General features: G+C 47.7%; 5 protein-coding genes and 2 long non-coding RNA genes across 8 annotated transcripts in view; 5 read left to right on the top strand and 2 right to left on the bottom strand.

Annotated features, from left to right (window-relative positions):
* Nucleotides 1-7,896, top strand: part of C15H5orf24 (chromosome 15 C5orf24 homolog) — a 14,734-nt gene extending 6,838 nt beyond the window's left edge. The window contains exons 2-3 of one of the 2 annotated variants that reach the window (XM_064521117.1): nt 3,131-3,560; nt 5,507-7,896. In XM_064521117.1, the coding sequence (XP_064377187.1) occupies nt 3,134-3,560; nt 5,507-5,547 (468 nt within the window). In that variant the 5' untranslated portion in view covers nt 3,131-3,133 and the 3' untranslated portion in view covers nt 5,548-7,896. Of the gene's footprint in view, nt 1-3,130 lie in introns of both variants that reach the window. The other variant, XM_064521116.1, reaches the window with a different exon arrangement.
* A 5,140-nt stretch (nt 7,897-13,036) lies between these two features.
* Nucleotides 13,037-16,917, top strand: TXNDC15 (thioredoxin domain containing 15). The gene is made up of 5 exons (XM_064521114.1): nt 13,037-13,192; nt 13,316-13,773; nt 14,253-14,416; nt 14,971-15,101; nt 15,976-16,917. Exons 1-5 carry the CDS (start codon nt 13,141-13,143, stop codon nt 16,170-16,172), a joined length of 1,002 nt encoding a protein of 333 aa, XP_064377184.1. The 5' UTR covers nt 13,037-13,140; the 3' UTR covers nt 16,173-16,917.
* A 1,071-nt stretch (nt 16,918-17,988) lies between these two features.
* On the top strand, nt 17,989-46,990 carry PCBD2 (pterin-4 alpha-carbinolamine dehydratase 2). The gene is made up of 4 exons (XM_064521115.1): nt 17,989-18,141; nt 21,401-21,532; nt 42,886-42,966; nt 44,900-46,990. The coding sequence occupies exons 1-4, from the start codon at nt 18,052-18,054 to the stop codon at nt 44,993-44,995; spliced, it is 399 nt and encodes a 132-aa protein (XP_064377185.1). The 5' UTR covers nt 17,989-18,051; the 3' UTR covers nt 44,996-46,990.
* On the top strand, nt 21,541-41,951 carry LOC135330036 (uncharacterized). The gene is made up of 3 exons (XR_010391773.1): nt 21,541-23,072; nt 23,937-32,208; nt 41,845-41,951. It is a non-coding gene; the product is annotated as an uncharacterized LOC135330036 (long non-coding RNA).
* A 747-nt stretch (nt 46,991-47,737) lies between the features above and the next one.
* Nucleotides 47,738-65,975, top strand: CATSPER3 (cation channel sperm associated 3). Its single transcript, XM_064521113.1, has 10 exons — nt 47,738-47,967; nt 49,550-51,442; nt 51,965-52,262; nt 53,442-53,595; nt 55,270-55,509; nt 61,438-61,620; nt 62,020-62,160; nt 62,803-62,922; nt 64,049-64,206; nt 65,853-65,975. Exons 3-10 carry the CDS (start codon nt 52,150-52,152, stop codon nt 65,950-65,952), a joined length of 1,209 nt encoding a protein of 402 aa, XP_064377183.1. The 5' UTR covers nt 47,738-47,967; nt 49,550-51,442; nt 51,965-52,149; the 3' UTR covers nt 65,953-65,975.
* A 4,639-nt stretch (nt 65,976-70,614) lies between these two features.
* On the bottom strand, nt 70,615-79,682 carry LOC112994135 (uncharacterized). Its single transcript, XR_010391772.1, has 2 exons — nt 75,176-79,682; nt 70,615-74,536 (listed from the first exon to the last, which is right to left on the bottom strand). It is a non-coding gene; the product is annotated as an uncharacterized LOC112994135 (long non-coding RNA).
* Nucleotides 79,683-89,042: 9,360 nt separating this feature from the next.
* PITX1 (paired like homeodomain 1) lies at nt 89,043-104,611 on the bottom strand. Its single transcript, XM_064521111.1, has 4 exons — nt 104,491-104,611; nt 95,582-95,829; nt 92,835-93,040; nt 89,043-91,188 (listed from the first exon to the last, which is right to left on the bottom strand). The coding sequence occupies exons 2-4, from the start codon at nt 95,742-95,744 to the stop codon at nt 90,649-90,651; spliced, it is 909 nt and encodes a 302-aa protein (XP_064377181.1). The 5' UTR covers nt 95,745-95,829; nt 104,491-104,611; the 3' UTR covers nt 89,043-90,648.
* Nucleotides 104,612-134,109: the final 29,498 nt, after the last annotated feature.

Below are 134,109 nucleotides of genomic sequence, written 5' to 3'. Positions count from 1 at the left end.
CTGTATAATCGAGCTAGAGTGTGACTTTTAAACTTGGATAGCTTTGCATTTTATACCAGTTCTTGTTTATACTGTACATCCCGCTGCCAAGAAACCTGCTTCCACTTTGCGGATAGACTTGTGCAGTGTGCATACTGCATTCTTTTATTCCCCACTGTAATGTGAATGAAGTAAAATTTTGCTGGAAATCTCCATGATAGTGTAAATAAGCTAGATTACAGTTTTGTCCTTTAAAATCTATCATAAAAAGGTCTAAAATCAAAATATAGAATACAGACTTTTGGTACTAGAAATTTTCATGGTTTGATTAAAAATTGGTGTGGTGAGAGAAAAATAAACATTTTAGAAACATTCCTATTGGCAGTGCTTCATAGGATTGTTTCATTTTTTTTGTTAAGGTTCCTATTCTTGTTAGAAATTTTAAACAGTGATTTGTACTTTCTTCTTCTTTTGCCAGTTACAGTAGTACTGGCTGTTATCAGATGCGAGGTAAACTAGTATCAGCCAGGTTTTGTTTTTAAAGGTAGTGTTTGTTGAGAGCCTGGTGTATTTTCTCAGGGCTCTTATACTAGATGCACCTACAAGCATGTGCAGATGGTGATGAAATGTTTGGCTGTTGTAATGGGATGTATTCACTGCTGAGGAGTACCTGCAATAGCTCTCCCCAGGAAAGATGAATGATTGGAATCTATAATAAAAATCCCCTGGAATATGATGAGGAGAAAAAGCAGAGCATAAGAATGCTAGAGAAGACAGGAACGAATGTGAGAGATGGTCAGTCTCGTGAGGACCGCTACAATACTCTGCGCCTTCTCTGTGGCCTGGTGCATTCCTGCTGTACTGAGCAGCTGAACTGATCCTTCTTTGTGGCGGCAGAGCTCAGAGCTGCTTCTCGGGGCTGCGGCCAATATCCCTGCGCTAAAGTGAGCGCTGGAAAAAGAATGTCGCTAATCACTCCAAGTGTCCTCTAGTGTATCGGCAAACAGATGAATAGCCTTTCGGCGTCAATTTGCTTACTCTCTTGTCAGCAAAATTCATTATCAGAACCCTTATGTTTGCAATCAAGTGTCATGAAAAATCTCAGGCCTTTTTTTGTGATATTGTGGGCCCTATTCCGGGGTTAAAGGAAGATAACACTTTTTAAAGTGGGAGATTTTTTTGACTGATTAGTGTAGAAAACATTAAGCTTTTTCCTATTACTGCACAAAAAAAGGCTGTTTGCTCTCTCGATCTGCAGCTTGCTTTTTTGTTCTTTTCTGAGCACAGGACTGCTAATTATTTTTAGTTGTTTCGCTTCCTCGTGAACATCTGCAATAACAATGGTTTCACATTTGTTCCACCATGACCCCATTCAACAAACCGGAATTGTAGTACTTAGATAATCTCTACTAGAACCATGCAATACTTAAATTATATTACTATCATAATTTCAGTATTTGACATGAAATCATATTTATATATTTGCACATGAGTAATGTATACAGTGTTATGTGCATTTTACAAGCCAAGGTAAATTAAGTGTTAGAGCAGGAAATGTAACCATTGTCATCAGAAGAAAGGGGAACTGGGATATACCCATGGGTAAATGAGTTGTTTCTTCTGTATTCTTTCATCTGACTAGGGGAAGGTATTCGTATTTGCCAAATAAATTCAGTAATCAGTGGTAGAATTTAAATTTGGTTGCTGTAGACAATTTATTTCAATTCTACTTTGGGGAAGATACAGTAAGTCTTCTAGACCTTATCTACTAGAGAAATTTTCCACAGGAACAACTACTTGGCCTACGAAACATAACTGTAAGGCACAGAAATGTTCCAGAAGTGCCAGATACTGTTTGGATTAAGCTTGCCTTCAGCATGGTTAAATGTTACCATTTTAAACGGAGTATTTTCAGCTTATTTAAGTTGTAGAACCAGTATAGTTGAATGGGTTGAAATGCCCTCCTGTTGCTTTTTGAGTGCGTTTTTGGCCTCTGAATCAATATCTGTGCAGTGGATGTTTAGAATTGTTAATACTTTAAAAGGTTTAGAATAAGTCATGTTTTTAGTTGCTGTGATCCTGCCCCAATAGATATGCTGATGGGATTTGGTATAACTGACTTAAGCATAACCAGTTGACTTAGAAATAGTTGCTTGTGATTATGACCATGGCCTTACATGGTTTCTACCAGATGGACATCAGCTCATCCATAGGAATCAAGATTAATGTGCTGTAACATGCAGGTGAGAGGTGTGGGGACTCTTACCCCTCCAGTGTCCTAACATCTGACTTTGATACTTGTTTAAATAAGTGAAGCTCTGCAAACTGAGCACAAATGAAGTTGTTCTAGCTTATCAAAAATGTGCAGGCTATATCAGACTGTTGTTGGCATTGGTCACACTTGTTTTGCAGTATTGCTGATGTGTGACAGCATGCACATCTGTAAAAGTTGTGTTGTTTTTCCTAGCTTCTTATCACTGAGTTGATATCATTGGCAATTTGCACCTGCTCTTCTAATTAGGGCAGTAAGGGGGTTTCTGCGTGCTAGCATCTTTTACATGTTAATAGATTCATTTTATACCTCTGCTTTCCCAAATTATAGCACTGTTATCTTTACTGAATATATTATCTATGTTGCTTACATAATTTTTAAAAGAAGCAACAGAAGTGATCTGTATTTTATTAATCTGCTGCAGTAAAAGAAGTCTTCAGGAGCCTCTGCTAAATCAAGAGGCTGGTATTGTATTTTCCTTGGCTCATATATGATAGGTTAATCTTGCAGCTAGAACAGCTAGAATTTAGATGAGATTCAGTTAGAAACGTTTTGAAATCACAGTGGGTGAACAAATATTGTTTATCTTGGTTGCTGAGATGCTGTTATTCATTTCTTTAATGCACTTCTTCCCTAATTATATGCGTCTGAATAATACTATTTTAGATAGTCACTTTTAATGGTGTAAAGGTTACAATGCAAATCCTCAAATGAAAGCTCATTATAACTTTTTATCTAAAAAGCTAATTTACTGATATCAATACTGTTTGCTAAAAATAGTCAAAGTAGTTGACTAATTCTAAGAAATAGAGGTAGCTCTTGAAAGATTCTTCCTTGTAGAAGGCATTGATACATATTTGTCTCTCTTATTTTTGGTAGAAAATGATGCACCCTGTTGCCAGCGGTAATACAGCTTTCTGTGGGACCGGCAAGAGTTCTTGCCTTAATGAAGACAATGTGAGATCTGCTGATCAGTTTGACTTGTATGCCACTCAGCAAAGTAAATACAGCCACGCAGTCAGCCACAAACCAATTGCATGCCAGAGACAAGATGCGCTGAATGAGTCACACTTGCAGACCACAAGTGGCAGGAATATAGAGACAAAAGATGAACTGAAGAAAAAGAAAAACCTCAACCGATCTGGTAAACGTGGAAGGCCATCAGGGACCACAAAATCAGCAGGGTACCGAACCAGCACAGGTCGACCCCTGGGGACCACCAAAGCAGCTGGATTTAAGACAAGTCCAGGCAGACCCTTGGGTACAACTAAAGCAGCGGGATACAAAGTCAGCCCAGGCAGACCTCCAGGTAGCATTAAAGCTCTATCACGGCTTGCAAATCTAAGTTATACTTGTGGCAGTGCAGCTTTTCCCTATCCTATGGTGCATAACAGAGGAGTACATGCTGCTGGTGAAACCAGCAGCAAAATCAAACAGCCTAATGAATGAACGGAAAGAGTTAGTAATTCCTGACTAATCCTCTTTACTCTGAATTTTGGCATGTTTCTTGCATTTTATTGTAGTGTTTGCAGAATTATGACTTTCTAAATTTTATTTTTATTCAAATAATGCCATAGCCTGTGAGTGCAGTTCAGTAACTTTTAAAGCAACATGGCGAGGGCACTGGTATAAAGATTTTTTTTTCCTTATATCATAATTTATAAGAAAATCCAAAATGACACATATGCCTTGGTGTGTATACTTAAGTAATACTCATGTCCTCAGTTTTACATTCACTTTCTGGTAAATCTAGCTGTGTGGTTATGCGTTAAGTAATTGAAATAAGGAGGATAGAATTAGCTGGCCACTGGCTCATTATGTGGCATATGCCACAATAAAGAACTTATCCTGATAAGTTCCTACTTGCTAAAGGAAAAAAGAGATTCAGGACTGTTTAAATAGGAACAACTGCAAAATTCTTGAGTTCTGTGTGCTTTTTAATAGGAAGGCATAGAAAGCAAGCTACATTTTCCACTTCTGCAGGAGCTTATACAGACCTCAAATAGATACTTAGGAACTTTTAAGAACCTTTCTTTTAAAGTGCTGGTTTTAGGTGGCTTTTATTTCTAGAGTTGTAGCGTTAAGTCAATTTCAACTAATGCTCCAAAAATATTTTTGAAAACATTAAATGAAACTGAGCATTTGTATAGCACATTACAGCTTCACAGCGCCTTATTAATACAAGCTAATTTGCCTTTAGGTGATGGCTGTTCTTTTTGTTATGCTGTTACAGAATTCTGCTGTGTAATTTTAAAATGCCTAGTAGTACATCTACCAAACCACACATAATTCTTTAAAATCTGAAATATTTTATAAGAAATTAAATAAGTACTGTTCATTCTAGTTACACACTTGGTTAATATTAAACAGTATGTTCTTAAATATGTAAATAGCTATTTACACTGTTTTTTGCCTTTAAAATCTGTGCTTAGCTGGCAGCCATTTAATAGCTTTTAAAGTATTAATCTATAATGTTTACAAATTAAACTTTTTAAATAGACACTGTTGCCAAGTTTTCAGACTTAGTTTTGCCAGATATTCCTAGAAATACAGTTATCTCATTGTTTGACACTTATACTATATTTAAGTTATGGAAGCTTATATATCTACCAAAGGACACCATTTTCATGATTCATAAAAGCGAACTGTATAGCTGGTGCAAACAGGATGCAGTTTACTGCACGGCTAGACCCCAGATATAAAGGAATTCATAGGAATTCACCTATGCATGCGAGCTGAAAAAATACGTTGTTGGTTAACTATAAATACCTTTCTTGACTCAAACTAAAACCTTCCCTGCTTCCAAAAGAAATGTTCCATTTTTCAACTGGGTGTGTTTAATTTTTTTAAGTGTGGGAGTGTGAGAGTGTGTGTCTAACATATATGCACATACTTTAATCTATATTTCAAAAAAATCCTCAGTGTTGCATATTGTTTGTTCTAAACTAATTTTACTGGTATTAAAGCTTCTTACATCTGGAAGAAAGATTACATTTAAGTTGTTTTAAGTGTAATATAAATTTATGATAAAGTTGTGTCTTCAGATATCGAGGGTGGGAATATATATAAAGTCTGCAGGTTCTGGGGAGCAGAAATATTTTGGGTTAACTAGAGCTTGTGCTGAATGAGTAACAGTATTGATAATTTTTGTTAACATGAATGCTATTCTGGCCTGCTGTCATTTTGATGAGAACTCTTGATTTCTGTGATGACAACTTAAGAAACAGATGTCATGTTTCATACCTTTTTTATCAGGAAAAAAGCAGCAAGCCTTCAGGTGTTCCAGTGATGCCTAACACATAATGAGCTGGACTTTATGCTGTACTTTACAATAGGTGTGTTGAATTGTTTTTGGGGGACTTTGTATGCACTGGCAACTAAGACAATGAACCTCAACTATACTGGATGGCTCCTTAGTCAATATATAAACTAATGGCAGCTAAACTGCTACTAAAATATAGTTTCTCCGTGCTGAAGCTATGAAATCCAGTTATACGTTCTGTTCCTCAAGAAACTCGCAAGTATGAAACTTAGCAATTTTTCTCAGAACAGTGTAACTTCTGACACACGCAAAACGCTAACGTGAATTAATTCACCCTCAGGATCTGTATTGTATTGGCTCTTTTTAATCAGATGATTTTTCAACAAAGACCGCTTTAAGCTCTTTCCTGAACTCAGCTGGGAATGCAGTCCTCTTCAGCTGAATGTAATAACTACAGGAGTGTCACACCTCGCTGGCAAGGAACGTGTTGCATGTCACCACTGTACCTTGGAGAAACTCCACTTCTTACCTCCTTCTGTTTATCCCGTTTGCCCTTGTTTCATTTCTCACTTGTGCATCTACTCAATGGTGCTGTGCTGTGTGTCAGGAGATAATGCAGATGTATTACTGTTCTGCTAGTATAATGAATTTTGTATTCAAGTATGCTGATGAAATAATGAAATCATCTAAGCAGTTTCTGTTCATTACAGTGTTTATTAATTATATCAGTTGAAATATAATCCCAGTAAAAACAATTAATGCTGTCAATTGTGAAACGATGAGCATAAAGTAGGAAAGTGTTCGGAGAGTCTGTAAAGGGTTGCTTGGCACCCTAGACTTAGCAAGGAGACCAGAAGTGCCCTGCAGGGCATTTCCTGATTCTGGTTTATTTTATATTTGACTATAGTTTACTGGTGCCATGCTGTGAGGGGAAGAAAACAGAAGTTAAAGATTCCAAGTGAAATATGAATGGAATTTTCAAGTATTTCTGCTTTGCCTATGTATAATCTACAGAATACATTGTGCTTTTTTTAACACTGTCTTTTCATGACAAACACTGAAACAGCATGTTATTGCCTAAACTCTGTTACTACCAATGGGAAAACTGGCCTTTTCCTCCCCACAGTATAAAAAGATTACTTGTAAGGTAAATTGCTTATTTTATATTACGTATCATAATTCAGCTCTTCATAAGCTAGGATCACTGTTGTGTATTAACACTGTTCAGATGATGATCTACATGTCAAGTTTGTTTTTTAATAAGTTCTTTTAATTATCGGGTTTCTAACATGTCTTATTTATACATAAATGAAATGTATTAGCTTGCTATTATTCCTTAATGATGCTATACAAGTTCACTGTTTAATATACATATAGTAACTACTATTCAATTTCTGATTAAATTTACTTTAAAACCAAATAATTTTGCTACTATAAAGTCTTGCACTGGACGTATTCAAGATGCTAGCACCATATTTTGGCAGAAAAAATCAGATACCATCAGAAGTGGCTAACTTTGATAGCAAAGATACTATTTTTAAAATCAGCAGTTAGCTTTGTCATTAAAGAAATGTTCTTTATATCTTGGATTTAGTTTAAACTAATCAAAGTAACTATGTATCAAGAGCCATTGAAGATTTCTGTTCTGAATGAATATATTTTCATTTTATCTGAAAGATCTTGGAGTTCAGTCAGGACAAATCCAAGCTTTGTCAGTGAAAAGTGATGTGTCTGTGAAAAGAATTACTTGCAACTACAATATGCAGAGTAATTCAGATCAGAATTTAATCCCTCTCCCCATTTTTGAAGAGCTTTAAAAGGCAGAGCAATGTGCAGTCTTTTGTCTGATGGTTTCATTAGCTGTGACTCTGCTATTCTTTGTCATATGTATAATAAAGTTTCATGCTATCCCTAGAGATGACACTTAAAAAGGTTGATAATAATCATACTTTCAACTGCAGACTTCATTTCTGACCCCAAAAGACATTTATTCTTCTCTATTTTAATGCATATATTTTAACACTGCTAAAATATATCTATGATTCTCGTAGAGACTAGACCTTTCTCCTTGTGATTATTATTTTCAAATAGGTAAATCTGTATTCTGAAGTTTGAACCACTTTCTGATTCTTTAATCTTTCACCATTTGCTTTTCCACAGGTTTACTTTGGGGGAAACAGTAATCTGTTAAATAACTAGTATCAGCACCCTGTCCTCTGCTGTAAAAAGCCTGATTAGATACTGTGTATGTTTTTATGTCCATGAACTTGAGCTACTCGTGTGCAATTATGTGTATGGGAATGGAGTAGTGTTCATGATCTGTATTTACATCATCATATGGATGTATATTTATTAATAAAGTTAATACTTTAAAACCTAACAATTTTTCTCCGGCTTTTTTGATGGATTTTCAGTTGTGTCTTAAAACGCCTATTGATCGCATGTGAGACCACTTAGCTTAACTCCTCTCTCTTGTAAATGGAAACACAGTGATGCTGCTGTTTGCTCTCCTGCTGTCTCATTTACAGTTTAAGTAACCAACTGACACTGAAGTGTTATGGTACAGCTTGTATAGATTTCACTTAAAATCCAGTGGCCTATTCATTTGTCCCTTGCCTTACTAAAGTGTGAGTGAATCTGACTTCATCAGATTGAGTGTGTTGATGCTTGTGTGGACTTAAAAATTAACAAAGAATGCAGTTGGGAGGTCACTACATTATATGACTTTAAAGTAAGTTAGTTTAGTCTTTCTGTTCTTCTGCTTTTACCGTTTCAATGTGAGATGTGTATTGCTTGTTATAGGAAAGTGCCATATATTTGAATTAAGGCAAAGAACGCATATGAATTGCAATGTATTATTAAATAGAGCAATGTTGCTTGTTTTTTAATGAATTGACAATTCAGCTAGGGTAACTTAATTTTCTTATGCTTTTACTCAAATCTGAGAAGAATGGAGGAAAGCATTTATATAGCTAAGTATGTATAAATAGTAGAATAAGACCTAGCAAGCTCTTACTTTTTTTTCTTCCACTGTACATCAAAATCAAGTTGAGAGTATTTATATACTAAACTTTGATGGGATAGTGGTGATTATTCATTAGTCAGTGGTGGATGTAGTGCATTTATTCCTGTATCCAAGCCATATTCTGGTATATCTTTACTGGAAAGCAGCTCTAGACTGTTGTGCTCTGCATACCACCTAACTCCTCCTTATTAGTTTGCTGAAGACTTTCAGTAACTGTGGGGCAAAGCAAGCAATCCTACCCTATGAGGAACTGCAATCTAAGCTGCTAGGACTGCCTCCTTGCCTTGCTCTCCAACACCATCCGTTTTCCCTTCTACATACTTTCAAAGGTCCCGAATATGGATAGGTATGAATCATTTTAGATGCTATTGTAGTTACTTTGCAGACTTTAAGTGGCTTTTTACCCCCAGAAAGCCATCTGATGTCAGGTTTTATTGATATCAACTGTTCTGGTGGTTCCGAATGTTTGGCTTTGAAAGTGACTGGATATATTTAAAGTGGACCCCAGTCTGCCACATTCTTGTCTAAAGATTAGTTCCTGGATGTGATTCCTTGGGAAAAATGGATTATTTTCTTAGTTTTAAGTAAACCTTAAGTATTGGATATTAAATCATTTATAAATTATATCATAGGATGATACAGGCTTTTTAGCTGTGTTGGAAGTTGCTTTACTGCTTGCATGGCTGTTGTGTTCTCTGCCACATAATGAATTGAACAACCAAAAACTGGGAAGTATTCTACCCCCTCAGTATACAGTTGGTGCGCAATACCAGGTGCAGAGTTCCTAATGACAGAACCACTTTATGATTTATTCATGCTGAGAGACCGGGATTGTCAGCTTTTTGACATGGCTTACAGCAATGTTAGGGCATCACCTCTGCTAGTGGGGACGTCTTTAAGGTGGTTGTATCTTTTTAATAAGCTTTTATTTATGTGCATGATGAGACACCAAGGCTTTCTTTGGGGCTGCGCTGGCATTTTCTTATGCTTTTGTGAAGTACCTGTCTCTGGGATCTCTTAAAGTAGCACAAATAATATAGTGTGAATGATTGAAATTGTACTTGCTAAATATGCTGGTTCATCAGTGTCTTTCTGTACCAAGACAAATGAAAATTATTCTTGACAGTTACCATTTAAAGCTGTAATGCCTAAAAGTAAAGGACTGACTTGCTGACTTGCACTGTTTGCTATTTTTATCAGGGTTCTGCCTGTGGCTCTGTGTTTATTGTTTAACATTTAAGAGAGAGGTGTGGCCTGACCGTACAGGATTGGCAGCCCAAAAGCTACTGTGTTCTGAAGCTGGCTCTTGCCCAGATTCCCTGCATGGCCTAAGGATGACAATGTCTCATTTTTCATGTCAGTAAAAATATGGCAAAAATATCTGCTTATCTTGTGGGGTTGCTGGAAGGAATCATTAGTTAACAACTTTTAAGTACTTTGAAGTTAAAAAAATATTGTGGAATTGTTAAGTGTTGTTAAAATGATCTGAAGCAGATAAATCTTCTTGCCTTTCATGTTTTCCTTTTTTTATACCACAAAAGCTTGTTCTGATTAGTGAAGAAGTATCACAATAATAATTAGTGTGAGTCTGATTATTTAGAGTAGGCCTTTGAGATATGCACAATACTGAAATGTGGATTTACTGCTTAAAGTGGTCATATTTTTAAAATAAAAATATTCAACTGCAGCCATGCTGAGAGAACACAAAGATTACAAAGTCAAGCATCCCAAATTTAGGCATAAGCTAAACTTGCCTGTCCAACCTCAACCTGTGACTTCTGACATGAATACTTAAATCATGTTTTCTTCCACCTAATCTCTGTGCTATTGAATACACAGAATGTCATAGCTGTGTCAGGATTACAGGTGAATGGAATCTTGCTTTGAAGATCATAGCATCGACTCTTTATCCCAGTGTGTTTCCGTCTTCCTTTCACCTTCTTTCACCTTCCTTCATTTTTTGACCGTATTTTAACTATGTTGCCCCTGAAGGAGCTTCCCCAGTGTGACTGAAATTTTGGAGGAAATCCAGCTGCTGAAACCTAAGATGCACAAATGACTACCAAGTTCTGGTGGTTATTCATGGGTGCCACAAAAGATTCATTTTAAATCAAATCCTGCTCTCTGCTAAATTTCAGATCCTTCCCTAATAGAGCTTTTTCTAAGGTATCCAAGATTTTTAAATAGATTAAAAAACAACCTTTTCTAATAGACTTTTTCTTGAAAACAGACATTTGGTATAAAAAATAAGAAAAATGTAAGCCACTGAAAACAGTTTTGTAACAGAACTAGTAGACATAATAAATGTGTCTTGTCTGTAATATGTAAGTACTGGGATAGTACATTTGTTGCGACTTATGTATGATGCAGCCTGAGTATCTTTAATTATTGGGAGTTAATTTCTGTTTCATTAGTGCATTACTTTTATATGATGACCAAAAAAAATTGCAATTTTGCATAAACCTTTTGCCTTCTGTTATGCTTGGAAGAGTATTCTGTTTGGATTAAATCCACAGAATTGTCTCAGGTGTAAGTACGTTGCCAGAAAGCTATCTGTTATTTTTAAGGTTTGAAATATCATCACTTGTGTTGGAGATCTGACACCATCCAGTGCTTTGGTTGGTGAACGAATCTGGAGTCTGATGACACAGAGCCAGGAGTTGGAAACCATATGCAGTCTATGGCCAGGAGAAAAAAAATGGTTTCAAGTTGAATATGCCACTCTGTCCAAATTCGAAAAGATAAAGACAACTGGGAATGGGGGAGTTGTCTCCTGACTAGTCTGTACCAACTTGGATTCCTTATGTGTATTTGCTTTCAAGCTTTTTTACCTGGTCTATATCAACTGGTCTAATTAAGTATTTTTTCCTCTAAGTGCAGAACTTGCTTATGTTATATCCTTAGGCTATCATGGCTTCAGTATTAGTACTAATGCAAATTGGACTTGGAACAGGAAAACTTCTTAAGCAAAGAAATGTGCATTCTGAGAAAGGGTAGAGTTGGAGAAATGTTCCCTAGTAAAAACAAAAATTGAACTTCTGTAATAAAGCCGTCTGACATCCATATTCATTTATATGCATGTACTGTCTTGCTTTTTACAGTATGTGTGTGTAGTTCATCCTAACCTAATTTGTGATCCTCGTTCACTTTTTGACAGATGCAGTTTTGGTAAAATCTTTTGTGTTTGGTGCTGACAGTTTTAAGGAACACAGTAAAAAGGGAGGGTATTAGCAGCTGAAGGAGTATGTTGATATTCAAAATGCCCCACTTAGTCAGCCCTTGAGTTTTAAACTGACAGCAAATAAGTAATTCTGTGACAAGAAGAATGATACTTTATTTCCTAAATATTCTGGTATTTCTTTTTATCTTGCCTATCCTCTTGGGACCTTTGGTTGATATGCTGATGTACAAGAGCTTGTTTTTTCTTTTTAGATTAAAAAAGTATGGCTGTAATTAACTGGCTTTTACCCCCCCATTCCAGTCTGGCTGGAGGTTTAAATTTAGTCTTCACGAGCACTGAAAATGTGGCAAACTGAATCTACCCTTCTCTGAAGTCAAAATAGTAGAAGGTAGAAGCAGGCAAATAGTTCAGTCTATACTATTCAGGGTTTCTTTCTCATCATGTTAGGAAGTCAGAAAATTGTATGCCTGCTACCTGAACTCATCACAGCGAGAGCCTGAGGCTGTCATACTGTGCTATAATAAAACACGCTTTTGGAATGAATTACACGGTGTGCGTTTGTGTGCTGTATAAATTACCATACAATCATAACACCCTGTCAAGTCCTCAGGCTGACCTTTCCCTTGCTGCAACAATTTTGGACCTGAACTAGTTTAAATCAACAGTAAAAATGCCTGTTGACCTCCAGGAGCATGAAATACCAAAAATTACCCTGCGCTTACTAGTATAGTGTGTCCCCTGCGGCCATCAGCAGGGCCTGTGTCTGTAAGGACTGTGCACGTAAATGCCTGGAGCTGCTGTTTTGTGTGCCTACATTATGGAGGGTCTGCAGGGCAGGTTCATAGGTGCAGAATGAGAAAATTTGTGTTTAAAAAAATGTTTTTAATATTTGTAATGACTGGGACCTCAACTGAATTCTCTCTGAATGCTTTTTATTTTCCTCTAGTATTTTTCCCTCTCCTAATGCGGGGATGACTAGTGTACCTACAGGGCATTTTTGACGTTTGTCCTTGAAGCCTGAAGCGATTGCGGCGGTCACGTCCCTTCGGCCGCGGGGCTCGGGTCGCCTCCCCATCTCCTAGCGATGCCTGCGGCAAGACACGAAACGCCGTGAGCTGTAGCAGGAGGAAAAGCAACCGTCAGGCCCAAGTAACTTTAATCACTCCCCGGGTGGCAGCAGTCACTTAAATAAATAAATAAATAAACTCAACGCGCGCGTTTAGTTCAGCCGCCGCCCCGCCCCAATAACATGGCGGCGGCTCCGCCCCGACAAGATGGCGGCACCCCGCCCCCTGCGGCGCTACGCACGGCCGCCGTGCGCCGGAAGCGGAAGCGGCGCAGCGCTGAGGCGGAAGCGGCCGTTGTCCGGGGAGACGCAGCGCGGCCGGGCGCCGGGAGGGCCGCGGCGCGGCGCGGGGGGGATGTGGCGGCTGGCGCTGGCGCTGGCCTGGCTGGGCGGCGCCGTCCCTGCAGGTGAGGCCGGAGCAGGGGGAGAGCCGGGGGGCGGCGGGCGGCGGCCCGGGGCTGATCCTGCTGCTGGGCGGCAGTGCCCGCGGCCTGCCTGGCGCAGCCGCTGACGCCTCTCTCCCGCCGCAGGAGCCGCGGCGGAGCCGGGCGGCCGCTCGCCGCCGGGGCCTGTGCTCCCCGCCGAGGGCGGCTCGCCGCCGGGGGTCGGCGGGCCGGCGCAGTACCGGACGGCGGAGATGGCCGACGCGATGCTGGGCAGCGGGCTTCCCTCCGAGCAGCCCGTGCTGCTCTCGGTGGTGCCGGCGGAGGCGAGCGACGGGCCCGCGGCCGACTCGGCTGCGGGCGCTTGCGACGCTGCGGTCGGAGGTGGCGAGTGCGGCGGCGGCCCGGCGGCCCCCTCGGCTCCGCCTGGCGCCCACGGCCGAGAGCTCGCAGCAGGGTCCCCGGTTGTGCTGGAGACTGTGCTGCCCGCGCCGGCTGAGGAGGCCAACGGCACCGAGGGCATGAAAACGCCCAAAGTAAACTGCGAGGAGAGAAACGTTACTGGGGTCGAAAACTTCACGCTACAGATCCTGAACGTTTCTCAAGTAAGTAAATCGCTCAGTTTACTGCTTTGTGCTGTTTTAAATGAATGGCGGTGAGGAAAGGTTTGTTGTCAATACACTGCATATGTTTCTTTAAAATTCTGTGCACTTAGTAAGCGTCTGAGCAAGGAGGCTTCTCGTGTTGTTCTGAGCAGAAATACTGGAGATGCAGCTCGATCCATATGCCTGCATCTTTGTCCTTCTCTGATCTATGTGCCTGCAGTGAATTGTCAGCTTTCACGGTGGACAGATTGGTGTCTTTCAGAAGTTATTAACGGCACGTATTCCCAGTGACAGTGTCTATTTCTAGCTTATTTCTTATAGGGGAGAAAACTTTAATTAAACAAAAAAAACTTAAGCATTCAGCTACTTGATAAATACTGTCAGGTATCTAACTGCTCGCTGAATTATGCCTTCCTATGTACAAGAACTCTGTTAAATGTTTAATTGTTCATGTCTGTTTTTATTCTGCTTTCTGTAAGGATCTGATGGAGTTCTTAAACCCAAACAGCAGTGACTGTACGTTAGTCTTGTTCTACACACCATGGTGCCGCTTCTCTGCCAGTCTAGCACCTCATTTTAATTCTTTACCTCGAGCATTTCCAACTCTTCGCTTCCTAGCCTTGGATGCATCTCAGCATAGCAGGTAACTCAGACTTTCTGTGATCTTATATCAGTTTATTTCCAATATCAAGCTTTGTGTTTTAAAAACAGAAGTGATTTTTTTAACTGTTTAATATAAATGGTTATGTGTCCCTTTTATTTTGAGCTATGCTGTTTTCATGTTTTTTTCCTCTTGACAACTCTATCTTAAACACGCGGGAAACAGATTACTCTATCAGTAGGTATAATTAAACTGATAACTGTGTTCTGCTAATTCATTTTGGGATTTCATTAGTCTGAAAAGTGTTACATGTCCTCCACACTCTCCAGTATATCCTCAAATAACAAAACTCAGATCCATACAATACACGTGTTTATGGTGAAATAACATGCTGGTCCAGTGCTGAATCTTGCATTGTTGACTAACTCATCAGTAAAGCATTTCCCTAATGCCGCAAGAAAGTGGTTGTATGTTGTTTGTTATGAAGTGACAAATTACTATAGTAAAACTGACGTTGCCTGTATTGCAAGTCTTGCGTTTCTTTCTTCAGTGGATTTCTTTTCCTTCATATCTTGTGTTTGCTTTATGTCAATCAGTTTATCAACTAGATTTGGAACTGTGGCTGTACCCAACATCCTCCTTTTCCAAGGTGCTAAACCTATGGCTAGATTTAATCATACAGACAGAACACTGGAAACACTGAAAGACTTCATTTTTAATCAAACAGGTATGTAAATCAGCTCTGATGTAGCAATAGGAAGAACAGGATTGCCTCTTAGCTCCAAACTGAGCTTTCTTTTCCTTGTTTATTCCTATTTAAAATGAGTTTCGTGAAGAACCTGGGGGCGCCATCTGCAGCAGAGGTTCATCTAATCGCTTGCTTTAGTGAGTGGGATTTCAGGGCATGCTAGAAGTAGAAACTCAACTTATTGGACTGCATTTAAAGAGCAGGGAGAGACAATGGGGTTTAGCCAGAGAAGAATCAAGCACCTCTTCCTCCCCAATAATTAGTTTGAGAATAAAGGCAGATGAACACCAGGAATATTGCCAGTGCTGTGTAAGGTTGACAGCAGTTGGGGGATGAGACAGCTTCAGTGCTGAAGGATAAGACAGTGCGGGAAGAGACAAAAGGATTCCAGTTTTCGTGATCTGGCTGCCCTCATTGTGAGCTTGCAGCTGGACAGCTTTCTGGGCTTTCTGTGGTGTGTTCTTCTGAATGACAAAAGAAAAAGTGTCTAGGCCAATGAGGGCCTTCATTAGAGGTCAGGAACTGTTATATTTGCTAATATAGCAAAAATACCAACCTTCCCCCCCCCCCCCCCCCCCAAAAAAAAAAAAAAAGCTTGTGCTATGGAAGAACAGAATGAACCTTTTCCAGTATCACAGTCTTATGAAAATATACATATACATTGATAAGCTTTTCATTCTACATGAGTAAACTATATGGTAGACACGTCAAAACATAAAGACTGTCTGACCAAAATTTTAAGTCTAACTGTACATGCACCTTAATTTGAGAACAGGAATAAAGCTCCAAATGTAACCAACTTGTTTGTATCAAGTGATTATTATTGGTGTTGAACAAGTGATTCTTTTTTCAGGGATAGAAGCTAAAAAAGATGTGACTGTGACTGAGGAAGACTGGAAAGGCCCTCTGCCTAGTGTTCTGACAAAAGGAATAGATTGGCTACTTCTGTTTTCTTTACTCTTTCTGGCTAGCTTTGTTATGTATGCAACTATTCGAACTGAGAGCATTCGGTGGCTAATCCCAGGACAAGAGCATGAACATCAAGAATAATTTGAGATGCTGAAAAAGGGACAGGATTCCTTGCTTATTGGTAAAGCAGGAATTTGTATGGACTAAATGTACATTAGAATGAACTGTTGAATTTGCTGGTTGTAATTTATAATCTGGACTGAAAATCTGCTTTGTTCATCACCTACTGAATCTATAAAAACCAAACACATGATGGTTAACACGGTAAGTAAACAAATATGAAAAAATATTAACTAAAAATGTATTTATTAAATTGCTTTGACTTGCTTATTTTTATTGTACCTTAATGTAAATATGTGATACTGTTCTACTTTGCTCTTAAGAAGTCCCTGAGCTTTGTAGATCAATTAAGATTCCTACAGCATATTTGCTTGTATATGTGGCGTTGCTTGGCAAAGGAATAGAGTAGAGTTGCTCCCATTCAGGTGGAGTCTGGGAATCTTCTTTTACAAAACCTACAGTTTCTGTGTGGATGATGCAATATATACTATGGAAGTAGGATGTGTTGACCCACTCAGATTGTACTCATTTTCTGGCTTAAATATTCCTGAAATAAATGTTAAAGGGATATGTTAGTGAAAGGTGCTGTTACTAAATTAGTTTGATTGTCAGGAAAATGAACTATAGAGAAGAAAAAGATGTTTTAAAAATTAGTGTACGTCAAACAAATGATTGCATTGTCTAAAAAGACTTTATAACAGTATGTATTTGCTTTGCACTTTTGGATACAGTAATACCAGCAACAATAAAAATTTAAAAGCTTGTACAGTTCTAGACAGGGTGACTATTTCCCACCTTTGGTACTGAGGTTAGATGCTCTTCACCTTGTTCACTGTGGTCTGTGAGTTTTGAGTAACAGTCTGACTCGCAATGGCAGTTCTTCGATTTAGAATAGTTTCTAAAGCTGATTGCATTGTATATGTGTGGGGGGTGGGAGGGGTGCATAATGTATTTAGCACTTTCCTATGGAATTAAATTACATTCCTTTTGCATGACCTTAAGTCACTTTCTTACAGACTTGTGAGGTATGAATCACCTACCTAAATCAGTGAGACTAGTTTTATTAACATTTCTGCTAACATATGTTTGCTTGGTTGAAAAGTCTGCAGTTGATGCTACATAAAGAATTGATAAGGCTTTTTTCGTTGTGCAAGATCTTGAATAAGGTCTGAGTAACAGTCTGGTATGTTGCATTTTTTATGATTATTTGCTGGCATAGCATTTATACGGGCATAGGCTTGCTCTGAAACCCTGGTATGAAGCTTTAGAGTGGAAATTAAACCAAGAAGGAGCAAGTACAGTCATAAGTTCTGTTGCTTAACAAAGGACTCCTATTCCTACAAAATAAATCTATTTTCTTTTTTTCCATAACTTTCCAGATATGGAAGGGTCAGGTCCTTTATTTGTGTGTGTTAAATGGAAACTGCAGTGATAAAACTTGGATATTACTGAGGTTAAGGTTAGAAAGTATTTTATTAATAAGAGTCAAGATTTTGAGGACCGGAGAGCTCGTCCCTTCTAGCACCCAGCTGGTTTGAGAGGCACAGGGCTGGATTCTCCCCGCTAATCGTCTCCACTGACACCTATAAAGAACTAGTGATGTCTTTAAAAAAATGATTGTGCCTCCTCTGCTTTGAAGGGTGCCTATTCCAGTGCTGTCCTTAGGGGACTGAAAACCTTAAACTTTTGGCAAATTAGGAATGCACAGTGACTGCCTGCAGGCTGGGTGGCACCAGGCCGTCAGCCTGGACGCGGGAACTTCTCCTCCGGCCGCGTCTCCCCTCGCCCGGGCCTGCCCGGCTTTGCGGTCCCCGGCGGCGCGGGGGCAGCTGCTCCTCGTCGCCGCTTTCCCCGGGCCGGGGCGCGGGGCTCCTCCCGGGGGCGGAGCGGGCGCGGCGCCATGCCGGGCGGCGGGGCCGCGCTGCGGCGGGCGCTGCTGGGAGCGCGGCGGGCGGCGGCGGGGGCCGCCGGCGGGAGCCGCGCCGCCATGGTGAGGCGCCTCGCGCGGCGGTGGCGGCGGCGGCGGCGCGGGGGGGAGCGGGGCCCGCGGCGGCGCGGGAGGCCCCGAGCGGGGCAGGGGGCGCCGCGTCCTCCGGGGCGGGTGTCCGGAGGGGGCAGCCCGCCCGCACGGGCCTGTCCCCGGGCCTGGGTCTAGGCCTGAGCCTGGGCCTGGGCCCTGCGGCCCTCAGCTGGGGGCAGAGGCCCTCGGCCCGCTTTGGGAAGGGCGGCGGGACGCGGCAGCGCTGGCCAAGGCCCGGGGAGCGGTGGTGGCCCCCGCCAAGGGCAGGTGCGCGGCCGTTGGGGCCGACAGCCAGGCTTGCACCCCCGCGACACGGCGTCGCGTGTCCCCCTCCCCGTGTAGGGTCTTCCCGGTGCGCTACATTGCCTCCGAGCACGGCCGGGGCGCGTAGCCCGAACTGGGAGAGCGGCGCAGCGGCGAGGGGCGACGCGCTGGGGTTAGCCTTCAGCAGCCCTAAATCCTCCAGGCTTCTATATATCTCAGCAAGTGAGACTTTTCCCCTCAGGTTATGTATTTCAGCCCCTACAGAGCAGAGAGATTCTGATTTGTTGATTTATTTATTTTTTAATAACTAGTATATATCTATATATTTTTTTACATGCCGTAATAACTAATTGCATATGCAGATTTCGGCTGTTGCCCCTCAAACACTAAATATTTTGTGCTAATCTTTTACATAACTAATGCAATCTTTTTTTCTTGGCTCAGGCTTTTTTCCCTGAACTTCTCCCAAATGGATGTTGTTTGCTAAAGCCCTCATATGATAGCCTGTCACCAGTGTGTCACGGGTCGGCTGTAGCGGTTTTGTGTGCTGAGTCCTTGTTTACGTTTCAATGTCCATGCTGCGTTGGCTTTTTTTGTGCTTTTCTACCTTTTCAGACAATTTGCGCTCTGTTCTGTTGCACAGTGCTATGGATGTGTAGTTGTGGAAATGCAGATGGCACCTCATACTTTCGCATTTTTTAAAGCACGTTAATGTTGCTTTCTGCTGCATTTCTGAATCATCCGTAAATGGTTGTAATATGTTTGAGAAAACAATGCGAAACATGGCCTTCACAATTTATTTCTAAACAAAATCCTATGCTTGATATGCACCCAGTCCTACGTCAAACTCGATCTCCGTGTTTATGTGAAGAAATATGTGATCTAATTTTAAATCACACCATTGTCTCTTTCACTTCTGTGGCCTAAATAAGGCCTTGGGAAGGTAACTGAAATGTGTTTAGAGCTAACCAAACAAAATCTCTACTGACAGCCAGGAGAATGAACTTTGTACTGATTCCTGGTCCAAATCCTGGACTTTGCTATCTAAAACAAAACCTCTGAGAATTTTCTTAAATCATCCTGCTAATTTCACCTCTTGGCAGATAATAGTGGTCTTCAAATTTATTATTTTAACTTTGGCAATATTTACAAGTGATGGGAAAAAAAGAAGTAAAAAGAAATTCAAACCTACAAAGTATTGTCATAGCAACACAAATTTGATATCAAACGACTACTTTGTTCTTGCAAGTCTGAAGTGTTACTCTGAAGAGTAAAGAGCCTAAATTAGTTCAGTTTGGGCACTGTGAAACCCATGTGTTAGGATGGATATATCCCATTGAACACACAAAATCATAGCGATGCTTTGGAGTGACTTCAGACTGCTTTTTTGTCCCTTGTTACTGGTGAAACTTTTGCTTCTTGGAAATTACAGAGGCTTCGGTAGGTTGCTCCTTAGCAATGCCTGTGTATTTGCTATTAGATTCTGTGAGATAAACATTTGGCAATAAAGAGCGTTCTTGAAGGCTTTTGCTCAGCTAGAATTAATTGCATTAACCTCTGTTCTGATTTGCCATAGAGCACCATCTGGTGGCAGAGGGGCTGCTCCTTGTGTTTGTACCAGAGCGGTGAGCACAGACCTGCCTGCACATCAAACTGGATTCGCGGGAACACTAATTGTCCCCATTAGCACTGTCAAATTAGTTTGTAAGTACATGTGACAAGACAGTGGCTGGAGGTCGGATACTGGCACTTCTGTAATGAAATAACTGCGCATGTAGCTGTCAAAAAAAAAAAAAAAAAAGGAAAAAACAAGTTTGAACAGAAGAGCTTTGTGTTAGATATCTACAGGCCTTCAAAACATTATTGAAGTCCTGGTGCAAAACTGCTCAGCAACTTTCAGTAAGGCTTCACATAATTGTGATAGCCTACTAATATTCATAAAGACTAAAGCAAACTGAATTTTGCTCTAGTAGGGAGAAAACTTCTTCCTGTTAAATCATTACATTTATAGAGTGAATTTGAAACCAGTCTGTTAAAATATACAGCCTGTAATTAAACAGATTTTTAATCTCAGTTTCTAGGAAAAATATCAGACCTCTTCCAAATAACCTGTAGACCCTTCTGTCTTCAGGCCTGTTTTTTGAGGCACTGATTTAGATATTTAAGCAGGTAGCATAATCTGTCAAGTCTGTGCTCCCACTGGGTTTAGAAGGAGTCATTTTGCTTAAAATTGGACATATGAATAAGTGCTGTTTAGAATCTAGTGCTTGTACCAATAACTTGTAACTGCATGTGTTTGTATTGTCAATTTTTTTGTGTGTTGTCAGTGAAAAAAACCCCTTTCTATTGCTTTTAGACTTCTGCAATGCTTGCTATTTGTAAATCTATTTTTACTTTCTTAGGAATAGTAAAATACAAGTTATCTGTAATATACTCTCATACTGTATGTTGTTTCTGTCTTTTAAAATACAAATATTCCCCTAATATATCCCTTCTAGCCTCATGTAACTGTACATTTAGTGCATAATGTAAATAATCTTATTTATGTGGCAAAATGAATATATGGAAATTAATTCAATTTGGAATCATCTGGATTCCAAATCCGCATCTGGATAATTCAGGTGAACAAACTATAGGGTACAGGTATGCTGGTGTGCATGTTTGGTCTCATAAGAGTCTATCACTCATCTATAGTTCAATACAAAAATATATAGCCAAACTTAATAGACCAAACAGAAACAGTGTTTCTTGGTTGTTTTAAGTAATGTGAATTATGCTGGTCTGTGAAATTATAAAAAGTAACAAATCACATAGTGATTTTTCTACCTCTTATTTCTTGAACATTTACATTTCTACAATACATAACCACAATTTCATTGTGTTGTTTTCTTATTGTTGTATAAAACCTCACTTGTGGAATGTTTCTTTTTTTTCTTCCTTTTTTTTTTCCTTCTTCTCTTAATAGTCTTCACAGTCTCACTGGTTGACAACAGAGGAAAGGAACCAAGTTTTGCTTGATCTTAAAGCTTCAGGCTGGTCTGAGTTAGGCGAAAGAGATGCCATCTACAAAGAGTTCAATTTCAAAAATTTTAATCAGGTAATTATCGTTATATGCCACTTTTAATTTAAAGGAAACATAATTACTTTAATTTCCATATGATCCTGATGGGAAAATATTTATATTCAGAAATTTGGGAGTGTCCTTTTGAGGCCAAACACTGTTGGATTTGCCTGGGTGGATTGTTCTCTGATTCTGATCTTATTAGGTGGAGTGAATAAATTCCATTTTGTGAATATTAGAATATATCTACCATGCAAATACAATTTCTTAATATTGGGGTCAGGGTTGGTACTATGGGATTAGACAAATAATATTTGATCCTGATTTTTTTTTTAAATTTAATTAGTAGCAGTCCTAGATTAATGATAGAAATATTTAGCTGTTGGATAGTGCAGTTCGTTTTTGTCTGGTAAGAACTTGAAAAAGGTGGGTAAATGTAAGAACCGAAACTTTTGGGAAAGAAGGTCAGGAAAGTATGATAAGCTTCATCTCCTAAACAGGAAAGTGGAGTTCTAATACACTTTTGAATGAATTGCAGTAGCTGATCTTGCACTGCCTTTGGCACAGCGGATTATTGCTTAGGCCTTGCTGGGTTTATATTTGAGGTCAGAATCCTGAGCCATAATACAAACTTTCAAGAACACATCTTTGAAATTAGTTGCAGACTTGTTTTGAAAATATTGAAGTTTTCTTGAAACTTAGGGTCAGCTGCATTCTAGTTACTTAAATATTTATTTGCAAGAAAATTTGACTTTTGATGAATCAAGAGACTTTTTGAAAAAGTCATCTCCCAAGAACTAGTTAACTGTATTGAATGTCTATGTTCTCTCATAGTGTCCTAAATTTGTGAGTTTGTGTCCTGTTAATTTCCCCAAAACTAAAATTAAGAATAATAGTTATTTGCACCTTTCGTTATAGCTAGTCTATTTAGCATGTTTAGGTTCATATTTAAGGACATGTTGCCAAAAGATGAACATTTATAGCATGTGGTTACCATTTCAGTTATATTTGTGTCCTGACCTCTTTTGAAAGTTTGCTATAATGTGTGTTAATTCTGCTGCTGCTCTTCCATTTGGTTCTGTTCCTTAAATTCAGCTATTTTCAATTTTTTTCGTTCTGGCCAAAGTAACAGTGAATTGTGAATTAGTGAATACTAACGATTACTTTTTTAGGGGAGGAGGGGAGCAATGCAAGATTTTCTCATAGTATTGGAAAACAGCCTGTATGTGGAAGTGAATGAAGACAATTCCCGTTCTATTTTATTTCTGAAAGATGTGCTTTCTCAGGTGTGAGAGGAAACAGGATTTTACTAAGGTGACTTGCTCTGGGTAAGATGAGTCTTTTCTCCACTCCTGGAAGGACATAGCAGAACACCAAACTGGTATTTGTTGGTGTATGTAGGGACTAAGAGTGTGCTGTGAGTTGTTTGTTTACACGGCTATGCTTAAGCTCAGACAGAGATCTTTAGGAAATCATAGTAAGCTAGATAAACAACAATTTGCAACGCTGACTCTTTCTTTTTGCTATTTCAGATAGCAGTTGTCATAGTAAGGAAAGCCCAGACAGTAGAGGGAAGGTGAGTGAAGTGCTCCCAGGCTGTTCTGAGCTAGGTGAAAGAAAAACAGAAAACTGCTGAAAAATGAGCTCACAAGCAGCACAGTGTTGTTCCAGAGAGCACAGAGTCCTCGGTGCATTTTTTTTTCCTGGATTGCACTTTAAACCTGAAAGTTAATATAGAACAAATTAAACCATATCATATAACAAATCACGGGGCAGCAAAGGAGGGGAGTCCCTGAGAGGAAGCTTGCATGAAACCTCGGTGACATGTAAAGGCAGCTAGGAGAACTGGAAGAACCAAGAGAGAGCGGCATGTTTGACCTTGATGAGATGAAAGAAACACGTGGAAGAGTTGAGATTTCAGCTTTTAGGCTTGAAATATTCCTGAAACGGTGTTCCTGCCAGGGCAAAACCAACCTTGTTGGTTCAGCAAACTAGAAATTTTTTTTAAGAGTTAATCAAAAATATTTTTGCATACTGTAAATGTGTTAAATCATTTTGATCAGATGCATTTAGACAGTGTACTGGTAGACATATCAAGAGACAAATCAGTGTGCCCCACCAGCAGATAGCTAGAAAACCCATTTTTTCAGCCCAAAATGAGAAAGTTGGTGTGTTGACTCCAGTAGATCTGTCTTACAAAATACGTAGATGTTCATATGTCTGCCTAACTTGAAGTTTGATAAAGAACATACGTGTATAGGAAATCAAGCGTATGTAAATACACATACTAGGAAATGGTTATGAAGTAGATGTTCATACTTCTAGTACATATCCCTTTAGAAATGGTAGTCTTTAAATAAATAAATAAATAAAATTGCCACTTCATTTGGTTGGACGGTATTGGTACAATCTGTGTTCCATTCTTGCTTGCCCTTCACAGACCTTCTCTAAGGGAGACTATGAGAACTGTGTCAGCAGAAGTTGGGAACTGGCTTCAAAATTTAGCTTTTTCGTGGCAGCACTTGGTACGTCCAGCTGGGAAAACAAGTAGAGTGGATTCTCTCTGTAGCTCTAATTAGGATCAAGGTTATATGTGAATTTCTGAAGGCAGAATATCACTTACTGATTTTTAGAAAACGGATGAAGTACCCTCATTTGCGATTGCAGAGGGTGGAAGCTGTTTGTGGTATCATAGGCCCGGGGAAGGGCTTAGTCTGTGATTTCCAGCTAGGACATTCAGAGCTGGTGGTAGGGAGCAAGTACTTGTCTTTTGGAAAACTGAAGCTGGAAGTGAATTAAAACTGATGCATGTGTATGCTTATTGAAACTTATACTTACCAATACTCTAAGTAAATAATGTTTATTACAACTTAGGGAACACATGACAAAAATAGAGCTATATACCTGCTTTGTAGTGTGGGAGAGTTTAGTCTTGTAATGAAAAGAACAAACTTTTAGGTACAGCTTCTTTTATTTCATGCAATAAATCTTCCGTTTACAATATTTAAAGTGTGAGTATTTAGTAAAAGTCAGAGAACTGAGAAATATAATTTCCTCAGTGATCTTCGTTCTGTCCTTTTACAGATGGCATAAAATCAGGTGTGTAAAAAAAATTGAGTTAGTTGAGCTGACATGAAAGGTATTTCAGATTTATGTTTTGCAGATGATATTGGTATGATTAATGTATTCATTGCTTTTTTTTATTGCTTCGCACAGATAATGTTCGTGATGCATGGAAAATTCTGTGTCTTTAAAATCTATGCCAGGTTTACAAAGTTTGTATATGTCAACAGATGTTAAGAATATAAACACAACTTTTATTATAAAGTTGTGCAAATGTGTAGACATGAACTTGGTTTATGTATATTATTTTCAGCATGAGAATGAAATGAAACTTCTGTGAAACAAGAGTTATTTAGATTCCTGAAGCTTTCAGGCTGAGATTAGCTTGGTTAAAAGCGATCAGAAATGGGCTGCCTTCTTCCTAACTGACAAGCTAATGACACTTCTGGCTTACAGAGTTATTTTGCAACACAGAGCTTAAAACTGCTGATGCTGTTTGTTATTTTGAAGATACATTTTCATGAAAATGGGCTTTTGGGATACACTTCTCTAAAACAAGTTGGAAACAGTTTGAAATCCCAATATAAAACCTCTGGTTAATTTTACTGCTGTGGGTGCCTGGCACGTGCGAGTCCTGATGTCCTGGCTAAAACAGTGTTAGTGTTCCTGGTGTCCTGTACTCCACGACATGGTGCAGGCCCAAAGAGAAGTGTCTGATGCCTGACAAGACTTGTTTCTCGCCCTTCAGCTGAGCAGCTCCTGACTGAGATGTTTGGTTCCTCTCCCACTGCGGTGCTATTACTACTCTTGTCTGTTCTCCGTGCTGCCCGGCTTACCACCGAAGCACGGTAACATATGGAGGCAAAAGAGTTTTTTCTTTATCTTCCTCAAAGACCTGTTTTTGTTTCCTTTACTTCAAGATAGCCTTGTGGGTAGGTGTTCTAAATCTTGTATAAGATACGCTAACTGTGGGAATAAACACAAACACAGCTGAACTCCAGAGGAGAATGCCTTATCCTCTGGAGTAGGTGTATTTATCATACTGATACATCATTTCCTCCTTGTCGATGCTTTGTTGTTAGCAGTTGCATGTATTATTGATACTGCTTAATAGCCTGTAGGCAGCAACCTATTAGAATTTCATGTCTCTTACCTCAAGGAGGGTTGTTTAGGTGTGCTTACTTAAAAGAGATCCCCTGCTGAATTATCTGCTAGAGAGCTCAGAGACCTTAGTGAGAATGGAGACGTGATCATGTTAGATAACATACGGAGTTGCGGTACTTTTCCTGGAGCGCATGCGTTCAGAAGCTCTGGCCGTACTATTTAATTGCAATGAACAGATCCTGTTATACTCTTAAAGACCTCTTTACTTCAGCAGGGCTTTGTTTGAAGGAAAAGGTCTGACTGTGAGGGTGAGGCCTGGCAGAATTGGGGTGGATAGACTTAGACTGCTCTCCAGGAGATCTCTGAGATGGTTCTGGGTGAAGATGAGCCACCATAAACTTTACAGTTATATCAGAGCTTATTAAATTGTCTTTTTTCTTGTCTACAGGTGTACTTTCTATAGCCATCGACTGGCAACAAGGCAGCAAAACCCAGGGCTAGTATCACAGCCTGTTTTCCTCTTGTGTTTTTCCTCTGTTGTTGTTGTTCCTTTGTGAGCTGGCAGAGAACAGAAAAGTGAATCTGGCTTTTAAAATGTGCTGGGGAGAACTGTTGTGGGAGGCAGGAAGAACAAAAAAGTTATCTGGGCTTTCAGGCTACTTTGTATCCCCAAAAAGGCATGTTTTAAAGCCTGTTAATTACTGTTTCTGTGTGACTGCAACAAAAAGTTCATCTTCAGGCTAGAGAGCAAGCAGCTTGTTTCCAGTCTGCCAAAGCTAAATTCAAAACCGTGATAGAAGTGTAATTGGCACTTTCAGACTGTACCAGTAGGTTTTACTAGTTATAGTTCTGAGATTCAGAAAGGAAACTGCAGATTGGACAAATGTTTGAAAGTCAGTAATCCAGGGAGGGTAGAATTGCTGAATACCTTCATGTCCTGACCTATATCTCAGGAATTTCCTGGAATTTTCTCAGTATTTCATCTCACTGAACTTCATGAGGAGTGATCATGCAAAGGGGACAGAGTTAGCTTCAAATCCAGAATTTCTGCTGAAAACACTTTGCCCACCTGTTCTTACAAATTGCGCTTACAGGTAATTCAGAAATTCAGTTGAAGATCTCTTTTTGGTTTAGTACTTTGCATGGAGCCAGTCTGTTTTTTTTCTGACCAGTCGTGTTAGTTTCTTGCTTGGGTTGTGTGGACAGACCTGACAACCGAGGAGGAAGGAGTAGTAACACAGAAAACTCCTCTGGAAGTGGTGAAACATGAAACTTGGGTTTCTAGGGATTTATCCCCCCTGTCGTCTTTGCCATTACTCAAATACTTCCAGCTCTTCTCCCTCATGATGTCCCTCCAGCTTCATCTTGTGCCTGACTCTGAACTGGGCAGGAGGCAGCATGGCTATGAATGGCTCCAAGCACCATATATGCTGGCTGGTTTGCTTACAGGCAAATGGAAGAGCAGTGTTGAGCCCTCAGTTTGGGTCCTTCTCTGTCCAACTGCTAAAAATTTGCAGGAACATTGTAGCTTTGAAAATTCCATGTCTCTTGTCAAATTTAGTTAAATTTGACCAGAGGGTTTAGGGGGAAACTGCCTGTGTGATTGCATTTCCTTAGGTAATCATGCAAAAGTAAAAAATACTGTTGCAGAATTACAAAGGTGGGCATGTTTGCTGATGGTCAGGTTCAGTATTTACAACTGTTTTCCTTTATGGGATAATTTTAAAATGAAGGCTTTTATAATTTCATCTAGCCTTTTTCCAAAAAAGGAAAGTAGATGCATGAGACCTCTGATGTCATTTTAGAAAATGACAGGAAATCAAGTGCTTTAAAACTTTTAGAAGTTATTTTAAATACATTTTCTGTTTTGGTGACACAGGACACAGGTGAAAGATGAGCCTGAGCAGAGATGATAGGAAGGAAACTTTGGAGAACTTCGTGTAGTGAGAGTAGAAGCACATGTGTTTCGTTGTGAGTGTGGAATCTCGTTTTTCTGCAAACTTTTTTGAAAGAGATGTGCAAAAGTTCTAGAGCTGTTAAATAATTCTTCTCACTTTGCATTTCCTTTCTAAATTTGCTAGCTGTTTTGCTTGAAATCCAGAATAAAGTCTAGAGCAAACTCTCACAGAACACATTACTATAAAGAGTAGTAGACGCCCTTTTTTCCTCATTGAAATGCCAGCTATTTTCCTTTTGCCGTAGGAAGACATACTCAGTTTTGTCCCTTTAAATTGCTTGTGGCTATATATCATGGTTATAATATGGTTATATATCCAAAGTAATTTGGTCGGATATGCAGTGAAATTCTTTATTTGTTTTAATCATCTTACTTGGTGAAAATCCCTTGGCATGGGTCCTTTTCTTTATGTACCTTTACTTTGTGAAGCTCTTCAGGACCATTCATCAAGTTTACCCTATGGAACTGCAATAGCGGGGACATATTCTTAATGAGTTAGTGCTGTGCTGGTTGCTCCAATCACTTTAGCTTAGTTTAACTTACTGTACAATAATGCTGAGCATGTCTGAATGTAATCTGTGTCGATACTTCCTTTTCTGAGTCCCGGCACATTGCTTTGTCTTCTGTGTTGATCAAAGATTGGAAAATTTGTTTTTATATGCATAGGCAGTGAATTTCATTGCTGTTTTATATACTTAATCTTTTGGCTGTTTGGCTGAAATATGTCCACGCCTTTTACGTATTGAAAACATAATATCCTTTAACCTACAATCTGTGGAGTTAAAATGAATTTTATTTCAAATATTCAGTCGTGGACCACATCTCCAGCTTTTTATATGCCACAGTGGTCTTGTTTTTTTTCTTCTCCATTGTCTGATAGTGAGGTCATTTTCAGTCCTCTGAGAAACTTTATTCCCAGCCAGATGCGGGCCATATATTAAAAGTAGCACCTGTGGCTAATATCACAGCAGCTTACCATAAATTTACATGGTAACTAGGATTATATCTGTCAAGACTGTTAAAAAATGTCTAGATTTAATTTGATTTCCAGTATTGAAGGAGCTCTCCAACATTTTGCTTCATAACTATATTTTAAAAGTTAAAATCACTCCATTGTTAAGTTTTATAGCACTCCCAGTGCCCATTAAGTTGATTTGTTAAATGGAGGTCAGAATAAAGCAAGTTGGCTACATTAGGATCGGAAACCAACCCATTTGTGACAAATTTAGTCCTCGCGTGTGAATCTTCTCAAAGCCTCGGTACTGATTGGTTTCAGGTGTAGCTTATGTCAGTTTTGCTTAACCTCAAAGAAAGAGCAACATGAGTCCATTATTGTCAGTTATGCTAACCAAAAGACAAACCCGTTTTCATTTGTTTGGGGCGTTCGTTTTTTTTAATGTAATGTTTGACTGCTTGCTCCCTCACTTTAGAATTTTGCATTAGATTACCTGTTGAATGAAAAGAAGTGATTTTTTTATCCATCTAGGTAAGTGCTGTTTTTCATATAGACTTTCCTAAACTGCTTCATTTTCCATTATCCTTTGAGTCCTCTCCCATATGCTATGATTTGTGCACCTGCAAAGTTATGAAAGTATTTCTTTTGGTAGTTACGTTGTTCACTAACTTCCCTGCATTTATGAATACAATAACTGATTTACAATAAATCAGAATTATTTATGAGTGGATTTACAGAGTTGAGAAAATCTTTGTATCTGAAAATAATGAATTTCTGGCCTATCTGCCTGTTGACGTTTTCCTTTATTAGAAACTGATAGTGAAATTTTCAGGACTCGCAAAGGTTAACTAGCAAGCTAAACCAGAGCGAATGAACTGGCTCAACTGGCTCAGAACCTCGCATAGTAAAAATATATTATTCCTAGATGATCACACCTTCCTCGAGTTTATACTTGTGATTGACTTAGTAAATAACACTCTTGCCTCTGAGTCAGGAGGTCAGCGGGTCAAGTTCCAGCTGCGGGACCTGGACGCTTTCCACCTACCCACATCCCTGTATGGCAGTGGCTCCGAGAGGCTGGCGAGCTCCAAGTGTGCACGCAACTAAATGAAGTTCCTTGGGAGATCGTTCATTTGAAAGCTTAAGATTCTTCTTCCCTGGCTTTAAGAGAGAAGGAGGTGACAGTAGTGGCCTGGTCAACACAGCCTGTTTCCAATAATAATTCCAGTTAACTGGCAGCCAGCAGTTTTTCTACTGATGAGAAATGCTGCAAAGCTAGAAAGTTTATTGTGATGGAAATATTTAATCTGTTTGCATCTGGGCAGAAATTAAATTCTTGGAGCTGGGAAGTACTGGATTTATTTTCTTCTCATGGCCAACATGGCTCATGGGGTACAAGAACACATGTAAAGTCAGACTGAAAATATTCTGGAGCACGGACTGATGTGTTTTACACTTGCTAACTTTTTTCCTATTTTAAATGTAGGTGCCTTAGTGCATCAGTGGGCTCTGTCTTTTAAAGTTCTTCACGGTTTAGCCTTTCCTCATATATCTGGGTAGCTATATTACTGTAAAACCTGCTTCACTTTAACAGTATGCCACTTATGCCTGTTTTAATCAGGTATTTCCCTATTTAATACTTCTGCACTCCTGGCAAACCATTGCTTTATTCTCCAATTTCTTCCTTAAAACTTTGCTATTATAATGCGTATGAGAAACTCCTGCCAGATAAAAGTTTGGCAGGTGGCAAGTTGTGATTGCTCCTCTTCCTACTGTTTAGTCTCTTGTCCCCTCTTTGGCTAGGGTCTGTGCGTACAGATCATAGCGCAGCAGAGTCCGGTCTGTTTGGGACGGTAACAGTATGGTATCAGTGTCACCATTATATCATCATCATTGCACTACCACCATTGTCAGGCTGTCAGGATTATTAAAAATATCACAACATTAATGGTATTTAAATGGAATCCTTTTTAATTGGAGTTTCAGGGTGGGCTTACGTACTTTGCTTTCTTTAGGGATTGGTTTGTTGGTAAATGCTATTAGATAAAAATAAAACGTTAACTCTTCCCCCTAACTCTTGTCTTTTCCCCCCACCTTCCACCCTAAAAAAGATCTTTACTACTTGGTGAGCAAATCTTAAGAATTCTGAGCTGGTAGCTGTAATTGAAAGATGAAGTAGAGGTGAAATCCAAGATGCCACTTCCTAGGTGTCTTAGAAGTTGCATTTGCATCAGTTTAATTTTTCTTATGACTTTACTGTGATTAAGAACAGTAATTTTATTGATGAGCTAAGCTGTAGCTAAGCCCTATTTCTCCTCAAAATAAACCATTCTCTCTCTCTCTCTCTCTCTCTCTCTCTCTCTCTCTCTCTCTCTCTCTCTTTTAATTTGTGGGGAAACTGCATCTCCAGTTGCTGAGTATGGCACACTGAGCAGACCTGTTGTATATAGACTTAAGCAGGCCAGTGCTTAAGGCTGTCCAACTGATCTTTGGGCTGCTCTCCAGTTGGCTCTAATACGAATGCTTTCCTTAAAAGATGGATTTATTATCACTTAAGTAAAAAATATTACAGCGTTTGCCTTATGCTTATTTCATGCATTAATCTGAATAAAAATAAATTATTTGTCAATGCCTTTTGGATTTCACAAGCATTGTTGTAGATTTGAAGAGGAGAAATTTTTCTCCTTCTTTCAGCTATATGTAATGCACAAATGGATTTATAATGATTATTCACTGTTTGAATTAAACTGGACGAACTGTATATCAGCCATACAGGCATACTAAAAGATAGCAAACAAGAGCAGGTCAACTGATTTTAACTAAAGTTTGAACTCTTTCTTTGTTAAACTAACTTTGGCAAATGTGGTAATGGTTTTGAATTCAGCTGGACCACTTCATTTGGGAAAATGTAAATAAGATTTATGTTGCCTTTTCTAAAGATGGTCACTCGGAATAATTTCTTTTACCTTTTCAGTTCAGGAAACCTCATGCCTTATAACTTTATGCATTAAAATTTATTTGTATGGGGGTGCTGCAAAGACGCTGGTTTAGATGCAAAGAGCACATCTCTCCAGCTTGATTATGTTTAACCTTCTGCATCCCCTTGCTTTTGGAATCGTGCCTGACTACATTTTAAAACTGTAAAGAACACCAGCAGTTCTCACTTTCTAGTAGTCCCCCTCCAAAAAAGCATGAAGGAAAAGCATGCTTTGGGATATTATACTCTGCGATTGTAATTAAAAATGGACTCTGGCTGGTCGAATAAAATAAAATAAAATTACAATGCACCTATTTAAAAATTAACCATTACTTGCCAAAAGCACATCAAACCCACTTAGCGGACATCCGTTAATCCAGCGGTTAGCTGTTTCAGGCTTTAATGCACACTGTTTTACACGTTAACGGTTTTGAAGTTCCAGGCCAGCGCTGACCTTTCACATCTGCTCCTTTCACAGTAGGAATCTCCACTTACTGCTTCCTGTCAGGCTGGATTAGAGTGACAAAGTGCAGCGCTCGGGCTGGCTGCAATTTCGTTTTTGATCAGAATTATTTCTTTCACAAACAATCACATTTGCTAAAATGTTACATCTGCTCTGAAAAGCCACTGGCAGACCCACAGTTTATCAGTGTGATGTGAGTATAATTTTTCTTTCGTCTTTCATAAAGCTGTAAACCGGCTTCAAATAGGTTTTTGGGGGCGAACTTTCCTTCCTCCTCCTCCTCCTCCCCTGCTCTCCATTTGCCATTTTCTCCCTTTAATTTTTGTTGGGCGCAGATGAAGAGTCGCTTACGTTTTGAAAAACATGAAGTCGACTGCGATGTCTTTGAGGGATTTGCATGAAGCTTTTGCTGAGGAACGTGTTGTGCAGCGAGGAGCCAGCGCGCTAACGCGGGGCCTGGGTTTGCGAGTGCTGAGTCAGCACCTCACTGCGCTGCTTATTTATTGCTAAGGGTGCTTTATAGGAAAATGTTTTATATTCCGAGGTGCAGAGGGGAAGGTCCTGATTCATTTCATGCTCGAGTGTGATTTTCATTGTGCTGCGAATAACAATAGAAATACATGCTTGTGTATTACCAAGATGTACCTTGTTAGAAGAATCTTTATGCCGTGATACGAGTGGATGGTTTTAGCAAGCAAAAACACTGTTAGCTTTTTACAAGCTCAGGTTGTTGTGTTTATGCATGCTTCTTTTAATGCCTAATCTAATAAACAGAAGTGTACAAAGGGTTTCCCTTACTTCACCGCATGCTCATTTGAATTTCTACAGGAAATTTGACATTGATTGGAGGGCTAAGAATTAGTATTTGTCTGCTTATGTGAACCCATCTACCCCTTTCAGTATGCCCCTATGTACAAAACGGTGTGGGTTGCCCAGATGAGCTCTTGTATCTCAGTAAACAAGCAAAAACTTGGAGCTTCTCAAAACTGTAGATAGTGCATGCACTCGATTGCTAGCAGGCCTGTGCTTAGAGCAGCCAGAAGGGCTCCGAAGACAGTTTAAAAAGTTGAGTGTAGGTTGTGCACTTCTGTCTAAGCTGTTAGTGATAAAGTGAACCTGTATTTTTAATACTGTATTTTAATGTAGTCCCCTTTGCCCATTTCTTCGTTACTTGCTTCAGCCATTGCCCTGAATATTAAATGCAGGAAACGAAGCACAAGTCCATGAAACTCGTGCAGGCTGCGCACGTTCCGTTGCATAAAGAACATTGGGCGTTAGAAAAGAGGTGAACTACCCAACTGATCAGGTTTGAAGAATGTCCCAAAGAGAAACATGTTGTCTGGGATGATGTTCTCTCTCTCCTACTCTTCTTTCACAGGATCTGTGGTTTGAAATGTTTGTGTTAAAAAGGTATTATTTGGATTTTATAGTGCAATGTAAAATATAAGCCAGCCCGTGCTGGCCCAGGAGAAACTCCTGCTGAGTTCACTGCATCCACATATAATCTGCTGCTACTGGAAAGGTTATACAAACCTTCTCGAGGCTCATTCTGACAATATAGTATGATGTTTTCAGCAGCTCAGTTGAGAGATGATTCTCTGACTGGATCTGCAGTATGTGTTCCTCAGATCATGTTATTTTATAGCTTTAGCTCTTTTTTGATTCTGGCTTGGCCAAGAGGCGGTTAGAGCACCTCTCTGAAATCCTCACACCTCCGTCTTCAGTGATTCCTTTATCACATGTTTGAGTTGTTGACCTTGTGATGTATCTGTCTTTAAAAAACCAAACCAAAACAAAAAAGCTCATAGCGTGGTGGTAAGAGGATAGCCAAAGATGAAATGATCATGAGACCAGCTGCTTCTTCTCTTAATCCATCATAAAGCAATGGCTTTCTTATCACTCTTTGATGTTTTCTTAGGATCATAAATGGCAGAGATTTAAAGGCTTATCAGAGGCAGGATGCGATTGCCCTTGGATACTCAGCAGAGAATATTTTGGATATTAAACTGGTAGTATGTGTAATCTTGGCCAAAAGACCAAGGAGAATTTTGTCTGAGTACTCCTTATGTTATCAACAACATGCATGGCATGTGAACTTCATTTTCATGTCTACAGGATGAAATCATTCCTTTGTGTACAAGTAAAAAGAAGCATTGGAAAAATAGCAGTATTTCTGCTATGGCCAAGTGTGTTTCATCCAAAATGTGGTGTGATGGGATAATGAACTTCCCTGTTCTTCTGGACCAATTCAGAAAAGCTTTCTACTCAAGCAAGCACCTGAGCACTATAAAAGTCAGAGGATTTGAGCACATTTTTGAAGTTAAGCATTCGCTTAAATTAATTCTCGTTTAGTCCAATTTCAAATAGCTTTATACTGTGGGCTGGAACTATGTGATCAAGGATGTTTTAACATCCAAGTGCCAGAATATTTGTGCAATATGAAGCATATAGGTGAGTAGAGTGACTTAACAGAAGATTCAGGTGCATGAATTCAAAAGGTTAGAGTGGGGAGTAACTGCATCTTATTACTAGTTTATTTTTATAGTGTTTTGTTTGAGGGCTTTATTACAGTACAGCTACAGTTTTGATTTGCTAGGCCAAACATTTATTTTAGCAAGTGAAATTATCATTGTTCTTTCAGTTGCACAGCCAAGAGAGTTTATTATTTTAAGTGACTGATTGCTTTAACAGGTGCTCAGTTAATGGGGGCTTCATTGTATTATTTAATGTTTTTAGGTAGGGTGCAAAAAGCTCATTTTAAAAAGTCATGTTTCTTTAAATAGCCATTTTATTTGGTGTAAACCTCCTAAGTGCAACCTTTATATTCCATTTTTGAGCACAAGAAAATGGCTTAGGAGGTGGAGGGCAATATTTAGCTGACTGTGTGGCTGGAGGATTTCTTCTGTGTCCTAGTTCAGTCCGGAAACCTGTGATTATTTTCTGCCTTTTTTCCTGTGTTGAGTGAGTAAGAGTACTATTAAGGAAAAGGGCAAGTGTAGCTTGATAAAACTGGATACAGATATTTAAAATCTGATTGAACATAATTTTTGAATAAATAATATTTACAAGGCTGCATTTACCTAGAGCATGGAGGAGAAAAAGTATTTCAGATGCTTTTCTAAAAAGTTGATATATCACAAATGCCATCTGTGGAAATCTTTGTAATTATGCATGATTTTAGCCGCCTTAGGTTTGCTACTGAAGCTGCTACAGAAGAATTCATTTAGCAGTGAGCTAAGGAAATAATGCTAAACTTTTACTTTTGTTCACCACGTCATTTAGCTCTGTTGCCTTTGAACCAGTTGACTTCTGATGGTATTTCATGAAGCATTCGGTGTTATTGGGTGCTAGGTAAGGTGCAAAGCTCAGCCTTCAGTGGCAGGGCCACAGCTAAAAGCCAGCAAGGTCGGGATGGGTATGCACGGCATAAAGGCTGCTGTTCAGAGAGCATCTCTGCGACAAGCAGAGGATGCTGCAGCCCTCTCCAAAGCAGATGGTGCATTAAAGGAGATGCCGTTGTTATGGGCTCCTGGGACCTTGTTCCTGGTTTAGCTGGAACTTTAAATTTAGGACCTTCACTTATTTTTGCATAAGTCTTTACAGGCAACAATAATTATTTTTATATGCCTATAAGCAAAAGAATATATCTTCTAATAAGGTGGAGTTTAGATAGTTTGAAATTTTTATCGCTAGCAGAAAGAAGTTTTTGTGCTGGTTTACGACATTGCCATGTTCTCTTACTTCATTCAGTCAAGCTTATAAATCTTTTTGGTGGTACAGATGATTAAATTGGACATGAAATCTGTTCATTGAATCACTGTGCATATTATCTACTTTCTGTTCATGCAATCCAGGTGCAATCACTTATTGTAATAAAAATGAGAATAGGAAAAATGATCCTCAGATAACACTGAGGCTGCTGGAAAAGTAAAAATAAGGAGGAAGAAGGTAATAGATGTAGCATGTTGTATCATATTATCACCAATAAGGGAAAAATAGGTCCAAATTCATCAGTTATGAAAATACTGATATAAGCAGGAAAGGTAAAGGTGAGATTTGTCATGCAGAGTGCACTTGAGTGCATTTTGCACACGAGTGAACGTGAGGGGAAGATTAAAACAAAAGGAGGAAGAAGTGTTTAAGAGCAGGTCAACACTCTTTATACCTTTCTGTTAGTTGCTTTTCTTGCATCAATTCTCTATATCCCTTGGCCTTAAGAGAAATTTTGTACTTGTTTCAGACCTGTTGATTCTTGGATGGGGCAAACTATGCTTGCACCTGTTTTATGATAAACCTGTGTCATAGTTTAGATCCCTGCTGAATTTGGGAGATAAAGCCTTTGACTCAAACTTATTTTGGAGATTTGCATGTTTGGTAGCATCAGAACTGTAGAGCTTCTAGTGCTGCACCTGGTCTAGATTGTACTGAATAAATGTAAACTTTTCTTCGCTCTGAGCAGCTTGGGCTTTTTCCTGAGGACAGAATTCCTGAAATTGCCGTCTGTCATCTCCTGCAGCTCTTGACATTATACCGGTACCTGTGTGAGAAAACATACCAGTTTAAGAAAGGCCATGCCTCAGAGCTCCAGTTCTGTTTGCCTCCATTTATTCTTCATGTTCTTAAAATTGGTAAATCATATGACAATAAACAGAAATACCCTCAATGAAGAGAGAAGGGGAAGCTGTTGTTTATCTGGTCAGGTGGTTTAGATTAGCAGTGATGCTGGTCTGTATTATGTTACTTCAAATCATAGTGTCCCAACAGGACATAAATTATGAAGATTGTTACAGTATGTTTCATCCAATGTAAGATCAACAAATTGGAATAATTTTTTTATAGGAAAATCAGTGCTTTGGCAAGGTTGTTGTTGAAGAATTTAATTTAACTTGAGCTTTGCTTGCATTATTTCTTAATATATAAAAACTATTTGCATAATGTATGAAGTATAAACATTTTCAGAATCAAAGGCAAGAATGCCTTTTCCAAGATTACATAGAGTGGCAAGCTACTTAGAGTAGATCAGTGTTTGTGCTTTTGCTGTCAAAAGTGTTTGATATAGAGCTGGCTCGCTAGTTTCTTCACCGACGTAATTGTAAACAAGTGTTGCAAGATAGAAACAGCCGCCTTTGTACAACATAGTGTAAAGGTTTTTGCATACTGTGGCAGACCTAACATACAACTTGGAGTATGGCGTTTAGAGCTATAATATGAGTATAGATAGGTAACTTTATTTTTAAGAGCAAAGTAACGTTTCACTTTGTTATGAATGATGTGTGCAGATATGTGTGGGGGATGTGAGTAGTAAGCAGTGGATTTCTGAAAGGTTATTGTAAATTCAGAAGAACATGGATGGTTAAGTTAGAAGTTGTAGGGTTTTTTTTGTTTTGTTCTGTTTTTTTTTAACAACTCCGCATTTCTTTTTTAAGACAGAAATGGCCACTTCCATCCTTTCCCTTTGTTGGTATTTTTCAGAGTTACGAGTAGTGTTTTCCCAAATCCTGAGCAAGGCTCGGAGAACAGGAGTGTTAGATGTATTAGTAGTTTGAGTAGCGAGATATTATTAAAGAGGAGGAAAAAATCCACCACCTTGGATTTGCCAGGAATTTTTCACGTTCATGCTCTGCTTGTGCTCCAGGTGGACATGGTGTAGTATTGTTTCCTAGGCGTGAAATGGAGGTAATAGGGAAACTTGGGCAAAACGTGCTAGCCCGCTTCCATGGCAAATGAGTTGTTAAAAGTGTGCAAGGCCTTAAGTCGTTGTCCTTCTCTGTTTTCAGTGTGTTGCTGATCTTCAAAGAGACTAGAGCCTCCATGACTTGCTGGCTGTCCCACCAGAGCGATGGGGGACCCGATTCTGTCGAGCCACGAGTTATGCTAAGCTCCAGACAAGGCAGGTGAGGGACAGAGGTGAAGGTCCTCAGGGCAGTCTGTAGCAGAGCAAGGTCACAGAAGGGGCTGGATGATCGAGAGTTTTTAGGACATGATTTAGTTGCATTCTCAAGAAGGATTGTCCTAGTATTCTTGGAATGATATTAAAAGGGGGAAGAGCAACAGTAAAGCATTCCCCTGCTTTATGTCGTATATAAATCCAGACAGGCCCCCCCCCCCCCCCCAAAAAAAAAAAAAAGGAAAACCAATGTCTAATGCCACATGGATTCAATTTCCCTGGAGAATATTCAGATAGACTGACGCCATCAGGAGACAATCCTAAAATGGGCACATACTTTCAAGAATGAGTACCTGTCCTTGTGTGTTGCTCTCACCTTTTTAAATATTAATTGGATTCCTCTTTGTTGTGTTTTAACCACATTGTCATTTTCCAATTAATAGTGTGATGCTATAAGAAGATCTTGCATATTTATAAGGTAAAAATATTTCTTAAAGGAGTTAATAGGATTTAAAATAAAACACCCTTGATTTTTCTTGTGAGCACAGCAGAAAATGTCATGAGATTAAGTTAAACCCTAGTGACGTTACAAAACGCACTTTAATTTAGCTTAACATGAGTTTTCCCTTTTATCTGCTGACCCATAGCTCACTGTTAGGTAGTAATGTAAGCTAGATATGTGAAAACTTCTACAGCTTGGAACTGAACCTGAATGATTTGAGTTTATTTTTGTGATAAGTGTTCAAGCTGCTTGAAGAACCAAGAGGACGCCTGCTATAAACCACGTGCAATGATCATTTTTACTTCGGTGAATGGAAAGCAAATGCGCTAAGCATAGTTATCTATTGTCATATATGACAATGGCACTATAACTTGTGTTATTTATGCATTTCCCACCGATAAATGATACAAATGTAGCACTGATGGGTGTGGGAGGGAAGACAGGTAGCCCTTACATTGCAAAAGGTCAAGGTTAATGCTGCCTCAAGCATTATAATGACAGATGGGAGGCAGAAACTTTAATGTACTTGTGATTAGCATATGGTTTCCTTGGCTGAATGTCTGAAGGATTGAAGAGGCCTGGGTACTGTCTTCAAAGTTTACATGTTTTAAAACAAATAAATAAAAAGTACGGTTATATTGTTGAGCCCCTCAGCTGTTTTTCTTGAGTATCTTCATTTTTGTGTAAAGTATTGTCAGCTGCTTTGTTCTGGAGATACACTGTGGTAATCTATCACTGGGGACTCGCTGTTCAGTGATATATTAGCACGACATATCGACCTGTGTTGCTTTGATGTATAACTCATCAAGATAATGTTGGCAAGCATTGTACAAAAGCAGCATGTTTAAAAAGTATTAAGATGAATTGATTCCTTGCTTAAGAAGTGTGAAAGGAAGAATAATAGCAGATTAGCTCAGGGATCCTGCGAGTCTCGCAAAGCTGTAAAACGTCGTGCAGTGAGAAGTGGTGGATGGAATTTCATCTTTCCTCCCGCTTCTGTTTTTCCCATTTTCAAGAAACACTAGTTGCATTAAGCCTTATTTTTGATAGCGTATTTTATCACTTTAAAAAGCAGTTTGGCCAGTCCCAAAACACTACTTGAGCAAGATCTGACAGCTGAATTTTTTTTAAATCTTTTTTTCACTTTCTTAGTATAAGTTATTCTTCCAAGAGTAGCTCTGATTTTTATCTCATGCAGGCACACTATGACCGGTAGTATTTAAAAACCATTTTAGAAGTGGTGTTACAACTGAAACACCAGTAGTTTTTAGTTCCTTCTTTCATGGTCTTAAAAGACATGAAGGCAGAAGACCTGCTAGCACATCCAGGACATCTCCTTGTCTGTTCAGGATTGCTTTGCTCAGTACTTTTTCTACTGTTGTTGCCTAGTTTGTTACAGAGATTCTGCTGTCTTCCTTGGCTTGGGCTGTGATGAGCTTGTTCAGAGTAACCTATGTGTACAGATGTTATTTTAGCCAGAATAGCCCAAATGTACCAGATGGTTTAGGCTGAAAGTATTTAGTTAATATGCCTGTTACTGAAATATCGGAATACTTTACATAATAGAATATTTAATACACTAATGTGTCTTTGAACACTTCTTTGTGGCTTCTGGAAAACACGTGAATCCTTTTGTTCTGCCCTGTTTTTCAAGTTGATATCTGAAAAAGTTCTCTTTAGTGGCCGGGGGGCTACAGAACTCTGTTATTAGTATAGTTAAGTTCAAGACTGTGTTGGATCTTACTGTCATAAGTAAAGTACTTGTCCTACTTTCATCAAGAAGTGCGTGATGGTCTGATAAACTCTACCCACCAATGCCATCTTGACAATGATCTTGCACTGCAGACTGTTTAATAATTTTCATTATTTTTAATTAAAGTTGAAAAAGTGCAGACTCCTACTCAAATTAAGGTTGTTTGTGTTGCCGGAATGTGGTAATTACTTTAATTGATCACAAGATAGTTTCCTTGATCACCAATTAGACCAAATTACTGATCAAGTTTCAAGACGTGAAGAAATGTCCAACCTGATTTTATGTATTAGTGTTTTCATAGCTAATCAAACCTAAATATCTTTTCCTTCCAGAGCCAATTGTATTTTCTAAAAGAAAGGTTATGGCTCTACAAATATAAAGGTGATTCATAAACAATAGCGTTCTAATTCATTTAATTGGCAAAGGAAGTATTTAGGACCTTAATGGAGATTGCACTGGTGAAATTGCTCGGCAGAACTGTAGCTCATTTTCTTAGTGGGAGATTCTTACTTTTTGTGTATAAATAAAATAAACTCAAATACAAAAAGTAAGTTGCTTTGAATAATTTGCAATGAGAAAGAATTGCTCTGAGTAAAGCAGGGCAATATGTATGTATCACACATGTGCACACTTTCATCCTTTACTAGAAACATCAGACTACTCTAGTTATGACGGTTGTAGTCAGCTGGAGCACTCCAGCCCTTATTTCCAAGGTTAGGGTCTTAGAAAAGAGCAACAGGACCTGTCCTGGGGAGGGCCCTCTGTTCTGAAATTAATTCCTTTGCAGGGTACAGGCAACCCCAAGTTCAGCGCTCTTCAAGAATATGTTCAGTTTTAAGACAAGTGTCCATTTCATCCAGCTGGGAGGCTTTTTGCTGACTGCAGGGGAATGAGAGAATAGATTAGCCTGGTGGTGCACTAATTGGGGAGGATTTGTTGTCATAAGGTGGGAAGGAAGAGCTCCAGAACAGATTAGTCTCACAGGCTAGTTTGTTTGCAGAGTAGTCTGCTGTGTTCCCTCCGTCTGAGCGCAGAGCAACCGAGTACGTTCATGCAATAAATGAAGCGTGCATGGGTAATATAAGCCGCATATGTACATATGCGGGTGGGTTACTCAGTCTGATAGTCGTTGGTAGTGCATACGTGAACTCGGTAGGGTTTTTCATAAATCTGATCTAGTTTTCCCTTTGCTGTTTGTACGAAGGCCATCTAATTGCAGATGCGTTGCTGACTGTTTCAAACTTTTGGGGACAACTTTGTATATAAGTTGCTGTGTTGGAAGTAACACTCCAATTAAGCCAATGGGAACTCTGAAAACCTTTAAATAAAATATGTTTTAGAACTATTAGTGCATACGTGTTCCAACTCGTCACTAATACCTAGTGCACAACTTACTGCTTTCCGCTTCAAAGCATGTTGTTGAAACATTTGAAATTTTTTAACCATAATTATTCACTCCGAGTAAAATTAAACCAAATGAGAGCTTCAAGGGAAGTTAGATTTCCCAAATTTTGGAATGCTCTTGGGTCAAAGAAAAAAGCTTTTTAATTGCTGACAGTTTGGTGATTTCCAAATGACAAACCTCATTGGAATGATTTTCTCTGATTATAACGTTTGCATTCATTTGACTGGCAAAGGTACTAACAAAGTCATACTTCATCCAGGCACTGATTCTTTTTTCGTAAAGGTTTTTGTAATTTGTGGGAGGCTGAAAGACTGAAGCTATTATCAACCATTATATGTTATTCGTTGACCACATGTTTGTTTGAAATGGCCATCACTTGGTGGAATGTGGACTATATACGTTCTCTTCAAGTTAGCACTACAAAACTACCTAAATCAGGTAGGTTTTTGCTGAGATGGTTGTATCGTAATATGAACCAGACCACAGAGATGGATGTGACTTTTGCTTTGCATGTTAATTTAGGTCCCGAACCCTGATGGATGGGAACACAGTATGAGCAAAGCCTATTGACTTAAAGGCGTTCTGCTCATGCACTGAGGCCCTTTGGGCCCTGTTGTATAATTGCATTCTTGATTTGCATGGACATTCTAATTTTCCTTGTAGTGTAGTGATTTACTCTTAAGTATTTTGGCAAGAGTCTCCTATTATTTTCTTCTTGAGCCTGTGATAAAACCTGCATCCTGGAGAAATGTGCAGTGCAGAATATAGGGGCAGAGGATTGGGAAATCTATTTTAACCATTTAAGGTAAAATATGAGGTCATAAAGCAGAGAGCCAAACCCACCTGCTGCCTTTCTCCCCCCAGTAAGATAAATAGCAAAGTAATTACATGAAAGGATGTGTTTCTGGTATCTGTTTAGTATAAGAATACTGTGGCATGATGCTTAATTAGAAACGGCAGGTTGGCAAGGATGCAGGAGATGAGAAGTGTTGGGATGGATGTTTAAAATACCTTGTGGATGCCAGAGGTAAAAGCATTGCTCTCAGGCAGTGGTTTTGAATCCCTGAGTTAGAAACATTTAACAGAACGGTTTAACCAGGATCTGAAGGGGATAATTTCCGCAGCATCAGGAAATGTTTTGGTGGCATGAGAAGACGAAACGCTCCTTTAGCACATGCACAAAAATGAGGCCCGGTATTCTGGAGCATCTCTAGGAGTTTCTGAGGTTTTAGAGTGAATCTTGAAGATTCAGGGCCAGAGTAACTTCAGTCGGTTGTCCTGGCAGATGGATGAGTATTTTTGTCTTTGCTCTTTACCTCCTAGGCTTTCGGATTTATGACACGAGTTGCTCTACAAGCAGAGAAGATGAATCACCACCCAGAATGGTTTAATGTCTACAGCAAGGTAATATGTTCACTAGCTTTAGTTACAATCACTGAAAATTAAGTAGACCAAAACATTGTCATAGTGGCACATTCTCTGTGCCTTTCTTTTTTTAGCTTATATATGATGGAAGAAATCGGGAAATGTAAGGAGGTTGCGTTGCTTAAAAAGGTCTTTACAAAGATAGCCCCACTCTCCTCGTGGATAGAACAGATTGGTATTTTAGTTTTCTTCTGTTCTACATATTTTTCTCCAGCTATTTCCTCCCTGTTTTTAAGAACTTTCTCACAACTTTGTTGGACATTCTACTAGAGTGCTCCAACTCTGGGTTCTTCCAACAAGTAAAATATACGTATTCCACAAGGTACTAAGATTTGCAGTGGCGAGATGGCACCAGGAACTGAGTTCTTCTCTGCAATGATTTGCTACCAGCTGCATGGTTTGGACTGTCACTTAACCTTTCTGGCCAAGATTTAAAAATTAAATAGAACCCTTTAAACCCTTCTTTATTTAACCTGAATAAATGACTGTTTTGAAACTACTGAACACTCACCAACTTTCATTCCTTTCTGTGCAAGAAGTTAGGAACCCAGAGGTGTAGGAGATCGGACTGATGTGTAGGTACCTAAATAAGTGTGTGAAATTCTAAATTTAGACTTGATTTTTTAAAAAATGTGGGCCCCTGTGCCTCAACATAGCAGCTTATAAAATTTGTTTATAATATTACTCAACTGATGGTGGTCTCATATTTACAAGGGTTACAAAGTATACTGCAGCCCTTGAATGAAAGGTGCTATGTGAGGGTGTGTAAGGGGGAGTTATTGCTCTCCCTTTATTTTTATTTTCTAATACTTCTCATTGCATTGTACTGAGTTGTTTGTTTTAGTGTTTGGCATAATATATACCAATCCCACCAAAAATATACTAAAGGACAAATGGTGTGATTGTACCTGTTCTGCGTAGTTTGTTTTGTGGCAGACACAGGATGCTAGGCATGATCTTAAAGATGGGATTAATGGACACGGAGTGGTCCCATTAAAAAAGCCCTGAACAACAAAGCCTGTATGGCAGGCTGGAGGCTCTGACAGGCAAGCTGTGTTGTGGCGGTTTAAGAAGCGTTGCCTGCAGCGGCCTGCCGCTCCTCTCTGCTGGGAACGACCTCCTCCAAAGCCCGGGTGACAGAACAGGACACGTTTTCATGTCCCAGCCGTACCTGCAGCTCCCCAATGCAAACCCGTTCTCACCGGCCCTTTCAGTCACCCCATCCGAGGGGCTGTTAAATGGTGACTGGACAAGGTCCTAAGCATCTGCTCTTGATGATTTTCTTGACTTTTCAGGAGGCTTAGAATTCCCTATTTTTTCTCATTCCTTTTCCCAAAATCTCTGTCAAACATTTGAGAGAGTAGTGCCCAACTTGTCATCTGTGTTAGTCTAAACAAACTGGAGGCAGCTGCGTCAGAGCAAAATGCACCAGTCTGTTTTTCCTTTTGAAATTCATCTGCAGCAAACTCAACAATTTTTTCACCTTTAGGGTACTGTTTTTTAACAACTGGTTTAACAAAACACTTGGGCCGTTGAATTTGCTGTATACAATTTAGTCATTGGCCCAAATTCTTTGTGAAACTGATATGTGGAATTTAAATGTAAAGAATGAGTTATTTAGTTGGACACTTCTTTTTGGATGAAATCCAGGAATGCAGGCCTGGTTTATTCTGCAAAGGGGTTCTCTTCGGTTAGTCTTCAGGTTTGGTTAAGAACTGCTCACCTACAGTATTTTCTATTTACATGGACAGTGAGAATTCAATTCATTATTTGCCAAGAGCTTTTTGGTAAATCAGTTCACTACAGAGCCCTCCTCTTGAGAGACATGCAGCATTTTAGATTAAATTCTGATCAACCTATGTGGCAAAGATGAGAATGGCTGTTCTAATCCATTTCCTTTCCTCTTTTACAGGTCCAGATAACTCTTATTTCCCATGACTGTGGTGGACTGACCAAAAGAGATGTGAAGCTGGCACAGTTTATTGACAAAGCTGCTGCTTCAGTGTAATAAAGATGTGAAATGTTGTAATATAGTTGCTACCAATATTGTGTGTTTAAATAGTATCGCTGATTCATTGTAACTCTGATTTAGCCCAAGTCCCTCAGAGGACAGGATACTTAGCAAAAAAAAAAAAAAAAAAAAAAGCTTGGCCTAGCCTTGTCTGCCTTTAAGACTTCAGTCTGAGAGACCCCCTTCTAAATAAGCCTGGGCTTATCCTTCGTCACTGCTGGCTCCACATGAGGATACAGCAGATCAAACATCAAAAAATTAATTTTGAACAATCCTTTTCTAGAAATTAAAATAGAGATTTTAATATTAGAAGCCAAACCCAGGAGCATGCTTCACTATTCACAGAGGGAAAAGCTGGAACGGACGCTGGACCCCACCCAGAGCTGTCCGTGCCTGCGGGAGTCAGGCGGGTAACGGGCCCTGCAGCCGCCTCCGGAGAAGAGCGCAAGGGCAGCTGCCCCGTGCGTGTGCCCTCGTGCCTGGCCGTTTGATGGGTTTGTGCATCTCTACTCCAAGGACATAACAGCAGCCCTGCTGGGTCATTCCCGTCCTGTCTCTGACGGTGACTGGTAGCAAGTGCTTAGGGAAGACGGTAAGAGCAGGGCAAGCAGCTAGCGATGCTTTCTTGAAGTACTCAGCAGATCCTGCAGCTCAGCTACGACCTTGTATTTAATAAGTTCCAGTAGATGTTTTTCTGTGTGTTTGTCTACTGGCCTTTGGAACCCATCTGGCATCCACAGCCTAGCATCTGTATCAGGTGAAAGTGATACTGGGTGTTTGAGAGTTGTTTCCTTTCTGAGGAGCTGTAGGGCTGGATCCTGCAGCTGCTGGGAATTGTAATTCTCATCCAGCATATATGCAAAAATCCGAGGCAGCTCTTGATGCTCACGTAATTAAATGAAGGATGTGCTTTTAAGTACTTTGCTGGGTCAGTCATGCTGCAGGATCGAGCCATTATTTTTGTCATGGCATTCTCATACCTGCAAGAGAGGTCAGGATAGCTTCGCCAGGCTCCTGTAACCCTGGCAGGAGCTGCCAGCAGTAGAGAAAGCAGCTTTAGCAGGATTCTCCTGCTAAGCTGCGCCAGGCTGAAGCTATGGACACTGTTTTTTGTAATTAGTCATTCATTGCAAATGTTGTTCCAAGAGCTGCAGATCCCACCAATGAGTTTTAAAATGATTTCTTCCGTGCTTTCAAAGTCTTTGTTTTTATCCTGTGATCCTCACCGAGGCAGATTTCCTCTGCCGGCAGGGAGAATTCAGCCTGCCGAAGGACTGCAGAAGTGGGCCTCTCTCTGCAATCCCTGTGCTGACTGTGCCCGACATGCACAGTCGTGCCTCGCCAGTAATTGTTGGTGCGTAGTTACCAGAAGATTGACACTTTATAAATGCCTAAATACATAGTTAGAATGACACCAAAGGCACAGTTACAAACTACTGAGAAATGAGATACTCGTGATTCACAAGAGACTTGTGAATCGTTGCCAAAATCTGTATCTGGTGTATGTTAGGTGTGTGGTCTCTCACATATTTTGGATGCAAAATGCCAATAGCTGACAAGCAAATATGCCTGTTGATAAAATAAGTAAGATATATATTTTTTAATCCTTAGCAAGTGTACTGTCACGTGCTAGCTGGCAACAGGAATGAAATATGTAAGATGTTGGAGTTCATTGCTAGTAACTATACCTAAGTTACCAAATAAAAATGTAAAAGAGACTGAATTCAGACTTTGTGTTCAAATGCTCTTTCCTTAAAAGTGCCTTTTCCCATTGAAGCAGCGGATTTCCCTGATATGGCTTGAAAATGGTCACTGTTGCAAGGAATAAAGCAAGCTAAAACAAACAACTAGCCTGCAATCTCTTCTGTTACTCATGGGGACATGAACAAAGCTTCTCCCAAAGTTTTGACAATGTCTCTAATGAACTGTGAAAACTGTTGTTAGAAACTGATATATAATGCAAACGCTTTGAATAAAACCAATAAAATCAAATTCCTCCTTTGTAATTTGTTTCTTTGTTATTATACATATGTGACAAAGCTGTTTAGTTTTAAGATAAATTAAGATAAATAATATTTAGTTACTGGGAGGTCTTTGGTTTAGAATATTGATATTTATTTAAATACTCAGAGGAAAAAAATCCCCACCAACTAATTTAGCTCTCAGAGCTACACTGTCTGGTTATGGTATAGTGCTGTGCGATTGCGGCGTTTTGAAGCTCTGACTAGTGAAGAAGTAAAATAGTCAGAAAAGAGGAGCCTTACTTTGAAACACGTGCAACTCAGCATAGTTTCTAGCTTAGTGCTTGTTTAGCCACACAACTAACTTCTTGTTAACTTTCAGAGCATTGCAAAGACCTGCGAGTGCCATTTGTGAGTATTGCTGTGCAACGCTAATAATGAAATAAAAATAGCAGTGAATAAACTTCCGTTTCTTTTCCAGTGAATGTTGACTTCAAAGACAGTTGCAGGTGAAATCCTGGCTTCCCTGAAGCCATGGACAGTTCTGCCATCGTGCCACTGAAGCCAAAGTTTCACGCTGGGCTCTTATGTGATATCCTTTCCTCTAGTCCTGCTTTAATCGTTTTGTTAAGCTGCTGCTGGCTGCCTTGCTGTGCTGGTTGGTGCCTGCACTTCTCAGCTTGGAGAGCAACGCTGTTCTCCTGGGGTTTGCTTTGCCAGGCAGGGGCTAGATGCTTCTTTCATTATAATAGCACTTTTTTTGTGTTTGACAGAATTCCCAGGAGAACTGCATCCCAAATCTGTGGTGAACCTCTATGGAGCTCCACCTCCTCCCCGTCTCCAGCAACGTCTCTAACGTCTGTAGCAAACCAGCCGCTCTCTGCAGAGCAGGGCAAGGGAGTACGCTGAGAAACCACTGGCTTCCCTTCATAATCTAAGCCATCCAGGCAAATCTGAGCAACGTAGCCCTAGCCCACGCTCCTGTGTCTCTTCAACTACCTTCTCCGCGTGAGTGCTGAAGCGGCTGTTGCTTGGTGGGTGCACGGATGCTGCGGGAGCTGGGGAGGGGATGCAGCTCCCTGGGTGTGGGGCTCTGTGCAGCAGAGCACAGTCTCCCTGGCCAAGCTGAGACTTCATGGGAAACTTATAGAGCAAGAATGTAATGACAGATACTGGATTCTGGCCAGGAAACTCCACCTAATACGCCTTATCCTGTGGAGAGCATCATTGCCTCCACTCTGAGCAAAAGTAGCCAGGCTGCGGGTTTGGGATCTTTTCCAGGTGATGGCATCTCTGCGGTCATGCTGCTCCTCTACATTACATCATGGGCTTCAACAGCCGCCCAAAGTACTGCGGCCCGGTGTGCGGGCTGCTCTTCTGGGCAGGTTTTGTAGATGTGCAGGGCTGGTGCCTGCTCCCCATTAGCCTGCAGGGTTGCACCCGAATGCGGGATGGCGCATCTCTTGCAAACTAGTAACATCTCCCTGTTTACTGTGAGGTTCTAGCAGCCACTAGGTTAAATATTTCCCTGGAATGTTTGTTTTTTTCCTTGAAGGCTGATTGTGGCTTTAAGTATTTGGGTAATCCGTCATGAAACAGCCTTCCCCTTGAAAGTAGCTTTCCTGCATCTAGATTAATTTTAACTCAGTGTGTGTCCCCCACCAACCCAATCTATGACTTGTGGGAAACACAGTCCCTGTGAGACCCTCTGACATTGGTCCGTGGCCACAGGAAATTAAAAAGCTAAAACTTGAGGCTGAGAGAGCAAAGTATGAAAGATGCCTGCAGCATGCAACTTTGTTGGGATTACTGCCTGGGTCCTTCGGGGTTTGGGGACTGCTAACTGCTCAGCTACCAGCGGAGATCACACCTCTACAGGACAGTCTCTGAAACACATCCAGCGAATAATCCTTCCCTTTCCCTAAAATAGGAACCCAGGTCCACTAAACTTCAGAAATCATATTGGATACAGCAAGGAGATAACTATCAGCAGACTCGGCACAGGGATCATTTGCCACCTGGTGTCACAGCCGCTCTGGGTGCCTGGTCTTCCTGCCCGTGTTTGCTCTCAGCCTGGGAGAAGCTGAGGTCGCGTGTCGTCAGGAGTTGGTAGATGCATTCCCGTCTCCCCAGACGGTAGGGATGTGTGCGTGCGCATGTGCCCGTGACCATCCTACCAAGTCCTCAGTGAAGAGTCAAAGACAAACTGGGAAGGGGTTTCAGCAAAGCCAGACTCAGCTCGGTGGGTCTGGGGACAGAAGGCAGCCACATCATGGATAAGTCCCATAGATAGGTCTGCAGGTGCGTGTGAGAAAACAACCTTTTTTCTGTCTTGGTTTGTGAGTTATCAACCAGTCTCATCGCACGGGGATTCCTCCTGTCCTTTCTCATCATCTTCCTGGTTGCTCAGACCTGGCGACAGAGGCATGGTGATATAGTTGTTGAAGAAAAGGTATTTTTTCTGTTAATTAGCCTCTCTCAACAGGGGCAAATCAGATGCTAAAAAAAGCTAATAAGGAAGTGTCCTCACCCAGCTGCTTCTCCAGTTTGGGAGGGAAAACTAACATGATTACTTTTCTGTTTTCTTTAGACACTTCATCCTTACCCATCCTCTGCTCTGCGATGAGCCTGGAGGGACTGTAGCATCTCCTGGGATGAGTCCAGGCTGGTGTGATGGTGTCAGCTGGCTGTGAATCTGCCTTTCTGAAGCCCTGGATGTTAAACAGAACAAAGCAACGGCTTAGATCTAGTTGGACTTGAGTTTTCTGTTGGTTTAGCTCCCTCGGCTGGCTTGGCCCCGGGTCAGAGCATCAAGGAGGATGTGAGCAGGTGGGGTGTTACGGAGAAGTGGGACCAGAGTAACAGTTTGAACTGTCACGGTACTGAATCTTTCCTGGCTTATGGATGCTTGCCGCATCCCCCGGTTTTGAAGGCTAAAATAATTTCTGTTTTTGTGCAGATCCTTGCTCTAACACGGCCTCACCGTTCCCTCCTCCTGTGTGCCAGGTCTCAGCCCTGCTCTGCCTTTTCCTTGTCTGCTAGTGCTTTTCAATCGTGCAAAATACAATTCTGAAGGCTTCAAGCTTTCTGCAGCTTCTGGTTGGCGTGTGCATCTTGGCTGGCCCTTTAAACCTCAGGTTAATGAAGAGATTGCCAATTAACTGAAACTAATGAATTCCTCTGCACAAGCTAGTTTCAGTTTTTCACAATTGTTTGCTCCAAGAAACAAATATTTGTGGCTTACCCAAAGCTGCGCCTCAGAATTAGCCAAACGCATGTGTCCTGGAACAAGTGCTCGCGGAGCATCCAGACTAGCAAGCCCAGAGATGCTGACTAATTGAAATAAATTAGCAATTGTTAATACTCTTGCTATATTTCCTACAGAAACAAGGCAAAAAGCAAATATGGTTGTGAGTTATCCCACTGACATCAAAGGCTGTATTTATGTCAGCGCTACTCACGCTGAAGATCCGTTGCAGAGTTGGACCCTTTGGTGAGGAACTGACAGTCGTTTGCAAACAAACTTTGGAAATGCTCCAGCCACGGCTGCCAGCGCTCCTCTGGCTAGAGTCAGGCCAGCTTGCAGCCTGCGCTGGCTGCAGGGAGGCTGCAGTCAGCAGTAAAGGCTGTCCGGGCCTGCAGCAAGAGCAGAGGTTTGTCCTTGGACCCTTGAGCCTTCTCCAGAGAGCCGGTGGGAGCATGAAGAAGGATTGCCCTCTGCAAAGCTCACATGTACGCAGCCGAGCTGCGTTATCCGCTGATGCCCTTTAAAAGTGAGCTGGGGGTGAACGTTTGCTGCTTGAGGGACAAGGCATGAGAAAATGGAGCCAACCGGGGCAGTGGGACGGGGTTGTCTCTTCCCAGGCAACCTCGGAGCGCGCGGCTGCTGCTGCCAGGCTGCGGCCAAAGAGCTCCCGGGCTCGCAGCGAGGCACGGAGCGGCGCGCGCGGGAAGGGGGCCCCCCAGACACAAAGGAAGAGCCTTTTTCTGGTTTCCTCATTCCTGAGTAATGAAAGTATTACTGCAAAAAGCTGTCTGTGTGGCTCGTATTGAGGAGCTGGGCAGTGTCCAGCAATAAAAATGCCTTTCGCCCACTACTTTGGCACATTGCAGAGTGTAAACACTAAAAATGAATGTAATTTCACCTCATCAGAGGAGCGCTTGTAACTTTTTTTTTTTTTAAAAGACAATATTGCCAGGATAAAAATAATGCATTAAAACAGAGCAAAGAGCAAAGCGGCTCGCTTGGATTGCTCCCGTTATTTTGGACCGTCAAAGCCAAAGGAATCTTTCCGCTGTTTCGGCCGCTGCCTTGCTGCTCCCGCGGGGCCGGGGCCCTGGAGCACTTCCCTCTGCTGCTTTACCTCCCGGTCCTGCCACGGCGGCACAGAGACGCGATGTTCCTGGGAAGATGGTAGGACACGGCCAGGCCTCGGCGCGGGGGCCCGGAGCGGCGTAGCCCTGCGGTTCTCTCCTTCTCCAGGTGAGACCGGGGCCTCGCGTGCCTTCTCCTGGGCCAAGCCCCGCGCGCTGCCGTGCCGCTCGGTTGCGGGGGGCTGGTGTTGGCTGCGCCTTGCAGAACAGCAGCAGCTTCCACTCGTTGAGGCACAGGGGAGGCTTGTAAAGGGGGTGTTTCAAGCTGCCTGCCAGCTCGGGCAGAGGCCAGGGCATCGAAGGGATGATCAGGCTTTCCTCCATGAACAGGATGCCTTCCTTTTTGACTTTTTTTCAATGAAAGTTGAAGTTCTGCTAAAATACGCGCATGGCTTGAGGAGGCAGAGCCTGTGAGAGGCTCTGTGGTGCCTCTGGAGTGATCTGCCCTGGGGGACAGCATCGAGTTCAGCTGCGCTGTGCTGGATTAAAAGCTGTTCTGTCAGTAATAATTTCTATAAATCTATAGCCAAAACTTGTACGCTGTGCCTAAGCTGCTCAGCCGTGCAAAACCAGTTAGGAATAATCAGGGTCTGCTCGTTATTCTCTTAATGCAGGGATTTCGTTTTCCCAGGGCTTGGCCTCGGACACTCGCCCGGCTCATTCCTTCGGCTGGAAGCGACCTCACAAAGCGGCGATGCCGAGCGGCAGGTTCCAGCGTCTCCAAGGCTGAGCAGCCGCCCTCCCGCCGTGCCCCGGGTGCCTTCGGGGAGGCTACGGGCCCCGGCTCTGCCGGCGGGGCGGCCGGGAGAGCCTGCGATGGAGTACGTGGAGCCTTCCGAGAAGAGACGCGTGGTGTCCGAGCTGCTGGTTACATCTTTGAAGTCCCTCTCTGAAACCGACACAAGATGTTCTGAGTTTTGGCAGTTCAGGTACAGTTAAGTTTTGATGATGATGATGATCAGATTCACCCTCCTGGTAATTCCTATGTTGTGGGACCCGGTACGTGATTGATTGAGCCAATATGTATTTATTTTGAATGAAAGTAAAGGCTTGGATTTTGTGTTAGCTTTGGTTATGTTTCAGTTATTATTTTGCAAACATTTAACAAATTAGACTGTTGTTAAGTATGCATTTAAACCAAGTATTAGACATTTTTTCCTCACTGCCGTTAACTGATTTCCTCAGTTTCAATACTTACTAGGCCGTGACATTTAGTGGCAAAAGTAGGGGAACACGAGTACCTTATTGACTCATTTCTTTCCTCTGAGAATAGGGAACATCCATCTATGTTTTTTATGTGTCTTTCCTGACCAGGAGCAGCTAGACATACCCTAGCAGTCCTTCCCTTTGGGAAATGTCTATCCCTGTTTGCTACACAGTTACGTGGCTATTTCACCTACCTAAAACGGACCTAATTGAAAGACGATTGCAGTGTGTGGATTTCCACCCACCGGACTCAAAGTGAAAGGGTCTGACTTAGACCGAATGAGCTGAGAATTCGAATAAAGCAGGGTCTACAGGCACGGCCCAGCTGCTGGGTTTGAGTATGGGAACCGTCCAGCCTGCAAGTACGGGTGGTTGTGCCTCTGACTCCGCAAAAACATACATGGGAGTAGAGCTACTCAGGATGATGTTTTGTGCGTTTTTTGTACAGTATTAAATTGAAATGTCATCAGGGGCCATGCTGTTGCCTGAATGAGACTGCAGATATTTAAAAAAGAAGGACAGCAAGCTCCAAGTGATGGTATCCCTACATGACACTTTGCAAAGTCTCTAAACATGCTTTTAATCTGGGTTCAATTTCATACCCACCAAGCATGTCCACAGGCATGACTGCAAAATCTGGCAGTGATAAAGTACGTGCAACAAGACTGCTAAATACCTGCTCAGCCCCTCACCCCAGCTGGCCCAAGCTGCAACCTGAGCCAAACTTCTCAGCCCTTCCCACTGCTCGGGGTGGTTGGGACCGTTTGGGAAGGTGGGCTTGTTGATGCCTGCTGTACTTGACACAAAAAGACACCCACAGGTGAGGGGACATCCTTTTTCTCTTGGCTCTTCTTTGGTGGTGAGCCCCTGGTTGTCTCTAGCTCTTCTGTTGTTTCCGACAGGAGAAAGGACACCGAGTTTTGTGCCTACCTGCGCAGGCTGCTGAACAGTCCGGTCTTCACGATCCTCATGATATGCAGCATCTCACTGAACGCCATCTTCCTGGCCGTGGAGACTGACTACTGCCTCCGGCTGAGCTCAAGCACCTTTTTCGCGGTGAGGCATGGCTGACGCTCCCACGTTGCGTGGCACCGCCACGAGGAGACAAACCGAGAGATACGGGGCTCTCCGGGGAGGGTGGGGGAAACCAGCGTCCTGCATCTCTGGCCGCCCCAGCAGGTTGGGATCGCTGCAGGGCTGCAGCCCCCCGCACCCCCTTGTCCCTCCCCGGGACGGCAGCATGTCTGCAGTGGTGCCAGCTGGCCGTGTGCGCGGTGGTGGTGGCACGTAACCAAAGCGGTGCTATGGCTTTGCCTCCCCGTGCTGCCGTGTACTGAGAGGGGGAGCTGGTAGCTGACCTACGCGGGCAGTTTTTGTCTCGTTTCGAGCAATGAAACAACTGAGGACCAGAGGCCTAGCCCAAATGACTAACTTCGGTCCCCAGGCACCTGGCGTTGACGATTGCTTATGCGAGCCCAAGGCCTCGCGATGGTGGGGTTGTGCCAGGAAACATATTTCAGGGGCAAGCTTTAAAGCCCTTCACTTGGTAATTATCGTTCTTAAAATGCAACTGTTGGGTCCTTTCCATGGCAACTCTTTTCCCCTTCGTAGTTTTAGCACAGCTAATTTTAAGCACCCTTTTAATATTCAATTTTCACATTGAAAATCCCTCTTGGTCACGCTCCTTGATTTCCTTGTGTTACACAAGTCAGCTACTGTACGCAAACCTCTGAGCCTTAATTATATATCCCAGTAATGTATAGACAGGCCTGGCTAATGTCAGGAAACTCGGTCACAAGCCTTAGAGGTTTTAGAAAACTCTGCCTCCAGAAACAGGCTTTGTGCTGGAGGAGCAGGCGGTGCGTGCCCGGGTTGGAGGGGCTGGCAAGGTGTCCGATGCTCTGGGATGCGGTCAGGACCCTCATGCGACATGATGCCCGATCCAGGGAAAACCTCAGCTCCTGGGACCTCTGTCCTCCTTGCCGAGGGGACCGCGGTGGGTGTTTGTAGCATGGATGGCATCTGCCTTGCTTCACCCCCCGCCCCGTGCCCTGCTCACAGCAGCTTGACTGCTGCCGGCAGCCGAGGGTTGCACTGCTGGGGCAGCGATGGAGAGCGGTAGATGCTGTTTCGTGGTGCAGTGCCCTGGTTCAGATTCTGTTTTCTCGCTTTTCACAGCCCTTTAGAAGTTATTATTGAGGTTAACAGTGCTCTGGGGCCCACCGCCCAGGTTTGCTGCAGGAGCTGTGGCAGCAGGGGCCCAGGAATCCCCCTGGAGAGGGGGCCCGCAGCGGCCCAGAGGGTCAGCAGCACCGTTAGACAACAGGTCTGTTCCGCACTGTGCAATTTCTTGGTCCTGGTACCTGTGATGGTCTGTGTGACAGGGTAAGCTCAGCTCCCAGTTCCCCATAGGTGCGGTTATACCAGTTGAACTGGCATTTCCCAGGCCAACCAGACGCTATCTCAGGTGACAAAGCACGTGACAGGCATGAAGCCCATTAGGAAAAGGTCCCTCCGGTGGCACCTTGGTCTCCAAGGGCAGAGTCAGGTCGTTTAGGGCATTTAAAATGAAACTGGGTGAAACACGAGTAGCTGAGCAGTAAGGAAGGAGGGGCTGGGCTGTCCCTGCAGCGTCCCTGCTCCCGGGTGTCCCTTTGGCGTTTCTGCCCCAGCGTGCAGGCTCCCAGGAAACGTGGGCATCCGCCTGGGCTTACCTCCTTGTCTCTCCAGCTCACGGATACTCTCATCCTCTCCATCTACACCACCGAGTTTTTGCTGAAGGTGTACGTGGATCCCATCGCCTACTGGAAGGACGGCTACAACGTCTTAGACGCTGTCATCCTGCTCGTTGCGCTCATCCTGTACGCCTCCAGCTCGGGGGCTGCCACGCACTTCCACTCCTGGGAGATGGCCAAAGGTCTCCAGGCCCTCCGGATTCTCAAGCTCATCAAGTACAGCAAGGGGATGAGGGTAAAGCACTGCTCTCTGGTCTCTTTCCCTCCCTTTGGGCTAAGAGTTTCTCTTCTGGTCTTTTTAGGTTGGTTTGACTGAGTCCTGCCGGCCAGCGTGCCAACGCTTGGGTGGCAGAGCGTGGCGAGAGGGTCCCTCTCAGTCCCCCCCAGCGCTGCCTGCTGCTGGGGACCTTAATAATTTCCAGCCCCCTTTACTGGCATCACCGTGCTGCCAGCACGCTTTAGCAGGGGATGGGGGGATTGCTGCTGCTGAAGTTACGTTCGTACCTTGCATAAGTAAATGCAGCAAAACTCGAAGCTGGGTGTGCATCTTGCTGGTCCTGCTCTGTCTGCCAGAGCGGGGGATTTCTTTGTCGTAGTCCGGCGTCAGCAAGGCATCGGTGTGCAGAGCTGGGGCTTCCAGCGGCCCGGCTCAGAGTGCCGTCAAGAGGGCTCAGGCAGGGCGAGGAGCACCGAGGAGCCCGTATCCACGCTCGGGTTCAAAGCCTGCCCGCGCGCTTGCGGGGAGGAGAGGAGGTGCCCGCGGCCCCGGCATCGCCAGCTGGCTTGGCCGGGGAGAGCGCCAGGCGCCAGCGAGAGCACCCCGGGGTGCCAGAGGAAAACCAGCCAGTTGTGTTTATCCTTCCAGCAATCCAAATTTTTGCTGCCTTTTTTGCTAATACAAATAACCTCTTGAATGCCCTCGAGCTCAGATATGGAGGAGGCCTTGCAGTGGATGTCTTGGGGGGCTGCCTGGCCCCGAACGGGGCTGATGATTGCGGTAGCCTGTGAGGGAAGGAGAAATCTAATTGCTCCTGATTTTTTTAAGATACCCATGGCATGGCTGTTGTTTCTTTTCCCTGTTTCTGCTCTCCCCAATGGAGTGGAGGGATTTTCTTTTTACTACAGCAGAGTAGACACAAAAAAATCCCTGTAAAATACAGGTCACGTAGTATTCTTGGTTTGTGTGTGTTTTTCTCTGCAACACACCATCTCCTACTTAGCTTTCTCCTGACAACTCTGGAGGTTTGTTTTTCAGCAAGGAGCTTATGTGGGCAATGAATGCTCAGCCAGCATTTCTGCATGTAATTAATTGGCTGGGTAGCCCACCAGAAGTGGGATGTTTATGGGCACAGGGCTCTTATAATGTTCACTTCTGAGCCTTCATTCCTCTAGTTTGGATCGTAAACTTCACTTATCACCAGACTTTTATATGTTAATTATTCTGTGTTGCTGGGAGAAGGGACAACATAGAGAGGCATATGAAATAATGAATGACAGGAAAGGTGAATCAGATGCTCATGTTTTGTCTGGATGATTGTGAAAGAACAAATTGATGCATGGCAAAATGGGCAGATATTTAAAGCCGAAAAAGAGTTTGTGTTTGTCTGTTTGAAACTTGCGCTATGCACGTTCGACTTGGGGGACTCACTGCCACAAGATGCCTTGTTTGGGGACCAAGAGCAAGAAAAACTGCAGGATAAGATTTGGCACCTTACTCCCAGGAGACATTTAAATGCTAAGGTGCTTTGAAAAATCCCACTAGGCACAAATCTGCAACTTTAAGAGCCTAAATGCCTTTGGAGATCTGGCCCATACAAATCTGTTTTGATGAAAGACAATGAGACTTAACACCGAAGGGACTGTGGCCACTCGGAAATTGTGTCCTGGCTTTGGGTGAGAGTGCCTAGATGGCATTATTGGGGGAAAAATATCCAAAGAGGAAAATTCTTTAGGCTCTAACAGTCCCTTCCTGTCCCAAAGCTGTTATAAATATCACGCAAACCCCTGCCATGCTGCTGCTTTCTCATTTCCAGGGGCACATGATACTCGCCTTTGCATCCTGACCTGAAGGGACGAGTGCCCTGAGCTGTCTGACATCCCAAGAGACAACACCTCTTTGCTTAAAAATTGTTTTAAAATGCGATAGGGCTGCCTAAATGTATTTTGCTGAAGGTGTGGGAGGTTGTTTATACCTGTGTGTGTATTGTAATTTATTAATTGAAGTCTAAATTAGCCCTCAACAGGTTAGCAGTATTTAATGCAGAGAGCTCAAACATGCAACACATTCTTGGCACGTTTCCCTTTATTAATTAAAAACCTCTTTAAAACACTCTGCCTTCCACCTTGGAGCAATAAATTTCCACCTTGAGGAAATAATTTCCTTGTTGTATTCCATACAGAGACGTTCTGTTAGCTGCAATCCCTGTTTTAGTGTAGGCCCCATTCATCTTTATTTCAATTTGAAAATAAACTTTAAAAACGCCAGGTTGTTCTTAAAGAAAAAATCGACTTTTCTGCTTTTTTAAAAAATATATTTGGGATTAATTTCAATGTAGTTTACTACCTGTGCAGACTGTGAACCACAAAGCTCCTTCTTAATAAAAGCTCGTAGGAATCCACAGCAGTTCCTGAAAGAGCGCCGGAGAGGCAGGACATGCCACGGCAACTGGGAATTATTTGATGCTCCCGCGCAGGAGGCACTTGCCAGCCTGCAGTTGCTGCGAGCCTTTTACAGCCCTCTCGCTACCCTCAGCTATGGGTGGCTGTTTTTCTTTATGATCATGTGCCGCAGCCCAAATCTGCTGAGCGCCATTACATAACCTGGCAAAAATGTCATATGATTTCTGGCTTGAATGGCTTTTGTTCCCCGGCTGCAGCCTCCGGGACAGACCGCACATGTGTGGGGAGCGTGAGCCTGCAGTCAGGGTCCGGAGACATCCCACGCCCGCAGAAATGCCAGGAAATTTCCCTTTGGTTCCTTCTCCTAGGGATGCTGCTGCCTTTAGGAACTTGTACCAAACTCTGTGGTTTTGGTGCTTTCCTTCCAGCTTGGGTGTTTTGGGAGACTTCTTCAGACAACGCAACTGCTGATGTTTGCTCTGCATTTGATGTTGCTCTTCCCCGCTGTCCTCTGTGTCCTCGTCTGTCGTGCTGTCGTGCAGCCAGTGTTTGCGTTGCAGCGCGGGCTTGACTTTCACCTCCATCTGACCCAGGGGTTTTAGCACATTGTCTCTTGGTGTTGGTTTTCAGTCGTGTTGCCTGTATTTTCTGGGCCCGGCACAACTGCTCTGTGTGCTACGTCGCTGCCTGTTATTGCCGGCAGCCAAGAACGCTGCAGTACTGCTGCCCAGCGACGTTCAGCTCTGGTGTCCACCAACACCTCGTGCGATGGTGCAGAACAGGGTAAAAACTAAACAAGGAGGCTGGGGCTGGTGAAACGAGGGCATAACTGCCACATCTGCTGGCTGGGTGGCAGAGCCCTGCTGGGGGCTGCCAATAATAGGTGCAGATCCTGATGCTCTTTGGAGCAGTGGGCCCAGAGCCTCTCTGTCCTACGCACGCAATTTATCTTCTTAAACCCACAGCAATCCGTCAGCCTGCCAGTGCCACTCAGCCTGAGCATCCTACTGCCCCTGAGCTACCAGGAACCGAGTGCAGAGAGCGGAGGGTGAGTAGGGTGGATGAAGGCTGGTGAAAGGGTCTTTGGAGCAGGTTTGCTCCAGGACAGCAGCAGACGGAAGAGCGTTGGCATCCTGTGGGTGTGAGGCATCCCAAGAAAGAGAAATAAGAGCAGTATTAGAGGACCGTGTCAGCCTGTTCATCCTCAGCTGACCCACCACTGTTTCAAGCCGGGGAGTCAGCGCAGGAGACTTGCCACCTGGCTCTTTGCATCCCTTGGCAGCTGTTTGGACACTTGTGTTTTGTCTGCATGGGAGACTTTCTACAGGGGGGTGTATGACAGACTGACAAGAATCAGTTTGTCCTTGAAACTGTAGTCTGTACCAGCACAAGCCCCAGGAGTGCCCATCACCTGATTTACCTCCAAGCAAGGCCCAAAGCAGCAGGGGACAAGCAAACCGCGCGGCTCACATGGCAGATGCAGGCACCAGCTGTGCTCCTGGGCAAGGAGCAGTTAGAAACCTCAGTCTCTTGGCAGGGAACGAGCATCCGCCTGGGAATGTTCCCCACCTGGGGAAATGCTCAGCAGGGTTGCGCAGTCCAGTTTGGGCCATTCCCTTGGCCTGTCCTGGAGTGGAGACCAGGCTTAGGAAAGCTTGATGCTGCTTATGGATATAAGCTATGGACTGCAGATGCTCTGCAGCTTCCTTTGGTTCAGAGGAGATGTTTTAAGCTTACTTCACCTGAGTTTTGGCTGGTGAATATGTGTCCAGCTTAGAGGCTAGCTCTGCCAGGGGCTGAGACCTGCTCTGAAGCAAGCTGCGTGCTCTCAGCTTGCAAAGAGCAGCAGTGAAGCAGCTGCTAAATATACCTGCAATTTAAGAGTAGGCAGAGACGCACGGTGTTTGGGATAGTTTCACTAAAGAGCTGGTTACAGAAGTCATTGCTGGAAAGCGTCTAAGGCACTATTGCTGGGCCTCTGCGGTGCAGGCACAGCGCTGGCAACCTCTGCTCCTGCCACCCTTCTCTGAGCAAGGCTGGGGAACACAGCCGCGCATCCAGACTATCTCTTTCCTCTGTGGTTATTCTTGGCAAAGCTGCCAGAGCTGGCAATTTCAGAGGGAAAAAAGGCAAAGTAGGCACTATCTTTGCATAGGTCTTTGTTGCCTTGTTACATTTGAGCTGGATGAAAGGTAGACCCAAGAAATTCAGTCCATGTAGGCTGAGGGGTGACTAGTGGCCGAAAGAAGGACCTGGGACACTTGGCCATACGCGGTGTGTGGGTATGTTTTCTAGAGTAGACAAGCCTTGCAAAAGCAGGGACCTATTCAGGCAACTGCTGCGGGAGTCCTTAATCCATCATAACAGGATCAGCTTTTTGGCAGCCAGAGGAGATTGGAAAGAACGTCTTATGCTAGCTTTGCACAAACGTCTACACCAGGAAGTACCATCTGAGCAGATCGACTGGATAGATTTCAGAGCTTTAACTTGAGATGCTGTTGACAGTCAGAGCTATTGTCCAAAGAGGAAATGATAAATGGATAGTCCCTGAACTAGTGCACTGTATAAGAAACCCTCTGGCGTTAGCAGGCTTATTGTAACCAGGGGAAGGCAGCCAGCCCATGTGGCTGCTGGTCTCTAGAGGAATATAACATGGATGCAAGAGGCTGCATGTAGTCTTCTGTAATTTGGAGTTAACAGAAGAGTTTGCAGTTGGCTAAAAGCCATTACCAATGATCTGACCTAAGCTCAATTCCCCAGCCAGCATTCCCATCAGCTCCCAAGAGTGTCTTTTGTATATATTGATGTCATATGTAGGTCTTTATAAGAAATCAGGCTGTCTCAGAGGCTGTACTCTGTTCCTTCGTGGTGAACCCAAGCTTTGCACAGGGCTTTTTCTAGGAGAGCAGTCACAGGAGGGACGAGAGAGAAGTCTCCCATATCCGGACCCTCCCTGCACAGCAACGGGTGAGGAGTAGCTGGACAATGAGGGCAGCAGAAATATCTTCCTGCCTCCAGTTCGTGGTCAGACTCTGAGGCATGAGGGTTAATAGCACTGCTCGTTTTTGTCTGGCGGATTGCATCAGTTAGGAAGAGCTGTATCCTTCACGAACATGAACCTGTTACTCCATTAGTAACCTGTCACGGAGAAACCGTGTTTCGGAAGGGAGTGAGAAGCCTACGTGTGTTGCGAGTGATCCTTTGGGGACTGAAAGGCCCTTGCTCTTGCCTCTGGACAACACTTACTCCCTGCTGAGCCCTGCAAGGGACATTTCCCAGTCCAAGAGGCTCACGCGTCACCAGAGCCTCTGGATTTTGTAGCACTCTCGTGCACGGTGGTGGTTGCCCTGTGCCTCTCCTTAATTCCCAGTACAACACTACAGGTGCATGCCAGGGAGCTGGTTCAGAACTGGTCTTGGGAGCTCGTCACCTACCGAATTGCCAGCCCGTTTCCCTGCCTTCACCCCTGCTGCGCAAGCATTTGCTTTACCTGGGGCTGCCCCTTCCTCTCCTAAAAAGCACTCGCTTGTTTTCCCTTCTGCAGGTTTTCACGCAGGCGCTCGGCCAGATGGTAAAGACAGTGATGTATGTCCTCATCTTGCTGTTCCTGCTGATGTTTATATTCGCCATTCTGGGACATGGTTTGTATGGAGATCCTGAAACTGGAGACACTGAAAACTGGGGCAACATGGAGGCTGCCTTCCTCACACTCTTCAGTTTAGTAACTGTGAGTACAGCAGCATTTTCCAGTTTGTGTCAGCCAAATAGCAAACTCTGGATTTTGGAGTGCTGCTGAAGAAGCCCATTAATTAACCTGCAGCTGCTCTGGGGAGAGTGTGAACTGCTCTCTAGTGAGATCATATTGCAGATCTCTGTGAAAACTTGATTTGACAGATAAATTTCCTACCTGGTATTGAAAATTCAGAGGGGCAAATCTCTCAAGCTGCCAGCAATGAGATCTTTACTAGCTGTCTTAAACCTGGAACTCTAAGGAACAGAAGAAACTGCGTTCAATTAAAAAAAAAAAAAAAAAAGAGAGAGAGAGAGAAGAGCAAGATTTCATATGGCTTGTGATTTATGCTGTGGTTTGGAACTAGCTTTCAGGTCTGGTTAAATGCATTTGCAGGTTGATGGCTGGACAGACTTACAGGAAGAGCTGGAGGATCATGGGTTTACGAATAGCCACGTGTTCACGATAGTGTTCATCTTGCTGGGGTTCTTTGTGTTCTTCAATATGTTCATTGGAGTTGTGATTATCAAAATGCAGGTAATGGTGGTTCCCTGCATTGTGCATCTGTGTTTGGGTGTGCGTGCCACTAACTAACAGGCCTGTACTAGAAAACTGGCGTTTAGCTGCTTGCAAAAGTTGGCTCCTGGTGCAGCTAGAAACATTTTGGATGCAGAAGTCCTCTGTCCCTGAACAGAATAAGCGTGTCTTTCCCACCCTGCCCAGTTTGGGTCATCTTTACATCTCGACTTTGACCCTATTTTTCCACAGCTGCTAAAACCTGCTGCTTCTCCAGCACAACCAGCCCTTTGCATCTGGGCAGGCAGTGCCCTGTGCACCAGGGGCTTCTGAGCCAAGGCCAGGCTCTGCATCCCTTCAACCCCGGCTGATTTCGTGGTTCTTGTAGCTGGTACAAGTCAGTGCTTGGAGACAGGGACTGGGCTACAGGGATGAATCTGCCCATGGAATAAGGTGAAACCCATGGCAAGAGCCTGCTGCCTCCCGACAGCTGTAGGGTGTCAGCCCCCAGCTGATCTGACTTAACAGCTTTCTTGCTCCTGCCTGGAGCTGGGTCTGGGCCAGGGGTTTGGAAGCACAAGTCTCCTTGACTGATGCCTCGCATCATCAGCTGTGACCTGTGCTCTGGGACTCACTCTCATGCTGGCGGTTTGGCGTTGGTAGGACTCGACTCAGAAGTACGAACGGGAGTGCAAAGCGGCAAAGAAGGCTGCAGTTTGGGCCAAGAAACAGGCGATTCTGAAAAAGCAGCAGGAGGAAGTGAGCAAGCTCACACATGAGCAGGTGAGTGACCCAACTAGACTGTTGTCAGCCTTGGGTGGGTAGCAAGAACTGCATGTATCAGATGCTCTTTAAAATGGCAAGACAAATATAAGCCACTTTCAGTAGAGGAATAATTTACTTTTTTTCCTCCCCCCATTTTTATGATAATCTAGGCTATAGATTCTGCAGGTATTTTTGGTAGGATCATCACTTAAAAATATTACAATGGAACTTAATGGTAAAGGTATTAGAATAGATTTCAATGTGCTTTGTCTGAGTTTGTTTAACTTCAAAGAGAAATTAAAAAGAAATCTTTTCAGATCATGTCAAGCCAAGAACCCTGTCCAGAAATGACTTGGAATCACTTTCGGCTAGTGCTCGAGGGAGGTCGTGATCCTTCCTGCTTTCTCGCAGTCTGTTGATGCAAAGTTTCCAAAATGTTACTACAGACTTGAAATTCGTGTTGCAGATTCTGCAGGAGTGCTTTGCTTTGCTTGATAAAGGGCTTTTGCAAAGCTGACTTGAAATAAATGTAGTAAAGCTGTCACTGAAATGTAAATGATTAGAGCAACGCGACTGCCTGTTTCCCCCAACTCTTCTGCTCATTCTTGTTAGAAAATGTGATTTAATCATTTCAGGATGGCTCAGTTGAGAGTGCTCTTGCATTCGGGCCAGAAAATCACTGGCCCAAGTACTATGTTGAGTGACTGATTTTGGTCAGCAGTTTAAGTCTCGCTCCCGGCCGCAGGGGTGGCAACAGCTGTACAGTGACAAGACCTGTCTCCTTGGCTGTTGTCCCCTCTCAACGGGCATTTGCAGATTGTCGGTGCCAGGGTGTGCAACACCTGGCCCTATAGACTGCCTTGTTTCTAGCCCATCTCTCGTTTCTCCCTGGTGCTCGGAGGTGCTCGGTGTGTCCTGGGGCTTGTCACACCGCTGGTGCCAGTGGCAGGGCTGGGTGGCAGGGCCAGGCACAGGGTGTGAGGCTGCAGCCGAGCTACAGCCGAGGCCCCGGGGATGCTGCTCCGGTGCAGCACCGTCAGCCAGGGCAAAGCCCTCGGAGGTGCCCGGAGAGCGACGGTCTCCGTATGACACCTTCTCCTTGCTAACAGTGTTTTGTTCCTGGTCTTGTTCTTTTTCACGCCAGAAAACCATTCAGTATAAAGCCTTCAGTGAGCTGGTGGATAACTTCAAAAAGACGTTGCACCACTCTGATTCGATCGTTGTAGAGGATTTTTGTGTCAGCATCCCGTTTATTGATCTTTATCTGACAGCCCTGGACCTCCAGGATGACACAGTGGACAGGTTGGTAACCATGGAGCTGGTGAGTATGGGAGAGACTCCAAGACAGAAGATACAAAATGCCCCTTCGATGTACTGGGTTATTTCCTTGGAGTGAGTGGACGTTTTGTGGCTGTTCTCCCAGGGGAAAATGCTGCTGTTCTCAGCACGAGCAGGGCTGAGAGCTTAGGAAGGTACCAACACACGACACGCACTATAAACGGGACTGGTTCCTAATGCTTTCAACCAAAAACATAAAGAAACTTTGCTGAAGCGAGTAGCATCCCTGGTCTGTGCCGCCAGGCTCTGAGAGCATCACCTCCCCTGTGCAGGGTGGGGGACGGAGGTGGCCGTGTGTAGGCACGTCCTGTCCCCAAGGGAGCTGGCGATCGAGGGGCCCGGGACCCAAGCTCCTCCTTTGCTATCAGGAAAATCGATAGTGCTTGATGCTGCAGGGGAGGAACAGACCCCTGTTAGGAGGGCTGACGTTTGCTAGCAGCAGGGAAAGCCGCAGGACATGAAATGCCAGTGTGGGATCTGCTGCGTGAGTTGGATTTGCATCCATGAGAAATGTGCTCAGTTTCCTGGCAGCAAATGTGTTGTCCTTCACCACCCATCTCCGGCCCAAGTGCCCCGGGCTCCCCAGCCCCAGCGTGTCCTGGGGTTTTCAGAGCCCTGGGTGTCCCCCAGAGCTGAGCGTCCATCCTCCACCAGCCGCTCGTGTTTTGCCTTGCAGCGTCCCTGGGAGAGGGGAGAGCGCTTCCCGGATTTATGGGGGGTGGGAGGATGTGTTTGCACCCAAATTCAGGAGGAGAGGAGGCAGGATACTTGCCTTCCTTATTGCAGCAGTAGTCCAGGCTGACCTGTGCTTTGTCTCAGCAATGGACTTTTCTGGAGCTTGTTCAGGGAAATGACTAACCCCAGGCAGTTAGTTTAAACCGTGTGACCATAAAAACCTCCCACAAATCCTTCAAATGAAGACTGCTGAGTTTTACATGTCTTAGGTTAACCTTAATGCGATGCAAGCCTATGATCACATTTGGTACCTATTGTTTAAAAAACCCTAGATCTGGTCTGGAGTCCTACAGCTTTTTCACGCTGAGGAGGAGATGCAAATGGCTGGTTCAGTGTAGCTCACCACATCTCTTCCAGCTTGCACCAGGAAATGATTTATGGAGTGCTGCTGACTCCCAGACCACAGATCTGACCGCTGGCCTAGAGTTATTATTTTGAAAATTCCCTTTTGTCCAGTTCCCCAAGGGACCAGAGATCCTTTCACGAGGCTTAGCATTATTTTTCTGCTGTATTTTGAATGCGCTGATCAGGACTAGCGCTTCTGCAAACATTTTGCTGCGCACATGGTGCACATTGCTGGTCCAGTCCCATACGGCACTTCTGCCATTCACCATATCTAATCTTTGGGAGAAAAATATTTAAAAGAAAAATATTAAAATATTAAGGAAAACCTGCACAGGAAGGGGACTCAACTTCATGCAAAATACTAGGGATCTCTTCATTGCTCCTTAACCTCCTGGGTTAACAGAGGGGTGCTTAAATGGTGCGCTGTTCTCCATATCCCTCTTAAATAAGCTCTCCACATTTTCCACGGTATTTTAAAGTGATGTAGCCTGCTGGTGGGATGGTTTTGCCATGCTCTTCTCTCATTGCAGGTTACAAGATCTATACTGTGAGATGCTTGGCATATTGAACACGATCTTGGAAGACATGGAAGAAAAATCTCTGCCAGATCCTGAGAAGATTCAAAAATAAAAGCTTTGTCGGGGGCAACGTGATCCTTGGTGGCTGTCAGAACTCTGTCTTGAATCTTTATTTTAAACCTCTATTGAAATCGGTCAGAAGCACTTACAATCAGAAATAATTCAGGAAAGATTAGCTTTCCCTTCTGATTGCTTACTGGCTTATTTCTTGACATAATTATTGCAGATGCAGATGCGGACCCCAGCACCCCTGGCAGGTAGCAGCTGACCAGGGAAGTGCACCGTGGTTTAGGCTGGAGAAACTGTGTGCTAGCAAAGGATTACAGCTCAGGCCCTTTTCCTGGAAACCTTGCGATAAAGCCGGGATTAGACCCCAGGCCTCAAGTGCTTGAACTGCCAGTCCCTTCTTTCTAAGATCAAGCAGACTTGACATTGCTGGGGGCTGTGCAGAGGACACAAATCGTACTGTCTCTAAATGCAGCAGCTCCTAAGTGCTCCGATGCTGATTTGGGAGAACCGGCTCGGACGCGCCTGGCAGGTTTAGCGCAAGCACACCCACGCTGCTTTGGGTAATCGGAGAAAGCAACAGGACCCTGCCGAGCGGCAGCCGCGCGGCACAGGCTGTACCGGCACGCGGGGTGCCCGGTTCGAGGTGCGGGGACGGGGGGCCTCGCTGCCCCCGGAGCCTGCCCTTGCCGCGGAGAAGCCAGGTGCGAGAGCTGCTGCCACCCGCGTGAGCTCACGGGGAGAGAGCCACCGTGACCCGTCCCTGGCTGTGCAGACAGCCGGGATTAACGGAGCCGTACCGGCCTGTGCCGTTCACGGTTTGCCCGTTACAGTATCCTCCCTTAGCGCACCGCGGTGGTAACCAAGAAATCAGTGCTGGAGGATGACCAGAGGGAAGGAAGCGCGAGCAGGGAGTCAGGATCCGTCTCCCTCTGTGCTGGGCTGTGCTGCTGACATGAGGGTGCTGCAAAGCTGCACCTTTGGTGCTACGGGTATAACATTGGGTGCCGAGTTTTTCTAAATCATGCTAACTTTTATATTAGTTTTCTCACAATCATTAGGTGTTTGGTTTCGCTCAGAGGAATACCTAGGAAATATCATCCCGCTATGGCTTTGAGCAGCAAAACAAACAAGAACCAGCCCCGACCTCTATTCAGATCAAAATTATCGATGCTTCCCTACGGAGAGGGGTGGACCGCTGCCTGCCGTGCCGTGGGCTCGCGGCACAGGCTGTCGTTCCTCCCCGCACCACGCGGATGTCTCCAGCCCGGATTTCCATGCTCGCCTCTTATCATAACGGTGAACTCTCTGCCTTTCTTTGGAACTGGTCTTTTACATACTGGCCTTGGAGTTGCCTTCTGCATTGCCCAAAGCCGGCTTCACGCTCAGCACGCTGCTGTTCCTGTTTATTCGGGATGTTATTGACGGCAGAGTAAATGGTGGGAGGCTCTGCCAGCCCGGTGCTCCCTCCCGGCCGGGTCCCGGCCGCGGCCGCCGTCTCCCCTCGGTCCTTCTCGGGGGGTTTGCAGCTGCTCGCAGACGCTCCTCATAAAAGGACTAGAGAGAAACCCATGACACAAGTTCCTCCTAAATTTGTTTTTCATGTTCTCGTTTGTAATAATTTTGTGTTTTATGAGGAATACTTCCGAAAAGTTCCCCGACATGATGGAAACACATGTGGCACTATAATACGTTCTGTGGCTGCTTTTGCGGAGAGACTAGATCAAAACCTGCTTTTCTCTGACAGTTATATTGGGAGGCTTCCGGGTAAGCTGGACGAGCGGAGGAGTGTGGGGTATCAAACCTGCCCTCGAGCAGGCCTGTGCCATTCACCCTCCCAGAAACACAGCATGTCTCTTCATGCCCGGGCTCCAGGTAGGTTTTCCTGCTAATTCGTTATTTAAATGTTTCCCCTTTCTTTTTCTAACAGCAACGTGGCTCTGTAGCTGTTGCCAGTCCATGCATGGCCCCCACTGCAGCTCCAGAGGACGTGGAAGAGGGTCCTCAGGATTTTACTTGGAGCACGGTCCACTGCTGTGTTCGCTATGCCGGCAGAGCCGAGCTGTGGGAAGCCAACACAGATGCTAGAAATCATTTCTTTGGGCTTTCATGTTAATAATAGCAAGGTTAAAGGAAGTTTGCTCATTTGAACCAGTTTCTCCATGAAGAGGATGAGCTATCAATAAAACAGCGTCACGCATAGTCGGGTCCGGCTGCAGTAGATGCTGCTGAATTGGTGCGGTTCCCCCCGTGTCTGTGTTGGAGGGAGCGCAGAGGGGTCCCGCAGCCCAGCCCGCGGTGCCCCCTCCCCGCGGTGGGTGCAGCACCCCCAGGCCTGAGCCAGCACCCGCCAGTGCTGCACCCGCAGCAGCGTCCCAGTGGGCACCACCGCGGCTAGCGCTGGGGAACCGGGCTGTCGGTAACCCTGGTTTCCATCACCTTAATGGTAAAAATGTTGTGTGGTGTGAAAAAAGATCCTCCCCCTCCCCGGGTTTGCAGGGAGGGCTCAGGCCGAGCAGCTCCCCTGCGAGAGCTCTCCCAGTAGCCTGGGACCGCAGGACGGCAGCCGGCCCGCGAGGACCCTGGTTAGAAATGGTCTGGGATGTGTTTTAACCAAAAATAAAATTCTAGTGCCAGAAAAGTGCCGCAGTGACATTGGTGAGCAATGCTGAATGAATGGAGAGGCCAGGAGTTACAGGTAGCAACCAAAAGTGTTGACAGTGGTAAAATCTTCTGGCCCCGCTGCTGAATTTCCAATTTCTGGTTGGTTCATCTGGATGGCAAAGCATCCTCTAGTTTTTCAGTTTTTTTCAAGTACTTATGGGCTTGTCTGGTCACCACAAGTAATGGTGCTTTGGAAGTAACCTCTCTGCTGCTCTCGTTTCAGTGATGCCTATCTGTGCACGGCCCCGAGAGCTCCCGCCGGTCGGAGATAGTCGTGTGCCGTGGGAGGCAGCAGGGACGCTTCCATGGCCAAGGGCTTTCCCGCAGGATTTGGGAGAGCCGGGTGCTCCCTGGCATGCAGGCGTAACGGCACACAGAGCACGCAGACAGACCAAGCAGGTAAAACCTATAAAAATACCTCCCGTTTCCAGCTGTGGCTCAGCGCCAGGTGAGAACTGACGTCTCAGCTGCAAGGTCTTTGCTGGTGAGGACGCTCACGGGTGCTGTCGGCTTCAGCCCTCTCCTTCCTCGCATCGAGGGACGGCTCTGATCCCACGCTGCTGCTCTCTGGCAGGGTTTGGGTCGTCGTCTTTGTCTGGAAGACTTTGCTTCAACTTTCTAGGGAGGACCCATCCTCGGGGTCACCTGGGCCCTCCTCAGCCAGCCCCCCCGTGCAGACCCCAGTGCTGCTGGTGGAGGTCTCACCCCTCCTCACGTGCGGGCAGCTCGGAGGCACCGGGCTCAGGACACCAAGGTTTCCATCCATAAGCTGTTGCGTGACTCAGTGTCATGGCTTAGCCCCTCTAACCCAGGTAACAGGAGACGTCAGTGCATTCCCCACCCTCAACTAAACCTAAACTGACTATAAAGCTTTTTTTTCTTTTTTTTTGCTACTTAAGCTTCCTGCCCCTTTGAACAGGCTGAACTGAAAGAAGTGCTGAAACCCTTGGAGCAAGGCTCTGGCTCTGCTGGGACATCCCTCAGCTGCTTTGGCCGGGTCTGGTGGTGCACAGGAGCCAGGTAGGCTCTGTGTCCCGTCCCATCCCGTCCCGTCCCGTCCCGTCCCGTCTTGCTGGCAGAAGCAGCTTTGGGTGGCAGAGCGAGGGCAGATCATGGCCCCCTCGATCACCCCTGCCTGCTCTCGGGTTCAGTGTGTGGGGCTGAGCTGCCCCTGAGCTGGGGACGCAGCTCCTCCTCTCCAAGAACGGCCCCGATTTGTTTGCCGAAGGGGTAGAAGCCGGGAAGGAAAGCCCGGCCCGTTCTCGCGCCCAAGGCAGGGCGTGATGCTGTCCCTCAGCATCGCCCCGAGGAGGGTCAGCAACCGAACGTGAAATGGAGGTGGTCAGAAAGAGGCCTGCACGTATTAATGAGGGGAAATTAATGTATTTGGTGCCCTTGCTTCTCCTGCAGTTGGGCCGGCGTAAATCAGGAGCAGGCCGAAGAAGTCGGGAGTACCAGTGTAAACCGGACTTCATAAAAAGAGAGGCCCCTTTTGTCAGGCGATGGCTTTTCCTCAGAAGCTAAATGATACATAATGTTTATATAGTGTTTTGCCTCTCCTAAATGTGGGCTCGACATTAATTGATTCCAGGTTTGCTCTGTGAAGCAGCTCAGCTATTTCCATTTTGCAGATAAAGGAACCGCCGCGATTGCCGAAGGTTGCGCCGGGGGTCAGTGCCGGAGCTGCGGTACGGCTACGGCTGCCCTGTCCCCCCTCCGCCGCCGGACCACGCGGCCGTGCTGGATATACAACACTTCTGATGTATGTTGAAATCAGCTGTGAATCTGTAAACCCAGTTACATTAAGCCCGGTTCAAATGAAATCTGTTTATGTCTCAAACGCTCGCTGCTGGTCAAGGCAGGACTTAACTAACCTAACGCTGTTTGTGTTCAAAGCCTCTTAAACCTCTGCTCTGACCATCTTGAGAGTGAAATATAAAGTACTTGCTAGGCTCTGGCCTGAGTCCAGGGAATCATTTCAGACTCACCCTCTCTTTTGCTCGTGGGGCCGTTTAGCAAAAACATCACACATTTTAAACAGCGATGGAAAAAATAATTTTAATTCACTTCTGTTTACATAGCATTGGAAGCTTGCAAGGGTTTGTACAGACTATTATTAATGGTTTAAACTGACATTGTAAAATTGTTGCTTTGTTCTGTCAACATGAGGCTCATTCTTGAGCACCCGGTGCTGGTCTAGCTAAGTGCTGGTCTCCACGGCTGTGCTGCAAGGAGAGGGCAAGGACCTCATGGCTTGGTGGCCTCCGTCGTTGCCTTTTGTCCTGGCATTATGGGAACAGCCTTCTGCTTGTTCTGCTAGCGTTAAAATATTAAAATCAAAAGCCTGGATCCGGAGAAATGGCCAGCTCTTGTTGGTTGCCTTCACTTCTGGATGCTGGGCTTGGAGATTTTAGATGACCAGGCCATGGGCCAGGGAACGCCCTTCCATAGACATGTCCCAAAGGAGGCCTCCAAAGCCTTGATCCACCTTAATTTAGCAAATCTTGATCTAGCTGTTCGGGCCCTCTTTTTTGGTTTGGACATGGTATGGACCTTTGCTCCTCCGAAAAGGAGGGAGTCGTGCCTGCACGTGCAGCGGGTGGGCGCGAGAGGTGAGTCGGTCCCAGGCAACGTGCCCCTGATGGCTCTCGAGCCGGAGGAGGCGGCGGATGAGCAGGCGCGGGGACGCCTGCGTGTGAGCTCAGCCCCCGTGTCACACGCATCCTTGCACGCTTCGCTCAGAAGACTCGGACGCGGTTTTACTAGTCTTTTGCACAGCGGGATCTTGTACCTATAAAACTGCTCTTAATTACTTCCTAAGTTACTAGACAGGGTGATGCTGATTTTGTCATAAGCCCAATAGGGTTTTGTCTATTTAATATAAAACCTTCCCCTGCCACAACTTACTTTTCCGTGAGCATTGCTATACAGTCCTAGGCTGCACGTGTACGTGTCCGTGGCTGCAAGCTCTGAGAGGGGCGAGTTTTCGGATACCCACTGGGCTGGTCTCTGAAGCTGCCTGGGCATTTTTGCTTGCCAGCTCGTGCCCACGCTGGCTTTCAGGCTGCAGAAACGTGGCCGAGCTCCGGCACGCCCGAGCAGGCTGGCGAGACGCCTGCCTAAGAGGTGCCATGGCCAGGGAGCCAGCTGGGAGCCCAGTTTGGGGGGGGGGACACACATGGAGCCCTCCCAGGAGGGGGAATCGCCTCTTCCAGCCTTGGCACCGATTGCATCTGGGCTGTTTTTTGCCCAGCCTCGCTGGGTGCATTGGAAGCAACGGCTCTAATAGCAAAGCAAATTTGTAGATAAAATGATAGCTGGGAACTCGGCCTATGCCAGCATCAGCTCCTGAAGCCTCTAGACACGTTTGAAAGTCTCCAACGAAAATCCTGCTTCTGTTTTGCCTCTGTGATCCTCTGAAATTACCGTGCACTGTGGTACGCATTGGAGCAGCAATTTTATAATAAGCATAAGCAAGCAATTTCTCTGCCTGCTTTGCAAGTCAACCTTACGCAACAGATTACAGGGGCGCTTAAAGGCATGTTAATGTTAGTGGTTGGATCACTGTTATTACTGCCACTGCTGGCGCGGGCTGAAACAAATGCAGGACTAATCTAACCTCATTAACTGACTGATGTATTCCAAAACCAAATGTGCAATGTGTGAAACATTGCATTTAAAAGAGAAACTTCATTTATGAGGATAACAAAATTTGGAGGCTTTCACATAGATACCAGAGGCTGGTCTTTTCTAGAGGCTTCCCTGGAGATGTCATCACGCTGGCTTCCTCCAGAGCTGCGGACCCTGAGCAATGATGATATCAGCGTTACTGCGTGACAGGGGGACGTGGATACAGAAGTGACCTCAGTGATGACCGCGTGGCTGAGAGGCAAGGTAAGGTAGCTGCTATTTTGTTCCCAAAATATGATACTGTGAGGAGTCCACCGTCTTCCTGCTTAAGCTAAGCTTTAGGCTGATGCTGTATTTGATACCAGTTTGATACCATTGACACACAAACATCGCGAGGCCCAGTCCATTCCTCCACTGCCCACCTCAGCTGCGAGAAATACTGTAACGGAGGGGTTGAAATCAGTGGGCATGTCCCTGGGTCCAAAGAGCGACGAGTCCAGTTAGGAGATTAAGAAGAGACCGCAAACGGGGTTTCTGTTGTAATAGGCCTAACTACCTGGCTGAAAGATGAATCATTCGGTTCATGCTTCCCTTGCGTGCCTGTACACCACACATAATCCAATTGATTAAGCTGTTCTGGGCGGATGTTGGCACAGGAAGAGAACCAGTCCCACAGTTTTGAGACATTAATGTCTCAAAACCAGTCCCCAAGTTTTTGTGACATTAATGTTCACAGATGTGACCGGGCTCTCGCATGCAACTGCTTTGCAGAGAATCGCCTTTTCCTGCGTTGCCGTTTCCCTTCATGCCATGTCCTGCAGACTGCAGCTTAGCTCTGGAAACTGCAGAAAGCAGCAAGGTAAGGCTGGGCCCTTCCACATCTGCGCTACCACATCCACCGATGCTGTTGTGAACACATGGGAAAAAATTGAGGACAGCAGCGGTGGGAGGCAATGTAAGATCTCAAGTCAGCACAGAAACTGGCTGTTTCTTCTGGCTCAGAGAACAAGCGTTTTCAGTGGACGGATCACTACCATCCGTGACACGGGGTATGCCCCGCAGGTCTTACTTTCTATCCAGTTTTCCACCCAAATCTGCGCTTCTGAACAAATGCATGTGCACTTCTGTTGTCCTGATTAGTTCCCAGTGCAGATAATGCCCTCTCCTCGGACATATTCGCCTAGCAAACTGGGCCCACGCTTGGCGGCTGCCTCACGGCACGGTTATTACCCGTGGGTCCAGCATGGGCAATCCAAGCGGAGACCTCTGGGAGTCCAGACCTGCGTCTGCGCTTAGCCTCTACAAAAGAGAAAATGGTAAAACAAAACACTGGGAAATCTGTTTCTTATTTACTGTACTGCCAAGCCGCTATAAGGCTTGTTGGAATTGCAACCCCAGAAAAACACAGGGAGTGGAAAGGATTTTCCTGCTGATACTATCAGCTGTAGGAGAAACACATTGCCCTGACTCCGGGCGCAGGCAGGTGAGCACCAGAGGAACTGCATTTCTGCTAGTTCATGAGGGCGAGAAAAACGTTTGCAAATGTTTCATATTTTTCTGGGCTTTTAAAACTTCGCTCTTGCAAATAAACATTGAGAAGACCTGAAGGCAGACTGCAATACTTGGAGAAGGAATATTTGGAGAGAGACTTTGCAGTTTTAATAATCAGCAAATGTGATGTGGAATCACGGTGGCAGGAGGAAAAGCCTTAGGTGATCAGGCTGAGGTGGGTTTCTGCTGCATGTTTTCATGTTCGACCTCTCTGAAAGGGTCTCCCAGTACTGTCTAACCGTGAGGCACCGAGGGAAGTGCAAAAGCAGTATCCGTGCTCTCTGGGCTGTGGTGCAAAAGCCATTCTGTGGTGCCGGGGAGCTGTTTGCAAACTAGCCGGAGTGCTCCGTCTGCTACGCACCTCCCGACGCATGCCCCGTCCTGGGAACGCTGCGGATCACCCCGGGCTGCCGCAGCTGGAGCCTCGGCTGCTTGACAGCAGGCAGCACAAGCTGAGCTGGAGGAAGTTTCCCAGCGAGGTTCGGGCCGCGACGCCGGGAGCCAGCGCTGCCTTGGCAGGGGCTGCCGCCGCTGTTGGAACCTGCCCTCTCGCCCGTGAGTCAGAGCCAAGCGCCGGCGTCAGGGATGGCTCCAAGCAGAGATGCGGAGCGGGAGCTGCTTGCAGAGATGCTCCTTTCCTCGAGGGCATCAGCGAGGGAGAGCGCCTCGGATCCTGGCTCCGGCCTCCCAAGGCAGCGACGGAGACGTGAAGCCCGCCTCCGGGAGCGGAGCAGCGGCCGGCTTCGGGTGTCCAGCCGGTCCGACACGGAGGACTTGGGGCCTCTCTGGAGCATGCAAAGAGCGGTGGTGGCAGAAAAGTGCTGAGTGATGGCCGGGGAAGGGACATCTCATGGGCAACGTGTCCATGGCACTATCCAAGGCATGCCAGGGCCTTTGCCGGGTTTTGCAGCAGGACCGCTCGCCTGGCAGGTCGCCATCCCGCTCGGCAGAGCCCTGGGAGGGTCCAGCCGGCACCGGGACGGCAGAGCAGAGCTCTCCAGCTTACGGGCAAGGTGCAAAGAGAGCCCTGAGCACCCGTTTCCAGCACGAACCGCGGCCGGACTATCGGCAACGCGGCCCCGTGGGCCGGCCGGAGCGGCGGAGAGCCGACGGCAGCCGCGCCGTGCCGAGGTGGCACCGGAAAGCCCGGAGCCGAGCGCTGCCGAGCCCTGGGGAGGTCCCGCCGCCTCCAGGCGCCGCGGCCGTGGCTCGGAGCCATCTCTCGTTTAGTCCCAGCGAATTACCGAGCCCCAGGAAGCCTCCCTTACTTAGTCCTTTGTAGAAGTCGAGGGCTCAAATTGAGCAGGAGCTTAGGGAAACCGTTTCCCTTGTTAAAATAAATGTATTAGTTTAATATGTACCAGGAGAGGATAGGGAGTTCTCCTTGTTAAACATTTACCAGTCAAACCCTGCTGAGGACTTACTTGGAGCAATTCAGTTTAGCGATTTCCTTCGGTTGTGGTCTGAGTCTCCAGCGTGGCCGGGAGACCGCCCGGCAGGGCGGCGGGGGCCGAGGACGGATCCGGGGAAACTGCAGCCGGGCTGCGGAGCGGAGCAGGGCGGCACGACTGCCCCGTTGGACACGGCCACGGCCGCTGCCGAAATCTGCCCTGGCAGAGCCGCAGCCCGCGGGGGGACACCGGCCCCGGGCACCGCAGCGAGCGGTGCAGCAGAGACCCTGAAGCATGCAAAAATACAAAAAAAAGAGAAGTTGAGCAGAGGTGCGAGATGTTGTGCTGTGCCTTACCCATCCCTTACAGCTGCCGGTTCCTTCCCGGACACGTCTCCACGGTTGTTTTAATGAGGAGCGTGGTTTGCACGGTGGCTCGGTCCCCGGGGCAGTGGCATGTCCCCGCGCTGGGAGTCATCTCCGTTCCGGCAAGCTGTCCCTGCTGCTGCCTGCCGGCGGTGGTGAGCTGTGCTCCAGCGCTCTGCCCGGTTCCTCGTTTCTCAACACCGCTATTTATGAGAAGAGTTCTGTATTTGTGTTACTTACACGTAGGTATATACTAATTTAATACCTATTTACAGTAAGAATTTCATTTTAATTTACAAGATGGTACTCCAGTCATCTTTTGCAGTTTGGGGTTTCTCGACATAAGTAACACTTTTTTCTCTCGCCAAGATTCAGATCGTATGTATGTTCTGCTATGCCATGTTGTTTTGTAACCTTGTTGCTTCTTTAGGAACTCTCTAGATTTAATAAAAGAAGTATCACCCGTGAGGAAAACGCATGGGCTCTATACGGACACGCTCGGGACTTGCAGGTCACTTGCACTTCTGGAATGCAGCGATCGCAGATTTTTAAGGATCGTGCAGTCGTGTATTTTTGTAAAGAATGGCTCTATTAATAATGTTAAGAGAAAACAGATGTGTCAGGTTCGCAACCAGAGATGTGGATATTCCAGGAGACATCAATTGCTGGAAGTAAACAACAGCCCTGATTCAACAAAGCACTTAAGCAGACACTTAACTTTAAGCATGCACTTAAAGCTGACTTCGGCAGGGCGTCAACATATGTTCTGCTGTATAAGGAGGGACTTAAGTACGTACTTACAGTTAAGCTTGTGCTTAAGTGCTTTGTTGAATCGGGGCCAATCCGTCAACGCTACCGCTGTCTCCCTAACGCACTCTAACCCTAACAGAGCCTGACGTCCCGAAAGCCGAGCAGGGGCTCCAGCACTGGCCCAGGGGCATCTCTGCTCCCGGGGGGGCTGCGGCTGCTTTGCAGTAGGGCCTCCCCACCTGCCCAGGACCCCTATGTGCCCACCACCACCGTGCGGGGACAGGAACGGGGGCCAGGCCCCCGCCACCGTCATGTGCGGTTCCCCGTAGGGGCCTTCGGTGCCTTTATTCTTATTGTTTTTTTTTAAATTGAGACATTGTTCAGTAATATTTTGTATATTCATTAGACAGGCTTGCTTTTTTTGTGCTTTTGTTTTATTATTTTTTTCTTTAAGTCCTGAGCACCCAGACATGCACCATGCAACGATTTAGCCTCCCTGGTCAACCTCAATGCATGAAAACGCAATCCGTAACCGCTTGCTTTTGCAGCTGCTTCTCCTGTTATATCCCCCACGCGCCGTGTTGCGTGTGCGTGCGTGGGAAAGGCCTGTGGGTCTTCAGGAGTCGCTGAAGACCTCCCTGGCCAGCCTGGGTGCCCTGAAACGCCTTTGCAGTCGTAGCCTAAGACGTTGCGCCCTGGCTGTAGACCACCTTCCTTTCCAGCCGAAGGCTTCCTGTACGGTCACTCAGTGGCACGTGAGATCAGCATCGCTGGAAACCCTCAGGGCCCAGCTCTCAACCCTTTCTGGGCTTTGGGATCGAATCCTCATCTTTCGTTTGTTGGCTTTTGTTTGAGGTCACCCAGATTGCTGTGAAAACGGAGCAGGTGCTGCCGATCCTGCTCCGTGAGCCAAGAGGAGCCCAGTAAAAGCAAGCAGCAAATGTGATCACCCCAACCCCAAAACGCACCTATTGAATCCAAAACCAGGGCTCTCCAAAGCTACCCTGGTCTGCAGGTGAGGTTCTGGCCTTGCTGTGATAAAAGGGAACTTTTCTGCACTTGCTTCGATGGGACCATGACTGCTTTCTCCTCAACATTTTGCTTCTGGACAGTTTTTAAACTGAATCTATGGCAGAAACTCTATCAAGCAAACCAGTCTGTTTGGCAGCAAGTCTGCTGAGTCTTTCCCAGCCTGGATTTTCCATCTTGAGCAATTTTCTACCCAAAAAGCCATGACTGGCGAGGCACGCTCGCTGCACAGGCAAAGGTTTTGTTTCAGGAATGAAAGATGGACCAGAGCCCGTGACCCCCAGTTACACATGCCTCAGGAGACATCCTCTAGATACCACTGGAAGTTTTGCTTGAATAAAATAAGTAAAGACCTCAGAGACTTCTCTACTAGTTTTCTTTGCATATGGCAGCATCCAAGTTCCAGTTATTTATGTATCTTGGAAGATAAAAAAAAAAAACTACCAGAAAATGAAGGCATGCAAGTCTATAGCAGAGTTTGGTACCTGGAAGACTCCAGGCTGGAGTGTGCGCTCCTGATTTATGGTGTACTTGTTAAAACCACTTGTTCTTGTCATAACAAAACAGAGCGAAGTGAAGTTTGGTAGAGGGTCTCCTTCTAGTTGGCACTTCATCATGGCTTCTTACTCTTTCTTAGGTTCTGGGGGTTTACAGTTATATAAAACTTAATGAATCAGTATACTTTAGATTTCCTTCCTAATACATATGGGTTCAATTAACTGCACTGTTTGCTTATTTAAGCGTTTTCATTAAATTGCTTTACTGTATTTTCCCGCAATTGAAGGGGAACATGGCGGGGCTGATGCCATCTGCCATCATCGGTTTAGCAGAACCTTTCCCTTTGTTCAGACCCATTCTTTTTTACTATCAGGGACCCTCCCTACCCCCATTTCCCCGTATGCCATGCGGTTATTGCCTTCGCCTCTTCTGACTGCAGATTGGTAAATAAAAAGCTTGTGCGAGGACCCTGGCGCATGGTATTTTCAAGGCGCCTTTTTACAAGATCAGGTTGTGCTTTGCTCCCCCTCCTCTCCCCCCGCTTGCAGATTCCTCTTTGCTGCAGCTCGGGAATAAATCGTCGCTGCCGTTCGGATAGCCGGGAGCGCTCGCTGCCTGGCTTGCACGACAGCGGAGGGCTTTGGCAAAACACCCGTCCGGCCTGCAAACGCAGCACAGGGCAGCCAGCGCCGGGCAGAGGGTTTTTTTTTCCTTATTTTTAAGGGAAAGCTGGTTCTAGGTATCCCCCTGACCGTGGCATCCTCCCGAAAGGTCCCTTCTGCGACGGGGTCATCTCTCCGGCAGGCTCCCGGCCTCGCGGCGCTGCCCGGGACCCCGCATCATTCCCGGATCCGGTGCCTTAGCGCTGCCCCCGGCCCCGAGGCAGAGCGTTATTGCATTCCTCCGCGTCGCCTTCATCCTTCCTCGCCAGCGGCATCTCGGCAGCGCGGACCCCGCGGGGAGCAGCGCGGCCCCGGGGATGCCGGCGGCGGTCGGTGCGCGCCGAAACACCTCGCGCGGCCCCGGGGGGCGAAGCCGGGGCGGACGGTGCTTCATCCCGGCTTTACAGACTGAATAAACCGCGTAAACTCCCCCGGTTTATTTGGGATGCAGCCTGCAGGCTGTTACACAAAATAAGTGCTTTTATAGACATCGCTAATAGAAAAAACACCTTCCGAGGAATATAATAGAAGGAGGAAAATAGCATTCACTGTACAGGACGATGCAAAGGGAATAAATAACCTGCCCCGAAGGCTCAACCTGCGGCAGGGCCGGCGCGGGAGCTGCTTTACCCACCGCTCGCGAGAGCTGGGCGCTGCCGGCGCGGGCGTCCCGGCCCCTCGCCCTTCCCGACAGCCGGGAAGCCACCGCGGCTCCGGGGCACCTGGGGGGCTGCTGCCGGGCCCTTCCCCGCCGCCCTCGCCCTCTGCCCCCTTTGCGGGGGCTTTTCGGGCTGTGCAGCCTCCCCATGGGCTGGACCAAGCAGGTCCAAAACTGCAACGATGGGAAAGAACAAACACTGCAAGCCCACCGGTTTTCAGTGAAGTGAAATACAAGAAAAAGTAAAATCTAGCAAAATTTTAAACATCAAGGAGAAGCATCTGCTGTATTAACTGCCCCCCCCCCCCCCCGAACTGGGTACAGACTTTTTTCTTGCTTTTTTTCTTGCAGGTATTTTTGAAAAGCTTTTCTGATTTCTCTCTGTTCCAATGAAAGACACAGGGAAGGCAATGCACATTTTGCAAAATACAGTGCTGCCAAATTAACCTTGGGATGGGGGAAAAAAACCAAAAGGATCTCCTGGAAAAGCATCACCTGGGACCCTCAGCCCCGGCGCGGCCCCCCCGGCGCGGCCAGGGCCACCGCCGACCTCTGCCCACCCCGCAGGCCGCCGGACCCCGCGGCAGCGGCCCCTCCGCCGCCTTTGCCCCCATCGCCGGGAGCCACCTGCCCCCCCAGACCCCCCCGGGCGGCAGCGCAGCCCTGCCAGCACCCGCCTCGCTCGCCCCGCTGCCTTTTCTCCTGCAAGTGAGGCATAAAATAAATGGAAGCTGCTGGCTGCGGTAAGCGTTCCCGCAAAACATGCCTGCTCTTGATACCCCAAACGCAGATAGGCAATTGTGGAAGAAAAAGGAGAAAGGGGGGGGGGAAGAACAAAACAAAACAAATCGAAAAGGAGAGAGAGAAAAAACCCGACGCTTCCAAGACACTAAAAATAGACTCTGATCACTTACCAAATGGTAAAATGAAAATGATTTGCTTTGAATAGTCTCCAGAAAGGCTCAGATACAATGTCTTGTGGAGCAAAATTGAATCAGTTGAAAGTGCAGACGCCAGCTCAGCCTAATCCCTCCCAGCTGCTTTGCTTTGCTTTTTTTCCAACAAGCAGCCCCTAAAAGTCGTCTCCCTAATCCTGCAAACTGAAATTCAATCTTGTATTTTTTTTTTTAAATCAAGTTTCAAGCCTGGGGCTTGCAGGGTGGGGGAAGAGGAGGAGGGAGGGCTTTGGGGTTGCCTCCTTCCCCTCGCCCTGGCTGCAGTAAACACAGCCTTGAATTCAAGGAAAAGCTTTAGACTACAATTCGCCTGGCTTGGGCCAAGCACACAAACCCGGTGCCTTTAAAGCCCCTGCAGCAGACGGAGATAGCTTTGAGATGCTCACTAAATGGCTGTCTGGTCGCTGCCTTTTTTGTTGTTGATTGGGGGCCCACGAGACTTTGTCTCTGGGTTGTTTTTCCTCTTTTTTTTTTTCTTTTTGGGTGTCTGCTTTTATCAGTGAATTTGGGTTGGGCATTTACCTAATGCAAAGACCAAGACAAACAGTTTCGCGCAGAGGCCGGTGATTGCGGCCAGCCGGGCATGTGCGGGCTCTGCTATCTGCAGGAATACCGGGAGGTATTTATGACACTTTCCCAAGAGTTTCCTGCCTCCTGCCCTCCTCTCCCCCAGCTCTTGCTGCGTCTGCGAGTTACAAGGACTCGGCAAACACGCCGGGCGCCTGGCTCCTCGGCTCGCCCGCGGAGGCAACGCCACGCGCTCGCCAGAGCTGCTTCGGCAGTCTTTGCCATGATTTGTGAATCCCAAAGTTTTTAGGCAACAAGTGATACTTCTGGGGGGTTTTCAGGATGATTAAGAATAGATGAAATGTTCAAGGCGTTCAAAGCGGAGCCCTGCAGCTCAGCATCGTTACCCCGATAATCCCAGTGCCTGGGTCTGGATACTTCCAAATTCAGAGGTTCGAAAGGTTTCCCCACTTCAGGCACACAGGTTTCCCCTACCAGGCTCTTGTCTGAGCCCAGCTCAGCAACAAGAGTTTTAGCAGGAAAAAAACAAATGCTTAAGAGTGAGAAGAGGGTAGTCGCTATTTTGCAATATGGAAATTGCCCTAGAAATGGTGCTGGGCAGATGCACAGTTGCCCAGTCAGGGAAAGATGCTGGAGCACCAGCAAAAGGTAGGAAATTACACTTGAAAGGAGGGAATGGAAAGCTCAGATGGAAAATTTGATATCACTTCTCTTATCCTGCTGTATAGGATGACAAAACACATACCTGCATTAACACCAGTGCAGCTGCCACAGCCAAGGCGATATTTAAAGTTGGAGAAGTTGGTCTGATATTGTGAAAAAACATACATTTCACTGTTACAGAGACCAGCATTTTTTCTGTTCATAATGTCAACTTTTCTTCAGCTTATTGACGTAATAGTCTTTATTCCCCCCTGCCACATGCACATACTGTGCTGGGAGCAAGCTACTTATTTGCAACTGGCTGTTATTAGTGCTTTGAGACACCGGGAGTTACATGACGTTTTATTCAGACGATATCTGTTCTTGCTCTCCGCATCCTTGCACCTCTCGGCCCCGTGCAAGGCAAGGTCACCGGCTGTGATAAGAGTATTACTGCTAAAGGTCGCTCCAAACCGAGTCACCTCTAGCACAACAAGGGCGAGCTCGTGTGGGGCACGCGGAGCAAATGGCCCTGGGGCTGGCAGGGAGAAGAGCGGGCGGTGTGGGTCGGCGTGGGCTCGGGCGCAGAAAGATGAGCGTTCGGGGAGCGGGCAGATGCGGAGCTGCATGGCTGTATCACAAAGCTCTATGGCTTAAAGCGATGGACAGTATAGACAGATGTATAAGGATAAGTGAGCAGAGATGTAAAGATGGGTACATGGAGGGTGGATAGATTAGGATAGATCGGCTTCATTGCATAGGTACATACAATGCCTATACAGACGATGGATAATTCAATAGTAGTACAATGGAAGCGATGGGATGGAGGGAAAAATGTGTATATTTAGCATGCATCAGACAGCCTAGCCAGGGGTTTAGTTAGGGCTTGATGGACAAGGGGATAACCAAAATAGAGGCAGGACATGTTTTGTTAGAGCAAGTGCCCTGGGTGGTTTAGGATCGTTTAGGTAGGAGCTGGCTGGCCGGACAGAGAGCGGAGCTGGGTGCGAGATGGCTCACGGGCTGGATAGTGACTCCATGGGATGACCATGTAGACAAAAGCGGAGATGGCTGGATATGCCATGGCATAGAAATATTCAAAAAATGTAGAATTAGGTAGGGGAGAACTACAGAGGGAAAAAACAGAAAGAAAAGTTAGCTCTATGAGCTTGCACACGAAGTGCTAGATCAATCAGACCACAGCGTATAGCATAGAAAGCTTAGAAAGAGGCTGGAATCAGCTAGATAAACATGCACGGGATGGATAGCAGTGTATCTGAGCCTGATAGCCACGATAAAATGAGCAAGTAAGTATCTATATATCACAGGTCAGTTTGCTGAATAGGTGTGGAATAGATAAATACAGAAGAGGGAAAGCTAGACTGGGTAGGTGAAGTAGCTGCTGGATGGTTAGAAGTTAAGTAAAATCGATATAATGTGGATAGATTAAAATACAGAAATGCGGAGTAGGTATCATAAGCATGTAGATATAACACCTATCAGGTAGATAAGTACAGCTCCAGCTGAAAATAAAACAGGACTTATGGAATAAATCGAGACATGAATTGATAGATATATCAATATGTTTATGTAGAGATATGTAGAGATATTATGGGATGCATAGTAAAAATAAAAGTGAGATGAGTAGCAATGACACAAACAGGTCTAAAATGGGAAATGGATATATAGAGAAAGAGAAGAGCCACTATAAATATGGAGGGTATTCGGGCCTTAGGTCAGCTGAGCAAAAATTGGAGGGAGGGGTGAATAGATGTGTGTATATACAGAGTAAAGAGTATTAGCTGAGCTTGTTTGAGCGAGAAAGGTTGACTAGACAAACATGCAGAGGGTAGGTTAATAAATTAAAGGCCAAAAGAGAGAGAGAGAGAGATTAGATTGAGATGGGTGGGTTTATGGCAGATGAAATGTGAGTTGTCTGGGTTAAGGGACAGAAAGATAGCTGCAATGATGGAATAAGTACGTGACCAATACAGCCAGAAAAAAAATGGACAGATAGGGTGAATAGGGTGTAAATTTGTTGTGGGGAATGTGGAGAAGAAAGGAATGGGTAACAGAAGAGCAATAGCAGAGTTAATAGATGAGTAGTTAATAGAGTAATAGATGAGTAACACCCATAGGGAAGGCAGAGAGTTAGCTAGACTACGTGTGAGATACAAAGACAGAGAAATATAAGAATGAAGACTTACACGGCACAGATAGGTGGAGGAGGTATTGCTTAGGTGCATTAAAAAAGATAGCATAAAAGAAAAGTAGATACAGGAAAAGTACATGAGGAATAGTTAGGTAAAAGAAGCATGGGGTAGATAGATTACATACAAAATTCATAGAGACTGGAGAGGTTATGTTGAAAAAACAAGCCTGGGACGACTCGCTAGCTAACAGGTCGGACTGGGTATTGGGTTGATAAAGAGAGAGAAGAGCGTTCATGAACTGGGAGTGTGGAGAAATCAGCCTGATGCTCAAGTAGCAATTAGAAGGATGTTAAAAGGATGGGTAAATTCTGGACAGGATGGATAATGAAGTATATGGATGAGCATCCAGATAGGCGTGTACCAGGACGCTCGACAGAGTGGGTATGGGCAAGCAGAAAGAGGAATATGGATGGAGCAGGGAGGTAGACGGAAATACATAACTACCATGTGCTATGGAAATACAGAGAGAGTAATTAGAATTTGCATGGGATGGACCAGATAGGTAAGTAGTCACACACATTAGTCTAATGAGTATGTATAAAATAGACTAGACTGCGAAGAACTCCAGTCCATTGTGGCATTAGTTGTGTCGATGTCTTAGGCTTGGTAGGCAAAAGTAGAAGTGGTGAATACATTAGCTCGATAAGAAAGGATGGAGTGATTAGGAGGTATGGGCTAGACTAGATGTGTGAGACATGAATGCTTGTGAAATAGGCAGATAGGTCAGGTAAATGGGAATATATGGGGGAAATGGATTGGTAAGGGTTATGAAAGTCAACTGTTAACACCTACAAAGATCTGCAGGAGAGAAAAATAGGTGATCAGAAGTTGTAAGAGGGAAAGAAAGAGAATAGATCTGTTTGCACAAGAAATAGGGAGATACTACATGCTCCAGGCTGAAATCTCACCCCCAAACCAGTCCTAAAACTAACCCTACGCCCTAACCCTAATACAAACCCAAACCTAACCTTAAACCTTGCCCTAACACACCCCTAAGCCTAACCTAACCCCTAGCAGTGCCCTGTCACACTGAGCATCACCGAACACTAACCATCACCCCCAACCTCACCTTAAATCCTAACCCGACACCTAACCCTAACCCAAGGTAAATCCGACTGCAGAACCTAATACTAACTGTAATCATATCCTAAGCCTAGCCCATTCCTCGCCCTGTCCCAGCCCCAACCCAAACATAATCCTAAATGCTGAACCAATCCTATCCCTAACCCCAACCCTATCTCAGCCCCAACCCTAACCACCTCCAGCCCCTAAATCTAAGATGTAATCCCTGACTCTATCCCAAACTCTAGCCTAAAATTTAATCTTAACCTTGCACCTTAGAGAAACATCTAGAAATAAATGATAAGTTTGTATTTAGCTGATACTAAATTGTGTCCCAACTGCAATTTAAACAAAGGAAGGGAAATTAGATAAATATGTCTGAGATGGAGGGATCTCTAATATCAGTAATTCTTGGCTAGAGAAGGTTCACTAAAGGAGAGGGTATAAGGCAGAGATGGACAAATTAAACGTGTCTGTATAGAACAGTTAATCAGAGAGCTGCGAGCGTACAGGTAAGGAGGTGGGTATTCCATATTTGTGAAGTCAGATCAGAGCTCAGCTCGATGAAGACGTGTAGACTAGATCGATGGGTACGACCAGGTGGCTATGCCATACGGGTAGGTGAGCACGAGGTAGACAAGTGTTTATATGGGATAGGCAAGGAATGATGGAGGAAGAAATACGGCACAGGTGGATACACAAAGAGATGGGGAGCTGCTGAATAAGTATGGATGTATGTCGCCTTATTGCAAGGGAGGGAGAGGAGCGGTGAGTGAGCAGGTATGGGGCAGGAAAACAGGGGACGAGGCATTGATTATAGACCTTCTTCAGATTGCTGGCCTTTTTCCATCCAGGAAACATCCAGGGCCCGGGCAGCGGGGACAGCTCGGGGCCCCGCAAAAGGTCTCGCCGGCTCCCCGAGGCGGTCGGGGAGCTCGCGGAGGGGCCACTGCAGGTACCTCCGGCAACGCAGCCGCTGGGTGCCTTCAAAGATCCTACTACGCACTAAACTATATCTTCAGACATCCAAATCCTTCTAAAAATCTCGCTCTCGGTGTCTAAATCCCAGGTGCCTCACTCGCCTCTAGGAAGTCTCACACCAGGACCGATTCACTGAATCATTTTTTAAAATCTGGTCCTCACTCACACAGGGCTTTCGGAAATCCCACCGCTAATCTCCTGTACCCAGGCACGTATCACTTTGAAGCCTGTAAAATAAATTACTTTGCGCTCCTGCGGGACAGCAACTGCTTTGTCCCCGCTCCTACTAAGTCAGATTTTTGTTTCTTACATATTAACACATAGATTTTTTTTTTATTTTTGGGAAGCTCTGGAGCTGCTCTGTGAGACGCGAGTTAGCAACCTGGCTTGAACTTTGCTGTTTTGCATGTTATTCCAGGGAGGCATCGCCTAGTGCCGTCGGTTATCCGCCTGCCCGGAGGAGCCGGGCCGGGGCTCGTCTCCACCAGCGGGCACGAGCCTGCGCCCCGCCGCTGCCGGGGAGGGCCGGGGAAAATCTGCTCCTCTCCGGCAGAGGCTGAACGTTGCTACCTGGGTTTTCTGTAGCAATTTCATGGGTGAAGAAGGGGAAAAAAATCAAATGCATATGTTCTTTTTTAAATTTATTTCCTATGGGAATTTTTATTTTTGGGAAGGGTTCCTGAAATAAAATTCTTGTCTTACACTTTTTTTTCGTTAGAGAAAGTGGCGTTTTGATATAAACAAATTATTTTTTCCTGTTTAAAAAGAAAAAAATCGTGCCGCAAAGAAAAGGCTGGCTGCCACGGAAACATTTTTTGATAGAAACTATGCCTGCAGCTCGACCGCTTAATCAGTTTGGAGCAGAGCGTAGCCTGGAGCTTGTTAATAAGCGCAGCCTGGCTGCGTGGGTCGCACGGTGGTGAGCTGCAGAGGAGGCTTGCTGCAGAGCTCTAGATTTTATTTTGCAGCTCTGTTAATTAAAACATATTTTACTTTGAAGGAGTTTTTTTACTGTTTTCTACGAAGGTGAGCAGAAAACCATTCTCTTGGCTAGATTGAAAGAGAGACCCGAAGTATTTGTTAGAAGTAACAACCTAATGTTGTTTGATGGGCAAACTCTTATTTAGCAAAAAGCAATGTGTAGTTTCTTATTTTTATTTGTTTTCAGTCCTTGTGTAAAGGCTGGTTTATGAGTCTGAATATCTTGGCTGTTTTAACAATATCAAACTAGATTTTCTCATACTGGCTGCCAGGCTGGGTCAGAAAAGTTGTTGCAAACTTTTGTTTAATTGGTAAAGTAATTTTTTGCTTATATAATGGTACACTAAAATAATAAGGCCTGAAACTGTGCCATCGAAATTAATGACACAACCCTCATAGGTTTCAAATCAAGCCTGTGTTTTTATTATCCCAGTTCCAGAGACCTTTGTTGCAAGTTTGCAACAAAATGTTAGGGCATTTCTAAGTGTTATTTTTATTATACAAAATCCCATTAAAATCAGTGCTGAAGCATCCCATTAATTTAAATGGGACTGTGCGTAGTTTGCTGCGTTCCAGGCCGCAGATAAAGGAAAGTATGCAGTTTGGAGTTAAACTGACCACAGCGTTTTATTGGAAGACATTTAATCTCAAATGAGCAGCCCAGTCTGAGGCAGAAAAACCTTTGTGAGCTTCGTCTGCAAGGGGAAACTCCACGGCGTGGTGACTTGTGCCCTGGTGGCCCGGGACCTCGGGGGAGCACGCGGTGCTCCTGGGCAGCCCGGCCTCGGTGCTCGCAGGTGAGCCAGCACGCCCGGGACGAACGGAAAACGCGATTCGGCTCTTTCCCTGGCTCAAAGCATCTGCTTGCCTTGACGAAGAGGAGGCCGCGGTCCCTGGGCAGAAGGCTGGAGCCTGTGCAGGGCCAGGGCACCTTGAGGAGGGCGGAGGCCCACCAGGGCGAAGCCACGGTGGGTCCAAGGCGATGCAGCCTCCGAAACCCCTGCTTGAGCTCCGTGCCCTGGGAACCGCTCGCAAAACTGGTGTGTGGAAACACGCAGCACCGAGCAGCTGGCAAGGGCAGCTCAGAAACTCCCAAGCAGCTGGTTCGGACCTGGGACCTCCCTCTCGGGGCTTTGCCTGCGCATGGACCATGCAACGACAGAGCCCCTTGGCTCTCCCAGCTCGGTGCGGAGGTGGTCTCCAAGGCAGAGCTCGGCGGGAGGGGATGGACCTGTCCCCCAGCATCTCCTGGAGGAAGCCGCGCTTGGGCGAGGTGGTCCCAAGCAACGCTTCAAGCAGACCAGATAATCTGGGCTCGAAGCATTGCGGAGGAGACCTAAAAGCTGGTGGAAGCAGAACATACCTAAAGTGCACGGAAAAGGTGTGGAAGCTGCTTTCCGCTCAGCGTTTCCTTGGAGCTCTGCTTCCCCTGGGCCATAAATGTGTCAAGACGCCCAAATTTCGCCCAGCTGCGCTGGGTCAGCTTTCCTGCTGGACTGCCTGGGCGGAGAGGGCGGCTACGCGGGGCGCAGGGGTTTCGGGACGCGGGCAGCGTTTCAGACCCGCGGCAGGAGCCGGTTAAACACGAGCGCTGCCGTTGCGCCTCTGAGCTAGGACTAGCAGTGCTACCTCCAGGAGCAGGAGAAAACGAGCACCGAAAATCCAGGGTAAAATAACAGCTCGGGGCTTTCGGATGCCCTCGCAGGCAGCTGGAAACGGGAGGGGAAAAGCAGGAATTTCCCTGCTCTGCCGTGCGCGCTGCTCTAAGTCGCGATAAGTGACAGCGGAGCGGAGCAGGCTCCGAGCCTCGCTCCCCGGCCCCCGTTTGGGCCGTGCAGCCGGGGGGGGAAAGGGGGCTGCAAACCTCAAAGCGGCCCAACAGCGCCCAAACGCCCCGGTCCGGTCCGGCCCCCCCCGAAATGTCCGTGCCGGGGGGGCCGGGCGGGACCCTTCGGGCGCAGCCGCCCCCAAAGGCGCCGGGCGGAGGGGCGCGGATTGGGGGGGGGGGGGGGCGCATGGCTCCGTTGGTTGAATTTCGTCGTTTTCCACAAAATCGTAACGAAAACAATAAAAAAATCGATCGGCGTCGTTGGTGCTTGCGAAAAAAGAAAAAATCGAAAAATCGTTAAATTGAGAATATCGCGTCGGCGCCGAGCGGATCGCGCGGCGGCGAGAGGAGAAAACGCGCCGGGGCGCGGGGGAAACGGGGCGAGGGGCCCGGGCGGTCCCAGGGCCGCGACCCGCGGAGGCAGCGCGGGGGTGCGCGGTCGCTTCTTCGGGGGGGGGTGGTGGGAAAAACCCCCCAAATCCCGCGGCTAGCGGGACCCGACCCGTTAGGGACCCTGCGCGGCCCCGCCAAGCCGCGGGGAGCCCCGCCGCGAAACGCGGAGCGGGGAGGATGTGCGCGGCCGCGCTGCGCCCCCGCGCAGGTCCCCGGGGTGGGGGTGGGGTTGGGGGGGAGCGGAGGGGCCTCCCCAAACCCCACCGCGGGGCGGGGAGCGGAAAGCCGATTTTCTTCTTACACAGGCGATCTCTTAACCGCAGCCAGAGAAAGAACATTAAAGGCGTTTCTTGATTTCGTTTTGTCTTTTTTTTTTATTCCCATGCTCTTAATTTTGAAAAAAAAAATCACAAAACATAACTTATAAAACAATATATACTGCATCCTTATCCACAACAGCATAATTGAAACATCCAGCGTAACGTTTACCACAGGTGTGAAATACACTGGGAAAGAAGTACCGTGTGCATTTTATATTATGTTTCTTTGTCATCTACAGGTAATAAGTATCGACAAAAATAAGCAACAAATATGCCTGCAATTAAACTTCATATGCGTTTTGTATGCGTATTAATAAAGATCATATTTATCATTTCCATTTTTTTTTTGCCAACAAGCACTTGTTAAAGTATCTACATTTACATAATAACACCTTAAGATAATAACACCTTAAGATCATTTTTGGTTCCTTGTTTTTCCTTCACAGCTAGAAAAGCAAGGAACACTTTCAGCTTTGCTAAGCAACCTTTCCGGACGCCGAGGCTCGCTGTTTCTCTAGCAGAGATGCAGTATCAGGATCCACTTCATAGCAGACCGTTTTAGGTCTTTTTTCTAGACTCTCTAAAGTTTTTCTTTCTTTCTTTTTTTTTTAGGAACCCCCTCCCCTGCATTTAAATAAAGATGAATGATAATTTCATTATCAGGATAAGACTTTGGGTGGGGAAAAGGCTGAGCAGGTTTTGCATCGCTGGAGGATATTCGTGCTAGTCTCACAACCGGGGATACTGCAGTCTTTTGGAAAGGATGAAGAGGTAGGAACCTGGAGCTGCTTAGTATCAGGAATGACTGGATTATAGCTTCCAACTAAAGAAAAAACATCAAGAATCATGCATTTTAAAAACAGTTTATTCAACGGCCAAGGACAATGATCCGGCACAATGTAACGGCAGATATAAATATAACCTTATATAAGTGGTTGACCCTTGTCATTATTATTTTTAATAGTTTCATACCTAATATTTTAACCGTTTTTCCCGCAGAAGCTACTCTGCGAATTATACTTTTTCCTCCCTTTTTTTGAGTGTGTTTCTGTTTCTCAGTGGTAAACATTAACCAAACTCTTCCCGTGCGACAAGCGGCCAAGAACCGTCCCACCAGCTCTCACCACCGAGGCGTCTCCCTCCCTCGCCCCTCTCCTCGCCGGAGAGCGGGCGCGTTAAATCTCCTGTGCAAGTTCAAGTAAACACGTACAACCCGCATAATCCAGAGAAAAATTGCAACTCATCCATGTACCAGATTTCGGTGTCTCTTGCAAAAGATTTCTGGTCCGTTTACGGTTTTTTCTGGGGGGGATGTTTTCTTTAGGAAAAAAAAAAAAACCGCTGGTCTGTTGGTCGTGTCGTTGGTTTGCGTAATTGTCGTTGATTTTTTTTTTTCTAGGCAATCGAAATCCGCGGAGCTTTTGGGTTTTTTGGGGTTTTTCTCCTCTCTCGCTTGCTCGGGCTTTGCTCTTCGTTACCATCTCTCTTTGTGTGAGCGTGTGGGGGGGTGCGAGTGTGTGTGTGTGTGTGTGTGTGTGTGTGTGTGTGTGTGTGTGTGTGTGTGTGTTTCCGTTGAACGTCGCTTTGTTTCTGCTCTGCTTCGCCGGCGCGTTCGTCGGGGGCGGCTCGCGTCAAGTCCGTCAACTGTTGTACTGGCAGGCGTTTAGGCTGGAGCCGGGGCTTTGCAAACTGCTGTAGCCGAAACTGGAGTGCTGCTTTGATTTCAGTCTGAGGCTGGCTAAGCTGGAGTTGCAAGTGTCCCGGTAGACGCTGTAGGGCGAGCCCGGCGGCCCGTAGGGACACGCCGGCGACGACATGGCCGAGTTGAGCGAGGAGCCGCCGAGGTTGTTGATGTTGTTGAGGCCGGAGTTGGCCATGGCCGGCACGGCGGAGTGGCCCATGCCGGAGGGCATGTTCATGGAGGAGATGCTGCTGGGCGCCGAGAACATGGACTGCGAGGACAGGGGGCTCATGGAGTTGAAGAAGGTGAAGCTCTTGGTGGAGAGCGGCGCCGGCGTGAGGCTCTTGGTGGCCCAGTTGTTGTAGGGGTACCCGGCGTAGACGTCGTCGTAGGGCTGCATGAGCCCGCTGAACTGCGGCACGTAGCCGTTCTTGCACAGGTCCATCTGCTGGTTCCGCTCCCGCTTCCGCCACTTGGCTCGCCGGTTCTTGAACCAGACCTGCGGGCACCGACACGGCGCGGTGAGTGCGGGCCGCCCGCCCCGCGCCCTCCCCGCGCCCTCCGCGAGGATGCGGCCGCGGGCGGCGGCCCCGCGCCTCCCCCCGCAGCCCCCGCCGGCTCCCCGGCTCCCCGGCTCCCCGGCTCCGCGGGGCTGCGCGCACCTCCGCGCCGCGCGCATCCCTCCGCGCGGCTGGGCGCGCAGCGTGGGGGCGAGCATGGCAGCTGCCCCCCGAGCGCAGGAGCGGGGCGCAGCCGCGGCCGCGCCGATTAGCGCCGGCTCGCCGCGGCTCCGCCGCGTTTTGCCCACGCTAATGCCGTGTAATAAAAGTCCCCTGTTACAGATCATAAAAAGGGGGATTGGATTAGTATGTTTGGGTTTAAAAAAAAAAAAAAACCCGTCCCTGCATCGCCCTCGGATGGATGCAGCCTCTGCCTTTATATCTAATGAGAATTTACAGCCCTGACGAGGGAACAGAGAAGCGGGGGCCGCTCCTGGTGTTTGATGCAAAAACCTGATCCAGGCTCGCTCCCTCTCTCGCTCCCTCTCTCGCTCCCTCTCTCTCTCCCTCTCTTTTTCTTTAGCCCTACGAAAGTGTTTGATTCCCCGGTGCTGGAAACCGCGAGCCGGGGCAGGGAAGGCCCGCGCCGGGCAGCCCCAAATTCTCTTTCCAGGCTTAAAAAAAAAAAAAAAAAAAAAGCATCGCCGTGCCCGGCGGCTCAGCGCGGCCTCTGCTCCCGCGGCCCCCCGCGGCCCCGTGCGCGCGGCCCCGCGGAGGCTGCGCCGCCCGCAGCCCGCGGCCGCTCCTCGGCCTCGCCGCCCGGCGTGGGAACGGCGCGGCGATCCGCGAACCCCGACGGCGGGGCTGGAAAAATCGAGGGAAAGAATGGCGGGGTCTATCGGAAAAATCATAATAATACCAAAAAAAAAAATCCCATATAAATATGAAGAGGAAACGAAAGCCAACATGTTCAAAACCTGTAATTCACTCCTCGGAAGGTGCTTCCAGACAGGAATTTCCTGAAAATGAGGGTAATAGTTTTAATTATGGCTCCTAGACATTTTAAAGTAAGGCCCTCAAAGCAAATCAAGGTTAGATTTGCAGGCTGCAATCTCAGAACATCAAACCAAAACATCTCCATGCAGAGGGAGAACGAAATAATGGTAGTGGCAACTCGTATATTAGTTTTATTTGCTTCCTGAAGTATTCCAGCGATATTAATGCAGTTCAGCGCTCTCCCTGGCTTTGTTTGGGTTTAAAGGCGATTAAGGCAGCGCTTTGGGACGCAGCGGCTGTTCGCTCCGGAGAGATTCAAAACACCCTCTCCGCGATCCGCTTGGGCCACTCGCCGCTTAATCGCCCGGAGAAAAGCGGCTTTTCCCCGCTTTCTGCGCGGGCGCGGAGCGGGAGCAAAGCGGCGGGCGGGAAGTCTCGGGATCGGTCCAGCCCCATCGCGCAGCTCCGTCGCCGCGGAGATACCGCGCGCGCAAACCCCCCTCGCCAGACACCAGCCGCGGCTGTACGCGCTCCGCGGCGGCCCCGGTCCCTCGCTCTGCGCCTCCGCGGGCTGCGCAAACAAGCGCCCGGCCTCGGGCTGCGCTGCGGCGGTAACGCGCATGGCCGCGGCGCCCCGCGCCCCTCTTACCCGGACTCGGGGCTCGGTGAGGTTGGTCCACACGGCGATCTCCTCCCGCATGCTCATGTCCGGGTAGCGGTTGCGCTGGAAGGTGGCCTCCAGCTCCTGCAGCTGCTGGCTGGTGAAGTGGGTCCGCTGCCGCCGCTGCTTCTTCTTCTTGGCCGGGTCGTCGGCGGCCCCGTCCTCGTTTTTCTGCTCGCCGCTCCGCTCCTTCTCTGCGGTGGGGTGGGGGGGGTTGTGTGTTTTGTTTTGTTTTGCTTCGTTTTGTTTTGTTTTTTGTTTTGTTTTGCAAACGCAAACACGGGCGCACAAAGGAGGCCCGCAGCCCTCTGCCCGCCCCGCCGGCGGGACCCGCGGGGGGGCCGCGTCTCCCGGCGCAGCTACCGCGGGAGCGCGGTGCCCTGCTCGGCCGCGGCCCGGCGCGGAGGCTGCGGGGCAGCGGGCCGGGGGGCAGCGGCGGAGGGAGCGGATCCCGCAGCACCGGCCTGTCCTCCCCTTCCCGGCTCCCTTTTTTTTTTTTTCTTTCCCTCCTTTAAACCTTCGGCGCGATCTTTGCTCCATTGTCTTTGTTGTGCTCGGCCGCGGCAGGAAACTTTGGAAGGGCCGGGGTGTAAAAGCAGCAGCAACTAATTGCAAAAGGCACCCTCTCTCTCTGCGCTCTACTCCCCCAGTTCTTTGGTTTTCGGGGTTTTTTTTTTTGCTTTGCTTTTAGGATTTTAGTGTTTATTTTAACTCGAAGCTGAGCGAAATCCTCCGCAAAAAAAAAAAAAAAAAAACACGTATCGAAAGAGCTAAAGGAAAAAAACCCGGCCGCGTTTCAGCGATCGGGATTTGCAAGGACTGCAGGCAGGAATGCAGCCCCGGCCCCGCAGCCACGGGGGGGAAAAACCCCGCTCGCCTTTCGTAAAGGCCCCGCCAGCCCCTCGCCCGCAGCCGCCGGGCTCCGGCCCCGCCGGGCGCCCCGAAAGGGACCGAAAGGCCCCGACCAGCCGCGCTCGGCGGCCCGGGCCCGGCGGCGGCCGCGGCGGGGAGACGGGCGGCCCCGGCCGCGGTGTGCGGGGCCCGCGGAGGCCCAGGCCCGGCTCGGCCGCTGCTCCCTTGGCCGGGGCCAGGCCGGGGCCCGGGCGCGGCTGCGGCCGCCTCGGCGGGGTGACCGGGAGCCAGCGCGGGGGCTCGTCCCCGCAGAGGCCCCCACCGACCCGCCCGGGCCCGGGCCCCCGCCGTGCTGCCCGGGAGCCGCAGCGAGCTCCGGCGCCTGGATGGAAGCGCCGGGCTGGAAAAGGGGCTCCCGGCCGGGCTCTGCCTGCAGCGAGGGGGTTGCGGCGCGGACAAGGCCTGCGAGGGAAACCCGGCCGGGTCCCGCCGCTGCCCCGATCCTGCCCCGGCCCTGGGCCGCGGAAACAGAAACTGAAGGCGCTCTCGGAAAATATAAATATTGCTCGGGAGTCTTTTTTTTTTTTTTTTTCCCTTTCTCTGTCTCTTTTGGCTGGGAAGCGCTCGGCGAAACTGGGGCGAGAGGGAGCGGGGAGGCGAGAGGAAAAACCTTTGCAGCCGCAGCGGTGATCAGCCCGCGGACTGCAAACCCCTCTCCGGATTTAGCCTCGCCACGATTTCATTAACAATCGAGCCACCGAGCCGGGCTCTGGTACAATTTCAAATCATAACACGCGTTAGATTTAATTGGCATTTGTTTCTTTTTTTCCATTAAAAAAAAAGGGAAAACAAAACGAGAAAGGTATTTTGTAACTTCTCGGAGCAGAAAAGTAGGCAGGTCTCCAGCCCCCCTCCAGCGCCGAGGAGTCACATATAGGGGTACGGCAAAACGGAGCAAACCTCCCTCTCTAATCTCAAATAATCCCCTCTAATCTGGGCGTCCTTTGCAGGCTGCGGCCTCCGCGCTCCCTCACTCTGTGCGCGGCGACGGGGAGGCACAAGCAGAGCCTGTTTGTCACCGTGCGCCGCTGCGGGACCGACTCGTGTCGCGGCCGCTCTAGAGAGTATAGGACCTGCTAAAGCCGAGAACAACAACAACTATAAAAAAAATATGGGATATCAGCGTCTGCCGCAAGAGCCGCGGCGCAGAGCGGACGCCGCGCTCTGTCCTGCAGCTTTTGTCCCCTCTCGCAGCCTGCCTTGACATCCTAGAAATGTCGCTGCTCCCATAAAACACGAGCCGGGAAACCACAGCTTTCCCTGCAGCGACTGCACCGCTGTCCGCGCCGCCGGAGCCCCCGCGCCCCGCGGCCGCGCACGTCCCGCCGCCGCGGCCCGCGCCGCCTCTCCTGCTCCGCGGGACATTTCTTTTTTTTTCCCCCCTCTTCCCCCTCCTGTGACAGAGAGATCTTTTTACATGTCTGCACCGCCCGAGCTGGAAAATCAACCCGAGCAAAAGCTGACAGTATTTCGGAAACATCCGGCAAAACCGCAGTGCCCGAAGAGCCCCCCCCCCCCGCTTTCCCATCGCCCCGATCAATTAATATCTGTTATAAAAAAAAAAAAAAGAAGAAGAAATTAAAAAAAAAGAGCCGCTCCTGCGCTGGGGCGCGCAGCCATGCGTCTCGGCTCCGCGGCTGTCAGCGCGGGGCCCGGCGGAGGCGGCTGCTCCCCGCGCCCCCCTCCCCCCCCCCCCTTCGCCTCCAATTAATTGCGCTCATTAGGGAAGGAGCCGGCGGCCGCCGCCCCCCCGGCGCCGCGGGGCAGCGGTGCGGGGCGGCGGGCGGGCGGGCGGGCGGGCGGGGGGCGCGGGCCGCGGTTACCTGGCACCTCGGCGTCGGAGGAGTCACTGGCCGAGTTGTCGATGGCGTCGCGGGGCTCGGCGGCGCGGGGCAGATGGAAGCCGGAGGCCATGTCGTGGGAGGGCTGGGGTCGCAGGCTCTCGGGCAGCCTCTCCAAGTTCATCCCGCCTTTAAAGGACTCCATGGCGGGGGCGCCGCGCTGCCGCGGGGGGGTTGCAGGTGTTTATTCCACACGCAAAGGAACACGGAGCGCTTTTTCTTTTCTTTTCCTTTTTTTTTTTTTTTTTAAGGGGGAAAAAAAAAACAACGAAAACAAAAGCAAATCCACTTATTACTAGCAGTATTATTTTAAGGGCTGCGGAAGAAGAAGAGCTCTGGGCAGTGCCTCGAAGCCGGGGGCTTTGCTCGGGGAGAGGCACGGCAGTCCGGCCGCATAGGCAGGGAAGTGGTAAAGATCCCTTATAGCGAAACGCGAGTTGCGAGTTGGACAGTTTAAAGCTAAAGAGATTAAAGTGACCTGCCCTAGAACAAATGCCTGTAGTTAAGCGCGGCTCCTCCCCCTGAAGGTTAAAACCTCCCCGTCTCGCTAATGCATCACTCCATCTAGCGCTCGCCCAGCCCGGCCGCGGGCGGACCTGCCTCCGCGCTCCCCGCCGAGCTGCGCGCCTTGCGCGGCCGCGGCCCGCGGCCCCCGGCGGGCGCCGGCCCTGCTGCCGGGGGGGTCCCCGACCGCCCCCCCACCCGCCTGCTGGGTGTTTTCCCCCGGGGAGGCGGCTCCCCCCTTGCAGGCCGCGGTTGGCAGGGTGCGGAGGGCCGCGGAGGAGCGCGGAGTGTGTGGGGGGGCCCCCTCGCCCGCCCCCGCGCAGTGCCAGCCGACCCCCCCCTCCCCACGCGGGGGGGCTGCGCCAGCCTCGACGGCAGGTCCCGCACCCACGCGAGCCCTCCCGCCTCCGCCGCGGCGCAGCTTGGCATCAACACGGGCATCCCGCCCGCCCAGCCTCGCTGCGCGGGGACGCGCCGCTCCCACGGCCACGCGGGGCCACCGCGAGGTTCAGTCCCGCGGGGAGCGCGTTCCTCCGCGCTTGGGGGGGCTCGTTTTCCGGACGCCTCCCGGGTTTTGTGTGTGAACTGGTTTTATTTTTTACACATACACACATACATATATACGTATAAAATAAATAAAATATAAAAAATATAAAAATATAAGATATATAAAATATAAAAAATATATAAGATATATAAATATATAAAACAAATAAGACATACAAATATATAAAATATATAAGATATATAAAATATATAAAATATGTAAGATATATATATATATATATTCGCTGACGGGTTAATGATAAAAGCCACTGAGGAGCTGTGCCCCGCTCGCAGAGGCCGCCGAGGTTTGTGCCGCAGCAGCAACTGCAGCGCGGCCGCTCCGCTCACAGCATCTTTCAGCACGTTATTAATAACAAATAATTCTCCTCCCGCAGCGACCTCGCGGTGACCCTCGGAGCGGCGCTTGGGCTCCGCGGCCCGCGGGGGCTCGGGCGGGCGGGTGGCGCTGCGCGGTCCCCCCGTGGGGAGGTGGAAAAACTCGCAGGACTCGCTCGGCCTCGGAGTTTCCCACCTGGGCAGAGGGGGAAAAAAAGCCCGGCGCCGTGGGGAAAGCACGGAGCGTCGCGCGGAGGCGCAGACACGCGTGGGAAACGCGGCGGCTCCGCGCTGCGCTGCGCTCGCCTCGGCGGAGCCCTGCGTCCCGGGTGGGGAGGGGGGTGCCGGCTGGGGGGGGCCCTGGGTGTGACTCTCCCTAGCGAAAGGACCTTTTCCTCTTTATTTTCTCTGCCGGGTTTCGCTGATCCGTCTTGACACTCTATTTTGCTTTCAAATCAAGTAAAGATGTGGCAGAGAACTTTTGAACTGCTGCGTGGAAAGCGGAGGGCAGCAATGCTCCAGCTCTGCGGCCTTTTCCCGACACGGCGCGGGGGGTTTATCCGGGGCCCCCCCGCCGCCCGGCAGCGCTGCGAGCCGGGGGGCTGGAGGAGGAGGGACCCCCGCCCGCACCCCGGGCACCCGAGGGCGCTCGGCCGCAGCGCTGCGCTCCCGAGCTTCCCTGCTGCAGCAGCTCAGCGCAGCGACAGGTAGGTGCTGGTGTACTCTTTTTTTTTTTTAATTTTTAGTGGTAAATTACTGTCCTTGTGTCCGTCCACAGCTCCCGGACGGATCCGGGCTCAGGAGCCTGGCCACGGTGCGGGATTTCGGGCACCAGACGTGAACCGGGCACTTTCGGGGCTGCTCAAGCCGGACACGGCCTAAAACGCAAATATTTGCAGCGAGGCCTCTTGCCTTGAACGAGCTCGGCTGCGGCAGGATCCCACGGTGCGGAGGGACCGCGACCCTCCCGGGGGGCGCCGATGGCCGCGGGGTGCCCGGACCGCGATGGGCCCCGTGCCCAGCCCCGCTGCTGCCCCTCTTCCCCGCTCCTGCGGCGCAGCCCGGGGGCAGCTCGCCGGGGCCCCCCGCTCCCGTCCTGGAAGGGCAGCGCGAACAGCGGTGTTGTTATAATCCGGCTATTTTAAACCTACGGCTCAAAGCAGCCTTCAAACTGGAGGCGGGATTTTTCTTTCTTCTTCTTCTTCTTCTTCTTCTTCTTTTTTGTAATGTGCCTAATTTACAGGCTTTGTTCTGCTCTATAAAACGCATTTTGAAAATTCGTTCTAGGCTCAGCTCTTCTCCTCCGGGCGCTAGGAAAGGCTCAGCCCTGGGCGCAGGCGTGTTTTCATCGAGACGAAGTTACAGTCGCGACAGTGCCCGGTCCAGCTACCTCCCACCACGGCGGATCCCCCCCCCCCCCCCGGGTCTTCCTGGGGGTCCCCAGGGCGCGGGGCCGGGGGTGCGCGGGACCGGCCCCGGCCAGACCCGGGGGCTGCCGGTTCGAGACCCGCCGGGGCACGGGCAGCGGGTGCGCGCTTGGCGGGGGCAACACCGCCCCGGGAGCTGCCCTTAAACACCGGAGATTAAGAGAAAGGCGAAAATAACGGGCTGGTCCTAACGATCCCAGGCGTCTGAAGGGGATTGCGGGAGGCGGGGACGCGGCAGGGCCCTCCCCCGGCCCGCTCCGGGCGCTAAGGGCGGATAGCGCCCGGCTTCCCCCTGCCTCCTCCGCGACCCAGGCACCCACGCGTGTCCGTGCCCGGGCCCAGGGCGCGATGTCACGCAGTTACCGCGTACCCGCACACGCGTCAGGCGCTGCAGGCGTGCGGTTGTCGGCATATGTGCGTGTGTGTATGTATATGTGTATGTGTATGTATATGTATATGTATGCATCAGGGCATCTTCTCGCTCCGCGCCTTGGCGGGGGAAGAGCTGCTATTGCACGCAGCAGAACCAGGCCGGCTTTACCTGCAGCTTGTCACGACGACTCCTGTCGCGACAGCCCGCGGCGGGATTTGCGCTTCCCCCGCCCGTCCCGCCGGGCCGGCTCCGCTCCGGCGCCCGCGTGGGGTTTCGGGGCACGGGGGACGCCCCGCTCCCGGCATCCCGCCGACGCCAGGCGCTGCGTCACGGGCTCGCCCGCGTGACGTCACGGCCGCCAGCTCCCGTGACGTCACGCCGCGCCTTCGAGCCGGGGCATGCCCAAGGCAGCCTGCCGGGCCCCCCCCCGCCCTCCCGCTTCCCCGGCCTGTCCCGGGGACCCCACGTCCGTGGGCGTGGGGAGGGCGCGGGGCGGCGGCGCCGGGCTTGAACAGACCGGTGACCCCCGGCCCCCGCCCCGGCCCCCCCCGGCCCCGCAGGTGGCGGCTTGCGAGCGCTGAAGAAGGGGAGAAACCGCCTTCAAGGCTTTGTGCAAACGCTGGAGACGCGGATAAACCACCCCGCTTCCGCCTGCCGTAAATAACGGGAGAGCCGGGGCTGGCGCTTACAAATAAATCAGCGTTGGCCACGGCAGGGACACCCCCGCTCAGAGGCAGACGAGCAGCGTCTGCACCAGGGAAGGACTTCCAGCGTCCTCCCGAGCAGCGGACGGTCCCCGGTCCTTGGGACACCCCCGCGGGTGCCGAGGTGGCGAGCGGCCCCGCGACGCCCGGGCCCTGCGGCGAGCCCGGCCGGGGGGGCGAGGACGTGGGGCTGGGCCGCCCCCGGGGCCCGGGACCCTGGCGGCACCGGGAGAGGGGGCTCTGCTTTCGGAAGGGAGCTCCCGCCCCCGGCCGCCTTCGGCATCTGTAGCCAGCGCAAAACCACCTGGGCCATATATCAGGCAGCAAAGCTAAGTCTCTGCCAGCTTTTCCTCTTCAAATTTATTAGCATTGTATAGACTCAGATTCAGTCTATAAATTATTGGGAATTGTTACAAAAAAGCAAGCATCTCCTCCCAAGCCCCCCCCGCCCGAAAGAAAGGGGAAACCCTCCGAGAAAAAGAGCCGTAGCGAGGCAGGGGAGCAGGGAGAGGCTCCTCAACCAAGACCAACCAAACACAACCAAACCAAACCCAACTCAACCCAACCCAACTCAACCCCGATCAACTCAACCCCATCCAACCCAACCCAGCCCGACTCAACCAAGCCAAATCAAACCGAGCCAAACGAATCCAAAACAAATCAAACCAAGCCAAACGAATCTAAACGAAATCAAACGAAGCCAAGCCAAGCGAAGCCAAACCAAACTCAAGTCGAGCAAACCCAAGCAAACCCAAGCAAAGCAAACCCAACCTCCGCCCGGCAGCGGAGGAGCGAGGAAGCTCCTCTGCTCCTCCGTCACGGGAGACCTGTCGCGTTGGCATCGCCGGGGTCCTGCTAGCTGGCAGGACCAGGTTGCGGAGAGGGGGGGTTTGGGGACAAGGAAAGTTTCTGGTGGCGCCGAGACGTGGATGCAGCTCTGTGGCTGGGGTACGGCCTTGCCTCTGTCCCCACGGCGTCAGCCCGGCCAGGACTTGCTGCAGGAAGAGAGCGTTAATAATAAAATCCTGCTGATAGTGTGGGGCTGGGGGGATGTGTGGGGCTGGGGAAGGGGCAATCGCCACTGTCTGAAGCAGGAAAAATCGACGGGGACGCGAAAGCGGCTGGAAACGCGCTGCTCTGCTGCGCGCCCGGGCGCAGAGGTATTTTGAAAGCTTCCTTCTCTGAAAATGTCCCTCGCGCGGGCGGATCGGCCGCTTTTTGGCCTCCAGCCCCCGCTGCCGGCATTTGCCGGTCGGGCACCGGCGCTGCGCGGCCCTCGCCCACGCGGGCTGGGAAGGGGCAAAGCCGGGGGCACACGCGTGTCCGTGGGAGGGGGGCGCGGGTGCGGCATCCCGGGGCAGCGGGGGCCCGTCGGGGCGGTCCGGCGCCGCGGGGAAACGGAGCAAATCCAAGCGACGGCGACAAGGGCAAGAGCTGGGACCCCCCCCCGGGCCCGGAGGCCGCAGCGGGGCGGTGCAGGGGGGAGAGGGAAGCAGAAAGAGGGAGAGCCGGGAGGGAAGAAACCCGGCCGAAAAAGCATGTTAAATCGCTCAGGGAAGGAAGGTGGAAAATTACGCTGGCTCCTAGCCGGCCTGTCCTCTCCTGCGCAGCCAGGAAAGCAATTTTCCTAGGGGGTTGAGCGAAACGAAATCAGCCCCTCTTGGATCCGCAGCCCTCGTCGCTCGGCGGCCCAGCTAAGCTCCCGGCTGCCGCGGGCGCGCAGGGCCCCTCCGCGCAGCGCTGCCCCGCGGATGCTCCGCGGGCGGCTGCCCAGGCGGCCGCCCCCGTTGCCTCCGGCCTCCCAGCACCCGGCGGAGCCCCTCACCGTGCCAGGCCGCCCGGCTCCGAGGTGCCCTTGGCTGGGGGGACCCCGGCCCCACCACCTTGTCCCCCCCCCGCCACCACCCCGGAGCGGAGCAGCTGAGGCTGGAAAAGCTCAGCGCACGCAAGGCCGAGGGCAGGGACCCGCCGGCCGCCGCGCAGCCCGGCCCGGGGGGGCTGCGCGGCCCCGCTGCTGCTGCGCCTGCAGCCGAGTGCCGGCCCCGCAGCGCCGGGCGAGCGTGCAAAAACGGGGGATGAAAAAGTTGAAGGCGTAATTTTTTTTGACAGATACAAATGATACCCCAAGGCTTTCTTGAAACGCAGCGACTGACGGCTGGAGAAATGGTTTTTCCTGCTAGGTTTTCTGCAGTTGGAAGGAGACGGGGTTTTCCCCTCGACTCTCCTCCCTCGGCTCTCGCCCCGAAAATTAAACCGTCTCTTTGGTGTCTGTCACCGGCCTGTGACAACTCTTTTCCCCCCTGCCTGTGTCTGGAAGCACAGTCCCACCCCGGCCCGGAGCTGCTCCCCGGCCCCTCTGCATCCTTCAGACCACAGGCACTGCATTATGCGCTGAGAAAATATTAATTTGCTGTTAGCAGTGGCTTGGATTTAGCTCTGGCCGTGCTCAGCCTGATCTGACAGGGCGAGTCGGCACTACCCAGGGACAACGCAGGAAGATATACGGCTCGGGAATACGTGGGGTTTGTTTCTCTAGGTGGGGGGAAGAGAGGGGAAAAGCGCACTCTAGTCCCACAATTCCCTCCCGGAGCAGAGGGAACATGCTTTTCTGATTAATTGACGGAGGAAGGGGCACCGGCGTTTGCTAGGCAGCCTGCTCATGTTACGCCGTGCATCTTTAGAACCGAAATGTGTCTTTTTCGTGGACTAAAAAGATGCCGCTGATGCAGGATAACCAAAGGCCCGAGAACTCCGTGTCTAGCATTTGTTGGGGCTCTTCTTGAGCAGAAAAAGGAGCTGCGTTTGGAACCGCTCAGTATTATGTTCCCGTGCGCGTTTCCTCCACCTTGGTGCAGGCGAGCAACCTCTTAATTGCTGCAGAATTTTGATGGGGGAAACACATTTCCCCTAAACAGGACATTTCCTGAAAGGCTGAAATATTCTAATAATGTGCTGGGCTCTTTAATGTTCGCAGAAGAACACTGAATCTCTGTAGAGCCAGCGTATTTCCTGCTTTAAAATACAAAATCAGAGAAACAATTAACCTTTGTGTGCAGCCAGCGCTCTCCCTTCTATCTTATTTTCTTTCTTTTTTTTGGTTTTTCATTTTCTTTATTTATTTGTTTTCCTCCCCCCCCCCAAGGCAAGGCTGCATTTTCCGCGCAGCGCCGGCGGCTCCGCGCTGCTCTCGGCGCGGCTCCTGCGCAGCCCTGGCCGCCGGGCGCGCAAACACCGCCGAGATGAGCGCCGGCACGCTCTGCTTCCAGTTTCGTTGTGGAAACAGCACTATCTTGTTGGGCACATGTCGCGGAGAGATAGGAAAGCGCTGCCTTGCAGAGGGCTGTGCTAATCGGCGCACGGGGTTAGATATAAAAGTGCAGGGCAAATAAAACGAATTAGTTTTATTAGCACGTTTAGGAGGCGGTCTAAAGAAAGAATTCGGCTTTACTAGAGGATGTTTTCTCCTCCCCTTTTGTTGCTTAAAAGCAACATATATCCGAGCTACTCGTCACGGGAGGGAAATAAGACAGCTTTCAATCTACGGGCATTTTCTCCGAGAAAGGCGCTCTCGTCTCTCACCCCCCAAATGGAGGGCTCGCCCTTGGAAACACACGATTTCATAATAAAATCTGCGTGAACAATAAAACCAACTGTAAAGGAAAGGCTGCGGAGCTCGCCGGGTTGCTGTGCGGCGGCGGGTTTCGGTAGGAAAAACTGCCTCGGTCACAGGCGCGTTGAATGCGGCTCAAACTTTCCCAGGGAAATGTGGCCCCTGCTCCAGCGGCGGCATTTCCAGGGACTTTGTCCGCATTTCAAGCAAATGACCGATTTTTGGGGACATCCTCCCACTGAACTAGGTTTCAACAAATATCTGGATGTCAGTTTTTTAGATCAGCGACTCGAGCTGGCGCACGGAATAACCCGGAGAACATGTACCTTGGTTTGTTAAGTAGAAATTATATATTTTTAAATTGCTATTTAAAAAGCAAACGACGTCTCGGGTCCTCGCTTCACGCATAACCGTATTATTTACGTTCAGTTCGTGCCTTGGACTTTGTATTCCCCGGCAGTGCGGCTGGGAAAAATTTAGGCAAAAAGGACGGAATAATAAAAAACTTGCCTAGGGACACACTTTCAACAGGACACCTAAAAACCATCCTGAGATACCGTTATAGGAAGCCCTACGTCCATTTTAGCAGGGCTACATGCGAAAAAAATTCGATTTTTCCATCCCACCCCGGGAATTTCTGTCCCCGGTGGGAAGAGCGGTCCCCGGGCGGTGCTGTGACACACTCGCGCACTACAGAGGTCCTAAAGACGGTGCCTGCTTTTAAAATTAGACCGAAAATAAATAATAAGAAAAAGCAGAGGGGCTACAGGACATTGCTTTTTTGCAATCGGAAATAATCGGCGGCCCAGGCTTTCCCCAAGCTGCCGCTGCGCCCGCGGCAGCAGCAGGGACTGCGCCGGGAGCACCCGCTCCGCGGCCGCGCAGCCGCTCCCCGCTCCGCGCAAACCTGCAGACCCCCCCGGGGCGCCCCGGGGGCCTCGGCGCCGCCGCGCACCGCGATGCGCATCAAAGCCGCCGCAGCCGCTAAGGAAAACCGCGCACCGGCGCCGCGCTGCGCGCAGCCCCGCGCGGCCGCGGAGAGCCCGGCCAGGCCGCCCCGAGCGCCGGGGCTTGGGGCTTCAACCCGCGCAGCGCGTTAGGAAAAAAAAAAAAAAACTAAACCATGAGGTAACCCCCTTGGAATTGCCTTTCCGAGCGCATTTGTCAGAGCTGACGAAGCGCAGAGGCCCCGAAAGAATTTATGCGCGGTATAAAGATGCCGAGGACCGCGCGGAGCGGGCTGCGCAGCGCAGCGCAGCGCCTGCCGTCCCCGGGGCTGCGCGGGCGCGGAGGCCGCGCCGCCTCCCTCCCGCCCTCCCGGGCCCTGCGCGGCGCTTTACGGCCCCGAGCCGCCGCGGTGCTCGGCGCTGCGCGGCGCGGCGGGCACTTACCGGGCGCGGCGCTCGGCGGATCGGGGAGCCGGGCCCGGCGGGGCAGTGCGCGCCCCGCCGCCGCTCGGGGCTTCGCGGAGGTTTCCCCGTCCGCTCCTGACGTCAGCCCCGTCCCAGGGTGCCGCACACGGGGCAGGGCCGGGGGCAGGGCCGCCCGCACCGGGACACCGGCGGCGCCGGCTGCCCCGGGCCCGGCGCGCTGCGGCCGCCCGCGAGCGGCATCGCCGGGGCTCCCGGGGCCGCCGCCGGCTCCCCGCTCCGCTGCGCTGCGCTGCGCTGCGGGTTATATGGCCCCTGCCCTCTTCATTTCCTCCTGGCCGCTTTTCTGCCTTCGAGGGGGGCGGGAGAAGCAACAGCCGGTTTTTTTTTTTTTTTTTTTTTTTTTTTTTTTGCCCCCAAGGAGAAGCGTGAGGAAATGCTCCCGGTTCAGGACGTCCGCGCAGAGGCGGGTGCGCAGCGCCGAGCACCCCCGGGGGGAGCAAACAGCGCCCGGCGCTGCCCGGGCGGCGGCGGGGCCGGAGGGGCGGGAGGCAGCGCGGCTCCCCGGCTGTGCCCCCAGCCCCTCTGCTCAGTTTAATTTTCCAGGGAATTGCCTGAGGGGTCCCCGGTCACCTCCAATACCTGCCCTCCTGCCTGGCTTTCGGGACCTGGAGCTCCCCCCGAGAGAAACCCCGCGAGCTGCGCGGGCACCGCGTGCGCCGGGGCCGGGCATGCCTTACGCCTTCCCCACCCGACCGCGTTACACACGCACACGCTATAGCTGTAGCTGCGAAACGAGGGCAACGAATATGGAATGGATCAGAAAGATAAATAGCATAAAATGAGGAACAGTCCAGTCCCACACTTGCCATTCGCTGTAGAGAGACGAAGTAAATGGGATTCACATGTCGAGCATTAGCTGGTTGTTAGTCTGTAAGATAATATTAACTTTAGTGCTTGCTGCTTTACTCCACTTTTCCAAAGGCAGTTCCAGGAGGCGCCCAGCCTGTAATTTAGGATGGCACACGCTGTGTGAAAGAGGCTTTGGCACCGGGGCCTACCAGCACGGCAAGGTGATATCAACATCATAAAACGTTTGGAGAGCGAGCAGGAGCTCATAAATTAATGCATTCTACTGTTTTAATGCGAGGAGCTAACAATGCGTTTCCTGTTGGGCTGCTCGTCCCCGCTGCAGCCTCACAGCTGTTTTAAAGGTGCTGTGAAATTAAAGAGAGGGAAGACGATTGTCTTTAAATCAATGTTTAATGATGTGTTATTAGGAGGAAAGTCTTCCTCCGGCAGATGTTTACATGCTGAAGATGGAGGGGAGCTTCCCAGGCTGTCTGCTTGCCTACGGAGCGGAGGGGAGGAGACCGGGGGGAAACACCCCCACGTCCCTCCAGCCTGGCTGACGGCCCTGGCGGTCCCAGCGCCGGGAGCTCTGTGAGGGGCCTGGCTCGCTCGGGGCCCGGCTTGGCCAGGGGACGGCGAACCTGCCCCCCCGGGCTGCTGGAAACGGGGCCCCTCCCGGGAAAGGCCTTGCCCAGGCGGGTGCTGAGGAAGCTCTTGCGGGATGTTGAATTGCTGCAAAGATTTGAAGTGTTTAAGGTAGTGACTGTGGGCAGGTGGATGTGGCAGATGTGCAGAACATCTTGCCCATGTTCTCGGGGCAGATCAGGGCGGCCAGGATCCTTCCCTCATAAAGATCAGAACAGCTGCGACCTGCCGACTTTCCCGCATGCAGGAATATCCCCCCCCCGCCAAGCTGGGAGTCTCTCTTTGTGAAGCTCGGCGTGATCTCCCTTTCAGACAGTTAAGCAGAGCTCTAGAGAGGTCAGAAACTTCTCAGAGGCCACACAGCTGGCTCGTGGGCCTTCTGGCTGCAAGGGGAGGTGACACGCAGACCCCGTCCCTCCTAGCCTAGGAGACTTTGCTCTCCAAACAGTTATTCCGGGCTGGGAGCATGTCCAAGCTCTGCACTGCAAAGGAAGAACGCGACCCGCATAAATCAGTAGGACTAAGGCAGCTCTGGTCATGGTCAAACGTCAGACGAGGTACTGGCAGCATAAACGCACCTCTGAGGTAAGACGTGGGAGGGGACTTTTGGATGAGATAAGGTGGAAGCAGAAGCAGTGTGTGCAAATCTCTTTACAGGTGCCCAAGTCTCCTTGTCTCCTTTGTGCTCGACCCAAAGAGCAAACGAGTTGCTCATACTGCCCGTGCCTCCGTTCCCCCTTTACGAATGCCCATCAGGACCCTTCCCGCCCGGAGAAGCAGCCAGGCGGGTGCAGCTGCCTGCGGCACGCGGGGGTCCGTGCCCCAAAGGCGCCGGGGGAGCGCAGAATGTCGCTGCGGGTCCTCTGCAAGGGCGACCTGCTGCCGGGCACCCGCGGGCTGGACCCAGGCGAGCCTCCTGCTGCCAACCAACACGGCACCGGCTCGTTTCCCGTCCACAAAGATGGTTTTTCCCCAAACCGATCCAAACTGAGTCTAGCATTCGGCACGATGGTGGCACAAATCGTTCCCACACAGACAGAAGAACCCTCTGTAATTGCTTATTTTAATCGTCACAAACATCCATTAAAATCAAGGCTCTCTATATTTCCAAATATAGCAAAGAAATGACTCTTCTAAGCTCTCCCATGCCGTTATTCTCAGCCTTCCCTGTTAGTGCATCTTTGGAATAGTGTCTAAGAGGCCGTAATGCTTCTTTGGGAGAAACCGGGATGTTTGGAACGTGAGTGGATTGTAACATTTCTGAACTTCCCAGAAGAGGCAAATTATAAAGGAATAAGCCTCTTTCTGTGCACGCACGCTTGTTTCGGAGCCAAATGGAAAGGAGAGCTCAGAAAAAAATGACAAATTGTTTGGAAAATATTGTCCTTCCCAAGACAGACCTGACCATGGTGGGGGGGAAGGGAGCAAACGCTGAAATTTTCCCTTTAAAATTCTAGCCCGGCAGCCCTCCCATTCGCTCCGCTGGGAGGTTGGAGTGAGTCAGAGCTGCAGGATCATCCGCTCAGGGTCTGTAATATTTCCAGTGCTTCGCTCCCCTCCTGCTTCTCTCCTGTTCCCCGCCGCGGTGAGACGGGAAGGAGCCCTCCCCGGACTTACTGCCAGCGCAGCGGGGGGGCACCTGGGCCTGTCCCTGCCCCGGCCCCTGCCATCGCTCAAGACACCCAGGACTACCGTGAAGGGAAGGGCAGAGCTGCTCCGGCACTTGGAGAATATATCTATGAGTTTTTGAAGGTAATTGCAAAGAGAAAAAAGCACGGAGGGTCCAAGATCCTTCGGAGCCACTGGAGCCCATGGGAGGACAGAATGGGAGCGTGCCGGGAGCATGGCAGGAAAGTATGAGCATCGGGAGAAGCCCAGCAGACGGAAGAAGCTGTAAAAGAGCAGAGGACGTTGGCATTTGGAGCAAGTTCATGAAAGCCATGGGCAGAGGCCAGGGTAGCCACGCTGAGTCGGTAATGGAAGACCTGATAGCTCAGTGGACAAAATGAGCGGCACATTGCTACCTCGCCTGCTAGCTGGAAGCACAGAAAATCCTTGTTATGGCAAGGAAATCCCTTCGCTCCTTTTAAATCACGGAACCGATCATCATTGTCATCCGGACAAAATAAGCAAGCTCCAAATTTATGCGTCCTGCGCTGTTAATGGCGACATTTATGCAACAACAAAAAACTGCAGCAATAGCTGTGTGCGCAGGCAGTTCGCAGCAGCGTGCCGAGCGTGCAGGACTCTCAGAAAGGAGATGTTGGGAAAGAGGGTTTTTTGCATGGTTGTGTTTATCCCCTGGTGACACGCTGCTAACAAGCTGCAAACCGAGGATCACCCACAACAAACAAAAACAAACAAACAAAGTTTTGTAGAGGGTGGTAATACTTAGTTTAATTCTCTTAGGCTTTTAAAAATAATTACAGCCCTCTTTGTGATAACTGGAAAGGCCACATTTACTCCCATAAAACTGCTTGTTATTCTTTAAGGATGACATTTGGAGATGTTTCCTTATACAATGTAGACATTAATGGGAGTGGATCTCAATCAATGAAATATTGATGTCCTTCTCATCTTTGTACTAGCAGGATTTTTGATTCTGCAGCTTGTGGTCAGCTGTTTACTTGCCAGTTAAATCACAACACATTTAACGACTTTCTAGAGATCTGTCTGAGGACTTGCTGCCAAAGAACAGGATCGTGGGGATTTTGGCATTAGCGAAAAGTTACTTAAGGTCTAGACATTGATCCAAGTATCTCTACTGCTGTTTTATTCTGTGGCAATCCGTTCAGGCTATATCTGATCGTGCACTATAGATTTTGAAGGAAATGGCACCTATACCTTAAAACTAACACACCTCCTACCTTCTCACAAGGTAGACATTGCATCTGACTTAAAATACTCTGCTGCTTTTAATATTATTGATTTGTGCCTTGACAGCACAACAGTGCCATGTTTTAGACCTTGGCATCTGCTTAAACCATCTTCTTAGGCTTTGGCAGAAAAAACCCCCCATGACTAGAAACTATCAGTTCTACCTTTAGTCAGGAAGCATTTAGTTTCGGCTTAAATAGGCACATATCTAAGGGTAAATTTGTGCTCACGTGCATTCATGAAGAGATGACTAAGGGTAGATAAATCTAGAGATTTATGCAATCATGAATAGTGTAAGAGGGTGAATAGGAACCGGTCATTCAGTATCTTCTCCAAGATAAGGACTGGAGACCGTTATGTGAAATTGTCATGTGACAGTCTAAAAAAACCCCCAAAGAAGGTGTTTTTCACACTGTGTCTGGTTATGTGGAACTCCTTGCTGTAGGACGTTGTGCACACTAAATGTTTGCGTGGCATCAAAAGGTAACTGGTCAACTTTATGGAAGGAAAAAGGCCACTAAGGGCAGGGAAGCCCAGAAAGTCCAGCCTGCCTTGGCAAGTCCCTGAGATGAGCTGATGGGGAAGGGAAGGTCTTCTGGGGACCTGTCACCATGTGCTTACTCTGTTCCAGACTCTTCCCCAGGGACTGGCTTTGTGCCATGGTCAGGAGAGCGGGCTGGGGTCAGGCCAGGCCTGGTGACTCTACTTGCCTTATGTTACCTCCTTAAACAGCACTGGGGAGCGAGAATTTCTCAGCGCCAGGATGGCTTCCTCCCTAGCCCTGCGGGAGCTCCTCCGTCTTGCATTAGCATTCCTGTATCTATTACCATTAATGACTTCCAAAGTTGTTCTAAAGCTATTTAAGTGCCTTCTGATCCATCTGAAACTCATCCACACTCTACGCTTGGGTCCCAAGTGTTAATTTTTATAGGTGACCATGCTGGCCTGCAAGTGGAAATGAGGTAAGTACACATTATTTGGCAGGAATTACATATCAGAGAGGGGCGCACGGGAGATGGACAGCGCTTTCTGGCAACATTCACGGGGCCTCACACAAATGAAAAGTGATGGCTTAATATTTTGTTACATTTTCCCACTAGAGCTATTACCTCCTAATTGCAGGGATGGATTAAACTGAAGAGAGCATGCGCCTTCTGGGAGAGGTCGCCATGTGTTAGCCTTGAACCTGGCGCGGGGCAAGTGGGGGGCTGCGTCGCTGCCCTCCTGCTCCCACTGTCTGTGCTCAGCCTCTTCGGCACCGGCGTGTCCCGCACAGCTTTGCAGGCAGCGGTTCACGTGCCGCCTTGTCCCCTGTCCCCCCCGCCGTCCTGCCCACACACCGGCCGGCAAAGCCGGCTCCAGGCAGGCCAGCGCTGGGGGTAAACACGGGCTCGCATTGCATACGAGGTGGCATTTCCTAGGGAATTTGCACTTTCCGTGCGGTTCCAGCGACACGGGAGGATGCAACAAACTCTGCACTGATTTCTCAATATGCATCTCATTACTCCTGAACGTCTCGCACAAGGCTGTATTTAGATGACCTCTTTATTTGCCAAACCTATCCCCGAGGTCTGCTGAATTCAGCAAGGCATAAATGAGAGGCGGCTTTCAGAGGAAGCCCAAGAGCAGCCAGCGGAGCTGGTGTGACAAAGGATCGTTTTATACGCCTTTGTGTGTTTTACCGTAGAGCTAGGCGCCGTGCTGAAGATGCTCGGGGTGAACGTGGGAGCTGCACACGTGAAGACCTGGTGAACGTTGCTCTGCCCAAGCTTGCCCGGCAGACACCGCAGGAGCTCCTCCAAGAGCTCGCTCTGCGTCTCCTGTCCTGCAGCACCTGGCTAATCCCCCCAGGCTCGTCGTGCGCTGGAGAACAGGACCCTGCCAAAAAACTGGCCCCCCCACCGCCGTGCTTCTGCTCTCTGGGGACCTCCGTATGTTTGGGGCCACTGTTTCAAAGCTCACATCCAGCTTTCCGGCCTCCGCGCTGTGCGGGATCTGGGGCGCTCTCCATCCTCCCCAGCTCCCGAAGCTCCCATTTTGCCCCACAGCATCCTCGTTGCCTTTTTGATGTCTCCACCTCTGGTTTACCATGATCATCATCAGTAAAAGCTCAGAGGCACTTCTCTCTTTAGACAAAGCACTACAGAATGAAGGTTTTTACTCTTTTCCCTCCTTCTGCCTTCAAAGCCAACGGCGTGCCTTTAAGAAAACAATAACTTCACAGATTCTTGCGATATGTTCAGGTGTTATTAGCTATTTAAGACATTCATCTGAAGCCTTTGCCTTCGCTGTGCTTTGAGAGGCGTGCAGTCCCATAAGGTGCGGCGGGGATCCCTAGCTATCCACCTCCACCCGGGTACGTTTTGACCCGATCCTGCCTCCCCTCCCCAGCGGGGCTCAGCGCTGTTGCTCTTTCATGGCTTCTACTCTGCAGATTTAGATGGTTCAGAATTTCAGCTGGTTTTAGATCGCCATTCATCCACAGTTTGTTTTTCACTTCATGAGGCTCTCATCCTCCTTCTGGTTCCCTCAACCCCCCTTACCCCGACACTCTTCTGAAAACCCCCCAAAACAAAATACAAGCTTTTAAGTCATTGCAGAAAAGATAAAAGAGAGATTCTTTTCATATCTGTTTTAATGGCACAGATAAAACGATGATGGATCCCTTATAGGAGACCCGATTGTCAATGCCAGCGGTCACAGGCAATTTTTTATACTCTGTTTGGAGAGGACAAAAGCCGAATTGGTGCTGGAGGGGGCCCAGGGCTCCAGGAGGTGCCGATCCGGACTAGCAAGGGGCCCAGGTGAGGCCAGGGAAACACGTTTGTGGCTTCTGCAGATATGGAGCGGGATGGGAACAAATTTCCTCCAAAGGCATAAAAGGGCTGAGCTCTCTGCCACTGAAACGTGACTAAACTAAAAATGTTCATAGCAATGAAAGAACAAGAAAATGAACAAGTTTGGGTGCAAATATTTGGCAATTGGAAAGCTGCTGAATTGTCCGTGTGTAAGTATTGAAAACACCTTCAGCATTTTTGTCTCCCAAAGGGAATGTCTACGGCAGACGATTGACCTGGAGTTCTCCCAACGATTGCTCTGACCACAGCGTAATCACCAACACTAGGCGCAAGGTTAAAATTAAACATTCGTGTGGAAATTGTTTGCAGAAGAGAAGCCCTCATTTGCCTGTGAGTAGGAGAATAAAGGTACTCATCCAGCTCCATGAAATACCTTGAGATCTATGGCTGGAAAGTGCTAAGTATTACAATTATTATTTACTCTCTATTAATATTTGTTATTTAGCAGGATTTGTGTGCGGAGGAAACGTGGAGGATCTGGTCTGGCTCTCTGTGTGCTGGGACTCTCAAGGGATTTTTTAGTGTCTACCACAATTATAGATGAGGACTGAGCGAAACCTTGTGGTTTTACTCTACAAAACATTAAATATAGCAACTACTCATGTTTTCGGGAAAAGAAATATAAATGAAAAAAATCTTTCAGAAACTATTTAAACAGGGTTTCAACGGTGTGGCTGGAGTGGAGCCACTTTTTAAAAAGGGATCTACACATGGCGAGGAGAGAAAGCTGTGGGCTCAGCCTCCTGGTCATAAAATCGAGTGCTGCCCATGAGGATGGGAGACGTTTGAATTCTCCTCTGTCTTCCCCGGCCTGCAGGGATGATCCACCCGCACCTCCTAGACACAGAGGTGTTTTCTCCTCTGTATCATTCGCAATGCTTGATGTCTCTTTTGAGTGAGGACAGACCCCTGGTTGGGGCTTTCCTGGTTTCGCCTTTTGGTACCTGCACAGGAGAAGAGCAGGACACTTCCCCACCGACTTGGAGAAGCTTGATGTTCCTGTTTTGAAAGATGACACTTATTCCTGGGCGAGCCGCAAATTTGCCAAAAACATTTAAGGTGTGTTTGTATAATTGCTTACTGTATGTCTCGGGATTCGCGAGTGCATTTAAATGTTTAGTTTTAAGGACTAGAGTTTATTCTGCTTCATGCTTAAGTAAACACGGGAACCGGGGCTCCTCCGTGCCGGATAAGACCTCTGTCTTACTAGTGTCTGGAGACCTGCTGCCTCCTCAGTCCTCTCCGTGCCTCGGCAATGCCAGCGGCCTCCCGCGATTCCCGCTGTCGCGCACGGGCAGGTCTGCAAACAGCTCCTCTGCGCCGTGCCGGGGTCCGTGACCACGGCTTACGCGCATGGAAGTCACTGGTAGTTAAAGACTGAAGGTGGAAAATACATTCCCTAGGTTTACTTCACCATTTATAACCACTCTTCCTACGGCCACAGTGTGTCTGATCTGAGCTGTGGTTTGATTTTTTAAGCATAAACACATATGTGACATATAATAACTCTAAAATGCATTATAAGCCAAGACTACAAGGCATAGCATGAGGTGAAACACTATATGGGAAATATGGATGCACGGAAGATTATTATGCAGGAAGTAACCCACTGTGCATAAGCTGGGTGGTTTCTCAGGGCAAACCTTTAGGATTTGATGGATTATTATCCGTGGGATTCAGTGTTAAAGAGTGCTTATTTATTAGGGAGCCCTATTCCCCCTCCTCCCGACACAACCCAGCTTCATGCTACTCTGGTTTGTGTCTTGTAGTCTTGGCTGGGGCTAAACGTGCTCCTGCCTCGCCGGCTTTTCAGTGAGGAGCCCGAAAGCGCGACAGAGAGAGGAGTCTCCTCCGAAAGACTCGGTGATGGTGCTTCTCCCAAGCTGCCTCCTAACCAGTCCTCCTTACATGGGGACTCCATGTCAGCCTGAGGTTCAAACCTCTCCTGCTGTCCTCCGTAAGCAAACAGGAGAAACTTGGTTTAGTTGTGAAGGTGTAAAGCTCCCGTATGCAGGGAATACAAGGTGCATTTCTCCTTGCCCCATCCCCTTCCCCATGCCCCGTGGACCATTTCCTTTTGTATTTCTCCTTTGCATGTTATCTGATTGCAAATTTAAAACCAGTGAAAAATTGTCCAGCTCCATCTGTTTTTTGTATTCATTTTGGTTGAAATTTGGGAGAAGCGGTTGTGCCTTAAAGGCCAGAGACGTGACCCCACAAGGCAGGGTACATGCCAAATCCTCCGACTCCTTGCAGGACAGCGAATTGGGAGTCTCTTTTGCCTCTGATGAGAGGAGCATCATGGCAGAAGCATGTATTACTTGATAAGATATTCCTCCTCTACAGACAGGAAGGAAATAACCTTGGAGGCCACAGATAGAAATTACATTATCCATTAGGCCTGGCAGCACATAGCCCAGGGTTTAGTCATGGGTAGCTGTAACCGTCTACACTGATGTGCTCCCATGGCTCCCTTGGAAGGATTATTCTGCAGCCTCACGCATTACATTGTTGGGAAATATTTCCTGATATTCAGCCTAAAACCTTCCTTTCCTAATCTCATCCCATTACTCTTAGTTATGCCCCATGTATAACCGTAAATAACTCCTCTCCCTCCTTGATGTTTACAGCATCCAAATATTTGTAGGCTGTTATCACGGCCCCTTAGCCGTCTCCCAGTGCCGCGGTACGTATATAGCTCTTTTAATCTTCCCGCAGAGCTCAGCCCACACCCTCCAGCCCAGCCGCCTTATCGCAGCTCTCTGCTTTCTTCTAAAACCCTTTCCCAGCGTTTATTCCATGTTTTCCTGCTGTGAGGTGCTCTGACCTGGGCGCAGCGTTCCCGGCACAGCTCCCGTCAGCGCCGGGCAGCGAGGGCTGCTCCCGGCGGGCTCCGTGCATGCCACCTTTCCGGGAATTGGCCATTTTCTCTGCCCCCTGCAATCCGTCACCCTTGTGCTCCGCAGCTCCTTCGGATGGAGCCAACCTCGGTGGTGATGGCTGCGCCCTCGCTGCATGCAAAACCCCCGCGGCCTTCGGAGCCGCATGCCATCCCTGTTTTGCATCGGCCTGGGCCGTCCTCCTCCCGCGTGTAGCTCAGGCGGGACCTCGGGCAGCCCCGGGGCAGCCACCGCGACGTGCACAGCACTCAGGCCGACTGCAGCTGGGCAGCGCTCTCAACAGCACAGCTGGCCCAGCTTCTACCCACGTGTTTTCAACCTGCTTTGCTTTGCTTCTTCCAGACCCTCTCCCCTGCGAAAGAGGAGATGAGCCGTTTGCCTAGAGAGGCTGTGGAGTCTCCGTCCTTGGAGATACTCAAAAGGCATCTGGACAGGGTCCTGGGCAATGTGCTTTAGGTGACCCTGCTTGAGCAGGGGGTTGCACTGGATGATCTCCAGAGGTCCCTTCCAACATCAGCTGCTCTGTGATGCTCTGTGATGCTTTCCTTTCCTTTCCGTGCAGCAGGACATCCAGAGCTCCTGGAGGGATCCCACCTTGCTCTGCCTTTCATTTCCTGGAGTCTCTCCCCCCAGGTTCACCAAGAAGAGAAGTTAAAAGCAGATAGGCCATTCATGATGAGCAAGATCTGCGTCTGAGCAGGCTCGGCGGGTGCCACCAGAAGATGCTGCGAGGTGGCAGGTCCTTCCTCCCCAGCGCTCTGCCTCTCATACCCGCTCCAATCACCCAGCTGCAGCTGTGTAACCCGAAACGCCTCCCTCCAGAGCTGGCTGTTAATTCCTCGCAGTGTAAATTTACACGCCATGCTGTTTTCTGACAGCAGGCTGAGGGCTGCGAGGGAGAGGGCTGCCCAGCCACGACAAATTAGCGTGCTGAGTGGCAGCTCTCCCGGGGATGCTGCTCCCCGCTCCTGACAACTTGTGCTGCCTCAGGCTGCGGGCCGTTGATGCTCATTGCAGTCATCATGGTATTTTCCCCTCGGTGCACCTCAGTTAATTATTTCTGTGTTAGGTTGCAGCTATCATCTTCCCTTGATGCACAGCGCCTGCAGCAACGACAAGCACGAAGGCAAGCAGGGGACTGTACGCGCCCTGCGTGGTGGGAGCTGGGCGGATGGCTCACCGTGCAGGCTCCTGCCCTCCAGAACTGCCGTGAGAACGGCGGTGTTGCACTCACTGCCGTGGGAGTTTTGCCCTCCTCCTCCCTCAGTGCACGAGGAGGACCCAAACCCTCGTTGTCAACGCACAGGAGGAACGTGCTCGGGCAGGTTAGGAGGCCCAAAGGCAAGGTCAGACCTTGTGGGTGCTGTGCGTTGCCTACCGATGACTCTCTGGCTGTCCTCCAGCAAGAATCTCTGGAGATGAGACTGTCAGATTTTGCATGAAGCCATCAGGGAGCTCGGTTTGGGCAGGACCATCGAGGAGCTCAGTCTGACTAGGGGAAGCTGCACGGCTGCACTCGTCTGGCTCCGAGCCCGGGCTCAGAGCGGTGATCGCCCAGCGTCGCTCTGGTAAGGGCTACAGCGCTGCTGATCTTGCTGCCCAGAGCAGAAACCCAGGAGGTTCAGTCCTGTGGTTAAACCAGGCCAGCGGGGACCTCTGAGGACTCACGACTACCCACCACCTTCGCGCTGAGGGGCAGAGGGGGCTCACGCTGCCGATGTTTCCAGCCAGTGTGCTGGAAAGGAGCCTTCCTTCCCGGGAGATCTAATCCCTCCTGTCAGCACCTCCTCTTGACTACAGTGGCTTTAGCTCCCTTGCCAAGACGTGCAGAAACGTAGAGGTTGGCCTTCTTTCCAGCGCAGCAGCCTGCTGTCATTGACTTTCACGGCGATGGCATAGGAACTCGTAACGTGAGTGTGTGAAGCCGGGACAAGAAGTGCCCTGAGCAGGCTGCATCGCTGCCCTGCATCGCCCAACCTTGGGGCTGCCTGGCAAACTCCAGGCAAGGGCAGCATCTCACTCCAAGCCCGTTCCTGGAAACGCACCAGGGGCTGCACACAGCGGCGTGGAGCGCATCTCTGGTCGAGGAGACGGCACCGCTGGGAGCACGAGGAAAGCAAAGCTTCGTGGAGGCAGCCCTGCCGCGGCGCGGGTGGCGGCGGAGGAAGCACAGGCCAGGCGCGGAGCAGCCCCGTCCTGCTCTGCACCCGGCCGAGCAGCGCTTGGCAGCACGCACAGACCGGCCAGTGTTGCGGGCAGGTCACCTGGCAGAGCAGGGAGCGCTTTACCCTCCAAAATATGCTTCGAATAGCACGAAACTGGCACTTCCTCAGAAATGCGAAGTTTGGGAGTTGTATTGACAGTATGAGTCATGCTGCTGTATGCTTTGTAAAATTGGTCGCCCACATTATATACACACGCATTCAAACACATGCCCAGTGTGCAGGGCTATTTTCATACTTTCCTTTCCCTGATTTTAGCAAATTAGTGTTAGGAAAGCACACAAGTCAAATAGGTAATACCGCTCACTGCAATCACCCGAGCAGTTCGTTGGTTTGGAAAGTGTGACTTGGTACGCTTCTGTTTGCTGTTACTCTGCGTATTTTAATAAAATTCATTCTATGACCGATCTGTTTGCTTGTTCCAGGTTTATAGTTTGCAATCAAATACATCAATAGCCATTGATTCACCACAGAGATATGTATTAGTAAGGCACACATTTCTGTATGGTTAGAGAGGGGCTGGTGCATGAGTTGCTGCACCATTCGCCATTGAGTGTGTTCACGAGAGGTGTCAGGATCCTACGATTCTGCCCTGCACAGTTCCTCCTCTCTTCCTTTTACGCATCTGGACCTGACTAAGTTGTATTTGGGACTTAATTTGCATTTTTCTCTTTTGCATGAGAGCATTTAATTTATTGTGGGGAATTTTATTGACGTCAGGGAGTTTCGCGTAGAAAGTGGCTCAATGTTGCATGCGTACTATTTTTCCGAAAATTTCCTCAGCTGCTTATTTGTACAGTGGAATACTTTCAGCTATTCTTCCTCTTACTTATTCTTTCAATAAATGTGATCTGACAAGCTCATACTGTTCCAATGTAATAACTTGCCCATACATATTGTGTTGTTATATTAAAAGACTCCCTCATTATTTCGGTGCGGTGTATAACTTCAGTATTTGTCAAGGCTTGTTTGATTTAAACATGTTTGTCTTATCAGAGGGGAAAAAACAACCAACCGTTTAGAACTGTCACTGAGGACAATTAATAATGTTAAAAAAAAAAAAAAGAAAAGAAAAAGAAAAGTGTACCGTAAGGAATGCCTTGCTGTTAGGGCACTAATAAGGAAATAAGAGCCAATAAGGAAATAGGAGCCAATTTGGAAAAGAGCTTTGTGTCCCAAGCTGAATGCACACTGAAAGTGGAGAACCTCACGTTAGGAAAGGGGCGACGGCGAGGAGGTGCCGCAGCCGTGGCAGCTCCCAGGTGCCTTGGCTCAGCAGACAGATCCCGAATTTGGGGAGGGCTGAGTTGTTATAACTCCAGACTTCATCCCACCTGGGGAATATGAAATGCCCTCTCCCAAAATTCATGAGTCTGGAGATCGCTCCTGCAAGCGGTGGGGACAGCCCAGGTCACCACCGTGGGGTGGTGGGAGCTTCTCCTGCCTCAACCGACCTTCTTCCCGACAGCCACATTTCCCTCCCGCGGTCTTCTCCCCTTGGCTAACACCGAAGGAGATTTTGGCTAAGCCACAGCCAGGCTTGGGCTGAGTCACATCCTTGAGGTCTGTCTCCTCATCGGGTCTGGTGGACATCAAACGAAGGACACCCAGCCCTGCCCTGGCTGGCTGTGCCCTAACCATTCAAACAGCTTAAAATCAGAGTTACCTCCTTTTTTCCAAGCTCATATCCTGTATTTGCCTGGCTTAGTGTACTCATATTCATTAGTGACATTAGTATTTCATGAAAATTTAAGCTGTTTTCCAGGAAAACTCAAAATCCTGGTGAAAATCACCATCAGTATTTGGAAAAATGTGCCAGTAGCTCCATGGCCACTTGGAAGACCTACATTAGACATTTCATGGAAATAGTATTTCTTATTCAAAATTCAAACTTTCAGACAAACGTGGCTAAAAAATGGATTTCATGCTTTTTGAACAATCAGATCTTCATGCTGGTTTAGAAACAAGCAGGTGGCACAGTAATAAGAGTGTCAAATCCTCTACCTACAAGGCTTAATTCTGATATCACTAATACTCATTTAATACTGACATAATTTCATTCCCATCAGGGGAATTTTATCAACATCATAGAAACTATACAGGTGTCAGCTCTGCTTCCAGAAAACATCCGTAGGAGCTCTGGGAACACAAGGAGGATGTGCCAGTGTCTTCTGCAGTGATTTTGCACCTGCAGAGCTCCACGGGGTTCAGCTGCCTGTGGGTGAGTGTGGGAGAGCCACTTCGTGCCTTTCGGTCCTGGGAGCCACCCAGTAAAATGGATGTTGTCACACCTCGGTCCAAAATGTTCTGGGACAGTTGCTGCTGGTGTCACAAAACGTTCCCAGGAGTCTCTCACGCTGGATTCATTTCTTTAGTCGGATGATAAAAGCGTACAGTTTTTTTTTTAGCAGAACATACTTCCATTTCCAATTGCCCCATTTAAAACCCTGCCTGTGGCCCAAACCGGAGCTGACCCAGCGAACAACATCAGCTCTAACATCAGAGGATTCGCACATGTGTGTGGTGTAATTTGAACAGCAAAACACAAGCAAGATGATTTTTGCCATTGCTAGAAAAAAGCAGTTCAGTGGCTTTGTTTTTTCTTTTTTAGCACTTCTTCTTCTCTTGCCATTATGCAGAGCAAAACCAGCAGGTCTCCTTCCTCACAAATTTGAAGCTAGTCAGCATAACAGTCAGTATTCTGGAACTGCTCTGGGGAATGGAAAGCCAAACTTTGCCTCTGCTTAAATCAGAAGGCTTATGAAATTTATAAAGCTTGGCTAGTGTGACTTTTTGAGCATTTGGAAGTGCAAAGCATGTTTGAATGCTACCAACTTGCAATGTCTTCGGTGCTTTAGCTTTTTGCCTGTAGACTTCTTATTTATTTGCACAAAGTTAGGTACCGAGCAGGACAATTCTGAAAGGTTTTCAAGACAAAGGGCGGACAGTTACCCAAGGAGAGAAAGAAGACCAACCTGTAAGTACTATCTTTTTTACTATGTGAAGGACAGCATAAAACAAATGGAACCAGACTCTCCAGTCAGCATGAGGAGGCAGAACCTCGGTGCTCTCAGCTGCTACGCTGCTGCAGACGGTGGCTGCAGCCCTGGCTTGGTTTTCTTAGTCCTTTTTGCACAGACGTGCTCAGGAAAGTTAAGGTGGATCATCTGCAAGTGGGAAGTCTTTGAGCAAAGGTCAAAGCGTGTTCAGTGCCGAATGCATTCACACAGGGATTTCAGGCCTGACATCGATGACTTTGCACTCTCCTGAAAGTCCCTGGATAGGCAAGTCCTGGCAGAGCGTAAGACGTGTGCGTGCATCCTTCTTTTCGAGCCTCTCCTTCTTTCCCTGCCTTATTCTGCAGAGATTCCTGGCAGGACGATGCAGGGCTGTTTATACTACAGATGCGCTGCTCTCGTACTCTTACTAAATGGAGCACAGCAATTCCCACTGCTCCCAACCCGGACTGCTTTGCCAACGCTCAGTTCACTTGGAAAGCTTTGGTCGGATCACACACATTCAGCACACGCGCTTTCAAGTGGTTTCCAGCACTCTGCACAGAAAGAGGGGGGAAAGGATAATGATCCCATGGAGACTTTGGAAAGAACTGAGCGTAACCCTGGTGTCCAGGCTGACATTCAAGCTCTTCAAGGCTATGTGCTTTTGCTGCTCTACTGTACTGCTCCAAGGCAATGGACCAAAGCAAAGATTATCAAAAGTAGTTAAACAGCTCATTTCCAAGGACACTGCCTTGTGCAGACCCATCCCATCACCGGTATCCTGCTCCTTGCTCTCTCTGTGTGCAGAGACCTGCATGAAAACACACCTGCTTTTTCTTCTGCTCTCACATTTCATTCCATTAGATGTATTTTTCCTGAAATACTCTAGGACTGCCCAATTCCAAGCCTTGAAGCATTCGGATTTTGCTGGGTTCTTTGCACGTGTCCCTGGCAATGGCCTGCAATGCCTAATTAAGACCATTAGGAGCAGAGGTTCAGTACAGCTGCATTTCATGAGAAGGAAACTTGAGCCCCCGAGCTGCCCCGAGGAGCATCTCTGCCTCTGTTGCTGTTGTTGCTCTTTGGTCCTTCAGTGGCTCTGCTGGATCCTCTCTTTCTGGTTCACATCCCCCTTCCCAGAGAAATGAGTTGCCGTTGCCCCTTTCTTCTTCCTGAGAGTCTCTCCTTTTGCGACTCGAACTTTATAGGAACCATGAGCAACTGCCACAAGATCTGTCTCCTTAGTCCCTGACTACAAATAACCGTGACTGGATGTTGTATGTCGAAATCCATAATCCCCTGCAAATTGTTTAAAGTCTTGTCCATTGGACTGCAGACCATTATCAGACATAACAATTTATGGGATTCCGTGTCTGGCAAATGCAAATGTAATGTGTGCTGTGACATGTTTTGGTGTCAGATTCTCTATATTATTGGATAATATTATATTGTTCCTGGCTCATGTGAATAATAAACCCAATTAAAATGTGATCTTTGCCAAAAAGTATAAATAAATCTATTTCAGGCAGCTCAAATATTCCACTGTCAAGCAATCTTTTTTTTTATTTTACAAAGCACTTTTCTCTACGTCAACCTGTGAGCAGCGCAGTACATCATGGGCTCTCCTTCCACGTCTGCTCTTAAGCAGCAAATGGGGAATAAGACTTTCATGTCCAAAAATCTGTGTCTGTGCTTGTCCTAGATGACAAAATCTGTACATCTTTAGCTGTGCCGTGGAACAAATTTCAGAGCCTTTGCCTTTTTCTGGGGGTTAACTTTGTTGCATCTGGAAAGAAGTCTGGTCTGTGCAAAGGACTGTGGTGCAGCTATGCACAAGCTAGCTTTGCATGAGCCAAAATGCAAAAGCAGCAGAGCTGGATGGTGTGTCGTTGCTCCGAACGCATTATCGGGGCTCCGTGCTGTGTTAACGTGGCCATCGTCCTGTTGGTACCCGAGCGACAGCTGAGTGTGATGCTGTGTTTTATAGAGCTTTTGGCTCACCTGGAGCAAACTCAGAGGTCTCAAGGCACCTCGTTTTTCAGCGGAGATGAGCCACGGTGCTTAAAATACTGTTTGCAGCCATTGGGGTGTGTTCAAAAGTGGTGTAGATCTTGGGGGATCTACAGGGGATGGTGCTAAGTGTATGGATTTATTGCCTGGTTTTGCACTTGAATGCTGTATTTTGTTCTACCAGTAAATAATGAAAGCAGCAGAATAGAAATTTGAGTTCTTACAGAGTTTGGTGCTTAATCTCTTCTTGGGCGGCTGCTCTCAGAAGAATAACCTATTCCCATGGTCAGGAAGCTAAAAAGTGTGCAAGAAATGGGCATTTCTAGTTTCTTCTGTTTGCAGTAGAGTACATAACCATTTCCCATGGACAGTATTCTCGCCTGGAGAAAAACACAACTAGAAGGTGAAAACGGAAAAGAAAAAAGGGATCAAACACACAGCAACTGTGCCTGAGGGTAGTGCTGTAACAGTAAGGTGAATTAGAGCAGCTCTGGTTCGGTGGGAGAGAAGTTCAAGCACGTTAAAATATGTGGTTTTCCAGCGAGGTCTTACACAGCGGGGAGGGCTGAGGTCTCCTGGCACAGAGAGAGGCAGAGCCACGGAGCATCCTGCCGCATCCCGGCTCTGCGGGGACATCCCACCGCTGTGGGGACGGCATCGCTCTCCTCTCCAAAGGCACCCCGGTCCTCCAGGGCCTTGCTGTGACTTCTTGCACACTGTGGGTGTGAGTAGCGCTCAGCTCTCCATTTGGGTTCCTGCCGGCTTGGGAAGGTATATTTTTAAACACCATTAGTGGAAATTTTGAATCAAAGATTTCTGAAATCCTTGGAGCTGAAAGCCTGATGTTCAGGCTGTTGCATGGTTTCCCTGGACACGTCTTCTTTTTCTGCCTGGAAATTTTATACTGGTGGAATTAGGGGATTTTACATATTTATCCAGGATTTCCAGCATCTGGGGTCTGGCCGGAGCAGCGGCTCTGCCTGCTCGTCCCCGGTGCATGCTCCTCGAGCTCCTGTGCGGGCCGGTGGCCCCAGCAGCACCCCAAGCCCCCGGCACACAGGCTGGGAGCCCGGCCGCTGTGCTGCCATCGGATCACGGCTGGAGCTCGGCTGCCCCGGGGAAAATCGGGGCACTTTTGCTCCCAGAGACCCGCCGTACCCCTGGGAACGTGCAGCCAGCACCGGCCATGGGGCTGCTGCCCGGGACTCAATGGCTGAGAGCATTAACAGCACGGGAACCGCCGTGCCTTTTATTCCCGGACCTCCTGGATTTGGTGTGAGAGCCTACAAAGTCTGTTATTCCCAGGTAAATCCTCAAAGATTTCCACTTCTGCTTTTGCCTGGGGATAGTAGCTAGGTCTGGGGGAGCTAAGCCGAATCCATCAATTAGGGATGAGAGGAAGTCCTGTTTCAAGAGAACTGATGATAAATTTATACTGGACTTGGCAGAAGTTCACAGCGCTGGATCCAACTGAAAATTGGCTCCGTGGGGGATGAGACATGGAGCTCCCTCAGCTCCTTGGCTCTGTCCTCGCGAAAGCATCGCAGCCACCGTGAGCGGAGGTGGGGAGGACCTCCAGCGCCTCGCCAGCCCCGAATGTCCCTGGTCCTGCCCGGATCTTGTGGCACGTGGCAGGGGGAAGCCACGAGCACTAGGGAAAAGTGAAACCTCCTCTGCTGTGCAAAAGACAGTCAGAGCTGTTTTCTTTCTGAAGTATTTAAGAGATATATCTTTTTCCCGCTTGCCAGATTTCTTTTGTGAATTTTGTCTGACGCATTTCCAGAAGCTTGCATGCTTGCAGAAGCATGAGAAAAATATTATTTAAATGGATATAGACATTTTTTGTTTATCAAACTCTGTTCTGTCTCCAGCACTGACAACCATTTCAATAAAGTCTTCATAATATTTTGAAAAATAAAATGAAGGTTTTCATCCAATATAAATATGTCCAATACAACTAGCAAAACTCCCTTACAAGTTGTTTTGGAGAAAGAAGCTATTGCTCAATAAGCAGTATTCCCTTCTTTTTTCTTTTTACTAGACCCGACTGGTTGTCTCTTTTGTGGGGGATGGCACTGGATAAAACTGATGGCTTTGCTAATTCACAACCAAGAAGTAAGCCAGAAACATAAAGCAGTAGAAACCAGTCAAGCTCCAACCGCCAGCTTTATAAATCCCACTGCTTAAATCTGTAATTTGTTTTTACCGAGAAAAAAAATATTCTTTATAACACTCTCCTCTATTTTAATATCAAACTAGACCCTGTTTTCAGAGCCGAATGCCTATGGTTCATTGATATCTCATTACCTGGAGCCTTGCTGCACAGTTTAGGTACTTTCTTGCTGAGTAGGTGCCTAAAGCAGGTAGTTACAAGCAGCAATCTCTGTTTAGAGCCCTCCATCTCAGTTTACCTTTCCTCCAGGTCTGGGTCCAGCATATTTACTGTTTGGTTTGTATCTTGCATTTTACAACTTGAATGAATTGGAGCGACTGGGTTTTACCCTTTTTTCTCAAAGTAGGGTTGAAAGTTATTCGAAAGGGCAGTGAAAGTTTGTGATTTAAGATGGTTTATGCTTTGGGTTAATGAAAAGTAAGAAATAAGGTCGTTTTTATGTACTTTCATCTTCCAGGAGAGCATTCTGTAGAAGTTTATCCCATTCCCACGGTTCCCCCAAGGGCCATTCATTAATGTTTTGAGGGAAATGAACAAAATTTAGAGAGCCTTAAAGTAATGACAATATTCATTGCTAAATATGGGAAGAGAAAACAAAGATGTTGCTCAAGGGAGACAATAGAAATCTATTCAATGAGCTAAATCTGACCAGAGATTAACTTTGTTTGAGATATTTTCTAATAGGAGAGAAGCAGTGGGGTCACCCAGATCCCTTTGAAAATTTATTGCTGTGCTCAGGAATTCCTTGGACATACCAGGACTGGGAATCTGAGTAGCAGGCTGTTGTGGCAAGTAAAAAAATAAATGGTGTTATCTTGATAGCCAGATAACACAGTATCTGCTCACATAAAGTCATTTGGAGAATATTGTTTGTGAAAACCACTTTGCTTTGGATCCATTCCTTCTTCTTTCCGTTTTCTGATAAAAAATCCTAAACACCAAGCAGTTAAAGGCTGCCATAAAACTGAGAAGAAACACTGACACTGGTGCTTTATCATGCTCCATCTGGGAGGCAAGCCAGCTCTTCCTACTTCAAGTTTATTTCTCCTACTCTGCTTTACCTCAGATAATGTCTCATAAACAGTTAAGAGGGTCATTTATAAACGTCTCGGAATGGTTATTGCTCTCATCATAGTCTTTGGATCCTCTTGCTTTAAGCTCGCGAACATCAAGGTAAAAAAACAAAACAGATTCCCAAGCCCAGCATCCGGATTGTTTGGGAACATGTCCTGCTTGCAAGCTGGAAAAGGTGCTGTTTTCCTCACCTTCTTTTTTTAATTACAAGCTTCATCTTTCAGATGAAGATTAGGCGAGACTTGCTGGCTTTCCAAGCGTCATGTAGAGCCGGACTTCTGCTAAACTAAGGACGAAGACATCAGAACTAAGAACTTCACCATTTTAGCAGAATGCGAGGGGCTCGCTCCCCTCCTCCGGGCAATCCCTGCGCCTGGGGCCACCCCAGGGGCTGCTGCCACGAACCGGCCACCACGGGGAGCCCCGAGGGCTGCCACTGATTGCACTAATTTCATTAACGAGTGCTGTACCGCCTTCCTCCGCCCGCGTCCCCCAGGCATGGGGTGGGAAGGTGTTGGTCCCCGGGGCGCGTGCTGGGGATGGCGGTGGGTGGCATGGGGACACCTGCCATCAGGACCCCCTCCGAGCAAAACCCCCGTGCCACGTCCCCGCGAGCGGCTCCACCGGGGTAACGCTCTGGCGTGCAGGGAAAGCCCACGCAAGCCAGGCTGCATTGCGGAAAATCAGTGTTTGGCTAATTTCTTGTGACTGTGTTTGAAGAGGCGGCCTGCACAAGCAGACATTTACAATAATCTTTCATGTTCTCCAAAGAAAAAGAATCCACCTGTGTAATCTTTTAAGTTAAGCTTCCCTCAGGTCTTGTTTAACATTATGAAAATGGCAGCTCATATAATTTTATTACCTGAGCTAAATATGATTCTTTCTCTGTCTTCCAGCTATTTCGCCTAATCTGTATCAATAAAACTACTAGAATATAATGATTTTATGGGCTGCTCCTTCTTCGTCTTCTTTCTTTTATTACTTCAAGTGTATTTCTTCAAATAAACTAATTAATCTCACAATTAGAGACCCGAAGTAACATTGTGCACCGTACGTGGCTACAAGATTCAGGAGGGTAGAAGCAGAAATGACCAATTATTTACTCATGATGCTCTAGCTCTAAAACGATTCCTTGAAAAGCAACAAGAAAAAGCGGAATCGAGTGAATTAGGGGAGCGAACTGGGGACTCCTGCTGTGTTTGATCTGGGTGGTGAGGACGGGATGTTTGGTGAGGTCCTGCTTGGAGCATCTCTGCTCTTCCCAGCTGTGGGAGGACCTCTCCCCATGGTGGTTCCCCACAAATTTCCCTTGTTCACTGAACCTCCGGCATGCTTTGGCCAATGCCGAGATCCCGAGGTGAGTCCACTAGTAACATTTAATATTAAAACATGAGAACAGGGATGGCCTCCACTGTGCAATTTTAATTCGCAGTGAAATTGGGAAGACACAGAGCCTGTCCCATCTTTTCTGTGCACCTGATGCAGCTCTGAGCTGTCCGGGGCCAGGAATGTACTGGTGCTGCAGAGGCCAACAGACCAGCGCGGGACAACCTGTTTCTTCCTCAGTGAGTGCTCAGGTCAGCTGTCACACGTGTTTTTTTCCCCTGTTAGTTTGGTAGTTTAGCGATTTCGATGGCTCTTTGGTGTTTTTGCGGCATGATATTTCCATCGGTGCTCGGGCAGTTTGGCCAACTCAGGTCCTGTCTCCAAGCACTGCTGAGCTTCTTCCTCTGCTGAAACCCTCAGTGCCCAGTTAGTGCCGGCATCACCTCCCATCTCTGTTGCTATTTTAATACAAAAAATTGAAAAGAAGGCAGAGACCTCCCAAGGCTCTTGTGCCCACAAGGACTGATAGCTCCGAGGGTTCAATTTCTGCTCTTGTGGCCAGAAAGAAAGTTGAAATACCAGAAACCTCTGAAAAAGAAGAAGGAAATCAAATGAAGATTTCCCCACATTTATCATGTGTTGAGAGTTTCAGATTCATTTTTTCAGACTGGGCAGTCTGAATGCCACAGGCGTTGGATTTGCACTCTGAACCCTCCTAGGATTGTATCTGATGAGAGGAAATGAAGCTGCAGGAGGTGAAGCAAGTTAGAAATTATTATTTAATACAAATACCAAGGAAAAACTAAGTGGTTTGAGTATTGAGGCAGGAGGCTGGGACTTGTAGACCCTAACCCCACCTTTGCTGATGTCTTCGAGCAAATCGGGTGTCCTACGTCTCTTGGCCCTCCATCCATAGGACAGGGATGATGAGAGAAACCTACTTCAAAGAATATTAGAGATCGCAGCTGATGTTTTTAAAGCATCCTGCAGAAAGCACTGAGCAATTATTAGGCGCTATTTTTTTCAGTCCAAGTCTGGGGACCTTGTGCAGTATCAGTGCTAAGGTCCGCATGAGTGGAGGTATCGTGGTCTGAGCTTTAGCCAGGCAAAATCCCTTCTCGTGCAACACAATAGATGTCATTGCAGGCAGGGCGTATTAGTTATCCTTGCATACATAGAAAATAAATGACCGTAAAGTTTGCTAAGTCACACTGCCTGTATTGATTGTCCATGGCTGCAGCAATTCCAATACTGGATCTCAGTGATTTAAAAACAAAATTAAATGCTCCACCTAATTATAGTCCTGCACACGTATAGTTGCCTTTGAGTATTTGCAGCTGTCAGGTTCAAATATTTCTAATAACTGTGGCTGTGACATTTGTTCAACAGATGAGGTAAGAATAAAAGATAAAGGGATGACAGCCTGGTTTAAGGAATGGAAAGATCGGATACATAACTGGATGCCATGGACGACTGGAACATAAGTTTGAAGGTGGACTTGAATGCACCGGATTTTACAACTAAAATAAAATAGCAGGTGGTATGGTAGCAACACTGGGAAACAATCAGGAAAAAACCACCTCGTAGAGGAAATGGCTGGGACACAGGAGTTACTCCAAGCCCTGACCTGAGGAGGCTGAATGTCCAGGTTTCTCTTAGGAAGGGTTTAAGACTCTTGAGCTAGCTTGTCCTTCCTTTACGTTTTCCCTTGCAGGAAGGCAGTGCTTTGCAGCTGCATGTCTTGCTCGAAAATATTTAAACACCGAAACTTCCAGGCAGACGTGTGAACCCATCAGCTCCATTTGCCTCGGTGCCTTTGCTCAGGGCATAGCCAGCGAACGCTGGTGACATTCAAGGTTTAACTGCAGGACAAGGCCGTGCTTAGGCCCACTTGATTTTGCACCATTCTTGCTTGCTTCCTTCCTCTGCATGGGAGTTCACCCTGCCCAAGCTGTGCTGCGTTTGTCAGGCCAGGAACACTCTGCTCATGCCTCCAATAGCCGACTTCTCTCCTTTTTTCCCTGCAAATATTTTTTTACACGTTTCTGTCCTCAATTGCTGCGAAACGCTATGTGTAAGCCGCAAGGTAATGATAGAAATACAGTTTTGTAAAGGCTTCCACTGAGAATTCCCATCATGACATCGCTGACAGGAGACACCTTAAAAAGAAAGCACTGTAAGGAAAAACACATGTTTGGGTTTTTTGAGGGGGGTGGAGTGGAGGGAGGAAAGATTAGTAGGCTATTCGCAATGTGTGTGTCTCGGATCTGTGATCTCTGCTGCTGAATCCAACTGTGCAGATCTATCAAGTCCAGCCACGCTTGAGTATGCCACACAGGTGGATGGTTTAATCTTGACAGTTGAGCTTCCAACTGAAAGGAGACAGAAAGAATGAGATGAAAAAACATGCTAAAACCTGTCCTGCCCCAGTCGGGCTTTGGAGCTGTGCTGCTGGAGAACCCTATAACTTAAACAAAGGCACGGCGATGGGTGGCTCCTTCAGCCACAGAGGCCGTATTGGTTTTCCTAAAGCAATTGCAAAACAGCAAGGATCTCTCACCTTACAAAAGAAAGGAGATGGGGGGGGGGGGGTGCAGCTCTCCTGCAAGGAGGAAGAAACAATAATGCGGATATGCCCTTGGATAAATTAAGATTAAACACAGCTGAGATCCTCAAGTGGAGTGTGTGTTTCACATAGGGGATTATACAATACCAAAGAGCCATGCAGCAAGGGCTGGATCTTCTAAGCTGCCCGGGACAAGCGGATGTGGAGTTCCCACTTTGTCTGAGTGGCACAAAACACCCAGTTCCCAGCAGAAATATTCAGAAGCGGCCTCGCTCACCTGCAAGCCTCGCGGCATGCTGCCTCCAAAATGCAGCAGGTCTGGCTGCATGCCGCATTGCTGCTGCAAACCTCTAGCCGCATACGCAGAGTCAGCACGGCTGGAGTTAACGTTAAAAAAGGGGAAATGTTAATGAAATGCTTAAGTACGTACCTATGACACAATGTGAAACAGGTGGATGTGGAGCAGTTGAAGGCCTCACGCTTCACTCAAACCATATGTGAAACCCCATTGCCATCCTAGGAGCAATGATCAAGGGCAGGAGATGGCTGTTAGGGAGAGTGATTTAAAACTGACGTTGGAAAGAGTGATTTATGCTGTGGAGCCTCCTCAGATGTGTACCCGGTAGGAAAGCCTGCAGCTACACCTGCTTGCACCCCTCCTGGCTCCCCGAGCTGCTAATGAAGAGCCTGGCCCTCGTGGGCATAGTGAGAAACCATAGCAATTACTGAACTCCGGAACGAAAATGGATTTTGTTGACTGATTTATCAAGGCCCCTCTCTGTGTGCTCTCCAGTGATAGGCATGGGGTGCTGCGTTTCGTTTCTACGGGCAACGCAGCACTCGGATTTTGGGTGCGGAGCTAGAGAGAGCAACCCGGAGCCCTGGTTCACACCAAGCGCTGCAGAACCAGGTCTTCTCCAAGACAAAGCTCCCCTCTGCCTCTCTGTGTTTTTGTCAGCACCCATATTATTAAATCTCTTCTGGCTGCCCTTCACATTCGTGGAGAGTTTTAGACCCAATGGGGCTTTGGACTCCTTCATTCTTTCAGATATTTTCTGTTCAGGTATTTTCTCCATTCACTTATTCTTGGCACCATGTGCCCCACACTGCACTGCAGTTCCTCAGGTGCTCGGCATCTATTTCCCTTAATGCCCCTCCACGAGCCCTAGCCATTAATGCTGCTTGTTATGTTAAGCATGGAGAAATCCGTACTTCAGCTAGGGATGCATGTGAGGGTTAACGTCCAGCTCCTAACACTAAATGCCTTAGGGTCCTTCTGCAGGCACAGAGAGAGTGAGGGTCCTGGGAGAGCTAATTCAGCTCTTGCTCAAAGCTGCTCTTGAGAGGTCTCCATGCACTGTCTACAGAGAGATCTTTAGGAAATGACCATCCTTTGGCAGAAGTGAGCCTTGATGCCTGAAGTAAGCCTTCCTCTGAGAAACCATAGAGTAATAGCAACAGCTTCTATAAAGGACAGAAATTAGGCTCAGAATTAGAGGACCTGGGTTCTCTTCCTGAAATCTCCATGGACTTCCTCCATGAAAACCTCACTGTCTCTGCAGCTAGCTCCCCCAGGCAAGTGACGGGGCTAATAACAGAGACCCACTTCGAAGAGCTGGTGTAAAGCTTTGCTCAGCATCTGCGGATGTGCTGAGATCCTCGGATCAGAGACGAGCAAAACGATCCCTTTGGGGCCAGGACATGGTGTGGCGCCAGCACCCCTTTGCGTTGCAATAGGTGCCTGCTGCTTTTCATGCATAAGGAGTTTGGGTTGGGAGCAGTGGGGTGGGGAAAACGCCTGCGGAGATTTCGGGATCAAAAGGGTTGCTTAAGTAGTAGTGATTCTAATTTTGTTTGTGAATCATCATTTTATTTTCTTGAATACAAATGTGTTAAAAGAAGAACAAGCCTCAGGTGAGAGTAAATGGCCTTACGTATTTAAGAAACCCTATGGTCCTGCAGGATTTTGATGTGATTATGCTGGTCTAAGTGTGCTCTCACCAAAGCCACTAACAACTTGTGAGAATCCCCCCCTCAGATCGCTTCTTTCCCCTTCCTAAAATCAGACGGTAAAGGAGCAGCAAGACTTCTGCTTAATGATAGCCTGAGGAGTGATGTTTGGGCTGTGAATCATGTTAGATTTCACACCGATAGACAACTGCTACATATTTTGATATGATCTGGAGATGTGGCATAGTTCAGAGACGGGAGAGGCAACCTCGCAGAGGTGCACGCGGCAAGGAGGTTTCCTGCTCAGGTGCCTCTGCGGTGGCCAATCTGCCGTCCATGGCATGGGAGCCAGCGCTGCGGGGAAATCCCTTTGCATTTCAGGGTTTTAGTGGAACATTTTTCTTCGGTTTCGATCTCCGGGATTGTAGCAACACTTGAACAGGTTGTGGTTTGCTTGCTTGTCCTCACGATGAAAAGGGCGAAGTCCTTCCTGGGTGCTGCCTGTCGGAACGAATGGTCACTCAGGACCATGCCACCACCTGGGTCTTATCCCCGTCTGCCCCTACCTCCAACCTTGGTCTGCCACTGCCGCTGCCCGTGTCTCCACGTGCCTGTGGGCTGCTGAGCCACACAGATGGCAGAGTCGAGGACCGGTGGCACGTGGCCCTCAGTCTCTCCCGTGGTTTCAGCGAGAGCCACTTTGGGACTGCTGGAACCATTTATTTTCTGCATGAAGCCTTCCTGCCGCACAGCCTCGCTGCTCGCCCTTCCTCTTGTCTCCTAAAGTCTTGGGAATAAGACGACTCCTTTTTCTCTTTGCATAAGCAGCACATAAATTCAAGGGGTGTGCTGAATATTTGTTGAGATTCATATTTATGTGTAAAAGCCCTCCCTACCCCTCAGAAACCATTCAGTTAAAAGAGGATAAAGATGATTTACTTATGCCTTAGGGCTGCTGCTATTTAAACACTGCACATTTATGTCTATTTACTCTGGTATTTACTAAAAAAGCATAGTTAAATTAGAAATCACTGCCTCTCCTACACCGTTTCTGAAGGCGCTTACAGCACTTCTTTAAGGGAAGAAACTTAGTGATGTACAAACCGCGTTATTCTGGCTGTAGGACAGTGAAAGCAAACACAGTTTTCCAGTGGCCACAGGGAAAGAAAAGCACGTTGGTCCGTGGATTCCTCAGTTTGGCAAACCGTTTATTTTGGTGAAACACCCAGATCTGCAAATTTTGTTGCCACCATGAGAAGCGTGCAGTGCGGCTGGGAGGAGTCGCTCCATCACCCAGGTGGGCACGTGCCAGCCCCAAGGAACGCAAGCTCGTGACATCCCGCGAGCTCAAAAATAGTCCGTAAGGGGCAAAGTCCCAGGGACTCTCCCCCTCTGAGCTTGACAATGTTTTTTCTACTCGGAGATATTAGCAGTAATGATATTGGTGCCCTCGATAAATGGCTGGCTGGGCTTAATGACCGCGGCACATCAGCTCCTCTCAGCTGGTTACCAATCCCCAGGAAATGCACCCTGGCTTGATTACTGCTGCCTAAAGAATCACACATGTACGCTGGGAACCTTCTTTTCATTAACTCAACCTGTGTGCAAAAGGCTGTTGCAGAAACATATTTTTTCAATCAGATAATGCATTTTCAATTAAATCACTTGGTTTCTACACATTTTCTCTTCCTTTCCTGCTGTACAGGAGCTATCTGTGTTTAATGCTGTAATGGGATCTTAATAAAGTTAGCTGTGTTCTTCTGAAGTGATGGTCACGGTAATAAAGATGTGTTACTGTTTTCCACTGGGTGTATTTGTGCCATATGGACATGCAACATGACACAGCAAAGTGTGTTGCTTAAAATTCAAGTCAAGATGCAATAGATGAGACTTTGTAGAGAGGCAGTAAGAAGAAAAGTCACTGAAGAAACTCCATGGAAGCAGGAAGCTAAATATTCCCGTATCTGCCTATCTGGAGTTCCCCCACGGATGATTTTGGCAGGGTTTTGAGAAATGAGCACACACATTTGTTACATGCATTACAAATGATATATGGCAAATGTTTACAAAGCAACATTTTCAAGGAAACTATTGATTAGAAAACTGAGAAGAAAAGCTGCTGGGGCAGGACTTTGGATTTTAAGACTGCAACAACACTCCAAGGAGTATGACCTCAAGATAACACGACTCTGGAGAGCGCCAGCAGAGTTAAACCAAGCACGAATCAGAAGTCTTTGTCAAATAATAAGGTAAGAAATGGGGAAGGATTTTCATTCCAGAAACCTTCTTTTCCCTCTAAATGAGCATTTCCCAGAGATGTTAAACTTGGCTGTCCATGGTTCCAGGTTTGCCTCTGCTGGACGGTGGGAAACTGAATGTGCTCTTGGCCCCCAAAACAAGCACAAAACCAAAAATGCTCCTTCCCATAGAGACAAAAACCCATCAGCACCTAGCAACAGGCTGGGGTGGCCCCAAGGACCAGCCTCCTGGGAAGCTCTGCTGAGGAGCAAGAGAGGTGGCTGCACTGCGCCCTTGCAGGTGCCACTGCCTGTGTCACCTGTGCCCGTGATGGGGACAGGAATGGGGTTTATCAGGTCCTTACAGGTCAGGCGGCATTTATTCAATCCAAATTAATCCCTCAGGATTGGTATAGAAATGTCTTCAGCATAACTGCTGTTGGATTTCACCTTTCCAGGCCGTGTCCCAAGCTCTGCTGCTTGTCAGACTTGGCATTGCCACGCGGGAATGACTCACCAAGACCACAGACATCCAGGAGCAGCAGTTTCAGGTTGTGTTTAAAAAAATTTACTATGCTTTTTCTCGAGCAGGGACCAGCCTTCCAGAATCACAGAGTGTTTTATGCTGAAACCCCTGTTCCATTGTTGCTGTGGTCTGAGGATGGAAAGGGAGGCAAACAAGCAAGTCATCTTAAGAGCCTCTTCCAGGAAGAGTGGACATGAGCGCAGTGTATGGCTGGGCTCTGACGTGACGTCTGTGCCCACACGTGGTGTAAGGGAAAGAGTACGGGCAATTTATTCTAGCTTGTTTTTAGTACCACCTAACAGTTACAGAAGATCCCTTGTTCCGAATGCATTTTTTTGCTTTGTTAATGCGACTTCAACAGTCTTCTAAGGAAAGTGGTACAAAAGAAAGAACGTTCGAAGCAATTTCCTCTGTATAACAAGTTA

The sequence above is a fragment of the Dromaius novaehollandiae genome, chromosome 15 (assembly GCF_036370855.1).
Source record: "Dromaius novaehollandiae isolate bDroNov1 chromosome 15, bDroNov1.hap1, whole genome shotgun sequence".
NCBI lineage: Eukaryota > Metazoa > Chordata > Aves > Casuariiformes > Dromaiidae > Dromaius > Dromaius novaehollandiae.
The sequence above is the reverse complement of the archived record's forward strand: the minus strand, read 5'-3'. Positions and strand labels throughout refer to the sequence as shown.

Bases quoted from the DNA above. Each gene is read 5' to 3' on its own strand.
- TXNDC15 (XM_064521114.1), top strand. From the start codon at position 13,141: ATGTGGCGGCTGGCGCTGGCGCTGGCCTGGCTGGGCGGCGCCGTCCCT. The intron at 13,193-13,315 runs GTGAGGCCGGAG...CTCCCGCCGCAG, and splicing joins GGGCGGCGCCGTCCCTGCAG to GAGCCGCGGCGGAGCCGGGC. The intron at 14,417-14,970 runs GTAACTCAGACT...TATGTCAATCAG, and splicing joins GATGCATCTCAGCATAGCAG to TTTATCAACTAGATTTGGAA.
- PCBD2 (XM_064521115.1), top strand. From the start codon at position 18,052: ATGCCGGGCGGCGGGGCCGCGCTGCGGCGGGCGCTGCTGGGAGCGCGG. The intron at 21,533-42,885 runs GTAATTATCGTT...TTTACCTCCTAG, and splicing joins ATTTCAAAAATTTTAATCAG to GCTTTCGGATTTATGACACG. The intron at 42,967-44,899 runs GTAATATGTTCA...CCTCTTTTACAG, and splicing joins GGTTTAATGTCTACAGCAAG to GTCCAGATAACTCTTATTTC.
- CATSPER3 (XM_064521113.1), top strand. From the start codon at position 52,150: ATGGAGTACGTGGAGCCTTCCGAGAAGAGACGCGTGGTGTCCGAGCTG. The intron at 52,263-53,441 runs GTACAGTTAAGT...TGTTTCCGACAG, and splicing joins TCTGAGTTTTGGCAGTTCAG to GAGAAAGGACACCGAGTTTT. The intron at 62,923-64,048 runs GTGAGTGACCCA...TTTTCACGCCAG, and splicing joins GCAAGCTCACACATGAGCAG to AAAACCATTCAGTATAAAGC.
- PITX1 (XM_064521111.1), bottom strand. From the start codon at position 95,744: ATGGAGTCCTTTAAAGGCGGGATGAACTTGGAGAGGCTGCCCGAGAGC. The intron at 93,041-95,581 runs GTAACCGCGGCC...ACCCCACCGCAG, and splicing joins CTCCGACGCCGAGGTGCCAG to AGAAGGAGCGGAGCGGCGAG. The intron at 91,189-92,834 runs GTAAGAGGGGCG...CGGTGCCCGCAG, and splicing joins TCACCGAGCCCCGAGTCCGG to GTCTGGTTCAAGAACCGGCG.